Source organism: Vanessa tameamea, chromosome 22 (genome assembly GCF_037043105.1).
Source record: "Vanessa tameamea isolate UH-Manoa-2023 chromosome 22, ilVanTame1 primary haplotype, whole genome shotgun sequence".
Taxonomy (NCBI): domain Eukaryota; kingdom Metazoa; phylum Arthropoda; class Insecta; order Lepidoptera; family Nymphalidae; genus Vanessa; species Vanessa tameamea.
In genome coordinates, this window is record NC_087330.1 from 4,747,019 (window position 1) to 4,874,106 (window position 127,088).

The window sequence follows — 127,088 nt, forward strand, 5'->3', positions numbered from 1 at the left end:
GGATTTTATGGAGCTCCGTCACCGTAACCGAAACCATCGGATATCTGAAACAAAAATAAATCCGTAAGCGATTCTAAAACCAATAAAATATGTATATTATTTAGTTCTTTCAAAGGTTATGTAATACTTAAAGAGAGTAGTTAATTGTTCTTTAAAGTTATTCGTTTTTTTTTAGTGATTATACGTAAAACCTACTGATAGTCAAATGAATGTCTTGCAATTTTTCCTTTTACAATTTCTAAATAATTTAATATCCGTAACGGAAACAATCGGATATTCGGAAACAACTGTCCGTAAATGTCCAACTGGTGGACGAAGACCTCCTCTCATTTCTAGAAAAGACTTTTAGTACTTTTAAAAGATTTTGTGAATATTTTCATTTGATTTGACTAATAAAAGGTACGAACGGTCACCTAAGATAATTATAAAAACTTTTAGAAGATATTACTGAGTGTGGAATATCGAGGTACAGTGAAGGAAGTAAGTATTGATATTTCATGCCATATTTCCTTCCACTTAACAGTTCGTTGAGCAACGGTACACGGACTTTGTGACACTTTCAACACATGCCTCAGGTTACTTTGTAATCACAGCCTAGGTGCAGCTTCATCATATAGCACATGGGTATTTAAATAAAAAAATGTCATAAATGGAAATATAAGTTTTCTTACAATAAAATTAAATTTACATTACGTACTAGGTATATGAATAATTTACAAAGAGGAAATACATGTCGTGGAAAGCTAATAATTTTAAATAAAAGTCACTGACATGATTGTAGTAGTAACGGCCCACACCTCCAAGGCGAAACTGACGGTTTACCTATTTATAACTAATTTGTAATTCATAGTAATAAATCCTAGCTAATTCCTACGAGTTTATTTGATACATCGTGATGGACCCCGTACCATCGAATACAGAAAAACACAATTTTAACGCTCAGCCATCGCTGCCGACGTCATACATAAATTTCAAATGCAAATTAAAACACATCGTAGTGATTTACAAGAAATTAGCTTAAATGTACCTTTTCATTTAAAGGCGTAGAAACGTTTACAAACATTTCAAGATTTATAACATCTAATTCGATCACTACTCTTCTTTGCCAAAGACCTGAAAATAATATAATAGGCTTTATTAGCGGCACGCTGACTTAGAGAAATATAACTCAGAATTATCTAAATTAAAAAAAAATCTCACAAAGTTTTTCAATACGTAATGTTTATTTTTATCGAGTTTTATTATTATTTTTTATTTATAATATAAGTCATATATTTGTTTTTGTTAAATAATATTAATTTACCTGTTTATAGTCGCTATGTTCATTTATTAAGTATCACTACGTAACATTTATTTTTGCATAAATTCTGTATAGTCAATATTAGAATATAAATACATTTTACAATATTATTTTACGATGTAATGTACTCGTCGTTGTGTATCCTATATTATCCTTATTAAATAAATAACTACACAGTTCAGAACGGCTCACGGCTCTATGAAGATATTTTAAACAATAGTTATGAATCGATATACGTGGTTATGAGCATATTAAGAAAAAAAGTAACATTCTATCCGCACATTAAACAAATAATCCCGTAAAATGTAATGAAGATAAAAGGAGCCATCTCTGTATGGCTGTGTCACAGCATTAGGCTTTAATTCTTTTGACAAATCGACAATTTATAGCAATCAAGCAAAGTTTTTATATTCTACAAACGCAACGATCCAGTTGCGGTTCGATCAAAGTTGCATCGGAAAATAAACGTATGATTTAGATAAGTGGATTTGGTCCTCGTTTACGATTAAACCGATATTTATTTTTGTGAGGATTAGTCAAAGTTGGATCGAAATAGAATCGGGTTAATATCGTCACTGTTCTAAGTTATTAGTTTTGGTCCCCTGGTTCTTAGCTTATACCTTGGAAATTACACAAAATCCATTAGATTTCAAACAATTGATAAAATATAATCAAAACATGTAATTGAATGAAACAACATGGCTGGTCACTATATCTAAGCTACAAAACTTTTAACTTACCGAATATTGGCGATAGATGGAAACTTGAAGTGCATTAGAAAACTTTAACAATTTTAAGTGACATGACAACGATGTTTAGGTATCACATTTTATAAGATTTCAAAGTAAATGGTAATGGGAAACAACTTGGTTTAACAATTGGAAAATATTCTTCAAACGACGTCCGGATTTTGCAAATAAGTGAGTTATTTGATCGATGTCTGTAATCTGCATCTTACCGCTAATAAGCAAAAAATCAAATTGAAACAAAATAATTTCGTCACCGTTTCAAGAAAGCGTTAGAAACTCACGCTCACACACAATTATAATATATTAAATCTTAATATATATTTTCAAAACTCACTAACCTTTATCAATTATGGGGCTTCGACCCGTGACCTAGGGACTTAAGACCTTATATCTAGCCACAAGACTAACGAGACGATAAATAGCTACAGGTTCTTTTAGGAAAAGATTTTCTCGAATTCATTATTAATCCTTATTCAGATAAATGAGTCCTTTTTATTTAATGTAAATAAAAATTGTCTTTTAAAGAATTCGAACGAATACTTGAGAAGAGATCATCGATTTCAAATTATGCAACATGAAAAATTAACAAACAAATCAGACAAATTTCCGAAATAATAAAACTTTGACCATGGTAGTTATTGACTATATTTTTGATACGCGCACTTATCATTTTCACTTACTAATAAAGCAGAAGTATTTTCTTACTGAAGGTTAAACTGTCCGAAGTCTGTCTCATCGATTAATAAAACGGGAGAAAAGACGACGAAAACCTTAATTCAATTTGTCACAGATTATAAATATAGTAAATAAATGTCATCTTAATATAAAATATCATGATAAATATTGCCAGTAATTTTAGAAATATTTAGAAATATTTTTTTCACGCGTTTATTTGTGGTGCAAAAATACGCGGGACGCGTCGTTCGATGCATTAGCACAGTACGGACGAATCAATCGATTGGAAAAGGTTTATATGTGATTAATATAAGAAAGTTCAGGATAAATCGTTATTTTACCTGGCAGAACGGGAAGCCAGTTTATTCTATTTATAGATTAAGTAAGAATTTCGAAATAATTTACATAGCAAAGAGCCAAACCACGTTCAGTGCTAACTGCAATCAACGCCAAATCTCGCTAATTGGTCGCTGCGCTGCATATTACGCGAAATGCAATAATTAATAATCAAATCAAGAACCTCTGTGACTCAAAACACAATTTGTATTTCGCGAACTGCTAGAACTGAGTTACGTGACAAGTTGTTTTAATGCGTGTATTCTTCAAATGTTATCATTATAATAGTAAAATTTGTATCTATTTGGACTATTTTCTTAGTCCACATTCATACAAAGGTGTTTATAGGATTCACACTATAGTAACAGGGCCGTGTTCAATGCATCGGTTTGTGTCTTTACAAGATCCGGAATACTGTGTGAACTACTAGTGTGTGTACTAGTGTGTGTGAACTCCTACAACTACATATTCCAAACATTCAGTTTACGCGTGATTTGGTGGTAAAACAAAATCCATGAAAATCAAACACTGATAACGATGTATAATAACACACGTGGGTTTACCCGACTTTCTGAAAAAAGGTCTCCGGTTTAGAAAAAACTTACATAAAGTTTCATTCATAACATACAATTTGATATTGTATGTTATGAATGAAACTTTACAATTTGATATTGTTGTTACCTTTTACTTGATGGTAGGGCTTCGTGCAAGTCCACCTGGGTAGGTACCACATACTCATTCGTTACTCTACCGCTACACAGCAGTGCTCAGTATTGCTGTGTTCCGGTTTCAATGGTGAGCCAATGTAACTACAGGCTGAAGACACATAACACCTTAGTTTCCAGGGTTAATGGCGCATTAGCGACATAAGGACTGGTTGTGGTGGTGACAGTGAGAAATTACTGGCCCATTTGCCAGTCCGCTTAAAAATGTTTTAATAATAAAAACAAACTTATAATAATCCTATAAAATTAACTGTCTGGATATTACCGCCGAACAATTAGATTTACATAGATTTAAAAAATATCGTAACTTGCAAATAACAATATTACCGTGAGAAATCAAAGGCAGCAACTTCGATTTAATTTATTTGTATAGATGAATAATGAAACAAGGTAATAAAGCGCTACAGACACTTAGATTTTTAAAGCCTTTTATGCTTCATTTTATTGAACACTGTTAATGAAGTCCTGAAGGGTTGTCTGGTGCCAAATTGTATAAAAGCGATCGCCTTTTGAAATCAGATTAATATTATAAATACGAAAGCAACTCAGTCTGTTTCTTACCACTTCACGACTAAATCATAGAACTCATCGTGATGAGAATAGACAATTAGGGAAAGAAATCTTTGGATAACAAAATATTATGTATTAATTATATATCTAGTAACTTACGCTATTAATATATAAGATATATACATATGTATATGTATGTAAACATACATTGCAATAAAAATATATAATGAACTATTGAACACTAATATTTTAACATACCAAACATTGGTTAAATCATTTTAATTTGTTTTAAAATTACTTGTAATTTTTTTGTTTACGTTAATTTGGTTTATATTTTTTAAGGTCAAGGTTGTTATCGCCTTTGAAGACTTATCCCTGCGTATGATTAACCAAATTAGTCAAAAAAAAATATACCTATTTATTCAAGTAGGCAATTTTGAATCGTCATTTTACAAAACTATATTAAGTGAAGCTACCACCTGTTCGGAATGTAGATTCTACCGAGAAGAACCGGTAAGAAACTCTGTTGTTACTCTTTTCTAACATTTAAAATAAAAAGTTATATTAGTTAAATATGTACATTATAAAAAATTATAATGTATCCTGTTGAAAGTCAACAAGTTGTTAATTTTAAGTGCTAAGTAACAAATTGATGGATAAAAAACCATCTCAATACATAAATAAATGAGTCTTGTTTGCTAATTAATATTATAATGTGAGCAAAAATTATCCAGAATTTTTTACTTTTCTTAAACTAAATCAGGTCAAGAAGCTAATTTACAATAAAGGTTGTTACATAATTTAAAAATGCTGTCAACCCTATGCATTTTTTTAGGTCTCCCTCTTTTGAGCGAAGCACTTTGGCTTTCGAGTTTCACGTGCAATCTAAATTTGAATTTACAATTTCGTTACGAATTTTAAATTTTAGGGCGCCAAAAAAGTCCTTTGTCCAACTACAAAGACAAAGCCATGTATGTACACTAGTAGAACCGGTAAATTAAAAATAAGATTTTTTTTTACTTTACCTTCAATTTGTGTTATTTTCATCCATCGAAGCTGCTATAGACATTTTAATTGACACTTTATTGCACTAAAAAAAATATACTTTGTTAATAAAACACCACTCATCAGACTAAGTCAGTTTATTCCGTCTGATTTCACACAGGCCCGCATGGGGGCCCGGGTCTATGTCATAGGGGTCGGGTAAGTGGTCCCCTATAGTGGTGGCAACGCCGTTGCAAGACGCAGACGCACCACTGGGTGGATTATTGTCCGTGGTGTCTGATCCGGGTGATGTTCCCGCAGAGCGATGAAGCTTAGAACGGTAAGCGAGCTGCGACGGAGTAGTGGATCCGTGTGTTGGCTTCGCCCGTCGCAGTCAGGTCGAGCCCGGCGAGCGCATAGAGGTACTCAGGCGGCGAACGTGGTCGACGAGGCTCCCCATACACAGGTCTCTGGCTATCACTGCGTTTCTCACGTAGCGGGGGCCTCTGGTAATTGTGCGTAGCGCTAGCATCTGCTGCGCCCGCAACGACTTGCGGCTTGCTTCGCTGATCAGCGTGAACCATGCTGGGGCCGCGTAGGTAAGTCGCGTGCGGACGTACATATATCATATCGGTTTATTGAATTGTATTACGAGTCTAATATTATTTCCTTTGACTAAGGATAGCGTGATTCAGAAAAACGAATAATATTAACTACAACATCTATTGATACATTTAAAAACTAAATAAATCTTTAAAAACTATAAGCTATGTACAAAACGATATGACTTATGTAATCGTGGGAATAAAGCCACGTGACACGTTATCTAAAACATTTATAGGACCTATTTGTAATTCTTATTCTAAGACATGGCTTTAAAGGTATCCTTTTGTGTTACCGAAGACAATAAATAAACCAAAGGTTATTTGAGAATATAGCCTTAGGATTGGACTACTGGGTAAATTTATCTTCCCTCGTCTCTCGTCTTCTCTTAAGGAAAATTTTCTTCTTTCATCACACATAATTAATTATGTCAAGTCCTATGCGTCTCAATATAAACCCATATGCCAGAATTTTGTTAATCAACCCATGCAGGTTTCCTCTCAATATTTACCTAAAATGCTGAGTATGATAATTTTTTTGCGTTGCTTGGCCGGGTTTGAATATGAGACTTCTTATCTTCATTTAAGATTGACATATTATACAGCCCAGCAATTTCTCAAATCAATATAATTGACAAATTACAATATTATGAAATTGACACGCCATTAAACAGAGAGGATATTTGAGGAAAACAGACGTAAAAAAATGGAAAAATATATTTGAATATATCAATCAAATAACGATTGCTTGCTTCTGTCGCCATAGCATCGGTACTGCAAATGATTTGGATGTTTTGTTTTCATTCAGCAAAAATAGGAGAGAAGAATAGCATTGCATACACATAGCAGTTCCACAGCAGTTACACAGCAGTTGGACAGAGTTAATCTTAAATACATTACATCCATAACTATAGGTAACTAGTTTTCGTCCACATCTTCGCTCGCTTTTCAGGGGCAGATCATCAGATGTTAGGTAAGAAGTAGGCTGTCTCCTTCCTTGGTATTCAAGCTACTTTATACTCTTTGTACACTTGGCACTTGCTTGGTGGTAACGATCACTTCTTTCAATATTTTTATGGGAAATATTAAACTAAATTAAATACCCGTACTCAAGAGTAAATTAAAAATAAAACTACTATGAATCTAGTGGCTAGATACACGGCCACAGATCCTCAGGGGATCCAAACCGCAGGTTGGACCGATTATTCAGGTAAAAATCAGGTTATTCAGTCGAGAAATTCACAACAACTGTTAGAGTCTTTTAGTATAGAGTTAAGTTGGAAGTCCCATCAGATTATGAGAGTAAGGAACTAGAGATTACATCTGTGTTTGCGACTACACTTTCGTGGATGGCTAATCTCCCCTGACATCCGCCGTGACTGAAATCAGGACGATATCATCATCATCATCATTATCAATGGAAATGTATTGTAACACACGTTCGTTTTGTGGGTACTATCATTGTGTTATTAAGCATGAAATTGTATAATTTAGTAAAACAATTTCTGCTCTACATACTACGAGTAATATTAAATTTTTAAAACCTCTCTTCCTTTATATTATATATTTTGCACCACAAAATAAATACATTTACAAGAAAAAATACTCAAAGCTATTGAAGATGTGCACTAATGCGATCTTATCGCTAAGTAGCAATCTCTGCCAGATAAATTTACGGGCTCGAGATAAAGCCATATTAAAGGTACAATTTTATTATTATTATTATATTTGACGTGACTTAATTTAAATTATAACTGGACATCAATGAACGAATGTCAATTAATTTGGCTGTTTGAAAAATATCATTCTCATAAACAATTTTGTGAACATTTTCGAGGGAAAATTTTAAAATTAATTTGATTCTTATTAGTCGCCTCAGAACGGTGAGTCAGAACTGAGCGGAAAACAAAATAGCGTCTGTTTTGGGGGCCAATATTAATTTCGTATTTACAGTATCAGTTCAACACCATGGCAGTTAGACACGGAAATTATACTTTAAACGGGAATAAAAATTAGAATTAAAAACCAATTCATGTCGTGGCTTATTTGCTAAAATTAATTTATTCGTTGAAAATATCGTAATTGTTAGATACAGACTGTCTTTAAAGCTAATCATTACTTAAATAATAATAGTTTTATCTTTAGAATTGCAAGTGTTTAGGTTTTTAATATTGAATTGTTCTCCACACATCACAAATTGTACCTCAAAACAATATTACTGTTTTGAGGTAGAATATGTCTCAGTGGTTGGGGTAGCTTTACATTTAATTCAATATTTTAACAAGACGATTCAAAAGTGCTTTTATGAGCCTACTTGAAAAAAAAGACAATAAAATAAATTCTAATTACAAACTTGACTTTCAATATACATAATTTATATGATTATAACAATTCTTACAGTTTTCTTTAGATTTTTAATATAAGTATTGTAGCAAAGAAACATCTTATATCGAATAATTGAAATTATACTATTGAAAACTAAGGCACACCTGATCTAAGTGCTTAATTTGTGTTTATGTATCATAGAAATTCGTAAGGATCACTAATCAACATTGGAGCAGCGTGGTGGATTAAGATCTTTCTCAAAAGAAGAAGAATCCGCAGAAGAATTCACAAACTTGGACATTGTATATTTAATATTGTTCCTTTGAAGTACTGCCAATTATAACGCACGATAAAACAGGCGCTATATTTGTTTATTATTTATGTATTTTGACTTTTATCTTTGATTCGCCATTGTTATATGTACGCTTGATCATTTTCAGATAAAATCAATTAGCAAATTGGTGAGCACTTGTCACAAAAATAATACGCAAGTATTTACGATTTCGTTTGAAATATTAAATTGTTTAAAAATAATAGTTGGCGGTTGAGCACTGTTAAAATAAATTATATTCAGAATTATTTTTGGAAATTTTAAATCAATTGAATGTAATATCCTATCCAACGGTCATTTTTTTAACTAACCTCAATAAACTTCGAACTTGCTATTGGAAATAATAAAATACATAATATTGTTCATCATTTTAATGCGGGCTTATAATATTCGATATATGTGTATTATTATTGTATGTATAATAATAATAACTTTGACGTTGACATACGATCCAAATATTCGTCTCTTCGATTCCAAATTAAGTTTTTGTCCCATTTGCAGTTGAAGCCGGACCTTGGAGTAGTTGTTCAAAAGTGGGAAATGTTGCTAGCATTCTTACCACCATTCCATATACAATAATTATTTGTATGTCCTATTTGTAAATATATAAAGCAATAATGTTAAAAACTCTAATGTATATAAAATTCCAATACACATTCTAGTTGTGAATAAAAATCTTTTAGAATTATGTACACGCCTCAACGATCATATTCAATAGTAATCAACGCTATTCGTTTTATATTATTTTTTATATCACATAGGTATATGGCTGCTGGTAAGTGGTCACGACTGTCCACAGACATTGGTACTTTATTTGTATAGATTGTACCAGTGGTTAGACTGGCTCAATCTTCAAACTGGAACACAAAAATACTACGTATTGTTTTATCTGTGTTTGGCGGTAAAATATATGCTGAGGTGGTTGTCTCATATAACCTATTATTCCTCAAAATACTTTTAATTGATTACGAAACAACACTTACGTCTTAAATGCTAAAACAATTAAATTTAATTAATATCTCCAATTTCACGTGCTCATAATAATCGTAATAACATAATAATCCCTTATAATTTTCTACAAAATTATTTTACTCAATTACATTCGACTGAAAGGCAAGTTCACATATTTATATTTACCAATAAATAAATTTAAGATACATTTTGAAAAAGTATGAATAATAAAATAATATTAATATATTTTACAGATAAGTAAAAGAATATAGGTTTATTAAACAGGGCTAGTTCTCAGCCGCGGCTTCGCTCGCGTTTTAGGGGTAAGTCGTCAGGTACTAGGGCATAAAAAGTAACCGTAAATTACATCAAATTCGGTTCAGTGGTGTGACCGTGAAAGAGCTACAGAGAGACAGGAAGACGGGTAGACAAACTGATAGAGTTACTTTCGTATTATGTATTATGACTCGTCTAGATCCAAGAGGTTGGAGTTAGTCTTTGATTTCTTTAGGAGACTTCAATTTGGTTGTACTACGATTATTAAACCAAAATCAAAATATATTTTTGGTATGCTTTTATAACTTTTGAATTGTTTGTTTGTTGTTGTATGTACCACCGATTTGGAATTGTACCAAGGAGAATAACCGGCAAGAAACATTATAATCTTGAATAAAATATCTTTTGATTTTAAATAACAAACCATTGTGACAATTTTCTTTAAAATCTTCATTTGTGTTTGTGATAAATGGTTGAGATCGTGATGTGTTTAATTCCATGAATGATTTTTAAAGTATTGTCCATGAAGAATACGGAAATTTACATAATAAAGTGTATGGAAATTGACTTTAGTTTTTATCTGATGTTTTTACATAAAAGTCTATTTAAATACATAGTACAAACCAATGTCGCTCTCTGCCTCTGACTGTATCTCCACTTACTTCTGTTTAACCTCTCCTGATTTAAATAGGGTTCACTTAATTTTTTCTTTTTCTTCAATCTTTTTTTTTATGTTTTATGTAAGTGTTGACAACGAATACCGATGCACGGATAAATCCAATAGGGTTTTTGTTACATTGTTCTTAATACAGAGAGGAGGTTCTTAATCAAGAAGGAGTGATAACCGAGAAAAGTTTGTAAGAATAATTTGTATTTTGGACAAAATGGCTAAACTATGATAACGTTTTATCCAAAAACCCTTAACGTACACTTACATGGCTAACGCTTACTTAGCCTCAGGAGATACTCGTACCTCAGAACAATTTACTAGAAAATTTAAGATCTCAAAAGCCTTAGAGAAATGTCCGTGATAACATGGACCCTTTTTCTGTGGAGCACTAATAATAACTATTTTTATCTATAACAGGATTAAAAACTAGAGGTTAATTTGGAAGCCATTTTCTCCAATTTATTATTAAAACCTTATTCAAATACATAAATGTTAGTTACCTTAGGCATTTAATCTATATTAAAAATGTTTTTTACACATTCGAATTAATACTTTAGCGACCGTAGCACGTAGAAGACTCTGTAGTATTCATAACTTTCGTCACATAAACGATACACCATGTATCATTCGAAGATGGGTTGAGAAATTTAAAGAGGCCGGTTTAATCCTAGAAAAACCAAAATCTGTGTGGCTAAGATCATCAAGAACTGCAGAAAACGTGGACAGTGTAAACCACTCTGTTTGTGAGGATCCAAATAGTTCAATCAGTAATCATCATCAAAAGTGGCTATATGAGCTGTAAAGTAAGGGCAAGGAATTATTGGCCCTTACTTTTTCGAGGATTCAAGAGTACGTGCGTTAAATTCAGATCGTTACGAGATGTTAGACAAATTTGGTGCCAGAATTGAAAAAAAAATCGAGTTTCTTCCGGGCAAATTGATTTCGAGAAGACATAAATGGCAGTCCGGCTTTACCCCCATGGATTTTTTTAATTGGCTTTATCTTAACTCTAAGACTTACAACAATAAACCTTCTCTTCCTTCCTCCTTCCTTTTCTTTGGCGCAATTAAAATAATATATTCGCAATGAAATTGCAAACATCGCAGAATCGACGTGTCGAGCCGTCATTGGCAATTTTAAATGAGTACCGCGAATAAACATATTTTATATATTCGTACTATTTTTCATTTTATCGCCACATAAAATATAAATTTTCCTTTGAGACATTCTGTATTTCTTTTTGAAGTGATAACTTCTTATGGTAAGGTAAACCACTTCGTTACGTAACGCGTTATGGCGGCAGTCTGTCTGGCTTTCCCTATCTCTTACGCATACGTAGTGGTAGGCAGGCTCCTCCTAACCCAGAGCACAGCGCTAGCCGTATTTCAGACAGACGTTTTTTTTTTAAGTTATCACTTCTGTCGTTGTGTCGCTGTCGGGCGTCCTGAGACGCACACTTATTTTTTTTAGGTTTTTTGTAGGGTATTGTAATGTGGTACCCTAAGAGAGGAATGAAAGCCGAGACTGTTGAGTAGATACTGCCTTTATTTGCAATAGATCGTACATTAAATAGATACAAAAGTAGGTTACGTAATGTATAATGGTTAATAAGTATATTTAGTTAATATAATCTATTCACTACATCTCAGTATCTTTCAATGTCAATACAAAAATAACATAATGCAAAATTGTATGTACATGAAGGACATCGCCTAACCGTGTTCATAAATATTCGAGGGTCGCTATACTTCAACTAAATCCTGAGTGAGATTAGTGTGAGCCATTCCTCTCAGTTACATTTGATAGTGGTATTGTTTACTCGACTATAATGTATCAAGATTATTTAAGTACATTAACTAGCCGCTTAGTTATATCGCCTGTTTTAAGTAAATGCTGTTTTTATGGAAACGCGGTGATATTTTAGTTAGATGATATTCTGAAAAGTATCTAAATAAAACGGATGCTATACATTATGTACAATGTAAATAAGAAATAGCCTGTTTATGTCCAACTCTGTACACTTATAAACTAACATATTATGACACCCACTAAGAAGCGAATTTTGGAAATTCTACCGCTAAAGGGGTGAAATAAGGGGTGAAGATTTGTATGGAAGTCCGTAATTTTTTAAATTAGAAACGTGAATCTTTATGTTTGGGATACTGATTAAAAAGGAGTAGATATTTATTGAAGTGTTTCTGCATATACTACCCTACGGGGGTGAAATAAGGGTTAAAAGTTTGTATAGAAGTCTGTTATTTTTTAAATTAGAAACGTGAAACTTTATGTTTGGGATACTGATTAAAAATAAGTAAATACGTATTTAAGCATTTTTTTATATTCTACCTCTGAGGGGATGAAATAAGGGATGAAAGTTTTTATGGAAGTCGTCATTTTTTAAGCTAAAAATATGAAACTTTATTTTTGGGATACTGATTAAAAATGAGTACATAAATATTTAAGCGTTTCTGCATATTCTACTCCTAAGGGGGTGAAATAAGGGATAAAAGTATGTATGAAAATCCGTAATTTTTTAAAGTTAGAAACATGAAACTTTATTTTTGGGATACTAATTAAAAAGGAGTAGATATTTATTTAAGAGCCGAGATGGCCCAGTGGTTAGAACGCGTGCATCTTAACCGATGATTTCGGGTTCAAACCCAGGCAGGCACCACTGAATTTTCATGTGCTTAATTTGTGTTTATAATTCATCTCGTGCTCGGCGGTGAAGGAAAACATCGTGAGGAAACCTGCATGTGTCTAATACTATAATTACGAAGACATTTGAGTACATTTCAAAAAACCTTAAATTTGCCGGAGCATGCGCTTTTTCAAGATGTCGAAACTCGTTGGAAATAGTATCTACCTAATGATGGAACGACTGCTTGAGCAAAAAAATGCTTTGAACCTAAACCGTATTGAAAAAGGAGGCATACTGGAAATTAACAGTGCTGAATGGATTTTAATTAAAGATATAGTGAAGGTTTTGCAATGCTTTTACCAAGCCACGTTAGATATCTCTTCCGACTCGTCCAGTGTATCAGTGATAATACCTTTGGTGGAAATCTTAAATGGAAAATTGGCGCCAACACAAAACACTCAGGCCTTTAATAACCAGCATGAAGAGCAAGCTACTGGATGCACTTAATCAGCGGTTTTCATTTGTTAAAAGTTGTTTACCACTAGTTACTGCAACACTGATCGATCCGTGGTTTAAAACCAAATACCTGAAAGCGAAGTTAATTCAGCCAAGCTTCATATTATCGAGACCCTCATTCTCAATGAAAATGTAGGATCAGATTCTCGTGAGCCGACATGGGCATCTTCAACTAACACAACAAACATGGCTGCAACAAATCAAACCAACTTATGGGCAGCTCATGATTCCATAGAGTTGGAAGACGAGTCAATGACCAATGACGAATACAGTTCAAGCTCTGTGATCGAAATAGTACTAGAAAGCTTTCTTAGAGAGCCAAGACTGCAAAGAAATGCTAATATTTTTGAGTATTGGTTTTCGTCACCTTATAAGTTGCTTAGGCCTGGACAATTGTATGACGAGAGGCGACACTCTTTAAAGGGCGAAAATGCCGAAAAATTGCTTTTATATAATGTTATTTAACTTTGATTATTAAAACAGTTAATTTTGTTAAACAGTTAGTACTGTATTAAAAATATAAAAGCATTTAAAAGGTTTTTTTTTGCGCTTTATCGTTTCTCGGTTTCGGCTCTCGGTCTCGGCCGAGATATTATTTTATTCTCGGTCTCGGCCGAGAAAAAAAAACCCATTTCAGTCGAGCCTTAACAATAATACATACTAAGCTAAGCTTCCGCTGATAATATTACACAAATATCAAGAAATAAAGTTCTTATTAAAAAGTCGTGTGAATTATAACAATTATAAAAAACTAAATGTAGATATTTTTTAAAAAACAATTTTCAAAAAAATTTTTTTAGCCTCGGATAGAAAGCGAATGAAATGTCGCTTGGGGGGAGCACTACACTTTTTCGATACATGACGATTTCTGCCAGTTTAGTACTGTAAGCCGCGTTAAAGAAATCGGTCCCAAAAAATAGATATAAAACAAAACAAAAACAGTCACAAATAAAATCAACAAAAATATTTTCGAATCAAATAGTAATGTATATATTTGGAATAAGGAATATTTTCTCAAGCTTATATTATATTTTTTCATATTTCGAGCAGAAAAAAACGAAAAGCCTTAAAAACATTATATCGGATATCCGAAATACAAATCTAACCGAAAACGTAACTAAAAGAGAGTAGCTAAAATTGTTTTTTTTAAATTAAACAATAGGATACAAATAATACCAAACCTTGTTTTTTGTTCCTTTACAATTTCAAAATAAATTTATATTCGTAACTGAAACTACTTGAAACAATCGGATAATCGGAAATAATTTCGTATCCGAAACTGTATCTGAAACCGCTAAAATATCATTCACATATCCGTATCCATATCCTGATCCGAAATGACATATCATTAACCACCCTAATATATACAAAATACACAGAAGGAATGATACCTACTACGTACCGTCAAGAAACACACTGTCAGGTCGTTTACCGTCGCGGTATACAAGTCGGTCTTTTCCCAAGGCACGTCAGTAGAGTAAAGATTCATATAAATATTGGAAAATAATGTCTAGAATAGACAAATGTGACAGTTTAATGATATTATATTACATAATAGTAACTGTTGGACAGTATTATTCTGTGGACATCATTACTTTACAAGTAGCATTTTATTTCTATTTATAATATATAGATATGTTGTTACATTCCCACGCGTCGTGGAATCTGCTGATTAAGTTATGTGCAGTGGCGTGATTCAAGTGATGAAATGTATTCAGGGAAATCAATAAATGATGATGAGACTAAGTTTTGGTAATTCTGTGTGAATTTAAATTAAGTAAAAATTGTATTTTAAATTCTTCTAAGACCACACACCGAACAATTGTCACATACGTTTTAGAATTAATTAGTTTTAATAAATTAATTTAATTAAATTAGTTTTTTTGGAAACTACGCTGTCGTCATACTTAATTCATAGGCTTGAATGTAAACAAAAATACTGCAACATATGAAAAAAATATATTATTATTATATTTCTGTACATATGTTATATAAATTCGAAATAATAACAATGATTTCAGTGTTTTCTTGTCAATTAATTTGCGTTTGTTACAAATTAAATTTGCCGATACCTTTTGTTCGCTATATTCGGAGATATTAAACAGCGCATCAGATATAGGGGATATGAGGTAAAATTTATTAAGACCGTCCGGACGGATGGAGAGATGGCTTGGGTCGATCTTATCATAATATAATATTGTTTGTACATCGTTATATAGGAAATGTTATGGAGTAAAGCTCCCATTTTTTCCTTATAGCAACGGAACGAGTTGCTAGCAATATTATAAAAATAGGGGAGTTTGTTTACTTTAACAAATAACGAGGAGGTGAAATGATTGACGTGTTATTTTTATTCTATTCTACTTCAGATTATTAATTTCTTTATTCTATCCTTCAAATTCTCTTGTGGTTTTTCTTTGTTTATGTATTTTATTTTTATTATCAAACGATTTTATTTAACTCGTGCTGCTTGTCATATTTAGTAATCGAATTTTTATCGACAGATTTGTTTGAACCTTTAGTTCTGTTGATAATGCAATTGAGTATATTCAGTGTTACTGTAAATCCATAATGGCTGCCGCCACAAAATGACGGATTACATATTTTTTCATAACCTCCACAATATTGGCGAAATTAAATTCTCAAAATAAGAATTTAACAATACACAGCCTCGTTAAATAGGCCCACTGGTAGGCCCAGGGGCTCCTCTCCTTTCTATAAGAATTTTTGGAGGTTATTCCACCACACTGTTCCAATGCAGATTGGGTTGGTTGGTTGCAAGGTTGGTTATTGTCATGCGGCATATGTTTTCCTCGACCGCTGTTCACGAGATAAATTACAAACATAAATTTAGCACACGAAATTTCAGGGGTGCTTGCCCAAATAAACCCGAAATATTCGCTTAACATACACCAATCTCATCGTTCGCACCAAAAACGAAAACATTTTAAAATATATAAATAGAAATGTTTCTGTCGCCTTTTAATCGAACACTCGACGAGAAGAGCTCACCTCGACACTGAAAATGACATTTTCGAATCTATTTCAGTACACTTTCAGTTATATGAAAGGACAAGTCTATTTCCTCTGAAACGCGACGATACCTTAATGGCAGTTTGTTGTTTTATTTTCTATATTGTGATAAAAGCTGTCGAGTTCTTGCCAAACACTTTTTATTTATAAATCATACCAAAACTACAATTTTTTTATTATTTCCAAATTGGCCTGAGTTTGTCATGATCGTATTTAATTTTGTTTCGATTGTAATATTTTGATTTTGTATTCATGACTTGTTACACTCTTGCATGTAACAGGCATGTTTCGAAGCAAATTCCGTGCTGTGTTACTTGCAAATGTATCCTCAGAGTGCCATCTGCACTAGCTACTAGCTGTTGTAACAATTTGTGTATTCTTTCCATAACATATAAAATATTCGTGAATTATATATTGTGTAAATAATAAAATTGATAATAAAAAGACCCGCTGAGTTTCTTTCGCCGGTTCTTCTCAGGTCAGGGTATTTTCTTTTCCGAACCGGCGGTAGTGTTTCATTTGACTATCAATAAGTGACTGTAATGCTTCTATATTTAATAAAGGAATTTGAGTTTGAGTATATTTAAAAACTGAGAACTGATAACAATGAAAAAATACTGTAATACTATGTGGTATATATTACACCCATACAAAATAATATCCAATTTCCAACACAGTTTATATAATCGAGAGTCTGGACTCAAACGAAACAAACAGTAATATAATCTATATATATAAAAGAAATTGGTGTTAGTTACACTACTTATAACTCAAGAACGGATGAACCGATTTGTCCGAAAATTTGTGGAGAGGTGGCTTAGAACCAGGAGACGGACATTTTGATTCCGTTTCGGAACGGAAACGTGAATATGATCACCAAGAATTAGATTTAGTAGTTCAAACAAATATACCCCTGTTAAATCCCTGAAGAGATGGAAGTTAATGATACATTAATGAAGTTTATAATTATGAGTTTTATCAGCATCGAAAAACATCATCTGGAACGAATGCACAATGGCACATGAACGTGCATTAAGTGCTCCCACTTAACCGAACATTAAAATATCTACGCAATGACTTGAGGTGCAACGATTTTACCGTTTGGCTATTTCCGCCGAACACTGCCAATAATTCCAAGATCAACTGCTGCTGACGAATTAAATCCTTGCCTCCAATCATCGAATCTATCGCGCTATGTAAGGAAATGAAAGATGAACTCATTAAATAAAAAAATGAACTTAATAAAATCCAAAATCTGCTCATTTATTGCATCTAAGCGGAACAAAGTTCGCCGGGTCAGCTAGTATAAATATAATTAACAGTTAGCTCCCAACTATCAAAATCAACGTTTTGAAATGATACTGAAAAGTAATGATTGGTTAAACTTGCACAAATAATTCAAATGTAGTCATTCGTTTTATGATATATAATAAAATATTGACTTGCCGACAACGTCCACAAATTTTTCCTCCTCAATAAAAATATGATAAATTATCTACAAAAAAAAGACGACAGATATTGAATAACAGTTGAATTATTGTTGGAATATAAATGTACAGGATGAGTAAAATAGATTTTTCTAGGTCAGTGATGTTTTCTTTAAGTTTGTGTTATTTTTTTAGAAAATGTCTCGTCGGTCTACTGAATTCTGACATCCAGGGCTTATGAGGTTGTCAGTTAAAATATATTAAGTTTTCCTGTGAAATATTTTCCAATGACAACCTGGCATTAGGAAGTTATTTTTATACTTTAAGTAGACGAACTAGCAAATGGGCCACCTGATGATAAGTGGTCAGTGGTCACCCATAGACATTCGCGCTGTCAGAAATATTAACTATTCCTGCATTATACACATTCCTGCATTATCACATAGCTAATGCGACACCAACCTTGAGAGCTAAGATGTTATGTTCCTTGTGCCTGTCGGTATTCTGGAATCACCAAACAAACATCAATCACCCTTTAAACTGGAACACAACAATACTAAAATATTGCCGTTTGCCGGTAGAATATCTAACGAGTGGATGTTACCTATAAGTTTTTCTGTTAAGTAATTCTATAAGTATATTAATATCATAAGTACCACATATTCCACAAAGAAACCACACAATTCCTGCGGAAAATCGGCAAAGAATCTCAGCGAGTCTTTATTTTATCTTTTATTTCCTTTTATTATTTAATATGAATCTTTTGTTTATATTAATTAAAATTTATTTTTTTATTTTATATAACATACTGTTTATGTTATGGAAATAATACGATAATAATACTATAAAAATTAAAAAAAACTTTTCTCCATACCATATTTAAATAGTACACATAGCCTGTTAAAGGTTAGGAATTACCTTCGCAATAAGGATCTTTATCGATCCACCTATCGTACTAAAAACTTTTCGACCATTCTAATTTTAAATTCACTAATAGTCCGAGAACCTTATAATTAATTATTTGGTTATTCGTTGAAAAGAGAAAATAGTGCCTTCGAAAACCCATTACCTAAAGCACGAATGTTTTAAGCTTCTAATTCAGGAAATTGACTTTCGTTGAAAAACTTAAAACTCTTGTTTTGAATGTTGAATTAATTTAGACAAATTCGTTTTAAGCTACGCATTTGGAAGAGGTTCTAAATCAGACAAATTACACAAAACTAATTTATTTGTGTGTTTGTTTGATAAAAAACGATATGGAAATCTCCGAATTGCGATGCTTTCAGTGTCAAGTGTAATCTTGACGCTCGAGAAGTAATTAGTAATGTTTTTGCATTTATCAAATTAGCTAACTTATACCGTAAATATTAAATTAGAACTTTATTGGTTAAAATACGTAAAAATAAATCAAAAACAAATTCTTTACAATATAAATAACATATTTAAGGTTGGGACTATACTCATATCAGAGGGACTCACTCTTCAATAACATAGTATGTTATATAAAATCATCAAGAATAAAACAAAATTAAATTATCGATGAATTCAAATTGATGATGAAGAAAAAGTTCGAAAGTGCATGTGTGTTTGTGTGAAGTGAGTGTATAATGAGAGTGGTATAAGTGTGTGGGTATGATAGATGTGCGTGTAGTGTAACACACATACAAAATATTGTTTATCGTCTATGAGCAAGTAGTTCGATCACTTCTTAGTTTTTTTTAAACAATCAAACATTATTTTTAACCTTGTAATACTTTCTTTTCGCAAATAAACCTTCTTACTGTAAGTATTTTATTTGCAAAAGTTTTGGGAGCATACACTTCGGCAATTTTGCGTTTTAGACATCTATATAAAACATCTACATTGAATTTTATCAATTTCTCACCTTTAAGAATAACCCGTTGAACATACAATTGTCTTACACTTAGTACTTTACTGCGCGTAGGGAAATTATAGGGCATGGAGTAAATGACTTTTAACAACATTCTTTGTGTGATACGTATGACTTAATCGAAGGACGTGGGTTACAATCTGAGCATGCAACAATAAATTCTCATGTGTCTAATTTGTCTTCATATGTCATGTCGTGTACAGTAAATTAAAGTTTCGTGGGAAATACATGGCTGAATTAGATGAAAATCAGGCACATGTGTATATACCAACCCAGATTGGACGAGCGTGGTGGAATAAATTTCAAACCCTCTCTTTAAATGGAGCGAAGGTCTAAGTCAGGCAGTGAATAATACTCGCTGAAATTGTGCGGTGTACGCAAAGCCTATATCAAGGCCCATGGAAAGCCATAATCGGTCAAGAGGGTATCTTCCTCCTCCTCGGTATTGAGTCAAATAAGTGCTTAAAGAGCCTGTTCTTGAATTTAACCTTTTTATAGTTATTAGTGTTGACATACAGAGCAGAAAAAATATTGCATTGTTATTGAATTATTTACATACATGCAAGTTTCAATTGGTTACGAAACTTAAAATCAACTTCTTCCGATTTGCGGAGACTACTCGAAGCAATGCGATTCTCAATCGATCTTAGCGTAAAGTTCGATGGCGGGAATTCCACAATCGATCACAATGACGGAATGAAAAGGGAAAAAATGAGGCTTGGCAGTGTCGTGCACATGGCTGTCTATTTTACGTGTATGGAACGGGTAATATATTTCTTTAGCGTATGTACCGAAATTAAATTATTTATTATTATTTTTTAGTTAAATCCATAAATTCACTAAACGTTTTATCAATGCAATCGACTGATCTTGACGACAGCTTATGATTGAATCACAAACGAATGTAGTAGTGTCTCCGATTCAAAATGAATTCTAAATCCGATTCTAAACAAAAATTATGTGGTGCAGAAGACCTCAAAATGGCGGAGGTTTGCAGATTCAGCTAAAGTTCAGCTATCTGGTTATGTAACTAAATTTTGGATGTTGATAAAATACCTAATTATATGCCCGTTTTTTTATCATCAGTTTTCTTAATTGCTCTCCGCTATGAAATCAAATTTAAAAAATAATCAAGTCAAGATAATTCAACATTAAATATAGCCTCTGTACAAATCGGGACCGCCTACTGTGGAAATTTGGGCAAGAATACGAGTACAAGCAGGGGTTCGCAATTCCGATTCTCTGTGCGAAAAATATACCTTCAGTCACCACTGGAAGCATTAGGACGCTATATTTTATAGCTTTAAGAAATGTGTACACTATTTATCTAAGGTCAAGGAAAACATTTTGATAGTAACTGCGCCAGTCGTTGTATAAACATGGGAAGTAAATGAAAGCTTATAACACCAAGCTTCCGACATCGCAAAGTCAATACATCCATCTTTCATCTAGGATTTTGATTATATTTCTATCTTTATCTTATTTTGTCTTTCTAACTTTACCTCATAGTCTTGTTTATAAAAGATTCAAATAATCACTAATAAATACCGGTATATTAAACAATAAAATAATAGAGAAAGAATAACTACTCATTAATATTTCTTGCGGGTTCTTCTGGTGATATTTAACTTAATTCATTACTTCATGATTCAAAAGTGCTTGTAATAATGTTTATTAAATTCGATTTATTTATTGAGAAAGTTATATATTTATGTTGGTTGCCTGGAAGTGATCGTTACGTAGCGATAAGGTCGCCAAAATAGTAGGCGTCGTTTATTAAGGCTGGATCTATGTTGTATTTATTTATTTTCTCTGTGTGATGTACAGTACAGTATAAAGTAAGTATATTTATCTTTTGGTACCACCGACTCATCGCCTATTATACCACCAAATAATAATACTTAGTAGTTGTTATAACATAACATATTAGTTCCCAGAGTTGGTGGCGCATTGGCGATGTGAAGAATGGACACTATTTCTATCGGCGCCACTTACCATCAGGTGGCCCAATAGTCCATCTGCCTATCTGTATTATAAAAGAAATGACGAAATTAGATTTTAATAAATCGTTCTGTTACAGAAATGAAATAATACTATAAAGCGGATTCCATAAAGTAGATATTAAATTGGTCGACATTCCATCAGGGTGGAGGCTGCAGGCAATTACTGAGAGTACTACAGATCAACTCTTTCTGTTTGCATTTTTTTCATTTCGATTTCTGCATGAATTGTTTAATGTCTTTTGTTATTGAAGTATGATATATTGAATATTGATCATATTGAATATTGAATAATTATCAATACCAATTGACAAGGCGGTTTGAATTCAGTTAATTATGACGTTCTTTTTTCAAATCATAAAATTTGCATCCATTCGAATTGAACGCACTTTCAAGTGAGCTAAAACTCGACTAAACAAAATAATTTCTACATCATATTTATGAAGGTAACTTTCAGAATAGTAAGTTACAGAAGAAATTACTATTTAATTATATAACATTATCAATTTCTACTTTTAGTAACTTAACATCATAAATAAGTAACACATGTAGAGTTGGTAAATATTTCAACGTACATATTTTATAAGGAAAATACACAGAGATAATACATATTTTTGGTTAAAAGAAAATTCGGATTATTTGCCGTGTATATCATAATTTCCTTACATTATTTGATCAGTCAATCAATTGTGTATGTATATATTTGGTATCCAGATATATTGCTAATATTAATAACCGGTCAAGTGCGTTTCGGATTTGTATGGAGAGGATTTCGTAATATTCAAGAATAACTTGAATTTCATCGATTACGTGGCGAATAAAACTTTATTAGGTTATTAATTAAGATAAGAACGGATAGAAGCCTGAATTTTCGAATTGTACAAGCACGATGGACAACTGATTCATTCATTTTTGTTTGCTAAACAAAGATCTCTTCACTAAGTTTACCGGTATTAACTTATTCGATCACACTTTTCTAATGTTGATACGCATATGTTATACTATCGTTTATGATTGTAGATTTATAATTTCTGAATTTATATTTTGAATCCCTAAGACTTTTAAGAAATAAACCAGGTTCAATTTTCGTAGCTGTGTAATGTTGATGTCATCCTGACTGGTTTCGAATACGGCGACCAATCACCAGGAAGAGATCAGCCAACTAGGCAGGACATACTGAATTACATATATGTTTACGTAAACACAGGTGCTATCTCTATTTCATTTATCTCATAATCCGATGGGACGGCAAATCCGTCATGAACGGAAACAGACCATAAGGAGGACCAATGGTTTTAGACATGGAAATGTACACCCTTCCAACTTCCTGTCTTTGAGAATTTTTCGATAGAAGTCCAATAACTATTTCAGGCCCACCATGTGTTTGAACCCAGGATCTCGGGACGGCCTGATATCTAGCCACTAGACCAACGAGGTAGTCAAGCTGTATTATATTACACGTCCAAATTTTCTCCTGTCCCAAACATGTGTAACCTGAAAGGAATTGGAAATATAACCATTTACCACTACTCTAGCATTGCGATTGTTCAGATAAGAATCAAAACAACCAAGCAAAGGATTCGATATTCCGTAAGATTTTAATTTGTCTAATAGAATAACATTATTAACGGTATCGAAGGCCTTACTGAAGTCGGTGTACACCGCGTCTACCTGAATTCGTCTATCTACAGCTTCAATTAGGTCTTCATCGTATGAAGTCAAGTTAGTTGCAGTTGATTGCTCTTTAAAAAACCATGCTGGACCTCAATTATTAGCTGAGATACATGCCAAGTAAGAAATGGAAGTATGACCTTTTCAAAAACTTTTGCCAAAACTGACAGAATAGCAATTGGCCTGTAGTTAGTTATAAGACACTTGTCACCGTCCTTGTAAATCGGTACGATAATGGTTTCCTTCCATTCCTTTTCAATTTCATCATATTGATCATAAATTTCATAGACTCCTTGACGCAGCAAATTTTATTCTTAATTGATTTTAATTCATCTTTAATTAATTTTCGTATTGTTTCGTTAAAATGTTTTATAAGGTCTGTTGTTGTTGTGTTGTTTAGTAGATGTGTTGTTCTATAATACATTTTTTAAATTAACAGAAATAAAGAGCTCAAGAAATAGAAAATTGGTTTTCCTTTTTAACTTCCGAAACAACAGACGGTATTTATTATCCCGAATAAGAGCCATTCAATTTGTTTTCAATTAATGAATTATAGTTTACGGGTTCCGAGCACAAGTATAGCCGTTCGGTAAATTAAATTCTTACACAATTACCAGCAGTAATTGAAATAAATGTTTGGTCAACGTGATTAGATTTTCGATACCAATATTTCTTTCTTATCATTTAAATAGACATTTTCGTTATTATACTGAGTAACTATTAGTAATAGAGAACTTGGCGAAACTTCCTTGTTAATGTGGATCTTTACCGAAGTTTGCGCGTTCGAGTACGTTCAAGTAGCTCAGACAGTTATAGAAATTACATAATACATATTCGATTGATAATAATTATTAATAATTGCCTTATTGAACAATATTATATTGAATAATTTAAACAAATTGCGAAGTTAAACAAAGTTCGAAACGAATATTATTTAAAAATCCGAATATATACAGGTATATATATACAGGTGTACGTCACTACAAAAATAGTTTTCTCTTTAAAATCTTAATAACTTTTATTAATGTTTCTATAAGTTGCAACATTTGTCCACAATACAGTCCAAATGTAGAATCCACTCTGTCTATTGTATTTAACTAACATAATGTATTTAAATTTTGGAAAAGAGTAACCATTAAGTTTCTTGCCGGTTCTTTTCGGTAGAACCTACATTACGAACCTGTGGTAGCTTTACTTTTAATATAGTTCTGTAAATGACTATTAAAAAGTTCTTCTAAACACAATTGTATAGTAAATGTATATGTTCTATCAAAAATATGTTTTTTTTTAAGAGACATACTTATATTATAATGAAATTAATGTGGTCCTTAAATTTTTCGCCTCTCAAATCTGACGCCTAAATCTGTTGCAAAAAACGTTAGCAAATGTTCACATTGTAACACGTTCATGTTCTCACGACAAATCGTATAGTGTTAAGCGGATTACGTTAACATCATCAATATATAATTATAAAAGGCATTATTTGACAGGTAGATACCATATTGGATTTAATTGACATTACTCACAAGATGGCGGCCGTTACCGAGTTAAGGCTCTATGGTGCGTTGCTTGTTTTGAATTGCATTCTGTCATTCCATATAATTATGACACTCCCGTTTATTAGATATTCCTTTGAGTTTCAATGAGAAGGATAAAATGGCTAGTATAATTATTATCCTAACTAGAATTGTACAGTTAGCGTCGGATTGTAACGTAAAAAGCAATATATAAGGGTTACTATTTAATTAGTCAATCTAAGTGCTACTTTTGTATTTTATTAATTGAATTTGGAAAACAGTAACTACTGAGTTTCTTGCTGGCTATTCTCGGTAGAATCTACATTCCCAACCAGTGGTAGCATTATTCAGGTAGTCGAAGACTATATATAAAAACATATACGCTATCGCAATACATCTTGATAAATTCATAGTACGCATAATAAATCTAAAATAATAGTTTAAAAAATTAAAACACGCTTTTAACATGCACTAAAAATTACAAAAGCAAACCCTTTCATTTAATACCCATATCATGGTGGTGCATTTCAAATAGCCAATCCGCCATCTTAGATGTCCGCCATGTTGGATTTAAGTCACGTGACAATTTTTTTCGTATTCCTGACAGCAAACCCTTTAACAGCCATTCCGCCATTTTGGGGAAGCCGCCACATTAGATTTGTAACGACGTTTCTTAGCTAGTCATGTATTGTCATCAGAAGTCAGAGCGTGTGCAAAATTTCATCCTAATCGAAGACCGGGAAGTGGGTCAAATTAAGATTCCAAGATTTTCTTAGTTACAAGGGAAGCTAATATAAGCGTGTTAATAAAGAAACATATATTATATACCGGTAAATATCGTAAATATATATAGTTGTTGTTACTAGTTTCTCCCGCTAGCCCACGTATGAGGAAGGAAGGACCGGTATTAGGTACCAAATTCTCTTTTCTGACAACGTATATACTTTGTACGTATGCAATATTTCATGAAGCTGGATTAAATAATTAATAATTAAAACATGTAAGTATAACAAAACTGACTTTTACAGTTCTTTCTATTATACTAAACGCCTTAACAAAAAGTATCTTATAGCATTTTCAATATCCATTACGGAACCATTCCACGGTTCTTTACAAGCCGAGAATAAATAAACATGCCACATAGCAGTGTAATCGCCCATTCGAAGTTTATATCCTATAAAACAAGGAACTCATAACCTAACCAATTCTCTTGTTTTGATAAAAGTGGATCTTCCATATATATTGGCATTGTAAGAAACATTAACTTTCCCTGACATTACCAATGCAACATCAACCTTGGGAACTAAGATGCTGTGTGCCTTGCAGTGTCGAATTTAGGGGAGCCGTGAGGCCTCCACAAGAAAGGGGCCCAAAAAAGAGATTCACATAATTCCAAATTAACAATTTTACTGTAATATGTATAGATATAGTCAAAATATAATAATATTAATAATAACCGTTTTATTATTTAATTACTGATACGAAGAATAAATAAAATATTGACCAACCTCACTGACATGAATGACATTGTTCAAATTGTTTTGTAAAAAAAATGTTAGGCCCATTTCTCTATTGCTCTAGGGCCTCAAGACCTTTAAATACGGCCCCGGTACCTTGTACCTGTAATTATATTAGTATTGCTATTAGAATATGTAGAGCGCGTGTAACTTTCACCAAGTAACAAAGTGAAACGACTACATAATAACGTTAAACGTTAACATTAAACGTTTCATTCCGTGCATTTTTATTAGCTTTTATGTAACTTCGCCTGGTAGTTCGCCCTAATATAGTAAGCTTGATAGTGAAAATATAATGTTGGCATTTTTGATACTTTGTGTTTTATTGCAATTACCACGCACTTGTATTAAATTTCAACCAAAACTACGGAAGTGGTTTTATTGGATCATGAGTGTACATTAAGAATCATTTATTCTTTTAAATAATTCTGAATGTACACTTAATTTTGTTTGTGGTACCGTCGTTACTTCTGATTTTCCATAACACAAGTGCTTTAGCTACTTACATTGGGATCAGAGTAATGTATGTGATGTTGTCCTATATTTATTTATTTATTATTTTAAATGATGTCACTAAAATTTGTTTTTATTTAATACATGAATGTTGTTAGATTGTTTTGAGAAAATGCGTAACATATGTACAAAACCCTATAATTTCGATTTCCATAACATTTAATGAACGAAGAACCAAGTATTTGAATTTAAATTACAAGCTGTGGTTCCTTACACAATAGGAAATTAATTCCATTATCATTTTATGCAAATATACATCTGCTGCTAACATACTGACGTACATACTGACATACTCATATTACAAAAACAATTAAATCATTTCATTCACTTTTTGATTGATTAATTAATTATAATGTTCGGATAATTTAATTAGAAGACATACGGTATATATCGCCTAATCGGGTATTTATTATTCTTCCCTTGACGATCATTATTTAAATAAAAATAAGCTTTATTTAATAATCAGTAGTTACGGTTTGATTTATAGATTATATGAAGAAAAACGGAAAAAAACGCAATTGTAACCTTTTTGGTTTAATTTAATTACATGTATTAAGTATATACCACTAAATATTCTGTATCAAAATTAATAATTATATTTACTCCATGCTTCACAATACACACACTTCACAGTACAATCTTGTATAAAAATGAAAACATTATATATTCAAGTAGGCTCATAAAAGCACTTTTAAATCGCCAAGGTTTCAGTTTCGGAAGTGGATTCTACCGAACTGGCAACAAACTGAGTAGAATGAAAAAAAGAAAGAAGAAGTCCTATCTATTAATGTTTTACTAAATAAAGTTTAATTTTTGGTCAGCAGTAGACCATTCAAGGGCTTTGTATTTTTTATTTATCATTGCTTACACTAACATATAAAAATATGTTGGCGCGGTGAGGTTTATATGAGTTATATATATTGATAAACGAATACTTATAAAGAAAACGTTAAAACGCAAAGAAAGCAGAAATTGAATTAATAAATAATATTGAGCACGTGATCAAAGAATGACGGATTAAGAAATAAGTATAAGAAATTACTTCGACTACAATCAAATGTATGTATCAGTTATATTATACACGTAACTATAATGATAACAGCCTGTAATATTAAACGAAAATTTGAAATCAGATTATCAACGTTGAACTTAAGCGTTCATCATATACTTAAAAGAAATCTTGAACCAGTACGAACTGAGAACTCTTTGTAAGCTTATCTAGAAGTTTTCTTTTGCAAAGTTTAAAGTTAATTTTTTTGTCAAAGTACTTTTAGTTAATTCTGAAATACTTATTTGAACGAAAGCAATCCGTTTTCAATTTAATAATACTAGTGTTTGCTCATAGCAAAATTCTTCCATAATAAATCCACAACAGCGAGATTTTGAAGACATTTTCTGCCTCGCACAACCTCTCTGTGGAACCAGCTTTCACCGGCGGTGGAACCGATACGACTTGGGAACCTTCAAGAAAAGAGCGTACTTCTTCTTTAAAGGGCAGCAACGCATCTGCAAGGCCCCGAGTGTTGCAGATGTCTGTGGGTGGTGGTAGTCACTTTCCATCAGGTGAGCCTCCTGCTCGTTTGCTACCTATCACATAATTTTTTTTTATAAATAAATGAAAATTAAAAGAAAATACGTATGTATTTGCATGTTTTGATAACGCTCTAGCTCTATTTATAAACAAAAATATCTTGACAAAGAGAGTAGAAGAAGGTACTGATCGGTATTGCCTTCACCTATATATTAATATTTTATTATAACTTTAATAATTTATACATTATTATTGTAATTCTACAGTTGCCATCTTTTGTATACATCTTCGTGTATAAATTTAAAACTCTAACTGTCGAATGGGCCACCATGTTAAGTCACTGCTCATAGCCATTAGTTAGAAATATTAATAGTTTCTTATAATATCAATACCAAAATAAGATGTCATGTCCCTTGCGGTAACCTACCCAAGATATATAATATTATGAAATAAAATTATGACAATATTAAAATACAATTCTCATGTACATAGTTATATAAATAACAACGATATTAATTTAATAATTAAGATTATTAACAGAGAAAACGTTATTTTAGAAATATTTTATTAAGAACGCGCCCTTTTTAAGCTTGTAAATTAATTTAAAAAGTTCCTTTTAAGCTCAAAGATAATCCCTGTTCAGATATTAGCGCTTATAACAGAACCAAATTAAATTTATCTCGTCTTTTATGACGCAGATTTCTATTTACATAAATTAAAATAATTATTCGTATCTTCGGCGTCTTTGCATTCCAAAACTATTGATCAGATTGTTATGTAGATTTGGTTGTTCTGCATGAGGTCCTAGTCCAAAAAACAAAGGTTTTTTCTTTCCGTTAGTCCTTCAATATAAACATTGTATATAGACCCTTTACTCTACCGATATAAAGCCGGGAAAAGTAGCTCGTATAAATAAAAGTAACAGACTATAAATATATTACAGCTTGGTAAAGGCACCTCTCCGTGCAGGTTTCCTTACGATGTTTACTTACACCAAGCGCGCGATGCATAAACACAAATAAGGCACATAAAAATCAGTCGTGCTTTTTCAGTTCGGTTCTGCATTCCTCGATTAAGACTCACGTGTTCTAATCGGCTATCTCAACTCAATTCTCATTACACATTTAATCTATTTCATTATTTTCAAGGGCAATAAGCGGCTGTACTATAAATAATGGACTAAAAGTTTTCAACACAAAGGATTAATTAACCCCACGTGTAACCAATTATTTTTCAACAATACATGTTAATATACACCTTCTACGGATTGAATTCCTCGGAAAATCGTCGATATTTAATAAGACTAGTGATCGCCCATTAGTCGAAATTCGATCATAATTCGTGGCTAATAAATTATTAGATGCGTTGATTCGAAAGATACGTAGGAAAAACTATGAATGTTTCATATTAAATATTATGTAGATAAATGTGTATGTGTTAACGTATGTAATATTTTTTTATATTATTTAATGTATTTCTAAGGCATATTTTTTAAAAATATTAACGTTCTGTACTCCTTATCCACATAAACTATAGTAGTGCCAAATTTCATACATCTCCGTGCGCGTCTTTATTGTAAAAAAATGTACAAAGTTATTGCTTCACGTTTTAATATATAGATATAAGTAAGACCCAGTAATAAATAACGGAGCGGTACTTACTTCTATTTCAAATATATGATAGATTCAAGGCAATGTTTTTATATACTACTTCAACCAACTTTAAAGTTGCTTGACATTATAGGAACCTATTTTTTGGCCGCGTCTTCGATCACGTGTGGCATTAGCAAGTGTTAGCTACCCTATGACATTAACTATAAACTCACACCATGACTATCCAGTTGGTCTAATGGCTAGATATATTGCTGCAAATCCCGAGGTCAGACCTTGAATTGTTATTTGGTTTTTCTATCGTTTATTCTCATTAACAGTCCGAAGTCTGGAAGTTAAAAATGTGTAATGCGTGTGTGTGTGTGCGCCTCGGAAAGCACATAAGGCCGTTGATCCCATGTCAATCCTCTTTCTCTTACTCTCATAATGTATCGGATTTTAAAAGTAATAGAGTAGAGAGTGCACCTGTTTTTGCGCTTACATTTGTGAATATATCCTGCGAAGTTAGTTATTCTCCCTCGATATATATCCCTGACAACGTGTAAAATGTTGCCATTTTACAATAATCGATTCGGTAGTTAAGACATAAAAGCGTATCGAATCAATGAGCAAAATGACTTTCGTATTTATAATATTATTATAGAAAACAATACAAACTTCTAAAAACATCTGCCTTATTACGTTAAAAAAAATTACCCAGCTGGCCTTTTAGCGCACTCTTGCTCAAAAGGCTGTCACCGAAAACAAAAAACGAAAGAAAAACGAAACTGTTGTGCTAGCGACGTCAAAAACAAATTCTCTCGTCGCCTGTTTGCAAAAAACCCGTATTTATTTATGGGTTTTTATTAATGATGTTCCTACATAGAAGAAATTTTATTTTATATTAATTTAAAGTAAATAGTACTGGAAGAGTAACTTGTATATAGATACAGTTAAAACTTATGATATCATACCAAAATTAATTATAAAACCGCTTTACGCGTTTACTCGCTAAGTTCTTCAAAATCAAACATTATTTATATAATTTAAAAATATGGTTATGAATGTTTATATACTTATGTATATACATATATACATAAGTATATAAACATTCATAACCGTATTTTTAAATAATAGCAAGTAAAATTGATGATCCGTAATCATTTTGTTAAAAGGTGCTTTCGGGGTCCCTCCATCGTTTCATACTAGACAATAACAGATCAAATTACTGTACTACTAAATCCTAAGTCTTATTAATGTCTACAGAAAAGTCAGTTCTATTTTTCATACATAAGTCTAGTAACCATTTCAGGCTAAAAATAAATAATAATAATAATATACTTACATATTACATACATTCAAATCATATAATAGCGCATTGGTTTACGGGCCGCCTAGCGATGTAAAAAGTCGCAGGATCGATCCCGACCCTTTGGGCTATTGTCGTCTCCACTCCCAACACAAGTGATAAGCTTAAAAGGAGGGGTAAATACGTATATTAGTAATTCCTCAATTAATTGGGGCATAATATATTATTTATGAATAGTCGCAATTCATAAAAAATATATTATGAGACCTATTTTAATAAACACTTTAAAAATACGTTAGACGAATATAATATAATTCAGTCGCATCCTTTGGGGCTTCGTGTAAGCCTGTCAGATTAGATAGAACTCACTCCTCACATATTCTATCGCCAAACATCAATACTCAGTATAAGGTGTAACGACAGCCACAAGGGACATAGCGTCTTAGTTCCCAAGATTAGTGCGCACTGGTGTTGTATGGAATGGTATATATTTCTTACAGTACCAATGCCTATAGACGATATAGACCGGGTTCAGGTGGCCGATTTGCTCGTCTACCTTCTTATGTAATTTTTTTTTATATCATATATTTATTTAAATTTATAAAAGATAAAATATTTTAAATAATGTCACTGGAATTAACTCTTAATGTCCCTCTACGAAACCCAGGTCGATAATGAGTAGATTTAAATATCGAAAATATTTCTCGTTATTTTTGTATATATGTAAGTACATCATACTTTCATATGCAATTTAAATATAAACGTTTAGTTTGCTTTTACTCCCTGAAAATGTCGATAAAAGCTAAATAAGATTTAAAAGTCGAAATTACAGAAGATAACAAGCAGGACCATGTCAGTGTATAAATCTGTTCGCTTACGAAGGCGGTCCCTTCCAAGTTTATTAATTTATTCTGATCAAATAAACATTATATACATATCTCATTCGTATTTTTTTGCTGTTCTTACTTTAATAGTCTCACCCACACTAAGATATCTTGTAAGTACGCTATACGAGCGCCACTCACAGATATTTATGCACGCCGATTATAATAAAAAATATTTAACGTGGAGGGGCAAGCCAACGTGAGTGACTAGATCTGTATAGTATTTTTTTTAAATAATACCTTTCGTTTAACATTAACAACATACATATTCTTTGGAGATTATTTATCTTTAAAGTGACGAACGAGGCGTATACGCTTTGGCTTAAATATGTAGGGGTACTGGTCCCTAGCTTACTTGTTGTCACTATTCGTAGATATTTCTTGAGTAAAAGAACACTTTCTTGCTGGTCGGATCGGAATGATTTTATTTTAAAAATGTGTCGATATATATACAAAAACTAGGAATAATATTATCCAATGAAATAATTACAATGCATATTTATAAATTCTTTCGTCCAAAGAAAACGCTTACTTTTCTACCAATAGAAAGTTACACAATTTACAATGATAAAAATTATGATTCAGCCAATTAAAAGTTATACATTACAATTGAAAATATTTTGGAAATTAAACTGCGAATTAAATGTTCGATTTTTCGACCAATGACGACGCCGCAATTTCGTATGTTCATTTCGTGTGTTGACACGAAAATCCGATAGAGCGCGCTGGGTAAGCGCCGTGTGCGCTTGCCGATTTTCGCGTAGTATAAATAGCTCCCGAATTTGGTTTTTAATTTAGTCGGAGCGCGTCTCTGGACGTCGACGCATGTATGAACAATAATGTAGAATGCAATTCCTACAAATATAATAGTTTTGTTCTACTAATAAATACTTTTTAAGGCTTACTTTCATAAAAAAGCTTGCTTTGATTAACCAATACGAATATTGTCACATAAATTTAAATTCATTTTGTTCTTATTTAATAAAAAAAATCAGAGAAGCTAAAATAAATAAAAATTGCTTTGCAACATCTGTCAAGATATCTGTCATCTATCAACTAGACACTTTCCTAAATCGTATTTTCAGTGTTTTTGTAGACAAACACGAGAGTCACGCCGCGAAAACAATTAAAATATTCTTTAAAACAATTCCAACAGTAAATGCTTTTAATATAAATGTTATTGTAAATTGTATATATTTGTTTGTTCGTCTTACTTTTGTGTACGTCTCTTGGCTCATCAAGCGTTAAAAATAATTGATTAAAATACCTGTCGACGAACTCAATTAATCGTTAAGAATATAAATAAAAAAGTAATAAGAAAAATAGAAAACAAAAAACTTTCTGGTCCGAATTTACCACCACTGAGGTTTTGCCAAAAAAAATTTAAGCACAAAGATTTTATCATAAATATTTAAAACGTGTTAAGTCTTCCTTCATACCAAGACATTCTATCGTCCTGAGTGAAAAGATAGTTCTTCATTAAATACATTTTCATCATCATCGTCAGTCTATGTTCTTTCGCTAAGTGAAATAGACCTATTCCAAAGCACGACATTGAATCAAATTTTCTGCTTTTGTTTTTCAACCGCCACCATAAAGCATATTAAGTCACCTAGCCTAATGACGTCATCAACATCGTCATGACGCGGTCACTCAATAATACGTCTTTCCCATCAATTGTAAATTGAATGTAATTGGTCGGAAGCGACCCGAACATTTCCACTTCAACTTACTTCTCTGGAATACGATTAATTTAACTTTGACGGTTATTTTTAGATTAATTTACTAAATTGATTAAGAATAAAATTTCAAGTTCGCAACAAATTCATTCGAATTTCTAGTTGTTCATATAGTGGCGTTGTTTTGTTGTAATGCATTAGATGCAATTAACCAGAGCCGAGGATGTCATTGACATGCACTTACTTTTTCTTTACGGATTCTATAGTGCTTTTTATCCAGACTCCACAGATGTGTTGTCCGCTTTTTATTATTTTTTTTTTTTAATTGGATGAGCATATGATTTTCAAAGGTAAATACAAATTTTCATTAGGCCTTCAGCCAATGTTAACAACTTCGCGTGATACGCCAATTTTATACGAGTCCTATACTATTTAATTATTAATTTGCGTTAATATTGCAAACCACATTCTGACTGACTGACTGAGTTTCAAGTTTCTTCAAGTAGGTACAGGTGACATCTTCATTGACTCGATCGTTCGATCAATCTGGGTCCAGATATGCCAACATAAAAATTGGTAAAATAAAATCATACATTTATCAATTTGACTAGTAATTTTTGATGTACATAATTATTACATGCATTATCACATTATAATGCAAATATTACAATAGTATAGACGGATAGATATTTTGGCGTGTGAACGATAACTGACTGTACAATTTTTCGGGCTATGTCAGAAATAAATAATTACCAAATATGTTTTGAAAAAAGAACATCCAGAAGTAAATTTCTTTATGTCCTTATTTAACAATGACACAAAAGACATCACGGAAATTCCCGTAATGAATTGTTATAACAAAACAATAAGTACGCCTGCTTCTGAAATGGTTCTACTTTACATCAAGCGTAATATAGACGAACCTTTGAATGTTGTGTAAAATTAATTAGCGTTACAGACATCAAATTAATAATGTTTTACCGCAGTTTGTATTAGTTCTAAATTGAAAATTAATTTATAAATACAGTGGTATTATGACAACAATCATAGTGTTCATTTCTAAACTACAGCTAGCTTCATTTTGCATTAATACAAGTACTCTATTCCGATAGAGATTTGGGCAAAACAAAATCAAGTTTTTTTTATGGCAAAAATTTTAGTAGTTTCTTGGTGGCAGACCGACAGAGTAATAGTAAGTATATGCCCACTCTGACGTTCGACTACTTCCTGATTATAAATTTAGTTCAAATTATTGAAACACAATTTAAATTTAATAATAATAGAATAATTTTAAACGTTTTCTGCAGATAAAGATGTCAATTATGCGTGGTATGGTGAGGCAGCCTCACCATACCACGCGTAATTTGGTTGTGGACCGTCGTGCCATTTGGTAACCGGAAGGTGGAGTCCTGGTGGCCACTTCCAGGAGGGTTCGGAGGCCCTTATGTTCGGCGAATCAGTGTATTTCCCCTTTTGGCAGCTCTTGGAGCAACACATCTCTGCGCTTCAATCATTTCTGTCATAAAAAAACGTCGTTTACGTCACATCCCCTTTCTTCTATACGAATTATGGTAGCGCATCACGTAAGAAAGAACGTTCGTTCAGAGGTGCACACCCCCACCATAAATACGCTGTTTGAGGTCGAGTTCACTAACATCATCAGCACACCAGGGACCAGATCCAGACGGGCAATCGCGTTGTCTACTAATAAATTCGGCTGACTTCTCACCCGGTAGAGTCTGAACCTCAAACTGATGGTTGAGGTTCAGGCTCCTCTTGATTCTTCGTTTTACTGTGTGCGCTCTGAGAATTTATTCTCTCTGATTCTTGTTTCCCTTTTCCTTCACACGTCTAGACGTGAAGAACTTTTCTGTATCGCACCGCTATAAAAATGTATTCTCTACCAGTACATACCCAGGGTATGAGAGGACTCTCATACCCTGGGTTCCTTCAAACGAAACTTAAATTACTATTATAATAAACCAGCTTTCTCAGCCACACACTATACTCGCATTTATAATGGCGATAATTAACTTAGAAACATGCATTTTTATTCCTATAAGTAGTTAAAACTGAAAAATAACTCAAATGAGGTTGAACTATTATAATTCAGGTTGAAGAATAAAAATCCTTAAAAAAAATATACATCTTAAAATAATAATATTTATCTTGAATCTTCAATATAAATAATAAATTGTGTTAAAAAAAATTTAAAAAATTGGAGACGTCATTATTAATGCCTAGTAGAAAAAAACTACTAAACCAATATCCAAAAAATTTATACCAGAAGATGTAGTGCGTTTCGGAAATACTTTTAGTATACAGTATTTATATATAAGTAATCGTATTTCATAGTTTCATCCGCTTTAAATTTAGACTATTGACGTGACAATCGTGAATTTCACGTCTCGTGTATAGATAAAATGTTTACAACCGCAATATTTGCAATTTTTATTTGAAGACACCTGCCTCGTAATATTATTGCTTGAAATTACATCGTTAAGGTGCTCGTTCCACCGGTTTTGTTATACGATTGTGTCTATTAAATTTTCATTACTTCATTTTACCGAATTGGTCAACAGTAAAATAACATTGAAAGGGGAATGAGCCAGTGTAACTACAAGCACAAGGGACTTAACAACTTAGTTCTCAAGGTTTGTGGCGCCTTGGAAATGGTTAAAATTCCATACGGTGCCAATGCCTACGGGCGGCGGTAACCAGTTAACATTAGATGACATATTTGCGAGTCTTCCTACCTATTTAATTAATGCCTTCTTTTCTGATTAGTTCTAATCCAGACACAACTGAATCTCGAGCTCAGTGGCGAAGGAAAAATCATGAGCAAATCTACATTTGTCGGCAGAAAACTATCACATATGTAATTAGTAGAACAACATCTACCCTAGCAGAACAGCTACAACCTACTAAAAAATCAATAATAAATAATTAAAAGTTTCTTCTAAAATATATTATTGTAATAAACTTAAAAGATAATATTATCAGGATTCTAGCACGTAATGAACTTTAGTTCGTCCTTATCTTAATAAACGCTATTCTGGACACTTTGACGAATAAACAAAGAAAATAAACCGTATGCGCTTCACGATAGAGTACAAAGTTGAATACACTCTCACTGCCTAATTCTATATGAGAGGATAAATTAATTTAATGTCAGTCGTATAGATGGCTTAGTTCGCGAGTATAAGAAATGTTGTTACAGAGTTAGGTAGATATGACATACTGAAAATTAGATAGAGCTTGTTGTGAAATGAATTTAGGCACAATACACATACAACTATTTACTTCAATTATGATAAAGTTTCTTTGTTTAAAGGTACTGGGTTATAATTACTTAGACAAAACTTATTGCGAATAAAATAGCTCCTATATGTATATATATGTAAAATTAATGAATACACAATATATTAATAATAATGTACTATTTATTTTGTATCACAATATGAAATTGAAGCATGTCACGTCGATAGTCTAAATTTAAAGCAGGTGAAACTCAGTGATCTTCTGAGTTTATATAAATTATATACTAAAACCTCCTCCGAAAGGCACTGCGTTTTCTGCGACAATAATTCTATCTATATATAAAATTATACCATATACAGTCTGCCAGGTTTTACAAGTATACAAAATAATACCACACTACGACTTACAAAGTTGAATCCGCACGCAGGAGTTACATAGTTAAATCGAAATAATAATATTAAACTTTATTTTATAAACACACACACACAGTTTATAAACACACACACACACAGTTTATAAACACAAGTAATACATATACAGCTTGTAGACAGATCAGTATTAACAATATTCGATGAATTTGTCTTCTAATATTTGAATTCTTTAAAGCAGATGCAAATAAAATATATCCAATATCGTATTCTATAGCCTATTCAAATGGAAGGAGGAATAAAGATAAACAAACATTAGATTTACGTATTTCATGCGATTTGCTAATAACTCAGCTATATGTGCACTACTAAGATTTTATGGTTAATATATATTTATTAATAATACGCCATTATTACACTTAACTAGTTATTGCCAATTTAATTTTACTTCCAAAATTTCGATAACAGTTTTGACGACGTTCAAAACGCATTTTTTTCCAATAAAATCGCCTCAATTTGCTGTCAAATGTTTATTTGGCTTTTCTTCTCCTATAATTGGAATAGAATACACGTATGTTAGCTCGCTCACGCCATTGCGAGTATATACCGAGTAAGTAATTAACTCTGTTTTGATATGGAACATCTACTAGTTCGCTTCGAGGATAAGACAAACTCGTATGCGACCGGCAAACGCCAATGACCACAAACAACATGATTCTTGTGAAATCTTGTGAATATATGTATATATTTTAAGGTGAATGAACACCACCGCCCATATACCACCGCGCGATGAAAAATATTAATAATTTCTTATATCACCTTGTGAGCTAACATCTAATGTCCCTTGCGCCTGGCTCACTCACGCTTCAAACAATATTTAATATTATGGCAGAATATCTAATGAGTAGGTGGTACCCAGATGGAGGACCGGCATTAACCATCATGGCGCTCCGGGCTGGACATGCATTCGGCGCCTTTTATATGACCAGAGTCGGACTGGACACGTCGGCCCTTAAAAAACATGGGACGACCTTTTTTTGTACGTAGCGAGCGTATTTGCAGCGAATTGAGGACCGACTCTAAAGATATGCATAGAATATTGAGTGTATGTAGGACGAGAGGCAGGAGGCTCCGCATCTTGACGCCCCCTCCCCCAAATTTGGCGCCCTGGATCGTCGATTCATCGCACCCCTCCCTAACGCTTAAGCCCTACCACTAAGGGAATACAAATTAAGAAACACATATCTTATATTACATACCCCATATTTATGTATTAGTGTTTTTTAATTATAATTTCTTTCAGTAACCATCAATTTCGATAATTCATACCAGCCGATCTTCCTGCGCCGGCGATATTTTTCATGTAATGAAACTTTGTCATATTAAAGTTTGTTATCAAACGTGGGTGAAATAACGATTATATTGCTCTATTGCACTGTGGTCTCTGATTTACTATTCGATGTGGGAATTTTAGATTTACTCGTGTTATGCGTTTGGCACTCAGTAGCATAGAAAACATTGTAGGGTGTGGTCCAGCGCTGATACAGCAGTACGATGTACCTAAACGAAACCTAACCACGAAATAATCAGTAATGTAAAATTTTGGCAGTGCTATTATGTTAGAACTCCTTTCGTATTCTATTTGTAAAATGTCACGCAATATTAATTAAAATCTATATAGTATATTAATTTCTGACATTTCAAGAACGTCATTCTGTGATGAGTTTCGGAAAGTTCTTACAGAATAGCTCTATTGTTAACAAAATGAAAATTCCGATAATGTTTAATCGCGATAAAAAGACAAGTTAAAGCGAAATCAGAAGGGGACAAATAATAATAGAGTATATTATCAGTCGCATCACGTATCATAGAAATCCTACGGGATTATATTCTCATCACGCCTGATAGCTGCCATGATACGATCACTTGTTGGCACAATAGAACATTTTGGACGTTTCACGTATTTTACAATATCACGTAATATATCCCGGACAATATTGAGTTATGGATTTTTTTTTTTTAAAGAAAATACAAGACATTTGAAGCATTCAAATAAAAAACAAACTCGAATTATGTTTATTCTGTTATTACCTCCTTTATCATACAAAGTCCTTTTGGAAGAATATTTCAGATTCTCATCAAAAATTATCATTTTAATTAAATAATCTTACTTCTGAACTATTAGCATATTTTCATACTGAAATCGTGAAAGTGTTTATTATTGAATAAAATTGTCCAATACGTTGTCCAATAAGGAAAGACCATTTAATAATGCTAGTATTATTTTGTCGCTTTAGGCCCAAGCCTGGCGGTCTTAAAACTAATACCATTCTTGAATTGTTATTCGACGATAGTACTATTCAAATTAAAATTGTTATTTCATATAGTCTATTCTTTAGTAATTTCTTCTACATTTTATTAGAATATATATATATTGATTTAAAATATTATAAGTAGTTGTAAAAAGCTGGATGGAATAGAAAAAGAGCAAGGGACAATGATATAGCTAGAAATACCGTTGATGCACCTGAAATGTTTTATTAGGTCTATTCCACTGATTTTTCACTGTCTCGTTGGCTTAGTGACATGATATAAGGCTACAGATTCCGAGGTTCTTCTCAAAGTTCAAACGCCAGGTCGGGCGATGACATATTTCTGAATGAAAAGTTGAAAGTCTTGATGAAAAATTAATGAATACTTCTGTTTAAAATTCTCAGTTGGAAGCGTGTACACTCCCGTGCCTCGGAAAGCACGTAAAGCTGTTACTTTACTCCTCCCGGTCCTGTACTCTTTCCGGTCGTGTCGGATTAGCAGTTCCATCGGATTATGAGAGTGACGTAGAGAGTGCACCAATGTTTGCGCAAACACTTACGCACTATTAGGCACACTGGTATTATCACCCAGTGTTCCGACACAGAGATAAAAATGATTGCTGTAAAATTTATGCGTGGTAGGGGTAGACTGGGTACGGTTGAAACACATGACGGCTGAAATAGAGCGAATATCTCGTAAACGATTACGCGGGATGTGAGGGGTTCAAAGGGGAAACGAAGCGGACGGCAGGTCCAAACATGAAATCAGTGCCGCGCCGCTTCCCGGCGTTGTCGTTGTTTGCAGGACGTCACATTGTTTTTTTTCACTCCAAAGTAAGTATTTTTCTTGTGACATTAACGCCTATATTATTTGTTTATTGAAAGTGAATGTATTGAGCGTGCGCTAGCGATTATTATGACTATTGTAGAATAAGGGACAATTAAAACGGACCACAGCTAAGCAAGTTAAGAAAAGATTAAACGGAAGAAAAGGTAAAAGAAAAATTGCAGAGGGAAAAAAATACTCAGCACGAATTGTCATCGGCAGAGTCAGAACAGGAAGAATGCTATTGTATCGTTTGCTTAGCACCATTTTCAGCGAGCAGATCCAGAGAAAAGTGGATTCAATGTACTTCGTGTAAACTGTGGGCTCACATAGAATGCACAGAAGGTGGTCTTAGCTACGTTTGCCACAATTGCGACTCTGAATACTCTAATTAATCTCCAAACTTAATTTTTTTTAAGCTAATTCTCAATATTTATTAAGTGTTTTTTCAGTTCATTTTGATCGCCTAAGATAAGATAAGATATAGAACTTTTTTTTTCCATTTAATAAGTTTAATTTATCACAATGTTAATTTATATTAATGTTTATTTGATTTTAGATTCAATTAATTTATTTTCAAAGTAAGTTTATTTTTAGAATCGTTTTTGTTAAGTTTATACTGAAATTATTATCGTTTTTTATAATTTATAAAATGTTTACAATACGTTAAAGACTGATAAATGTTATAGGAGGATTAAAATCTTGAAGACTGATTAATGTAATTGTTTAATTAATACTTATCAATGATAGATAAAACAAGTTTCATTGGTATTCATTGTATACCAATGTATATATATTATTTGTACGTGTTTCAACTGACCCCAAGCACTGTTTAAATCGCCCCTGCCATAGGGACGGTTGAAACAAATATGTATATATTTTAAATATCATATATTTATAAAAATAGTAATCCTAAAAAACTATAACGATATTACGATAATACAACCATATTGTAGCTAAAAGTATACCTTTGAATTTAACGTGTCATAATTGTCACTTGGTTAATAAACAACAAAGTTATAAGCGATGAAAGCTAAATTTTTTCAACCGTACCCAGTCTACCATACTTACCTTGAAAGGCCTACACAAAACCCTGCACACTAAAAACAATTAAAGTACTCAGTAAAATTATACAATTTAGATTTAGAATTCTTTACAAAAATATACAAACATTTACTTTCCTAAATGTAAACGAACGCAGACTATTCTCTGCTAAAGTACATTATTTGATTTCTTCAGTGCAGCTTTAAGGCTTCTATTCAATTTTCATTTTTTTAATGGGAAATTTAATTTGCTTCGCGTAGTCGAAGTTACACCACCTAAATTTGAAATACTTTATCGTTTTAAATAATAAAAATTTTGTAAATTGTAATGTTTCTTTGGTTTCTTTATATATACGTGTAGGTACCATGTATTGACAAAAACGTGGTGAGTATCCATGCCTGTATACTATGAACATGATGAGAAGTTGACCCTGTATCGTCTGGCCATAGTTTCACCGTGTCCACCCAAGAAATAGTCACATCCGATAAAGCACTTAATCCTCTTGACTACGCTTAGGGTAACTAAAATAGACTCGTCTACAAAGGGTTTCCAAAAAAATGTTTGCGTCATACAGCTTACGAACTTCACCGATGCTGAATAAATTTAGTTGGATATAGACAAGAGGGGTCCGAAGAAATCTTATAAGACTTCTGAAGAATAAACTCCGTACTGTATTTGATGTCACGCAGAAGTTTAATATAAAATATTCCATTTTACTGCAAGTAAGAATTTAAACAAATCTCTAGACAGACATATAATATTTCAAACAGTATAATTCGAATCAAAAACTTTACGTACAGGAACGTGTCGTGAAAGGGAGTAGGAATTCCTATTACTCGCGAAATTTCCAATTTCCTCGTTCATGCCTGCCTTCATTGGTTTTCAATGGGAAACATAAGTGCGATCAACTGTCGTAATCGGTCCGAGCTAAATTAAAAGAATATTTTTACATTTAATCATTATATACATACACACATTTAAATAATTGTTATGTATGTTAATAAGTAAAACAACATATGTATAGCCATTCTACGAAAAGCGGAAAATGAAATCAAATTGATGTTTCCCGCACTCACAACTTTTAAATAATAAATTAGACATTGGATGTTCGACCTGATAGATCAGCATGTCACTATTTAACAGTTCACGATCGTCTTCTGACCGAATTTTGAGTTTGCTTTTACAGAATAGGTATACCGATAAACGTTTTTATTATTGTTAATTTGATACGTGTATCCTTTAAATATTAGGTCCTTACATATGAAATTGGCGTTTTGTCTTTTGGCGTTGTTAAGAAATTCCTTGGTTAAGAATTCCAAATTTAAATTTATAAATTCATTTAGCTGGTACATTTCATTTCATTCAACACTAGCTGGTACTTTTGAGTTTTGAAAACAGTCATTCATTTGTTTTTTCCTCATTATTTTTTTCTTTGGTGTCGCTTATTACCGCACAATTGAAAACATGAAATATCAGTATATTTACAAGCACGAGTTCTACCGTGGCACCAGTGCTGCAGAAACAGCTTGAAGGATTAATTATGTTTACGGCGCTGGTGTCGCAAAAGAAAGCCATTTTTCCGGAATTTGGACAACTTCTTACAAAGTCTAAAAAAAAAATCAACTCCGTTGCGTCAGTCCATTCCGCCTTCAAAGAGTTTATTGATTCTCGCCCTCATGGTTTTTTTAGTAAAGGGATCAATGGACTACCTGTGAGATGGCAAAAGTTCATAGATAACCACGATGCAAACTTTGATTAATTAAATATATTTTAGAAAAAAAAAATGTCTTTATATATCACCCATACAAAACACCAATTTCATATGTAAGGACCTAACATTATAATTATGAAAAAATCGCATGTAAAATATAAGTATTAATTTTTTTTATTTTATTTTAATGTAATTAAATTCGCGCAACTAATCAAAGTAAAATTGTAATTTTATTGCTTTTTTTTATTTTGTTGATTTAAAAATATCCAAGTTTTAATTTAATCTATGCATATAATAAAATTGGAGTGTCTGTTTGTAATATTAAAATAACCGCGTTTTACTAAATGCGTAGGTATGTATACACGGTACATATACCTAAATAACATTTTTTCAATTTTTGTCTGTCTGTCTCTGTCTGTTTGTTCCGGCTAATCTCTGGAACGGCTGGACCGATTTTGACGGGACTTTCACTGGCAGATAGCTGATGCAATAAGGAGTAACTTAGGCTTAACGTAGTACTTTTATTTTAGAATTATATGTAAAATAATAATAAAGTCGCGTTTTTTTAATAAATTCAAACGCGCACGAAGTAGCGGGCACAGCTAGCTTTAATCTAAAAGCCTACTGCTTAATTAAAGTTCAAACATTATCTAAAGATATTGAAATAAATTCGATTTGAACAGAATACAAACCGATGGTAGAGATAAAATAATATATTTTTATTATATTACAATATTATTTTAATTGAGAGATTTATATTAAATTTTTGTCGATTTACGATGGTAAACAATTAAAAATCTAATCTAAGAACACTTCATTTAAGATTGAAAATATTACTTCAAAGGATTCGAAAAATTCTGTTTACCTACGTATGTCTTTTGACTAATGTACCATTTTGACGACAACTGAAAACTCTTGTTCGTATTTAATATTATTATTTTTGAATGAGTTAAATATTTTGTAGCGAATAGTAAATTATTAATTCTCAATTAAAAAATATATAAACTTAAGATTTAAATTAAATATTAGGCTAAGTCATTAAAGTGTCATTCTGTGCCACACAAAACGTTCATTGAGATACAGACATAATTATACGTGTACTTACGAGTATGTATTTTAGTAATGTCACTGATTTATTATAATATTTATATACGTTACTATTTCTTCATAAATTGTTTGATTAATCTTGCCTACACATGTTTGTCTTATTTTTTAAATAAATGAGTTTTTCTTTGCCAGTAAAATCCATTTTATACATTTTACTGGTGAAATCAGTGTAATGGAAATAATCTACCTTATACATACATAGTATATATTTTCTATCTCAATAAATATGACAAGCGAAAGATTTTTAATATAAATTTTACAAATAGAACTATTTTTCAGTCGAAACTTATTTCGCGACACGGTTTAAAAGACTAAAGACAGGTTAGTTTTATTGACTCAGTTCAGATCTCCTGGCGTTCTTACCAGCCACACCTAAACTACAACATCTAACTAAGGTATAATAGGTAGAATAAAGCTCTTAAAAGCAGTAAATCGATGTAATTTAAAATGTTAATTATATTTAAAGCTGTTCATAAATGCAGATTGTATCACGATGAACTGCAAGTAATTCCAAGAATTCGAGAAGGCCATAACACCCTGCTGAATTTCAAGGCATACTTAGAAACAAAATAATAGCACATTCCGATTAACGATTAAAAAATAATTTCAAATTAAATATTGAATTCAATTGACTTTAATAGTTCAAAATAAATAAAATGTTAACTATATTTTTTGGAGAAATGCTACAAACCGTTAAATTAAAAACCGTCATAGTTTATTTTTAAAAATTCAAATTTCCAATCTTTTTCACTGCGAGTCACAAAATTACTTACCAACGCAAAATTTTTTGAAAATAATATCAATATTTTAAACCACACTCACAGAGTATTGCGTCCAATATCGAAATTAAATGTTATAATTTGCCTGAAAAGTGTTCTTTATTTATGTAATTTATTTCAACTTATATTGTAATAAATTGTTGAATGTTATAAATAAATAATTAGTGAGAACAGACACATATTTACAGATAAAAAATAAATTGACTTAAAAATAAAAATGTGCCAGCCATACAGTGTTCGCATGTGTGATGTGTAAAATCTATCTTACGAAATGCCTCCTACTGCTTGCAGAAAAGTATGACGAATCCGAAACCGAATATTACAAAGTAGACTCCGTGAGAAACTAAATTATAAGCGACCAAAGCCGCAGCACGTGCTAGTAAGTATTGAAGTTATGTAATGAATACAGTTTTCCTCTGTTAGCACATAATAAATAATATATGTGGACAAAGTTTCCACGTCCGCAAAGTTAAAGCATACGTGAAGGGTGTCATTGTATGTAGAAAATCGAGGACAAGAAAAATTATTCAAAGATTTTGGAAAATGTGATTTTTTACTCACAATATTTAGTGTTTTTTTTAACCTAATCAAAAATAATAAGATAATAATTTAGACATTCCTAACAAAATTAATCAAGATATAATAACAAAATTTTAATAAATTATAATGAAATATAATATCTATTTTTTCGAAAGTGTGTAGCTTAAGCTTAATTGTAGCGGTTTTTTGCCTCATAAAACAAAAAGGCAGATGGGGTACCCGAAGCAACAGCAGCGAATATAAAATCAAACACGAATACAAATTCCCAGTAGTATGTGTCGTAATTAACAATTTATTAATAAAGTATTTGTCAAGTATTGTCGTTTCTTTTGATTTTGTATTTGTTGCTGTTTTTGTTGCTGTACTATAACGTTTCCAGTGCTCCATCTGCCTTTTGTTCTATAATCTGATGCTATAAAAAGCTGCTTGGAATTTGTAAAAATAATATAGTATACATTAAAAAGTTTGACGAGTCCCAGGAAAACCAAAATTATTTTCAGCCCTATCAAACACAAATAGGAAAAGTTGCCAGGATATGACATCATACAACTACAATTTTTGTAATAATGTGAATTGTAATTGGAAAATTATTTGAACGATTGTGTAAAGCAAGATGAAACGCACAGAAATGACACCACACCACACCTATTTATGACAATTAGCTACATAATTAGAGGTATTCATTTTTGACTAGACATTCTTCACTCACTTATAAAAGTTTTAACATCATTAAAATGTTAATATATAGTAATAAATGAAGGTTTTTTGTAAAACATAACTGATAAAACTACTAAACCAATATACCTGGGGTTGAGTCATCGGTCCCTTGGCCTAGGTTTCGGTATCGCCGACAACGGTAAAACTACTGAAACAGAACTGTGGTAGATGTTTGATAATTTCAATACAGGCCTCTGGCACGCCTTTGAATCGCAACGCTCACGGATTGATGAGGAACTTAGTCAAAGGCCTTCTTCAGATCTAAGAATGCCAAATTCAAGAATAATAGCGTCCATGATGCCCAATCCCAGGTGAATCAACTAGGTGTCTTCGTGTGTCATATAAATACTCAAAGGCATTGTTTCAGCACAACCGGCGGGACCTGAGATCGATCACTAATACCAAGAGCTTTATGATGATATATGTATTATTTTGATCCCTCTATAACTATCAAAATCCTGAACACATGCCTTTCTATACAGGGGGGGAACATAAAATATTTATTCATAGATTTAATATCATTGGCAATCTAAAAGGCATTTTTGATTAAGATTTCATTATTGTTATATTTCTGTATCACAAAAAGGCAGCTACGAAATGCACGTTATTTAGTTGGAAACGAAAATAATTTTATTACAGAAACTTTCTGTTGACATCATATTGTTTGTTAAATGTAAATACTACTTTTAAAAATAGATTTCAAAAAATATCATGTAGAAGTAAGTTGGAATTGATTCTTATTAACATTCTGGTAGTTATATATTAAATTAAAAAAAAAAACGAAAATTGTTTGTAATTGTTTTCTTACTACTACCGTCCATATTGTACAGTTAACAAAGAAATTGATTGAATGATATTGACCATTGCAATTATTTTTATAAATCATGTATCAGCAAGCGAAATTATGTAAAATTAAAGTTAATACAAAACATTTCCTGTTTCAGCTGTTCTTCTTAAAATGTGAAATCAATGATGACAGAAAAAGAGAAACAGTATTTAACTAAACACCAGCTAAAACACAATGTTTATAAAACATATGCATATGATTATATTCCACTATTTAATTATTCCGGAATTTTATAATTTACATAAAAATAATAGCATTATTACGCCCTTCATTGAAGAAGGCCATCAAAGATCGGAGTAATAACCATAAGGGTAAAAAAAAAACAAATTTACTAGTACCAGTATTTAGTTTTTTTCAGTAAAGATAAAATATAGTTTATTTATTTTTGTTTCTTTAAAGCAACGCTATTATATTTAACTGTTTATATCCACTTTAATTTTAATTCCAATGATTCGGTAACATCTTCGCTGACATTCAACCATATAACCATAGATTATTTTAGATCTCGACCAATGATGTAATATCAATTCAAGGTCAATGTTGTTTATCTCTACTTCTACTATTTGCATAAACTATCTGCTAGTAGGTTGAGTATAATTTAAGTTTCATCCAATATTAAGGCATTTTACCTTATTTATATTGAATTAATAAACAACAATAAAATTTAATATCGGATCTTTGTGACGTCCATCGTTACGATGCCGTGACGTAATTTTTTTCAATGTGCATCCTTGATTTCCACGATACGACGACGCAACGTGCCACGTCATGACATCGTAACAAGATTTGCACTTGGATGCAATATATCTTTAATAAAAAAACTACGAATCAAATATATACCTACACCATTTGTGTTCATATATCATTTTTATTCAATATTAGGTTTACATTTTCAGAAGTTAAATAATGCGGTTTTTACTTTGTACAAATAAATATAAACTTAATGTACCTACTACACCTTTTGGTTCAATTTCTATCAATTAAGTGAAATAAATAATATAGATACAATAAAAGAATAATTTTAATTACACCATTATATACTACACTAAATATCCTTAATATTACTGATTATTATTCACTGATAATATCTAGTGCAAATATAAATCTTACTAATGTACACTATAATATGTAAAAATAAATAACTTATAAACAATTTATAAAACAATACCATATAAAAGGCATAGACAGTTGTCAAGTATAATACAGACAAAATGACTTTATGGCACAGATAAATAATAAAATATACATCTTTAATAGATATATACCACTATTAAATATGTACAATTATTACTAATAACATCACAATCATAATAAAATCAATAGAAAAAAAGCAACAATCTAACAATACAAGACATTAAAATTTTAGTCATGTAAAAAATTGTCGTTTATTATTGGAACACATTGAATTCATGCTTATATAAATATGCATTTTAGAATTTTCAATTAGCATCACATTATTTAGACTTATTTATATTTTCTCTCTTAGTTATATCAGTTACAAAAAGTCATAAGAAAAAGATAGCAGAAAGAGAAAATTGCATATTAAACCTTTTCACACAAAATTATTCGCATCCATTAATGTAGTGTTATCTCTTTCTTTCTTACACAATTTTTATCTTTTCGAATTTCAGGATCATACGATCATTCAAGCGAAAGCCTCGATTTTCAAACACCTTTATTATTCTTATTGAATTTGTGCGTATATTAGAGTACTATTTATTATAATAGAGTAATAATTTTGACGACTTATAATAATAATATGAAATATTAGGAACTTTTGAGAGTATTAGGAGCGTAGATAGAGGGTTATATAAATCATGGTATTACATCATTCTAATTCTCTTATTATAATCTTGTGCTAAATGTATAATTACCCCCAATACTATATGGGATAATTATATGTTACAAATTATAGTTTAATTTATAATTTGTTACTATATATTATTTACTTAGAAGTAAACTACACGATATAATGTAAGTCAATATTCTATTGACAATGTTCTCACTACAGACAATTCGTGCATATACCTACAAAAGGGAAAAGAATGGGATATAATATAGCAGTCAGAAATATATAACATTAGCAGTATAATAAGGTATGTTAAACTTCAGTATAAAATATTTAAAGAGATAAATCTCTGTATTTTTGCCTAATATTATTGAAAGTAATTTTAAGCTTGTGCTGACTTAGCACAAACACATAATTTTTTAAATAGTGTAGCAAAGGCCAAATAAATTTTACTCAGAAATGTACTTCTGGTCCTTTTAACACCAAGTGACAGAAACATTTCTAGTCTATTTTCTTAATATTCACATAAATCCAACTAATAAGACTGGGTTTCCAAGCCATAAAATATAAGTTGGACTAGAAATTAAATTAGATTGAAAATGCTAGAAATATTTTTAAAGCTGGGCACACTCAATATATTTCAGGACAAGACTAATAGTAGTATAGTATAACTGTAATACGAGTCGGCATACTCTTTCTATCTGCAAGTATGCTCAGATAAGATACTGACAACAAATCTAATAAAATGTGCACAGACTTAACATGTAAATATTTCACTGGTAAACTTGAAGAGCAAGGCCAGACATGTTATACATTCTGTAATATAATGGGTATAAGTAAAATATATAACCATATAATCAACACATCGTAGATTCAACCTGCCCATTAACATAAATCATAATGACAACAAGAGCATTACATAGAACAGATATGGTAATTTTCAATTGACAACATCAGAATTCTACCAATGTACAATTTCGAGCTCGATCACAAAGAACAATAGATAAATAAAAAACATAATTTAACAACAAATACCTTCTACCTCTTCAACATTTTAAACTTATTATAGACAATTCCAATGTCTTTTGTTCATTTGTGTTTAATATATTATGACTTTTAAACCACCTCACTATAACTTACAACTATTGTTTTGTGCTTTTAGACTTGCTTATATGTATTAAATATTCGATCATGAAAACTAAATAATGGATCGCTTACAAACAATTGATTGTACATAGAAAATGAAAACTATTCATGATTGAAATTTGAAATCCAAGTACACAATCAAAATTATTATTTATATGATAAAAACATGATAAAAAAAAGTCAATAATAATAAAGATTGTATTCAGGCTGATTCCTAATTGATTCAATGAGGAAATAAATCTTATACAAAAAAAACATTCACTATATTACTAGACCACCTACAGTTTATAAGAATCAGTTATCTGTTATAAAATATTGTATATGAATACATCAAAAATTGAGAAAATTGAGGCACAAGCTTAAATAACTGCAGTATTACTTGATTTATTTTTAAATACTGTGTTTTTAAGATAAACTGAAGCTTATTCTAATAAGAAGACACATTCTAAGGCAATACAGACTATAAATTTAAAATTCTATGCCATCTTAATAAATATCTTTGGTACATTTGAACTATTTACCTTAAGAAACAGGAGGTTTCTATAAAATATTAGTTTTAATAACATTTATAAAATAACATATTAGTTGTATTTTAATACATAACTTATACAGTAGGGCTGGTTCATTTTTGTCTAAGAAAGAATCGTAATTGCGATTCAAAGGAGGAAATGCTTACATTCTTGCCACCAATCCATGCGGTCCTTACTGTACACTACTTTTTACATCGCTTGGAAAATGTCAGTTCTGTCAAATGTGAGGCATTTTATTTGACTAAATAAAGGAATTGTAAGATTTGTTTCATAGTCAAGCAGATTGTAGGCTGAGTGAATATGAATCTGTTTTATTTCTAGATAGTTTGTTCTGCAAGTCAATATAAAAAAGTTACAATATTTCTGTGCATTTTTCAAGAATAACACAAATTAGATAATTGTTAGCACATATACATTGTGTACTAGTGATACTTATGTACTAGTATGTACTAGTATTAGTATTGTTAAATTTGAAAACCTGTCACAATGTTGCTATTTTACTATAGAATAATAGCAACATCAGGGATAATAATAGTACAATTCTCCTTCGCCAATGGTGATTGTGTACTGTATTTTGGACTTAATTTTTCAACATCAATATGTACTCCCTTCCGTTTTGCCAATTCTAATATGTAGCGTTGCATTTTTAGGTCACTGAAAATAATAATTTGCACAGTATTAAAATAAAAAAATCATATTAAATTTATTTATATATATAATTTACAGACGAGCAAATGGGCCACCTGATGGTAAGTGGTCATCACCGCCCATAGACAATGGCATTGTAAGAAATATTAATCATTCCTTACATAACTAATGCGCCACCAACCTTGGGATCTAAGATGTTACGTCCCTTGTGCCTGTAGTTACACTGGCTCGCTCACCCTTCAAACCGGAACACAACAATACTGAGTACTGCTGTTTGGCAGTAGAATATCTGATAAGTAGGTGGTACCTACCGAGACGGGCTTGCACAAAGCCCTACCACCAAGTAAATAATATTTGCATATTTTAAAGTAAAATTATTTCCACCAGGCAGAGTTCTACTCATCAGTTCATTGCTAAGGAAACAAAAAGGGCCCAGTGTTTATAACTTGTGAAACTTAGCTGTTAACTGCAGGTTGTAATTCCAGTAAACACCACTGAATTTTTATGTGCTTAATTTGTTTTCATAATTCATATCAGGATCAGGAGTGAAAGAAAACATTTTGTGGAAACATACTTGTGTCAGATTAATATTTGCCATTGTTATACTTCATATTATTGTGTTTATGGCTGTGGAGTGCAGCCACAGTAGCAATTATGAACTAACATGGCACATAGGGAATACCATTGATCCCATGGTTGCATGTTTATGCAATGCAATACTATAATGTGGCACATTTTATATAGTCTTCCGAAAATAAATAAAACAATACAATATATATATCATACATAATACAATATATTCAAAAATGCTTAGTTGTGAAGTTTACTTGAATAAAATTGATTTAATTTGATTTGATTTGATTATATATAATAATAATAATCATACATTGAATATAAAAGCAATACACATACTTATTGATTGTAAAATTAAACACTACCACCTAAATACATATATAAGTTATACTAGAATGAATTAAATGAAACAATTAAACAATGATGGGATTAAAATAAATAATAATGAAATTAAGCTTACCTGAATTTCATACACAAACAGCAAAGACAGCTTAATAAAGCCATGGTTAATAAAACACCAAATGTAGTCAAGACTGTGTCAAGTAAACTCATATCCATATTGAGATGGCATTTACACAGTAGGTAAAACTGTAATTTAATTAAAATAAACCTAAGTTACTGTGTTTAACATCAGATACATTTATTATAACTAACTCGACCGTACGTTTGTTTATATTTGAGAAAATACTTACTCGTAAAAACATGTAACACTAATTCATAAGCTTAAGGTTCTGAAATGAACATTATATTCCATAAAAATCGGAGTTATTAAGTATTTGTAATTTATTGTTTATCGATCTTTTTAAATCAAAACTCTAAAGACTACAGAGTACAGAGTAATAAGTAGTTTATTTTTTCGTCTGTCATAATAAACTTCAATTCTTACGTTTTATGTTGCTTATAGCAAAAGATGATGATTTAAACAGCCGAGGTAATTCTGGTACAATTTTAAATACTATAATTTCAAATATAATCCGTCAACATTAATAAAGTTTCTTATTTTATTTTTTGGTGTATACTTTATGTAAAATTCTAAGCTTTTTAGCTTACAATAAATTGCATGAATTGAAAGTTTTCGCTTCTTCATTGGAAAAAAAGGTATTGTGATGTGAAGTGATGAAGGCTAAGAAAACTATCTTACCCGTAATACAATCAAAATGTATTATTGAAGCTATTTTTAGTTAACTATTGTTCGTATTGGCAAATATATGATGGGCTTTGGAATGTTAGCATAAAATTATTGATTTTTTTGTTTTCAATAATTTAACCAAAAGTTATCAGAAATTACGTGTACATCAGTAGGTATGCGTTAATATACTTTGTTACTAAGAAACAAGATAGGCTAGGCTTTATAGTAAGCCGTTTCTTTTTAAAAAACCACCACCTTCCCCAGTCTCTAAGCATATAAAGCTTCCAAATGGAGAACCGTTCTGAATGACTTTTAATAAATTATAATAAGATAAAACTAAGGTTGAGGAAAGCATGCATTGATGACAGTCTAAGAAACATTTTTTTATGTTTAAATAGAACGTAAATAAACTTTAAATAAATAGATAGACGCGTACTTAAAGATATCTAGAAGTGTCCGGTTTTATCATTATTTTATATCCATAAAATAAGAAAATGTTATTTTTATTCTTGCAAACAATAAAACATATTCATGAATTCATAGAAATATATAATATAAAATAATAAATACAAAAAGATATGAGTTTTTCAATGACTGTTGTGATTTAAGCATATAAGTTATGCTTATGTTAAGACATATTGTGCTTCAAGAACCTCCTTGAAAGAATTAATATTCAGGTATTTCTAAATCATATTATACAACAAAAACTCCAGCTTCCTCTACAATAATATTACAACTCTCAGAGACTGGTTGCGTTGGCTGTTTGGTGGACATATTTTTAAATCGACATTCTCTTTTCAACTTGACAGCTAAAGCTTCGACATCGTTTTTAAGGCGTGTATCCCTAAAAAATAAAATAAGAAAATATAAATATATATACTGTATCAATGAAAACAGTGAGACCTTAATCATAAATCTTATTGTCCTTATTAAGCGATAACTACGTGCTATAAAATCTCTTAAATTTTAGTAAATGTCGACATTATTTTTTAAAAATATACCTACTTGTAAAAAAATTATTTAATTTTAATATTCAGAGAAAATAAAAATAAAAAAATTCTTCTAAATACAAAATTCCGACAATATATAGTATTTCTTTTTATTTATATACTTACTCGTAGTTAATTCGAATACAATAAATACAGGCTGTAATGACGCATAATGAAGCACATGATCCAAATAATATTCCTGAGAATATTACTCCTTGAAAAACTCTTTCAACATTCAGTCGAATCTTATCTGAAATAACAGCTAATTTAGATTGTAAATATTTATATAGGTTGAGGTGAACTTGTCAAATTACCTTGATTATTATATTTTTCCGTCAGCGTTTGTAAAAGTTTCTTTACATTGACAACACATTCATCCAATGTTTCGTTGTAGAATAATACCCTAAAAAATTATAAACAACCACTCCCGTCTTATTTTATTCATTTAAATACCAATAATAAATCAGTAAAAATGCATAGAGTAGGTACTTACTCTTGTATAAGAACTTTCAAGACATTAATTATTAATTATAATATAATATACTTACGCGGATGAACTATCACAGCCGCATTTATTATCACAGTTTATAGTAATACAATCACCAATTTCACCGCATCCAGAGGTCGTTGACTAATAATTAAAACCATGTGTTAATTTATAATACAATTTAGAAAAATAACTATGAGTATACCTCAAATTGAAGAACTTACATTTTCCAGGTTGCTAGATTCAGCAACTAAAAAAATAAGAATTTATAATATAAAAATGAATGTAATATATAACATTACCAACTAAATAGTTACAAGTGAACTTACAAGTGTGTGATAATAAACAAAACGAAAAAAATAATAGTATAAACATTTTCATATACTTAAAACAAAGTTAACTTTATTGATTAATGACACAATAAAACTTCACACCACTTCTAGTTATATAATAAATCATATAATAATTATGTTTTTCATAATTCGTATTTTTCTTATTACTCAGTATCCATTCAAAGGACTTTATTTAAAAACTTGTAGGTATTTAAGAAGACACAGATTTCGTCTGCTTGGGTGGTGACTAAAATAGACTGACCTCGAACGGAATAGTTCGGTTGACGCTACCCAGGTTATTTAGTTAGGATTGTAATAACTTTTATCTTTACACATGAATGAGAACTGTATTCAAGATGTATTCAAATACTTTAAATAAAATTTAATAACTTTTTAAAAAAACTCGAATAATCATTATATTTTAGGCTAGTCACGTCATAACAATAATAAAAAACAAACAGTTTTTGTTTACTAAAATTAAATATCAAACGTCATTTATAAATTCATTTTCATTCAAGGTTTTAAACGTACAATCAAATTTGGCGGGTCTGCTGCTATTTTCCCTCAAAGCTTAAAAATCTTAAAATTTAAAACAGTCAAAATTAAATATATCTCAAATGTTGACACAGCGTTGTCTATAGAGCTTATAGATTGTATAGTAAAATACACTGTCAGATGCTAGGTGGCGTGAGCCGACAAAATGCAAACGATTAATTTAAACTAAAAATGAATGTAAGCATCTTTTGATCTACAAAGTTAATGTACGGGTTAGATACGGGAATAAAAGATACATTATATAGATTTACATGATTGAAGAAATCAAAGGTACAATTTTATTGGCGCTAGCATATTGGAAAATAAAAAGAAAATCTCATTATCCCTTTTACCATAAATGTTTTAGAGCCGATGTTAAATCATCATCTAATGTTACATTATAACCAGTTCAATCGTTGTTTTTCTGTTATTTTCTTAAATTATTATCGTTCGAATGAACTAATATTTTAGTTTATGATATCTTCGTTATCTGTGGCTAAATATGTCAGTTTTTGATGGTAGTTTCAGGATGCTTGACGTTTGTTTGACGTGACAACACGAAGTTAACTTTTCTTTATCTATGGCATATTAAAGAGTCAAGTCAACTCAAAAAACCAGTTTATTTACTGATCACATTCAGTAAGAATTTACGTCGCGCGCGGCAAAAGTCTACAAGCGCGTTGTGGATCTCATAGGAATTCATTGTTAGCGTAGTAACATTTTATCCGTATTATTAATATGTTTTAAATTACAAATTTGTGTTAACCATTACTAGATACGTTTAATATATGAATAGTTTAGTAACAATTTATTTAAATTTAAAAGATAGTATTTCAAAACCGAAGGTGTGTCTGTCGTAGGTTCGAATTTCGAATTGCGAGTGAACATTGTTTGTGCATTCAGGTGAAAAGGAAAATTGTTCCGTGCATACAAAACCGCTAAAAAGAGATGTTAGTTCAGTGTCAAATAGTTCGAAATCAATTGTTGTTTACTTGAATGATTAGTTCGTACTGACATCGGTACGAGTTGTGAACTGAAAGTGAGTAAAAGTAACATTTGAATAACTGTAATCTAACTTAAGTTATTGTAAGTTGTATGGTTGAATAAACACTTTATAATTTCTTAACTAACGATCTTTTTTGGTTCTGGTTACCTAGAAAAATATTGTATTGGTGTTTCTAGTTGGATTCTTTTAAAAAAACATAGTACTTCATAATTCTTACTAGAATTATGAATTATGTTTATCACATAGATTTCCAAACATTTTCCAATACAAATATTTATCTTTCAAATAATATTTTAAATATATGAATGTACATGATAGGCTTCTTAAAAAACTTAATTTTTAAATAAATGTATTTTGTTGTAGATGTGCAGGTCACTGGCTTGGTTCAACCAAAAATCTTGATGTTATCTAGAAGGTTCTACGAGATTGGCTAACATGTAGTCATGGCCAGCGGCAAAGTACTATATTCTATAGCCGTTGTAGTACTCGGTTTTATCTGCTTTGTTGTTGGAGCTGTTGCAGTTGGTCTACCGACTTGGGGACATTTTTATAGCTGTAAGTAAACAACATACATTTATTTTCCTTACATATATGCCTAAAGTTTGTAAAGTGATTGATTAGTTGATACTTAATCCCAGTGAGAAACTTGGAAATATGAAATTTGATCTATCTACTAAAGTTCTAAACATATATTTATTCAAAGAGGCTGCAGTGGTCATTCAATTGTAAAATAAATTCATTGTTTTATAAAACAAATAGTTGAATGATATTATTTAAAAAAAAAAAAACTATACTTTGGTTAATTTATATTAGACACTGATATTACAACATTCTATTATTGGAAGTTTAGTCTTTTAATTGGTCTATTTCATGATCATATGAAATGAAGTATTATGAATCTCTGTTAAATAATCATAATAAAAAAATTGTGTTATTACTGCTTATTAGCTAATTGTTAACAACAATTTTGCACATCATGCTATATCTGTAATTGGTATGTCTATCAGATGGATGTTACTTAATTGCTTGGAATTAACAAGTGCTTAATATAAAATGTGCTATGCTCAAATAAATAAATAAATTTGCCACAAGAAAAAAATACTTATTATTAAATGTATATTTACCTATATAAACATAGACTTAAACTACTAGTTATAAAAGTAAGAGAAAATAAATGATATTAATAAAGATAGACAAATTCAAGACTATAATCATATTATTTTAATATTAAAATCATACTTTATACTACCTGTTAATCTGCTAAATTTCTTTAAATTAAGAAATACAAGTCCTGATAATAATGTATGTTTTATCACACAGTTTGTTTAATATCAAAATTAATGTGATATTTTTCATTTTTCATAGTCTATATAATTTGAAATTATTTTACTTGACACTTAATATTTATCTTCTGTTCTTCACTTTATAAAGTTAGAACTCATGCAAAGTCACTCCACCCTTTACAAAAATCTTATTAATGACTCCTTCATATGTACATTAAAAATGCAAAACGTAGGTGAATAGATGGATGTTACTCAATAGCACCAGAATGGCTGAGCAAATCTGAATTTAATTTGGCACAGAGATAGATTGAAGTCTGGAATAGCATATGTGCTACTTTTTGTCCTCCCATGCCTTCACATTCGGGCGAAGCCGTGTTTGTAAACAAGTATTCCACATGACATTACTTTGATGAAATTATAATTGATGAAGCATTTAATATAATTGCTTTGTAATGAGTCTATTAAACATTTTCGTAACTTTGCACATTTGAATCAATTACTAAATAGCTTCCATTATTAATTCTAATGGTGTTGTAATAGGAGAACAAAATATTAAATATCTTAAAAAATTCAAGTTTACATAATATTGATATATTTAAATAAAATCAAATATTTATATATTTATAAGTTTATTTATCATTATTAAACCAGCGAAATTTTTACCAATTACAAAATATATTGTCTATAGATTTAGCTCATATGCATCATAATTAATGCACATCTGAAAATAGGCATCTCTGGCGCGCTAATTCTCGCGGTTCTATGCTGTGCGCATCCATTGAGTACCTGTCATTTTAATAATATAACTATCGGTGCGTAGGTATGTTTTGCTATGTCTAGCATAAATATCCAGAAAACATGTGTGTATAATTTGATAATTATATTAAAATCTCAGTTGATCTGAAGGCAAGCTGGCTCGTTCGGCTGTTGGGTTAATTCGTATTAACAGCCAACAGTCTGAGAGTTAGCGGTGTTAAGCGTAAGGCACTATCCTTATCTCGGTTGTTTCGTAAAGCCATCGATCCTTCGCTTGATCTTCACCCATTGCAGCCGTCAACTTGTGCTGTAATGTGACTGTAATTTTGTAAAGTAGTATTTTTATAAGTTAAAATGGTCGTTGTGGTTGAAATAAGTCTTAATAGCTCTATTCTACTCTGCCAATACTGTACCACGACATAAATGATATATTATTTACTGTACATGTATAATATTCTTTATTCAAGTAGTCGTCCACATTATAGAAACGTCATTATACGTGACAAATTGTTTTAAAACAATCGATGAACGTACATATTTCTACCGTTTTCCTACCATACCATAGCATAATCAATTATATACAATAAAGTTTATACATCCCGTATAGAAACCAAGTAATACTAGTCTTTTCTATCGTCTATAAAATCCTGTAATAAGTAATGTATTATTTAATTAATGTTTAATTAAAAAACGATTTAAATTTATAATTAATTTCATATTTAGCAATTATAATACATTACGAGTAATAATGGTAATACAATAACACAACATTGAAATGTACTAACAGTTAATTTCAAATTGTAATGTATGTATGTAATACATGACGTCACTATTTATTTAAATTTTGATAAGGTAAGGTTAATTTGTATCACTTATACGTACTGCTTCTCATAGGTCTGATCTCTTAAGCTACTTCGGGTCGATTTAATCTCAGTGGTACGTTTCAAAATTGAACCCACGTTCTTTAATTAAGGCCCACGTCCTCCATTTGACCACCTCGGCTATCTAAATGGTTATTATAAAAAACACATTTATAAAGTTATGTTTTCATTATAAAAATAATTATAATTAAAACTAAGCTGTTACGAAGAACTTACAATTATAATTTTGTGTTGTGCTCATTTAGTTTATAATTGTTAAAAAAAAGGTAAGCGCACAATAACCGGACTAGAACGGAAGTTGTACTCAGTGATGTAGGTCAAAGAGGAGTACATACAAATCCAAGTACTGTTATTTTCACCTTTCTAAAGCCCTTCCGTCAGGTATGGGTAACTATTGGGTGTACTATAATGTTATAATCGTGCTAATAATATTTTGTATCGATATCGATTACAATACTATTTTCAACAAGGTACGATAGATGTTATTTACAAGTTATGGTTAAACAGATACATATTATAATACTAGTGTCAAGACAGGTTGTTTAGTCGTTTGTACTGTTTACTCGAATAGCTCGACTTTTTGATTAAACGTTTTGTAAAATTTTCGAAAATTTTCGTTTGTGTTTCGAAAAATACAATAACAAAATAATCATGTTACTTTGTCTTAAAAAATGTTTGTAAACTCTGATGTTACTATCAAAAGAGATTAATTGATGTTCTCTAATTATCTAAGCTTGAAAATTTTATACACCGAAATATTTACCAATACTCAAACCTATTTATTTAAAACTTACTATCATCTACCAGTAAAAATTATTTACTATACTGTTACGTACCAGCTACGCTAATTCTACGTGGGTAATAACAATGATTAAAACATACAGGAAATTAAAAAATATATATATTTGTTTTGTCATCAGTACCAAAAATGTGTGTCTATGTTAGGTCGTTAGTGGAAATGGTTCACAAATCAGTTGCAAAGTTTGTCACACATACGAACAGGTGAAATTACATAATAGTGTGACCTAAAATGTCCTATTCCTAGTATAATTAAAATTCGTGTCCGTTATACAAATAAAGCGTGATTGAGCGAGTGACATTCGCATTGAATATTGTTATGTATGTATTTACATAACTAAGCATTATATAACGTCAATGAGCATTTATTAAGCATTTTTATTTGTAACTGCAATTTCGTGTCGTTTATCCAAAATTGGTATGATAATCTTAGCGTTAATGTTAGTACTTACTAACCTTATTAGTCTTTTGTATGTTATGTTGGCTTGGCGGACCTGATGGTCAAAGGGAAAAATCATTATTCAATATAGAAACACTTCACACACTTATTGATTGTCATGAAAAATAATCTACAACCGGTTCGGAAAGAAATCTCAGGCCTGAGAAGAACCGGGAAAGAAACTCAGTGGTTAGTGATCTCTATCGTCTATAGACAGTTGTGACGTAAAAAATAATAACCATTCCTTACAATACCAATGCTACACCAACCTTGGGAACTAACCTTACCAAATCACTATACCTAGTATATTTTTATTAACTGTTGATCAATCATAGAAATAAAATAAAATATTAGGTCCCTTATGCCTGTAGTTACCACCACAAACAACAATAATACTGAGTATTGCTGTTTGGCGACAGAATACGTGATGAGTACCCAGGGTACCCAAACGAGTTTGCATAAAGCCGAACTTAGAACACGTGACGTTATAACATCAATAACAACTTATGTATTACTAGTCTCCCGCGGCTTCGCTTGTATTTTAGGTTGATGTTAGTCATACAAAGTAGCCTTTGTCCTTTGGGATTCAAGCTTAATTTATGCCAAATTTCATCATTCGGTTTAGGGCTTTGACCGTGAAAGAGTAACAGACAAACGAACAGAATTACTTTTAAATTTACAATGCTAGTATATTTTAGTACTATTTTTTATTTCATTAGGAAATCCTACAAAACGAATAAACTCCATGGAAAATAAATTTTAAATTATTAACATCTGTAACAATTACTAGCAGTTTGGAAATGTATACTCTAACGCAGTATACATATAATAATTATATTAAAATATCAATTTAATTAATAATAAAATGTAGTACAATAATAAATATCTGCTACTGGAATTAAAATTTGTGTGTTCGTTAGACATATTTGCATAGAACGAAGTACGAAGTATTGTCTTAACTGGTTTCACGGTCAATAATACAATCACAATAATGCTCGTACCATTGAAATGTATTGTAAGATGTATATAATTATAGAGCAGAACAATTCACTCGTTACCCTTAAAACAATGTGGTCCATTGCTATTTATTAAACGTTGTTTTCAATAAACATATATATAAATATATATAAATAAAAGTGATTATTTGTATGTGTGCTCTCTATCAAATCTCTGTTTTTCTTTTTTTATTGTATTGTTTTTTATTTGTTTTAAGCTTATTTATTTATTTTTGTCTGGTTTGTTCATACCTACATTTTTTCAATTGTGCCGTCTCGTAAATAAAGTTTTTATTTCTTTCGATGCGTTCCAAAACCATTGATCATAACTGGGAACGTTCACAGTCCCAAAAATCAAGATATATACGGTATGATCATCTGTCCTAAACATTGTATATAGACCCTTATTCTACCAGAGCAGAGCTTGCATGGGTAGGTTTAAAAATAAAAACGAGGACATAATTTAAACATTTAAAATGAGTTTGATTTTACCGATCCAAAATCACATTTTTGTAACGTTCTGCAATGTCTGTCTAAACACAGATGTAGTACTAAATTGTCTTTAATAAAAATATCATAGATACATAAACGTTATGATTACGTTCATTGTCAACTTATTAAACAATATTTAAACAAAAATGGTTTAAAATTTCACACGATGCTAATTTTGTTTATACAAATAACTTAGCTTTTAAATATATAATAATGTCTTTTAAGTTGCTTCAATCATCAAAAAGAAAATTTACAACAAAATCAAATTACACGCTGTTATTGTGCAACTTTGAACATGTTTGGCTCTATAACATATTCTTGTGCCTAAACTCGCGTTGCATTTTAAAATGTGGCCCGCCCGCCAAACGGGGCATTGACCCGCGAGACCTTTGTGACAAAACTCGTAGGTGATACAAGAATGCAAACTTATGGAGTCTTTTTGTTGAGATATATCGAACATTGAACTCGATATAGAATATTAATACATATGTTTGGATCTAATCGAACACATTTTAAAAGTTAAAATACTGCTAAATATTTGCATTTATAAGTGTTTTTAAATCGTATTCGTGCAAACTATATATTATTTAGTAACAATATGTAATATATTCTCTTCTCATTAGAAGGTTATGGAGTTGAATCCACTACGCTGCTCCAATATGGAGGTTAGGTATACATAGCGTGTAGTGATAGCATTTATTGATTTTCAGGTAGGCATTGTATTTGAATGACATATCTGTCTAATTTAAATGTTAGGAAAGTTCTGCTCGTCATCAGCGTCCTCATTAAGCTCTTCAAAATTTTAAACCGAAGAATCATATATTTGACATCATTTTTTCACGTAACGTTGACAGAATATTTTTATCTCAATTAGCTGATACACGCCAGAAAAAAAGCTACCGAGTTTCTTGACTGTTCTTTCCGGTAAAATCTACGAATCTTCGGTAGCTTTACATTCATTAGTAAAAAATGGCGATTCAAAAGGGCTTGTAATAGGTTACTGGAATAATGTAAATATATGTATTACATTTACATTTAGTAAATGGCAGATTTTTATCTGTGAAGCGCAAGTATCGTAACAGTTTTCCTTCACAACCGAGTATGAATGAATTATAAATACAATTTACGCTCATGAAAATTCAGTTAAAAATGTCCGACCTTGAACCCGCAATCTTCGTTAAAGATTCGCGTGTTCTAGCTACTTTGTTATCTCGGTTGCATGCTGTTATTTTTATATTATGTAGTTATATAATTCATTGTCGTTTTGTATGCTTATAAAGATGTGAATTCGTACGACGCTATCATATGTACAATATACTAAGCCAGTAATGCAGTTAATGGATCAAGTAAATATACCAGTCTTCGCAAGTACAACAGCTAAGTACATAATATGTAACTATGTGTAACGTTACACGAGGTAATATTTTAATTACAAAATATAGGAGGTTAGGGTAAAATAAAAGACAGACTCGGTTCTCAATTATTTATTTATTTAAGAGACCGTCACAGAAAAGACATTCGCAATCAACTAAAATGAGTTTTACTGGCCAGTAGTAGGCAACTTCTTTTGAGATTAAGTTTTTTCTAAAAAAATATTTGATAATTCAACACAAAACAACTTAATCCTTACTAGTATTATAAATGCGATGGTGAGTTTGTTTCGTTGTTTGTTACACTTTCACACATTAACTACTCAATCGAACATAATGAAATTATGCATACACGTTGTCACAGAAAAGGACCTAACAGGACCCCCACGCGGGCGTAGCCGCAAGCGGAAACTAATAATTGATAGAAGATCAAGGTTTACCTGTGTAGTATAAAGGGGTGTTGAGATAAACAATATTTTGTCGTTCACGTCAGAATGTTTATCAGCGATTACAGAAAGAGACAACCGTACTAAACACCTACTAAACAAAGGTCATAAGTATAGCCGTAATGTAAACATAACTTTACTTATAGGATTTGGAACGCTTGATCAGACTGATAAAATCTATACGAATGAATGAGGGGACGTTTTTATTTGTGACGTAATACCTATCTGAAGAAGCTTCTAAACCAACATACATACAATGTAAGTACACGAGAAAATGCATCGCGTTTCAGAGAAGCTTTTAGTACTTATATAATTTTATATGTAAGTAGCTGCGCTTCGCAGTTTTCTCCGCTTTAAATTAAGACTATCTATGTGACAATCATGAGTTTCCTTTTTTCTTATAATTACTAACTTATACGGAAATTAAGGGAAATGATCCACGGTACAGTACGGACGTCGTACAAGGCTTATATCATATCATCATCATCCTCCTGCCCTTATCCCAATTTTACTTGGGGTGGGCGCAGCATGTCTTCTTCTTCCATACTTCTCTGTCGGACGTCATCTCACTAGTAACATTCTTTCTAACCATATCGTCTTTCACACAATCCATCCATCGTTTCTTGGGTCTTTCCCTACCTCATATATCAAGGCTTATATCATATATCACCGTAAAATTGGAAATACCGTTAGATTATAATCTATCTCGCGAGAATGTGAACTGTCGAAAGATTGTGAACCGTAACATACTGCTTACAATATAACGCATTATTTTTCGGTAGATTATAATCCTTCGAAGTGCTTAATTTCAGTTAAATTATAAACGCTGACCGAACCTAACCGAAATATCATAAACTATCGAAATTTATGACATTTTATTTCGAGTTAAATCACCTTTCACAATATTTCGGCAGTTTATAATCTCGCGAGATAGATTACAATATAACGGTATTTACCATTCTACGATTATATGTACAGTTTGTATAAAACAGAAACTGCTTTAAACCGCTAACATAAAAAAAAAAAAAGTTATTACATTTTTTATGTTAGTTTTACATATATTATTGATGTTTATTCGTAATTGCAATTGTGGTTTGTGCGAATACGAATATTCTTCTAAAAAGGTAGACGAACGGGCAAATGGGAGATCTGATAGTAAGTTCGCACAGATATTGACACTGTTCACATTGCAAGAAATATTAAATTAAACCCATAAATTATAAATGCAATGCCTGCTCCACCACACACACACGCTCACCTCTGTAAATAAACGCTATGTTTTTTACGCCTCTAATTACACTGGCTAACTCACACCTCAAACCGAGAGGTATTATAAGTGTCGTTTAGATGGTACGTATCCAGTTTACGCGAAGTCCCAGTTATATTAAAAGAATCTAGAAAACTAATACACGAAACATGTCCTTAAAAAATAAAACATTTTGTTTACTAAAGTGACCTTTAGTTATCCGAATTGTTTTTCATCGAAGTTAATAAAAAACCAAACTTCCAACTACAATTACGTCATATCAAGCGCATGATCAATATAGGCGGAGTCATAGTAAACGGATTGTAGGTACAGTTTAATACAATTTTTATAGCTTTTACTCTACAGTGCCGTTCACATTAACATGCCTAAGTAAAATTACAGTTATGAAGTTTTTGAGTACTCTATTAGTAACTTATCTGTATGTTGCTCTTTCACAGTCAAACCACTGAACCGATTTTGATTAAATTTGATATGAAGCAAGGTTGAACTCCAAGGATATAGGATACTTTTTATACCTAATACCTGACTTACAAACCCTAAAACGTGAACGAAGCTGCGGGCGACAACTAGTTTCCCTATATTTATCTGAAAGTAGAATTATATGATAACCTAAAAAATCATTGCGATAATTCAAATATAAGTTTGCTAGTAAAAAAATCGTTAGATACCTAAGTAATATTAATTACGTTGGTTACATGCTAATTCGATTTAAGCGATAATTCATTCTAAACAACGAGGTTTCAACTATAGCAAACTATAATGTTAAATTTAATTTATTTAGCATATATAGTGTATAATATTGTACCTACTTGTTTGAATTAAGTCACCGGTGATTTAATTATAAAATTATTGTCATAATGTTCAACTTATTTTACTATACTAGGTACCTACCACTGCTTGGTACGGTAGAATAAGGGTCGATATAAAACCTTTATATTAAAGAACAAACACACACGCAAACAGCTGTATATTTTGGGCCAGGGTCTTCGTTAGCCTACGCATAACACGTTACAAAAGTTTCATCACAATCGAATTAATAGCTTAGATACGCGAAGAGGACTTATGATCATACAATTTATTTAATAATAATAAGAAGTGTGTTATGCATTGCATTTTAATCGAAGTATTTACGATGGATTTCTTAGCTATTATTAGTTCGCCAAGGTTAATTAAATCTCGATTAGTAAAGACATTTTACAGTAGGTGACACGCGAGTCGTTTCCACTTGAACGATACGTAGGCAATGCCTTAAACATTAAATAACTATCGAATTGATACGAAATCCACATAAACTTGCATATATAATGTCTTTGTTTCAATGTATTAGAAGATAACAATGTAATTAATTCGCACCCACGCTCCTAACGGAATGCGTACAAAACATTGTACAGAGAAAAAAAAACGGTTTAATTAAATAATGAATATCTTATTGAACGTCTGTTATATAACCATCGATGTAATCGAATCTTATTGAAGAACCTAGAATTCCTTTTTTGAAAAATTCGCATTCGTAATAAAAATAAAAACTTCCATTCATTAAAAGCCAGATCCACATTAATTACATTCGCATTTTTATACTGTATTGTTTCGTTGTTACCTATTTTGTACAAATTCCTACTAGTAAACAAAATTCCTCTTTTTAAATACATAACTGTAATGAGCGATGTTTCGAATTAAATATGAGTGTTACAATAGAATTACTGTTGTATTCGATTGCCTATCGTTTCATCACTGGTCAGCATGACTGCGTCGTTTTTTTTTTGCTGTCAGACAATGACCTCGCTTTAAGATGCCCAAGAAAAGAGCCTATGAAAGAGATGTTTTTTTATAGATGATTTTGGACTACGATTAGCCGTGGGCATTATTCGTCCGTGACATGTGCTAAACGTGCAATATTTTATTTTGAGAATAGAATCGATTCTTTTTTTGTGTTTTTTTTTTATTTGAGAAGCTCAAATAACTTTCTCTCGTACACATTCTACAGTAGAAACTATTTCTAGCTTTTAATTCGTCTGTTATGTAATATTTCTTATATATATGTTAATCTATTATATATTCTATACAATATAATTATTAATAGTTATTAAAAGAGTCTATAATTATTAAAGAGTAGAGTTATTTGAGAGTCTAATCGAATTTAATAAATAAATCTATTTAATAGGATTGGTAGTTCCTGAGATTATTGAAACAAACTTTTCTTTACTCAGTATAGGTTTAAAGGTGTATAAGATTATACATAAGTTAGTGTTAGCTTTTTAATCTAGGCCATCGGTAATGGGAACAACGCTGTATCGCAAAACTTATCGTATATTTAACGACTCATTGTACAGCGTTCGATAATAACCGATCGGTAACCGTGGATAGTAAATTGTAGTTAAGTCACGAATGTTTTTAAATATTTGTGTCGCTTCGTAACACAGTCACTGTCAGTGCGTTTGCGTAACCAGCTTTAGTTTGTTTAGTTTTGAAAGGTTGTTCACAGAGCTAAATAATATGCATTACTTTAAGAACAAAAAACAGGTTTGAATTTCGAATTATTGTGTCATGTTTTACTTACCTAATATTAGTAATCGTGACGTATTACAGGGAGATGAAGATATGTGTACATTGTTTGTTTGTGTGTGTTATAATCCACCTACTTACAGCTTTAATTGTCTAATCGCAATAATATAGGGGTGATTCGCATAACGATCCGAGTATCTTAGTGTTTAAGATCACCAGAATATGATATCACAAAAAGCAATTGTAGAGATATTGTAAAGAACAAACTCGAATTTCAGCGCAGAACACGATCGTAAAATGTTCGAATGTGATATGCAATATTGACAATAAAAATTATACAATGTAAAGGACACTCACATCATAACAGCGTAGGTATCACCGTAAATATGTCTTCATAATTTCACAAGTGAGATACGAAGTGAGTGAACAACAAATGAGAACTGCCTCTTTATTGTAAATGTTATTATAGTCTATTCCAATCGAAGAAGGAATATTGATAAACAAGCCTTAGATTTACGTATTCCATGAAATTTGCTAATAGCCAAGCTATGTTCACTATCTGTACTTGATTAATGTATATTTATTAATAATTCCATACTATTCCACTTAACTACTTTCATTTTAATTCTTAAGTTCCGATAACAGTTTCGTTGACGTTTAAAACGTCATTTTTTGGCAAATCCAATGATATCACTTAAATTCAATGTAAAATGTTTATTTTTGTTTTATTGTCTTGTGGTTGAAACATATTCTTGTGGTAACTTTTGTGATATATGAAATTTGGCACGGATAAAGTTTATATGAAGGAGTGCAGAGAGTAATAATATTTTTTATATTATATATATATATATAAAATTAAAAAAAAAACACTTCACGCATTGCCGTACTGTATATATAGGTACCTACTTCATGTTGTATATAAAACTGGAAACTGCTACTGATTTTTAATTTAACGTTTTTTATATCGACTATAAATGATATTTCTTAGAACTCCAATAATCTTATTTCCTTGATATCAATAAATCAAGACAATTTATAAATATGTATAAATATGACGCGAGTAAAGCAAATACTGTCTAGACCAGTAATTCCCAAAGTGGTCCAGGTGGACCTCCAGGGATCCACGGGAGACTTGGTGGGGGTTTACGTAGGCGTGAATAAATAATGGGGGTCCATAAGAAGTTAATGGCGGTCCACGAAAATTTATCTGCTTTTGATAGTAAAGAGCAAAAATGTAAGCATAGTTTTTATAAGGGCCTACCTACATTGTTTTAAGTATCTAACTAAGCAGATAATAATGTCCAAACTTGCGTTAGATTTGCGATAGAATTAAAAGCAACAATATTGCAAATTTAAATTTAGTTCATATTTTAGTGTTTCTCTCAAACTGTGGTTACAGAGACATGCCAATAGGTGGTCCACGAGAAAAATAAGTTTGGAAACTACTGGTCTAGACAAAATATAAGCATAGTTCAGTATCCGTTATTATTATACTTCTATAATAATTATCATCATTACATAGTATAAAACAAAGTCGTTTACCGCTGTCTGTCCGTATGTATGCTTAGATCTTAAAAATTACACAACGGATTTTGATGCGGTTTTTTTTTAAATATATAGATTGATTCAAGAGGAAAGTTTATATGTATAATAGATGCACAATATAGTAGAGAAACACTGGTAATTTTAGAGACATTCTGTAGTATATTTAATATCAGCATTGCACCCGTGCGAAGCCGGGACGGGTCGCTAGTAATATTTGACTATATATTCTTATTATAAATGCGAATGTAACTTTGTTATAAAACCTGGCGTCTAAAACGCGAGTGAAGGCGCGGTCGACAATTAGTCTTAACTTAGTAATGTATGTTCTTATAGACTGTTATATAAACGCTGGTAATTCGCGTTAAGTGATTCAATGTTGTTTTAACTTTTCTTATTAATAAATTAAAATCTTACGATAGTAATAACACTCATAAACACAATACACGACAATATACCGAGATGATAAAAGGATTTTGTCTTTTATGTCAATTTTACATGCAGGACATAGTTTAATTGGATACTATAGTTTACTATGTGTTACTTTTGTGAAATAGCATAACGAATGAGTAACTTGCCGGTTCTTCTCGGTATAATCTGCGTACCGAACCGGTATTGAGCTCAATTCACTTTAAAACTGCAACATAATAGATAAATTATTTTTTTTGAAAATTTTTAGTACGCCGATTTCCAAAAGATGGATTACTGTCCTGCGCTTCTTAAAAGCACGTGAAGTCGCTGGTTCTGAGTCTTAACACTTCCCAGCCGTGTTTTATTTGCCGTCTCATCGGATTTAATTTATTTATATTCTAGGACACAAACAGAATAATAACATAATAGACAAAATAAATACAACAAACAGATAAATCAACGAATTTCCAATAATAAGTAATACATTAACAAAAACCACACTTTAATAAAAAAAACATCAAATATATAGCAGCAAGAACAAAAATATGTCAAGTTATATAAAATTGCTTAAAATTAATCATGAAAACGACAGATTTAATAAAATTATAAATAATTATTAAATAATGAAATTATTTTGATTACGATTCACGATTACAATACAATTTATAAATTATTTGTACAGTTTGTCCTGTACGGATAGCGAAATCAATATTATTTTTTTATTGTACATTTTACAAGCTCTGAGAGGAAGTGTTGGAAATATTTGATTATAGTTTTTGGTATATAAAAAATTTAATAATTGTGTGTATTAACAGTAGGGTATTTCAATATAACGTTACTTAATAAATAAGAAGAAAAAAAATGACAAGATACAAGTTCCCTTTCATAATAAAACTATGAATGAAAAAAAAGAAGATGGATCTTGTGTTAGTGTGAACATACTTATACATAAAAATCTCTTGAGAACTTGGTCGTCGTAACCGAAATCGGTCAGCAGGACATAATTCATTCATACCGAACGATGACAAACGTTATTTCGAGGATGTGAGGTCTTTAGATGTAGGTCATTTTTGATCTAAGCAAGGTCGGTTAATTGACACGTGCCACGTGAGTCAACTTTAATGAGGTGCAAATGTGTCGCCTCTCAACGGAATCCTTCCTAGATACGTGCTAGTAATTAACTACATTGTAACTTCTTGATCAATTGTCAGCTTTATTACTCACATCTTAAAGATTATATTACAGTAACTGTAAAAGGTACCGTTCTTTGCAGCTAGTACCTTGCAATACGTAAAATATTGTTAGAATCATTTGAAGTAGTTCGTTCTATGTTGAAGATCAATCATTTACTTTGTTTTTGCTAATATTGGAACGTCAGTGCGTTTCTGTGTGAAGTCCCATCGTATCTCTCTTGTGAAATGTTGAAATCGTATTCAAATTATACGCTATTTTTACGCGTATTATATGTTTAAATATTATGATATTTTTATAGCCCATGTAATATATATGTATGTATAGGGCAGTTTCAATTTTACTTTTGCAGAATAGCTCTACAGAACATAATCACATAAAAATAATATCTGGATGGGTGCCTACTTCTGTTATACCGCTAAACAGTAATACTTTGTTTTACTGTGTTCCGGTTCGTGAGTTAGCCAATGTAAGTACGACACAAGACATTAAATAAGTTGATCCCATAGGTGACGTTTGAAATGGGAAGTCATAGGTGAAGATAAAATATATTCTACCATTGTCTGAATAAATAAATAAAAAACAAAAACTATGTTGTAGTGGTTTTCTTTAAAGTTTTCAAACAATGACTGTTAGTATGATTGCGCGTCACGTAGAAGGTAGGGTTGGTTTTATGAACGAACATATTGTTATGTTTAATGTATAGTCTTGCGTGTCCTGATGTTTGGGTATAGGAAGTATTTACGAGTCCAAATTTACCCAATTTATTAATACACTATAAAGTATTATGTGTGATTAAAATAGAGTTATTTTAATCTTGCTGAATTATGTTTAAAAAAAATATACGTAAAGATCTATTTTGTATCAATGCATTATGCGTATCGATTTCGTACGTACTTCATAATGTTCCGAGAATAATACAAGAATTCGATCGCAGCTCCACCAACCGTGTCTAAGCTGAACCATCCAAATTAGAAGTGAATTCCTATCGTTAAAAAATAAATCCTGGTACCCGATCGCAGCATAACCTTGCAGAAACCCAGTCAAACCAAATAAAATACAGCAAAATTTATCCAGCTCTTTAGGCGGAGTTCAATGACATACACACGTCCAGAAGATTTATATCTACACACTGACACACACGCAAAACCATTAAATAAGGAGCAAACGGATAAACGTACAATTTGTACGCAATATGAAAACAAATACTTAACAGTTTTCGAACGATGATACGAAGTCGTAACACTTGAGTCATCGAAACCGGTTTAATATAATCAAATAATAACAATTAATGAAAGTATATAATTTGTAAATTTAAATATTTGCTATAATCATGTAAGTATTTTTGCTTCCAATATCACTTACAAAGTTTTAAATAAAAATTACATTACAATATACTAGCTGTGCCCGCGATTTCGTGCGCGTTCGAATTTAGCATAAAGTCATTGTTGTAACTGCCAGTGAAAGTACCGTCAAAATCGTTCCAGCCGTTCCAGAGATTTGCTGGAACAAACAGACAGACAGAGAGACACACAAAAATAGAAAAAAAATATAATATTTTGGTATATGTACCATGTATACATACATATTATGCATTTAATAAAAAGCGGTTATTTTAATATTACAAACAGACACTCCAATTTTATTATATGTATATTATATGAATGAATGTATGAGGTAGTGACACATTATACATTTTATGGTTCTACTAATTCTGTTTTATAATTTGACCTACTTTAAGAATGTTAGCATAGTTTTCCGTTCCATTAACCTGCAAGCGATGGAAATATTAAAATGCTTTTATCAAATCAAATCCAAGTTATAATTTATTCGTGTATGCTCTTAAGTACATTTGAATTGACATTTTATAAATTTAATTGAATTGAATTTAAATTTACCGGTTCAGAATGTAGAGACATAAACTGACAAGAAACTCAGTACTCATCAACCTGTAATAATCATATATAAGAAATATATGTATTTATAATATGTAAATCAACGAAAACTAACGGTAAGCGTTTTAATGTATTGTACTTACTGAAATTTTTTAACAACCTTAAATTTATTCATTGATATTTTAAAATTGATCTGCTCTTTTTTTTTAAGTATAATATCCTGATCCAGGAAGGATGTAATAACTTTGCGATGTCAATAACTTGGGAGCTACAAGTTTATCTTAACTTTTCGTTTTTATTTTTTTTATCAACTTTCTAAATTTGCGCAGTGCAAAATCTATTGTATGTCTAAATTGTAAGACATTTATACTTTTTCGTGTAGCAATTATACAATTTGTTTGTTGAGATATAATAAAATTGTAATATAACTTCGCATAGCCTATTCCAATGGAAGTAGGAAAAAAGGTACACAAACCTTAGATACGATACGATTTCATGCGATTTACGCTAATAACTCAACTATGTTGCACACTACTAAGAGTTTATGATTAATATATTTTTATTTATAACACAACACTATTGCACTTTACCACTTATTTCCAGTTTCACTTCCAAAATTCCGATAACAGTTTGTCGACGTTCAAAACGCCAACTCCATAGTGAATATCATATATTAATCAACCTCTCGACCAATTATATCGCGTCAATTTGCTGTCAAGTGTTGTTTATTTGGCTTTTTGCCTGTTATGGTTGGAATAGAGTGTATACAAATGCTTCTTTAAATTGGCTTAAAATAAATATAATACTCCGTAGAATTGAATATTACTAGTATGATGATAATATAAATCTATACTTCTATACTAATATTATAAATGAGAAACCACTGTACCGAATTTGATGATATTTGTTATGAAGCTAGCTTGAACTTCAAGGAAGGCCTTAGGCTACTTTTTTATTCCCAACATCAGACAACCGAAACCTAAGACACGAGTGCAACCGCGGACGACACCTAGTATTCGAATATAATTGTATGAAAAACCCAAAGTGAAGTAAAAGGCTGTAAATGTACCTACGATCTATTACCTACTATCGAGAAAGCATCTGCAAGTACCCCGGTGTTGCAGATGTCCATGGGCGGTGGTAATTACTCTCCATCAGGTAAGCCTCCTGCCCGTTTGCCACCTACATATAACTACCACAAAAACAAAGAATTCGATTTATCGGTTTAAGCGTCAAGACAGACAGAGTTACTTTCCTATTTATAATATAATAATGATTAATGGAGTTAGTCACAGTATCACTGAGTTTTAATATATGTGCACTACAAATACATGATGTTCTGTCAATTAGCTTGTTCTCATAGTAAGGTTGACATTTAGAGTATTGTTTATCTCTGTATGACTTCATACTCCATTAAAAGGTGATCTATTCTAATGAGGCTTAGGACGTTTACACCTGTGTTTTTCCGTTTATTCGACTTCAATTTTATACAGGAATTAAGCTTCTGCCGGTTAGAAGATATACTCTTTGACAAATTATATCGTATAATGATACGATAAAACATTTTTTATATATATATTTTAATTATATATATTAAATGATTGCTTTTTGTAATGCCTTTTTTAGACGTTGGAAGTAGACGGGTTGGCATATGGACCACCTAATTGCAAGTGGTCACTACTTTATATAGACGTTGGTGCTTTAAGAAATATTAATCTATATAAACAATGTGCCACCAACTTTAGGAACCAAAATGTTTTGTTTCTTGTGCCTATGGTTATGCTGGCTCACTCACCCTTCAAACCGGAACTCAACAATACCAAGTATTGCTGTTTGGAGGTAGTTTATATTTGATGAGTGAGTGGTACTTACTCATGCTTGCACAGAGCTCTACCACCAAGTAACCTAAATGAATAAACTACTAAACCAATGTACATACAAAATATACCAGTACGTTTAGCAGAAGGTTTTAGTATATAATATTAAATGTAAGTATATTATATAAACTGCGAAACGCAGTTTCACACGCTTTTAAATATTATTGGTAAGGATGTTTCAAATTCATTAACGATCGGAAATATTTAAGTTACTATAATGTATTGTAAACGTTGGCTTAAATTTCTTAAAATTGGATTAACATTTTCTGAACAATAGACACTCTTAGACAATTCAATGTCGTTTAACCGACATACATTTGCACATTTTCCTTGAAAGGAAAAACAATTGGTAGTTCTTTTGCAAATATTCCAACGTGAAAATATTGATTTTCATGATCAATCGTAGACTCGTTACGAAATTAGCTAGTTTCCAATTCACGGTGGAGTATAAATCGAATTAGCATGGAGATGGTAGATCGTGATGGTCACTGTTGTTTCATTTAACCTTCTGTCTGTGAGAACGAGAAAACCTAATGTACCTCGTACTTGATAGACTGGTACTGAAGGATTCAAATAAATACTGGTATTTTTATTTTGATCAATGACGATAGTTTGGTCGACGTCCCTTTGATACTAGAGGTCGCGAGTGCATTTACCGCCTAAATAAATATTTACCTAATACAAATATATTGGAGATTTTGAACACAAAACACGTATCGATATTTTATTTACGATCGAATGATCTGGAATCACTTGAATATGTCAATTACATAAGAAAATAATTAGTAATTATTATAAATAAAACTATGTGATCACAATTGTTGTGCTTATAATAATACAAGCAAAATGAGGAATAGTAAAATTCAAAGTAATGTTCATGCAAAATTAATTATGACTGACGCCTCCGTGGTCGAGTAGTATGTACACCGGTTTTCATGGGTACGCCAGTCCGGTGTACTGGCTTCGATTCCCAGCCTGATCGATGTAGAAAAAGTTTATTAGTTTTCTATGTTGTCTCGGGTCTGGGTGTTTGTGGTAGCGTCGTTATTTCTGATTTCCATAACACAAGTGCTTTAGCTACTTACATTGGGATCAGAGTAATGTATGTGATGTTGTCTAATTTAAAAAAACAAAAAATTATCCTAGTAAAAACTTACTTCCCGTATAGGTTTCAATAGATCAAATTAAAGACGTGTAACGATTTCATGATCGAATTAGTTAATTCAAATATAATAATATCACGACCTATTTCTTATCTTTTTATAATAATTTGTATCGTGATTGTGAATTTTGGTTATAAGGGGTGTGGCCGAGATTTTGCTTTAATCATTTACAAAGCGTTCCAAAAAGTTTTATTAGTTCACTCCCCCTATTATTTCGTGACTGACTCGAATTTTGTTCCAAATAACAAAGTGTATTTCTTTATTTTATGGCTCGATAAAATTGTGCGTCTATCGTTTGTCTATTTTTTATTTTAACTGCAGTTTTAATATAACTTTATTCAAAGACAATAAATCATAGAAAGTACAATCTATTTATTTTATCTCCAACTCAAATTTCTTAACAATTTTAAATAACAAAAACGGTCGTCAATCGTACTATATTACATAAATTCATGTTTATTTTAATCCCTTAACTCATACACTGAAACATTTGTTTTGTGTAGGTTTTGTAGATCTAGCTGGTTCAGATCCGGTTCGAAGGACCCGATTGATGTTCTTACGCGCTGAGACTACCAGTTTTTGATATATAAAGATACTAGTCTGTCTCGACTACGTGTTTCTAAAATTCATTCAATTTTACAACCCTCTCTGAAGTTGAAATATGCTGTTGAAAATTCAAAATCAAAATACTCTTTATTGTACACCAATAAACACATACATAAGTCACGTTCGAAAAAGATGCACAAGAAGCGGCCTTATCACTAAAACAGCGATCTCTTCCAGGCAACCTTAAGGTAGAGGAAAGAAACAGAGATAAAATTCTTATGCTAAATTTTAAGTCAATAAATAATAGATTCGAAGATCTCGTGATGAATCAGTCGGTGATATTCCGCGTTATATATAAATATTCATGCATATAAACATTAAAACAAATTATAAAATTAATGATAGATATAAGAAATCGGTTATATTGATATATAAAATACTGTGTTATACTGTGTTATCTGTGACATAATACTTATTGAACATCTATAGATGTTCATCATGTCTGATTATTGGAGTTTATTTATAGTAATTTTCCATTTTATTCCACAGTAGAGAATCCGAACTTCGACCAAGGCTACTTCGGACCATGGCGGATTTGCAAGAGGCTGCTGTACTACAGAGAGAAATGTGGCACGGACGTCTCGAAGTTTCGACCGTCGAGTAAGTCGTGATCTGAGTTTTCTCTTTAACTTAATTTATTGTTATAAATTGCACGATTCAGACTGCAATTTAATCGAGTGTACTTGAGTCAAAAGGGTCTATTTAATAAATTTTCTCATATCAATTCTCATCTCTCCTTTCGATGGAACAAAACGGTATATTTTTTACTAAATATATAATATTTGTACTTAGACGGAGTTTGATATGGTACGGTATATTTAAAGCGAACAGTAACTTCTTTAGTTTCACTTAATTTAGTACAAAATACTGTGTTGGGATATATAAAATAACATTAGCTTTAGTATATAAAATAAATTAACTAACAATAAGTCTATGCTATGTTTAGATGTTCGTTATTGAGTATAAGATTCGGGGTCGTATCCAGTAATATAAAAATGATGCAATAAATATTTAAAATATATGTTTGTTTGAATCGCGCCGAGCAACCAGTATAGTTATAGAGTAGAAAATTTCCAATGGCCCTGTAGATATCTTCATAAATCTATTCGTAGCATCAATATTCTAAACTTATAGATCTGACGTGTTGCGCACATGACGTTCATGATCAATTTATTATGCGATCAAACATCACTCTGTCATAATTTACGGTTGAAAATGTTGAAATGGGTATATTCTTCAATGTAATATTTCACAAAGCGTGTCTGCTGTAATATTTGTAAGCACTGGCTTACTATCGTTCATAGACATTCTATAAATATTAACGATCGTAGTGTAATTTTTAAACTATTTAAAATTTACTAAGTAAAACCTTAAGAAACGTCATTATCACTTGGATCAAATCCATAAACATGAACGACTTTGCCTGTAAATATTATTTAGGGGATGATTACTTATACGACGTTTTGTCTTCTTCTTTCTAATGTAAAATCTATTATGACAGAAAGAGATACATTCGTGTTTAACTAAACATCCGATCGGGTGTTAGTTATCTGTCTTATAACCATAAGTGAGGCTGTTAGGATTGTTAAGAATTATAATTTTTAACGACTCGATGGTGCTCTTATTCGATTTGGGAGACAGATTAGCTCAAGCAGTTGAAATTTAATTTAATGGATTTTTAATAAAATTTAACATATGTAAAAAAAAAAAGTTAGATAAATTTTCACAAGCATCGATTAATTCTATTAAAAACATCGACTTTTTTTAAAGGAAATAACTAAAAAGCATTGAATCAATCGAACTGCGAAAAATCATGGTCATAAACAACAATGTAAAATGTAATGTCACATAATCCCTTGGATTAAATAGAGGAAGGAAACGTCTCACTGGCTGCATTATCAAGAATCCTTTGTTCTTTCATATTGATTATTTCCACAAAACATCCGGCATTGGAGCGCATCAAACGGCAAATTGAAATATCGTATTCATTTAGCTGCAGCAGGTGAACGGTGTTGTCTTTTCAATTTTGTCGTTTTATACATACAGTACTGTGGACTTGAAACGTCGATAAATCATTAAATAATAATTAGCTGTACGAAGATTCATGCATTGTTTACTTTTTAAATGAAAACTGCGGGAAGTTGTTTTCTATATACTAGAATTTATTGTTGACAACATTGAATACAATAAGTAGGAGCAGAAGTTAGTAACTAATAATGAATATGTAAAGATATCTTTGCTAATTTGTTTTCCTTTTGAGTACTGTTTTCGTAGCTTATTGATGCAGTAGAAGAAAAAACTTCGCCATTGTAATTTGCATATTTTATTTATGTAATATTTTCCTTGATTGACGTTTATTTGGTTTCAGAGGTTAATGTATGATTTCAATGTACATCCATTTTGAAAGATAATGAAATACACATATATCAGACGTGCTAGAAAGAAGCTAGTAATATGTATGATACTTAGGTCGATAATTTATCCAGCAAATGTACACAATCTTAGAGCACGTTGTAAACTATTTACTTACCTCGTAAAAACAAGCATGCTTATTAAGTAGCAACGAGATCAATTATATATTTCTTGTGCTATATCGACAATAATTATTTTGGAATATAGTCAAAAACTAAATTGTTGTATAAAAAATATAAGATCTCGTAAATATCTAATTAAATTTGATGGTATGCAAAAATATAATTGTTATCAGAATTACAAGCACTATTACAATATAATTTATGTTAAAAAAATTTACATATAGGTACAAACGTAAAAACTTACTAAAATTAACGAATGTGCTAGTTACATAATATTTGAATAGTAGTAAAATAGGTCGATGACATAATGTGTCATATTAACATATTATGTTTGTAAACGAGCTAGCCTTAAAAATATGACAAGCGTGACTCGGTCATTTTCATTAGCACTTTAACATAGTTGACACTTACGTGTTTCAAAATTTCGCACGTCACGGAACTGCCTTATTTTAAGTCATTTTTAGATTCTTAAGGGTAGGCTTTTATTTTTAATAGAATTAATAATGGCCTCCTCGAAAACACTATTAAAATTTTATATAGATTTGTTTTACATAGTGCTATTAAAAATAAATGAAACAAGAACTCATAGAATAACAAAAAAGTTTTTGTTATCTAACCAACAGTTAGATGTCACAAATAGTTATTTAATTCAGCTTAATGACAGCAAACGAAAACCCTATATCGAGTCTACAATACATAGCACATATAGACACGAAGTATATAATTATTTAAAAAGAAATTTATATAAAACAATTGCAATTGACAATTTTTAATTAATTAAAGCTACTAATAAATTTCGATCGACGGATTTCCTTTAAATATATCCGTCGTACTTTACGATCCAAAATAAAATATTTATTTTGAATTATCTTTATGGTTTCTTTATTAAGTGGAATAAGTGAAATGTTTGTGTTAAAAAAAAGTTGACAATTAAGATGATAATCTACGTGAGAATTATATTCAGGTACAGAATTTAGCCGAAAAGAACAAGAGAGTTCAAATCTCATGACCTCGAGACGAGATAATATTTTAGCAGTTTTAATTATAAATTTACAACATATTTTAAACAATTTAATCCCAACGAGAATGCTTCTACTTTCCGTCAGTCTTTCACACAGGAAATTGATATCTTTAAGCGCGTAAGATTAAATCTCGACCACTTATACTAGTTTAAAATTCAGTCCATTCGGAATTTCTCTTCCGATACTTGAGATGTACAGCAAAAAGTGGATATTGCAAAGTCTAGGCGCATCTTTTACTACATACAGGGGTCTATTCTGTTAACAAATTGTCGCTTTATCGCAATCGAATCGAAATGTTATCGTTGCCGTTTAGCCGTTTTCATATTCTACAAACATCAATATAGTTGCGGTTCGGTCGAAAATTTATAGGAATAGTATCGGGAGCAATATAAATTAGTAGATTTGTCTCCCAGTTACGATTCACATACGATAGAAGTTTTGGAATAGACTCGGGAACTGGGGACAATTCTACCGGTAAAAAACCGGTAGAATTGTCCCCCATGTTGTTTCAGCGAAAGTGATAGACTTTCCCTTAAGGAAAAGGCTAGGCCACATTAGGGTAAGTCGTACGTGATTCAGATTAGACGGCTTAACGTACGTTACTGATAAATTACTGCGTTAACTAATTACACTTGATTTTAAATTTGGAATGTGGTGAGTTGTTTCGTTTATTTTCTTTTTAAAGTTCAAGTTCACTAACCTACTGTGGCTTAAATTTTGTTGTTTAGAGAAACTGCATTGCAACTATTAAATTCCCAACTTTTGGCCAGTTTTATGTGTGATTATTTGAACTAAAACAAACGAGCATACTTTTTTTCATGGTGTGCGTGACAGCTACGTCTGACACTCGCCGAAGGTTATAGTACTTTACTAGTGTGCGTATGCTTAGTAGCTAACAGCTGGCCACTATTTTATTCGACGCGTTCTCACCTTTGACAGTCTATCTAGACATAATTAAAGTAATGATTATTTTTGACACAAGAATATAAATAAATATGGCCATAAAGCTAAGCCTTCTTCTTCATAGAGCAGGAGTTTATTCCACCACGCTGCTTCAATATTGGTTCAAAAGACAATAGCAAGTTTTCTCACGTCTTTCTTCACTGCTCAACACTGCACCAAGTATTAATTTATTCACTGGCTTAGGATTCACTTGGACCCCTGGAAATGTTTGGCTCAGGAACACGTGAATATTGTTATTTCACTGATAGTAGTTTCCGCTTAAGGCATGTTTTCCAGAGCTCAGTGCTGCCACAACCAATATAACTACTCCCTTAGCTAAACTTATTTAGCGCGATGATTAGCTTGCCATATCTAGTTACGATCTAACACGATATAATATGATAATGTCTCAGTATATTTTAAATCAATTCTAATTATCTTTTTAGACATGAGCTGTGTACAGTACACTTGTCTTAAAATTATTTTACACGTGCAGGTTTCCTCGTGATGTTTCTTTTATCGACTAACTTGAAATTAATTATTCAATAACAAACTCAGGACATGGAAAGTCGTGCTTTCCTAGATTGAATCTGTAAGCAAATCAATACTAATCAAATTTTTGTGCATTGAGTTTTAAGATCAGGTTTAATTGTAAGTGCATGGATAATCATCGGACGAACTGACGGCACACCCGTATGAGACTTTGTTTAATACTATTAAAATATTTGTGTGTCGTGATTTGACTGCCTCGTGTAACTAATATCATTACAAGTCCCGTGGTCCTGAGTTCAAAACTCAGGTCGGGGAACTATAATACAAGGCCATTGAGGTCTATGTCAAGAAATTCTCAGTAGCAGCGTACATTCTGGTGCCTCTAAAAGAATGTAAATCCGTTCGTCCTGAGTCTGAACTCTTTCCGGTGAGAGAGAGAGATATCATCGGCTTAGGAGAGTATGGAATTGAGATAGCGCACCTATAGTTTACTGTAGGCAACTGATTTGCATTTGTATGCAATAAATTAAAATCTGTTAATCTAAATGTACGAAGTTGTAAGTTAAGATACAATCTGTATTTTTAAATATGTACATAAAACCATTTCGTAAATTTTAACATCAAATATAGTAAGCTCTGTAGAAATGTGAATTGTTTTTTAAACTGGCTCTAAACTTCTAAAGACATAACTTTATTAACGGAACTAAAAAACCTACTTTCAATCTATCCAAACATGAATATAAGTATTAATCAAATAAAATAGAAACGATTGTGATCTCTAACAAATTATTTAAATTTACGATCGTGTCTATACTTTCCGTAAATAATAAATTAAATTTAGCGAAAAAAATGCAAAATCATAACGACATAGATCCGACGCTTTCTAATTGACATGGCTAAACTGCAAATAAAATGCGATACAAGCGTGCTGTCCACAGTTGTATTTAGTTTCTATGAGAAAATCTTTTAGGATAATACTATACAATTCCCACATTATATTTAAACTGTAAGATCAACTGTCACTATATTTAATGATTTGAATTGTAGATTGCTATACAACTGTTTATTATACACTACTGTATATTACATTACGCCATTGTATTGGGTTGATGGTACAGCATATTTTTTTGTACATCTGTGACACGTTACTTTTGACGTTTGTAAATTAGGATTTCACAGTTATTTTTAAATTGGTCTTTATTAAAAAAAATTAAGTCTCCCGTCAAAAACATAAGCGTGGATTTAGTATTTGTTGATTTCCAGACAGGATATGTATAATTTTTATTCTGACTTTATTGACATATTCTGTATATCAATGGTGGAAAAAAGTAACTACTGAGTTTCTTGCCGGGTCTTTCACGGTTGAACCTACTTTCCATAAAAAAAAATGTCAGGAATCCTAACTCCACATGCAAGAGACATCATTATAAATCCAAGGTTGTGTTATATTGATAGTGAAAGGAGTGGTTTATATTCACGCTTGAGATACGAAAAGTGTCTGGTTATCTTTGTGCTATTTTCGGGATTCTGACAAGAAGTGTCACTGTCCGAAACTTTCAATAAATAATTATTATTGTTAATTTTTTGTTAATTTTGAATAAAATAATAATATGCTAGTCGAGAAGTAATTAAAAAGAGAAAGAACTGCTGTTTGTCAGTGCTCTATCATTGAACAATACTCCGGTTACAACTCGAAACTGTCATAAACCCCTAACCGCATTAGGAGTTAGTGCTTTAAGCGAAGTGGGTGTAATACTTGAACAATGTCATTGTTTAAACTATCTAGTCTTGTAATGCATTCATTGTTTTCAAAGCATCCTCAGTTTATACATTCCCAAGCGTTCACACTGTTTGATGGTGACATGTTTTATTTTACCAGTAGCTGTGTCGATGACCTACTAACAGTACAAATATATAATAGTAAAATACGGTATTGTACGGCAATAAAATAACAGCAAGGAATACAGGAAACAATTTACAAAAGGCGGCCTTATTGCATGAACACCAATATTTTCGAAACAACGTTTAGTACAGGACATCATATTTGACATACCAGTTTTCTACCGCAGCTTCGTTCGCATTTTAGTGGTTGGTCGTCAGGTATTAGGCATAAAAAGAAGCCTATCTCTTTTCTTAGAGTTCAAGCTTCATACCGAATTTCGTCAAATTCGGTTTAGTGGTTTGGCTATGTAAGATCATCAAATAGACAGACAGAGTTACTTTCGCATTTATAATATAGGTATAGATATGCGGCTGGGTGTATGGATGCTGTTCAATTTAAACTATTTAATTACGATACGGATAAATAACCTAAAAATTAGAAAATTCATAGTTTAAAAACTAAATTTAGACGAATATTCAATTTTTCGAGCTTCACGCGCATAATATTACTGCTCCGCTCCCGTTGTAGCGTAACTTTTCACAATAAACGGACTGATGGAAGAGTGCTTTTATTTGTTGTTTTTATTAACTTCCTTAAAGGTAAGGATTTTATTTAAAAAAGTGTTTTGTTAGAAAATATTTTTTTTGAGTAAGGTTTTAAAGTATATTACGTTACGACCTATGCAGGAACGTTAACTGACTATTTTTATATACAAATATTATACATGTGAAAGTAACTATGTCTGTCTGTTGCTCTTTCACTGCCAAACCAATGTACCGAATTTGACGAAATTTGAAGGATACTTCAACTTTTTTTCCTAACACATGACAATCGACCCCTAAAACGCGAGCGAAGCCGCGGGCGACAACTAATATGTTTATACGAAAATATAAATCAGAGTCAATGATAAGTAGTTTGAATAAGTGAAATCTTGACAGTACAAAATCTCCGATAAACCATGAAATTAAACAACATATCGAAGTTGTAAAGCCATTAAAAGATGTTTTAAGCGTTGGGAACGGACTACTAGTTTTTTTTGTAAATTATTCACATCAAATCTAACCATGGAACGTTTCGAATCGATTTTTGCTTATACTGGAATTATTTTTAATGTATGGAATATTTTTCCAAAATCAGAGAACTCAGCCTAGGTGCGAAACATTAACAGACGATATCAGTAATACGAAAAAGAGTATTTACTGATTTGCTCGAGAAATTCAAAATTTCGTAACCTTTCGAGGCTTTATACTTTGTAAGATGACCATTCTTAACTGCATTTAAGAGCCTTCGTGAATGTAGAATATCAGTATCAAAATATAAGCGTAAGGTTATATTTCTAATATCCAATTACTTGATTTGAAGTACATTTTGATTTCGAAAGATGACTTAAAAATTTATTCAAACAATAATCGTTTATACCGTATCGTAAATAGTGAAGGAACAATTGAAATGATGATGATGTCCACCTGATTGATTTTGGCCACGACAGCCATTCTCAATGGAGACTCCATTAAGTAACAGCGCAGAACATATTATATTGCACAAGTGTGTGCGTAAACATAACTGCAATATCTGTTCCACAATTCTCTTGACATGATGGGACTTCAAATCCAACACTACGTGAAAATAGTACAGGTGCAAGACCAACGGCTTTATATTCTTTTCGAGACATGGGATTGTACTCACTTCCAACTTCAGACTCCGGACGGCTTCAAAGATTTTTTGGCACAAACTTTTACCTCTGGATCTGCGTCCATATACGCTATCTTCCAAACCAAGAGGCAGTGAAAATCAAGTTATGATAGCGCATTAAAATACAATTACCTGCCACGGTATTGTCTCGTGACATATATGTCGGGTGCGGAGGAACGCGCGAGGCATTGTAACACCTACTGAACTAACAACAGGTGTTCCGCAGATTAGGGATTCGGTGCGAATTGTTTGTCTTATAAGGAATGACATTGTCTTGTCGATTGGATTTTACTATCCTTTTGGATTTCTCGACGCTTTTCCTTCCGTTTATTGTGACGTGTATGTTTTAAATTAATTTCCTTTCTTAAAATTTGGAACGCAGGTTTTTTTTATATGGCGTTTTATTTTATTTAAAACAAAAACGAACATAACGTAGTTTGGAAAACAAGAATATTTCTCCTATCAGATTTATACATAAAAGGGTAGAAATATTATTGATACAGGCATCCTATAGGATAATTAATAGTTACTATCTAATTAAACCATGCTTAAGTGGGAAGAAAATTCAACTCAACTCTGGTTTGATAGCACATTTTAAAAACTATCATGCTATGATAAGACTAACTGAATCTTTATGGATAATTTGAGGAAAATAAAATAGAAATTGCATATTTCTTCTTATTTTATTTTCAAGTGTTTTATTGCTCTAAAACTAAATGCCGTGGCTACCAAACAAAATAAAGAATATCGGTTGACGAACAAAGGATAAAAAAATATTGAGGTTTTTGTCTTTGCTTATTTATTTATATAAAGATAACTGACTGTCTCGACTTCGTCGGACTGAAATGAATATTTTATTTGCTTTCCGATCGCAGTGCAATCGGGTATCGGGTCCAATTTAAAACATCCAATCCAATCGTTTTGGAGAAGTTCAGTTACAGAATATGTATATATATATATAACGAGGGGTTAGGTTTCAACTCGTTATCAGACATAATGATAATCTTGTTATCAGACATATTTAGGTACTTATATTGTTTTTAGACGGTCTAAACTTTTTAATTTTTCTACTTTTATATGTGAAAAAAAAAGACCCGCTGAGTTTCTTTCGCCTGTTCTTCTCAGGTCAGGGTGTTTCCTTTTCCGAACCGGTGGTAGTGTTCAATTTGACTAACAATAAGTAAGTATAATGCTTCTATGTTGAATAAAGGAATTTGAGTTTGAGTTGTATATAATACACATTGTTTTTCTTATAAGATTATAATTTTATCTGAATGTATAATTTAATGAATCATCGATGTTGAATTTCATTGTTTTCACCAAATAATTACTATGCTAATATAAATTATTATTTATAATTACTTAGGTAATAATTTTCATAATCACACTGATAGAATATTTAATTACTTGAAATAACTGCAAAACGTCATGGACAAGTATGAGTCATCCGCTTGAGAAACGTGCCGCAATTTCATCTTACTGTTTTATATCAAACTGTTGAATGCTGAACTTAGATATCTTGTAAAGATAAGTTTTTAATTACAAGGTCATTCTAGAAGTTGAATCGAATTACGCGAAAAATCATCTCTTATAATAAAAATGTAAGATATTTTGTGGGTTTTTTTTTTGTAATACTCTCCGTGACTTATCTTATCATAAAGTAAATATATTTTCCATATTTTAACTATAGGTATATAGCAACGAATTATATAATAAACTCGCCACGCACACACAAGGGGTCGGAAAGCGGTGTAGATGACGGCATGAGAGATCGTCATTTGTTTATGTATTTATTTATTTAAAAAGGTACACTAACAATACATACATATTTAACACTAAATAAGACAAAATAGACTTGGTTATATCCACTGATAATATGTATATATAACGAGGTTTAAGGCTGGTAATTTTGTTCTAAAAGCACAAATTTGGTTCATGTAATAGATTTCGATATTTCATTATATTTAGCATACATGCGGTTAATAAGAAACTGAATCCCGGGGCCAGTTTCCGCGAAAGAGATATCAAAAAAATGTGAAAGAGTGATGAGACGCGATTGTATTTTGTTTGAGAGAATTTTAGTTTAATTTTATATCTAATGAGACACATACATATATGTATGCATGTTAGCTACCAGGTACTGTACATTATTTTATTTTAAATATATTATTATTTCACTGTAATGTATTCATATATTATGTTTATATCTGCCTTGTACACCCCTATTTCTTTCTATATATTTTTCTTTCCTCTACCCTAAGGTTGCCTGGAAGAGATCGCTGTTTAGCGATAAGGCCGCCTCTTGTGCATCTTTCTTAAATGTGATTCAACTTTATGTTTACTGGTGTACAATAAAGAGTATTTTGATTTGATTTGAGATGTCATGCCGTTTTCCGTCATGGCGTACGAGTCGCTCCTACTCCCAAACGTTCCAATAGATGTCTGACATGAAAATAAAATCTCAGTTATACATTTAACATCTGAACATAAATATTGGTTCACGTGCAATGTGAAGACCTGAGACACAATTACTTTAATGCAATTTTTCAATGTCATACCATTGTTACGTGATGAGTTGTTTTTTCGTGATGCCATTATAAACAAGGTAAACTTACCACGCATAATTTAATATAAAAATTGCTAGTCAACCTACCTTGTCCTATATGATACATGTTACATTATATAGCGTATCATTTTGCTTTATTTCATTGGGTCAAGAAATTCTCAGTATATCTCAGCTTACTTCGAAATTCCGGACTAACCCATTCCTCAAAAATAGAGGAAGCCTCCCCGAGGAGCGAGGAGTTCAATCTCTGTGTTTACACCCCCTTGCTTTGGACTCTTAAATCAATTTACCATTAAAATTACGTATTGGAAATATGTAATATTTAGACGATTCTATATTTTCAAACCATGGTGAGATGCTAGTATAAGGTGATGAGATCTGTGATAATAAATCGAAATGATAAATAGCATCCCTCTGAAAGATCAGGGCGTCTAACTTTCTGGTATTTGTAAAATTAAATATTTTTTGTGAAAAATGTCGAAAACGAGATACTCTGTAGATATCTCAAGGAAAAAAGAGACGCTGTCCAAAATATTATCCTGTGGTTGTACCCAAGACGCTGCCATGATAAATGAACTCGTAAGCGCCAGCTCCTGGGCCATCAGTTAGTATTTGGAATACATTCCTAAAATAAATATTACGTAAAAGTATAAATTAACTAATTACATAGCATATTCCGTAATTGAAAAAATTAAAGGCACGGCTAATTACAGAACATAAGTTGACACGATAACCATATACAAATTAATCTAAACATTAGTAGATATCGTGAGCCTTGGGAAATGCAAAATTATATATATTCACGGAAAATTTACATGTTGCAAATTACAAATAAATTAACGTAAAGATAGCCTATCCCACTCTTTTCTATGTTTCAATTATAGGACTAGATAAGGACAGAGCTACAATCGTTTAAAGGATATTGCAAAGAGTTTTGTCACAAGATATAGGTACATTTATAATGTTACTACTTGGATTGATGTCAAATAGTAAAAAACTCTTAGCCTTTATAGAAGTTGGCGAGATTGTACGACTAATCGCGCGAATCTCACAATCTTTTGGTGCAAATTGTTATTAGCGTTTATTGACTAAAGTTATAATTATAAGATTAAGCTGCTCCGAGCCGTTATCGCGTGAAACGTTCCTTCATCCTCCCTCGTGTGTCGTAGTGTGATGTTGGTCTAACATGTAAAATGGTACTCAGCGTTTGAAACAATTTGGATACTATATTATGTACTTAGTATCTGTAATAAATCAAATAAATTGTATGTCAATATTTCATAATAAGACTGAAACTAACGATTTATATTTAGCTTATAATGAAACCCGATATGACAAGATACACAGTTTAAACAATTAAATGTCAATAATGAAACCAAACAACTTTTTAAAAGAAGAACGTACGAAAGATAATTTTTATATTTTTTTAAATATTAATAATTTTTAAATGCTCATTATTTAAACTCATTTAGAAGTGCTACAGACTGCGATACAAAAAATATACTGATAAGATCATGTCTTTCTAACATAGCTCAGGGCATATTTTAGTGCACATGTTTATGTGCAGGCGACAAAGGTGCACATGTACATGCTCTTAATTCGATGAAACGGCGATCGACTGGAAAACGGCCAGACGTAGGTCCAAAAGCTTTTCGTGTTTGGCGTGGCACGGGATTGCAAACTATCTCAACTTCTAAATTCCACTGATACGGATATTTTTTTGGCATATATAAAAATAGCCTTTTGTTCTATTACGGTTATTATATAGCAACTGTTGCTATCAAATATTTGTTACGGATTGATAAATGTTGCAGTCGATAAATCAGTATTATGGAGTATTATGATATTGCATAGGTCCATAATACTGATTTATATTTATTTGATTTGATTTGATTTCATTTGGTATCATCAACAGTTGCTATGCTATAACCGTAATGGCACCACTGGTCAATCCAGTATCTACTACTGAGGACATCGGGATGTACAGCTTTACTTTACAAGTATCATTTACAAGTCATTATATATTTCATACTACGGATCGGCTCAATTATTTTCTAAAACTAATCTAGCGATAGAATTTATTTTCCAAAAAATCTAAATACATATCTCAATACAATGCAAACACATTTCGTATGCGTGAACGTAACTCCTCAGGATACGCGGTCGCATAACTTGAAAAGTTGTGAGTAAGAGGAAAGTTCTGTTCGAATGAGTCAGTCTATTCAGAATCTATCAGTCACTAGTTCTATCTGTTCAGAGAAACATCCGGTTTTTAATTTTTTATAATAAACAATAATAATACTTAGTCAGCTTATATTAAATAATTAAAGTCGAAATATTTATTCAATATCGAACTATATAAAGCGTTAGACTTGCTTGTTGCTTGTCAAAAATTTTACCGGCTTGGTAAGGATCACTTTAGACCTGGGAAAAGGTGGTTTTTAATCTAATTAAATTACACACTTTTATGATACGGTTAATAACATAATATTTTTCAAGTCGTTCGTTTCGTACACAAGTATCATTTAGTATATAAACTTTTCCTAATATATCCTAATGTACATATATGTATATTCTAACGCTTAACACCAATGTTATAATACAGCCGGTGTAACTATTAGGCACAAGGGACATAACATCTTAATTTCCAAAGGATGTACATTGGTTTTGTAAATGGTACATAGGTATTTCTTACCGTGTCAAAGTCATTGGAGGTTCTGGCCGCCTATCATCTACCAACCTATTTTTAATAAAATAGTTCTATATTATCAGTCGTAAAATTTATATTTTCTAATTATTATTGAACGTCGTTATTAATTTTTTACAAGTAAATCTAAATGCATTAAAAAATAATACAATCTTTAAAGGTTATCTTTGAAGCATGAAGAGATTTTGCCATTGATGCATAACAAATGAAGTATCCGTTTAAGCTATTGGTACTTATTGATGTGTTAAATATAAATATTACCAATCGAAAACGGTATTTAATGACTGACTCTAAAAAAACTGTTTTTGTTCTCAGCGGCGGTGTATATATCAGGAGTTGTGGCGTCGGTCGGTGTTTCCGTCTTGGGAGTATTTTGCATACTGTCGGTACTGCAACTGGCCATGATATCTTCGAAGGAGAAAGTCGGTTTCAAGTACACGCATCTCGTTCTGACGAAGCTGGCTTTGGCACTTCTAGCAAGTAAGTGTATTTTAAACAAAATCATTGTAAAAATAATAGTTATCATTTAAGCTATACATTTGACTGCTCCGATGTCCTCTAGATATTGCGTCAGGACCAGAAAAATGTAATTTATTTATCATCGATATATTCGCATGAGTCCTGGAGTCTGGATGTGCAGTTTTATTACGGGTCGCAAGTAAAACCGTTCGTCCTGCGCCTGAAATCTTTCCGGTCTTGTATTTCTGTCTCCATTGGATTATAAAAGTGGGGAAACGTAGTGCACTTGTATATATATACACACAGGGTTATTGGTAATTCGACGTATTCCCGTCAGGAGGTGATAGGGGTGATTAGTGATAGCATGAATTTACAGAAAGCAACACTTCTTTCAGCATCCTCTTCGTAAATAACGTGCACAGGATTAAAATGATAATACAAAATATCTTAATTGTAACTTAGCTACTGAACTGTTTATTTATCTAAATTTTATTATAAATTTGTATTAAGTAAGTTAAGTAAATAAGTAAGTTTTTTTACATTGGTTATTATTTTAAATCAATTTTGTGGGAATTTTAAAGAGCGACCTTTAGTACGAATTCGGTCATGTTCGAATACGAATTTCCACCAGCGTCCTTTCTGATCATTTTATTTCGGTTGCTTTGAAATAAATTCCTAGTTTTTATACATCGGAAAGCTAAGTAAACGATTATGTTTTTAAAATAATCTGCAGAACAAGTTTCATAATGATTTTTTTGTTTTTCAGACATATTTGAGGGAAAATAATAAAAAATATATTGAAATAATATCGTTTTCTGTCTCGCATTTTTAAATTTGGACCGATAATTATTGTTTAAATATTGAAAAATATCCAGTGTTTAATGGTTTTTATAAATCAGAAGAAAAAAATAAATTTTAATTGATACCTTTTTTTTAATAAATTTGTGAAGTTGCAATTTTGACTTATTTTGAAAAAATCTAAAAAACGTGATAACTCAAAAACGGTTCACTTTTGCATTATGCATATGGGGGTTAAAATTATCGCAAATAATCACCCCTATCACCTCCTAACGGGAATACGTCGAATTACCAATAACCCTGTATACTATTATATGGCCTGACCAGATGGCTAGTATCTCTTGTATGGTCTCCGTGGATATCATCGATACATTAACTATCGATCGATTCATTATCATCACTTAAGTATGTGCCGATTTATCGAGGAGTTTAATATAATTTTACAAACAAATCTTTAAATTTTGAAGTGAAATTGGAAATTGTCTCGAAACTTTTCGGAGAACTAATACTCACTATTAATGCTTACGTAATTACGTTTTCATAAGTATAACTAATTTTTTTGATAAATTGTGTATTTTATATATTGGAATTTAATTAAAAAAAACTACTAATAGACCATAATCGAGGCAATTATAAATTGACAATTGATATCAAATTGTCTTTTTTATTTTCTAGCGTTACTGTCCATAGCAGCAGCTGGGCTGTTCGCTGTGCAGGGCGATGACAGGGGATTTTATCTCGTTAGAGGCGAAGCTTTCTATGTACAGGTATAATTATCTTGTAATATTGTAAATTACTAAGAGTATATTGTTACAAGGTCATCATTCGCTAGATGAACGTTTTTTGGAGCGATAATTACTGGATTTTTTCACAAATATTTATATTTCTTTTTCCTTTTTTTAATGCGATAGAGGGTTTCCAAGTAATTACTATCAGTAATAATTCTTGGTACAGTTTTATTTCTTATTCAGAAAGTTATTCGGCTGAGCTGGTCCACTGGAGTCAAACACGTGAATCTTAAACAAAGTTTGCGCTTTCAAACCCGCGCAAGCACCACAGAATATACATGTGCTAAATGTGTGTTTATCATCTTTCGCTCGGCGGTGAAGGAAAACGTCGTGTTAAAATATTTGCCACATGGGTGACTGAGCCAGTGTAACAGGTACAAAGGACATAAGATCTACCAACTCGCATTGGAGAAAGTCCTCAAAAGAGGAGAGGAGGTCATAGACTGGCAGTCTGACAATAACAGGCTGATGCTTTAATACTGTAAAAAGAAAGATGAAATTTCATTCATCTCAAATAAGTATCACTGTAACAGTATCGCACTTACTCTATAAGTAAATAAACATTTTTGTATTAAAATACTTATAAGAAAATTATCTCATAAGAAGTCTAATCAGCACGATAATTTATTATATTTCATAAAATTAAATGACAATTTTTTTCCTATAAATTTTCAGATAGTTAGCATAGTAATAAACTCAGCGTTATTTATTATGTCGTTGTACGACACACTGTTTTCTCGTCGAGTTGGGGGTGACCCAACGAATCCACTGGGTGAGGTAGAAGACAGCACTACGATTAATAATCCAGGGTTTAAAGAAGGAAGAGGTAAATATATTATAAATCTTTAAATATTTTATTACCACACAAGCTATATCAAGCGAAATGAGTGGTGACCACTTACCATCAGGTGGCCCATTTGCTCGTCCGCCTACAGATATCATAAACAAAAAAACACTAAAACTGTTTTTGAACAATCTCGTGACATAACTATATTACAATAATTTAAATATATATTATAATACAATGTCTCCTCGCTTCGTCTGTCTTTCTATATATAAATAATTTAACACTTTATTAAAAATATTTTCAGGTATATCAATGACAGATGCCTCTGGGAAGCCGTACAGCACAAATGGTCATGGCAGTGTAGCGTCTATGAATACAACAGCGACAACGTTAACTGGTCTATCTGACGCCAGTACAATAACGAGGTCGCCTCTTCGATCATCATTGAAGAAACCGAGGCCACGAGAAGGTGAACCAGGGGGTATGGGCAAATGGAACCATGGTTACTCAAATAATTCACCCCCACTTAACAGAAATGGGAGTCAGAAAAAGGTACGCATACAAACGCATAGCACTGAAGTGTAATGGACTATCGCTGTATATTTCTATACAAATATTTTAAGACTAAAAGCACCGTCCTATATAAACACCGTTTTTTACTGCTTGAGTAATATGTAATGTGCGAAAGAGATAGGTGTATACAATGTCATTGTGCGTGAAAGAGACGCACTGATTTTTGTTAATATTTATCTGCTGTGCAAGAAGATGACTATATAACCTGCTTAAAGGGACTCGTTGATATTAATCGAGCTGTATAAAGATATTTATTATACAGCGTGTTTTCATCTAATAGAATCTAAGTTATATTAGCACAATTCATTGATGATATTGGATGCAATTAAATAAATAATTACATTTTTTTGATTCAAAATATATAAGGAAAATAATTTATCTCTTGAGGATATTAAAATTTTATTCATAAGGAAAAATAACTAACCTAAAATAATTATTATAAGAATTTTTTTATACAATTTATTCTATTTAATGAAATCACATTTACACACACAGACATATATTGAACTAAGACAATTTTATAACAACAATAAAGTAAAAAAAGTTAATTCATTAAGAAGATTTATTAATATACAAAAAAGATCTGAAAATAGCTACAAATTAATCTACCACTTAAATTATATGGATTTCAATTGCCAAACCAATTCGCACACGATCTGAACGGGATACGACCTTTTGCTAGTGAAACAGTGAGACACGAGGTACGCCGCTATTGGTAACGTCGGCAAACTCTACTTCGACGCTCGTGAGACTTTTATATGTTGCCGATTAAATTGACATAATGACTGTAACTTTTTTAAAGCCTCTCATACACTCATACATATACACCTTTGATTATTTATATGCCTGGATAGACTACCCAAGCTGTGTTATATATTTGGATAGACTGTCGAGGTGAGAACGCGTCGAATAAAATAGTATCCAACAGTTGGTCGATAAGTACACTAGTAAAGTAGTATCACTTTTGGTGAGTTTCAAGCGTAGATGTCACACAAAAATAATAAAGTTGGGTCGTTTGTTTTAGTAATTTTTAGTTGTCTTGATATATAAATAATCTATGATACATAGATTATTACACAGACATCTGCAAGAACCACGTCCTACTTTGGTGTTGCCAGAGTCGCATAGTATTTGTTTAGAAATTCTTTGCTAACCCTCCTTCACTCCATAGATGTAATTTTCGATATACTTTGACAAAGTTTCATCTCATTCTAATAGCTCGTGGACCATATTTGTATGTATCATATGTTACAAGCTTAAATGTTAGATAAGGCCTACTATTTTAAATTAAATTGAGTCCTCTGTTCTGCAATAAAGTCATTAAAGATAAAATCTCATTCAATTATATTTGACAGAAGGCGTTTCTTCTGCGATAAGAACATAATTATTTTTTATAATTACTTTAAAAGTAAGTGAGTTGCATTACGTACAATTCGTATTATTTATATTTTGATTAAGTTTTAAATTAATGTTAGAATGAAAATATACATAAGGATATTACACTGAATTTGCAAAAAAATGCACAATATACAATTGAATCTCAGCTCATGTTAAATGTGTAGACAAATGTTGAAAATACCACACTTTTACCAACCACTTGACGGTTAGTGGTCACCACTGCCCATTGACATTGGCGCTGCAAGAAATATTAATACATTCCTTGTATTGCCAATGCGCCACCTTGGGAACTAAGATGTTATTACCCTTGTGCCTGTACTTACACTGGCAGACTCAAAATTAACACAAAACCCTCCTACCAAGTAAGAAGTAAGACATAATTTAGATATATTTTTTGTTTTACTACAAAATGTTCATTGGCTTAGATTTTACAGCCATTTATATTCGAGCCAAGTCATTACATTAGTTAGTAAACTAATCTGAGGAGGTGAATCTTGACTGAATCTGCAATTCAAATGAGAATCGCTAAATATTAATTTGCTTAAATTGATTATAATTTATCTCATGCTCAACACTTTATCTACACATTTAAAAATAATTTATAATATTTTTTTATACAAATTATATACACCTTCGTTTACAAGTTTAAACCACGTTAATAAAACTAGAATAATTATAGAACAATAAAAAAAAATCTGAAATAAATTTCTAAATCATTCCATTATCAATCTTACCGGTATAATCTAGTTCTGTTTTACAATTACAAATACAATTGTTTGAAGTGATTAGTAGGGATGCACGATATTATGATTTAAATCGATTTTTTTTTTATTAAAATGGATCATATACTTTCGTATCGCTGTCCTCGGATCGGATTGTGTGCTCCTGAATCGATAAAATTCGAATCAAAATATTTTTTTTGTAGTTTTTGTAAAAATATACCATAAGATAGATTTCGGATAATTAATTTCTACGATATCACACGACGAACGATAAATAACATAAAGGTATGATTAATATAATTTTGGACTTATTGTTACACTATCTAAAAAAACATTTATATTCAACGTCGGTAATATTTTGTTAAATAGTGGTCGATGTTTTTGTGTAACCGATGTTGCTTCATTGAGAATCTGTATCTGATTTAAATAAATTTATAAGACGACATTTCGTTTATAACATAAATTACGATCTAGACGATTCGATCTGGCGTACTTTAGAATCGATTCAATTGAAAATCGCAATAAAATTAATCGATTAAAAAAATCGTATCGTAATATGCATCCGTAGTGATTAGTTGAACAATACTGTCTTATTTTATCGTATGATAACTATCAATGATTATCTACAGAATATAATCAACACTTAATAATTAAACGACATACTCGTATTTAAGAAAGGCGGTGAACAATTTAGCCTAATCCAATCAGAGAAAATGCAGAGATAGACATACCTTAAGATTTACATATTCCATATGATTTGCTACTGCTTATAGTTTACTACATACAGTTCAATAATACAACACTATTCAACACTGTTCCACTAACGTATATGTATGTTGTTTAATTTTCCTTCAAATGTTCCCCTAACAACTTATGGTGATATTCAAAACGCAATTTTTGTATGAATACAATCGTCCAATGATATCTTCTAACTAAATGTCAAAGTTGTTTATTTTTATCTTTACTCCTTCTGTGATTGGTATACGCTAAACATATTATATTATACCTCGGTTGTGGTAAGTGTGGTATTTGCAATATATTCTTTACGGTTCCGTATATTTCTGACATTCACACCCTTAAAATATAAATCATGACTTTTATATGTATTACTTTATTACAAAATTGTGCAGTCACTAGTTATTCTATTTAAGTTTACAGATGGAGGATTTTTTCAAATTATATTTGCAATAAACATATTGTATGAATAGTTGATTTCAATCAATTATTAAGTAGTGGTTTTTTTTAGGTTATGTCAACACACGTAGCTTTTGTATGTAATATTATTATATCACCTGACTTTCTACTTAAATCAGTTATGACATTTTTTATTTAAATAATATTAGAATTGTTATAGTTATACATTTTATTTGACTTAAATATTCTGTCTATAGATATTATAGGAAAACTAAATTAATTGAAATGTACAGAATACTATATCCTTAAAAGCGTGTCATAAAGGTTTGTGACGTCATAAATCGTGAACTCTCGAGTTAACAGTGGTACTGTCGGACTGGGAAGTTTAAGAAAAATATTTTATATTTCGTATTACAAAATGTGGAAAGCCTGTTTGTTTAAGACGTTTAGATTAAATAAAGCACACATTTATTGTATATGTTGTTTGAACATAGTTCTAAATGTATTCGTAGTACACGTGTATAATACATTATTATGAGCACAAAGTGTTTATTGTAAGAAAAAAAAAATATTTCTACATGTTTTCTCATTGACTGTTTATTTTTATGCAAAATGGAATTTCTTTTAAATTAAATATTAATTATTTTAACATATTAATAATAAAAGAGCATTGTAAATATTAATGTGCCTATCTGTATGTGTATTCGAATTAATTTTCATTGCTTTGCAAAATATGTTATAATTTTTTGGCATGGGAACCATTTAAATCAGGTTATTTTTTTATATGCAATTGTTTTCGAGTAAAATATTGTTATTTACTATTATTATGCTTAATGTATTTTTTTAATGTCGCATTAGAATTTAAATTGAATGCAATAGATAAGGAATAAAGCTTAGTTATTAGATTATTGTAAATACACGTTCATATTATAAGAGAAACCCACCAGGCTCTTTCCAAGACCATCACATTAATTTAGTTTATAATTATTTTAGAGGGAACAATATTGTTTTTGTAAAATATTTATTTTTTAATTAAAATTTGTGCCTTGGCCCTTAATGTGTGCCTTGTCCATTGCCGTCTCACGTCATTGTATTGTTTTGGGAAAGTTTTAATGATAATTTATTTATTTTCTCTAAAATTTTCATGTACTAGTGTACTAACAAAATTTGTGTCTATGAGGCATAGACAAACCTTGGAATTTAATTTAGTATGAAATACTTTTACATCTTAAGTTATTTATCCGTCCAAATTCTGGTCCTTGTTTAGTTTGAGACCTTATTGTAATGCTGTAGAGGTGTAAGTAAAAATTGTGTAACACAAGAATTTTATAATTGTTATTATATATTGTTGGAACTTTTTACTTGTTTGCAAAGCAAATGTTTTTTCGCTAAGTCTTAGATGTTTTGAAGTATGAAAACAAATGAAATCTAAAATGTAATATTATTTTATCTGATATATTTTTTTTTATCTCAAAACCAATATTTTAATTTAGTTTATGTTTAATTGTATGATACTAATCTCCGTCCGATGTTTGACTACTTAAATATTTGTTTTATTGACATTTTTAATTAGAATATTATGAATAAAAAATCCAAATACAAACTGTTTTTTATTTCTCAAAACTTTAGTTTATGTGACTTACTTAAGTAAGTCACATCATTATTAAATCAAATCAAACCAAAATCCTTTATTTAATATAGAAGCATAACACTGAGAAGAACCAGTGAAAGAAACAGTGAGTTTGGTGTTTATAGGGTTCCGTAGCCAAATGGCAAAAAAGTCTATCTGTCTGTCTGTCCGCCCGTCCATATGTCAGAGCCACTTTTTCCGAAACTATAAGAACTATACCGTTGAAACTTGGTAAGTAGATGTATTCTGTGAACCGCATTAAGATTTTTATACAAAAATAGAAAAAAAAACAAAATTTGGGGATTCCCCATACTTAGAACTGAAACTGTTTTTTTTTCATTTAACCCTATGTTGGGTTCTATGGATAGGTCTTCAAAAATGATATTGAGGGTTCGAATATATTTTTTTCTAAACTGAATAGTTTGCGAGAGAGACACTTCCAAAGTGGTAAAATGAGTGTCCCCCCCCCCGTAACTTCTAAAATAAGAGAATAATAAAACTAAAAACAACCACTCTGTGGAACCAGCTTTCGCCGGCGGTTTGTTCCGAACCGATACGACTTGGGAACCTTCTCTCTCCATCGAAAATAGGTTTGAACGAGATCTAATAAGTATGTTTTTTTAATACGTCATAAATCATAAACCGTAATTTACCTTTCATTCAATCAACTCAAATATAATAATAAAAAAAAAATCATAAAGATAAACCTTGTTACTTACTGTTACGGAATCCTTATGGGCGAGTCCGACTCGCACTTGGCCACTTTTTTTTATTTACATTATACATATGTATATTCATTGCAAACAAACAGTGAGGTGATCGTCACAATATTTTTTTAAATTCCGTTACAATCTCCTACAACTAATATGGTAACAGAACTATTGTTACTGGGACCCTGTTGTAAAATCGTATACATTGCGTACTTATTGCATTGCATTGCAATCGAGTATCAGAAGTAACTTGTCCCAATATAACGAGTACATATCAAAGAATAGGAAAAATAATTTATAATTTTTTTATAGTAATCAGAATACAGATTATAATTTCACGAAAATGTTTTACCGCATCGATAACACATTATTGTTACTCACTAGCTATCGCGATTTTGACGATAGATTGTTTGTCTCAAATTAAAAAACATATTTTAAAAAATTATTAAATATTTAATTATTGTAGATCAAAATTAATATTCACCAATTATCACTTTTTAAATCATCAAGAAGAACTAGGTTTTTGAAAAATAAAATGATGAAAAATATTAAGTTGGTGCTAACATAAGGGTAAAATATTTTTTATTATTTATAAAAAAAAACTAAAAATAATAAAAAATATTCCTCGCACAATGAAGAACAGTTAAAATAGCAAACAAAATATAAAAATGTATCTTCCCCGTCAATTTATGAGATCTATAGTACTCAGTGCAGTGGTATTAAATATGTTTGATGTTGGTCCTACTGCTACTGGCCAGCCTGCAACTTTACGCTGAATGCTGATTGCTGATACGCACCCGTTCAATTCAATGTCATTCGAGTGCCGGATCGGATCCTTTTGTTTGTTACTGTCACAACAAAAAATATAGAAATACATTATATTTATGAGACCAACATAACAATTCTGAAAACATCGATCATGATTGTTACTGTTAGTAAGTGCTTACTTGCCAAGTTCTTAGGCATGAACTTTTTGTCTACGTCAAGTCGCGTTGTCCCTAACCTATAAGTTTTACAATACGAGTCCGCAACAAGAAAATTAATTAAGAAACGAAGAGTTATGATTAATTAAAAGAGAAAAGCTCAAGCTCAATATTTGAAATATTGAAGATGATATCTGAGGCTACCGTTAATATGTTAATAATCGCTACCCAGAAACATCAAGGTAACATTGAATAGTTTTAAGTAAGTGAATTCAAGAACATATTTGTTCAAGTTATCAACAACCTATTTTAGTTAAGGTCAGTTCAGCGATGACTGACATATTTTATTAAAATTTCAACTTATTGGTCATATTTAGCAATCTTTGCAATATTTAATAATAACAATAATCTCTATTTGAAAATATATAAGCATGTACAGTATTTACACCAAGTCGCTTATATCTACAGTAATGACTAAAGATTTTTTTAAAATAATCTTACCTATTGAAAAAAAACACTACCTACTATGGACAAATGAAATAAAATTAAGCAAAAATAAAATTTATAAAAAAATTAGTAAACAAAACAAGTTTATTAGGAACTACAAAACTAATACAAGCTATATAGGAACTACAAAACTAATCTTTAAAATTCTGAAATATATGGGCCTTTCTCTACTATCTGGAAACTTGTCTATTGACAGTTGTCCGAACCCTATTTTTCTATAAAATTTAAATATAATATGTTAGGTCGATAGACAGTTAAAATATAAATGCATATTAACAAGAAACCATTGTAATTTTTTCTTATTTTTCGAATTATAGACAATTTTGTAAAAAAATTGTGGCAGAGGACTGTTTTGCCATCCAGAGGACTGTTTTTTCCACCCAGAGAACAATTTATGTCAATGTTTATATGAAGAAAAACACAATATTAATTAGGTATTAAATGTAATCAAATAAATTTACTTCTTTATTGAATACTATATTACATACAGAATTTAAATACTTATATTTATCAGGAACAAATTGCAACCTTAACTTTCTAAGTAGCAAATTAAAATAATTATAATCAAAATTAAGCTTAATTACTAAGAATCAGCCTTGTTTACTTATCAATGCAGGCTTATTTCTTAAAAACAAGTACAGGTATATTAAAATAATAAAATATATTATATATTCGTTTCCCTTTTAGGGCAATATCTGGGTTTGGCAACTTCTTTAATACTTGGTCAAAGGACAAATCTGAAACATATTTTTTATTGACTCTGAATGTCTGTCCTTTGTCATCACAAATTTTTAAGAAGGTAACTGTTAGTTCGTCTTCTTCCGTGTCTATCTTATTGATTACTGCAGCATAACAATATTCGGTGTTTCTTACTAGAAATTTAACCAAGACGTAATCATGGATGGTGTAATTCTGTTGGTTGATTGAACTAGGTCCAACCAGTGCAGCGTTGTTGTCGGGCTTCATTGTGGAATCCTGTGAGTTGTCTATGTTTTCACTTCCAGAGTCTGTGTAAATATCAGCTATGTTAAGTTTTATCTTGTTCTTGCCAACACCCCTAAATTGAAATACCGGCACTCTTTTTCACAAGTGCAACATATATATTATTTTTTTTCTCCTCTTTTCATAGTTGGTAAACGAGCAAGAGGCTCACCTGATGGAAAGTGACTACCACCGCCCATGGACATCTGCAACACCGGGGGGCTTGCAGGTGCGTTGCCGGCCTTCAGGAAAGAGTACACTCTTTTCTTGAAGGTTCCCAAGTCGTATCGGTTCGGAAAAACCGTCGGCGAAAGCTGGTTGTTGTGCGAGGCAGAAAATGTCTTAAAAATCGCGCTGTTGTGGATTTTCGGACATTCGGTGGTGCGGGTGATATTTGGAATTTGGACGAGATGTGCGAAGGTGAAATTCAGCAGCCGGGATTAATCCGAACAATTCCTCGGAACATTCCCCGTGATAAATTCTGTAGAAGATGCAGAGCGATCCAACATCTCTACGCAAAGCCAAAGGATCAAGCAGATCGGAAAGGGCTTGATCGTCGATAATTCGAGCCGCTCTACGTTGGATACGGTCAAATGGAAGGAGCTGGTACTGGGGAGCACCCGTCCAGAGGTGACAGCAGTATTCCATGTGAGGCCGAATTTGCGCCTTGTATAGTCTTAGACGATGGGCCGACGTCTAATCAACAAGTGTATTTTTAGAGTGCCATTAAAGCCTTTTAAATTAACTGTTTCATTTTGATGTCATGTCGATTGTGAGCAAGGTAATTGCGGAACATCTTCGTTGAATAGCCCCTACAAATGATTCCAAAATGGAATGCTTGTATTTCTTGACCGTATTTGGAACAATAATTTTCTGAAAAATCCATATGTATGATAGCATCTTTGTCGGTAAGGTTTTGTTTGTGTTTCTTGATAGCATTGTATTAATGGATAATGTTTCTCTCGTGTTGATAATAGGCTTTTAAATCCTCGTGCAGCTCTTCTATTAGTTCTCGAGGGCGAACCGTGAACGTTTTCATTAGGTATTTGGTTACTGTTCGAGGATTCTTAGTCTTGGGGTCGTTGTAAGTTTGTTTCTCAGATATAGGTTTTTTAAATTCAATAAGCGTGCTGTTATCAAACTCCCTGTAGTGAGGATTCTTGTGAATACAGCGTTGGAAGGTTCGTGACAAACATAGCTCGTCATAGCGATTACAACAAGTCTTTCCAAGCAGTGCAGAGTGACTGTTGTAAGTCAAAATTTTTCGCCTGTGCAATGCTGACAGTTTCAGATTAATATTCGCGTGCTTTATGCACAGGCACGTGTCACGTTCGTTCACATTTGGTATTATGGCCCAGAAAGGACGTAGACGACAAAACGTTGTGTAGCTTATTTTAAAATGTTCAGCTTGAAACTTCTTGTATAAATTTGCGATGCTATCCGATAGATATCTTTTCTGTTTTTTAACCCCTTTTCTGGTCAGACATTCTCGTTTTTCTGCACCAAGTTTACCATTTGTCTTCGTGCTTTTACCTAGGTAAGGAATAACATCTAGCATGTTTTTTGTGGATGAATCACATATCATTGGGAATTTTATTCCGTGTTTATCTGGTTTATTTGGTATATACATACGGAAAGGACAACGACCGCGAAAACCCAACAACTGTTCATCCACACAGGTCAAGTTAGTCCCAGGTACGTAAGCCAGTCTACATTGATTGATAAAATTCTCCCATATTTTTCTCGCAGGTGTGAAAGCATCTTCTTTACGTAAAGTTTCTCCCAGTGATTTGTCATCCATTCTCAAACCTCTCAACAAAAATTCGAATCTTCCTCGACTCTTCACAGAAACATATCGAGTACCGGATAATGAAGCGTTGAATAATTATTTAATTGAATAATTATTTTATTGAATAATAATTAAATAAATAATTTGTCAGCGGAAAGATGATTGTCTTTCATAACAGCCGTCAGTGTCAGTATTCCTATTAGAGCCCAGATCTCCATTTCATTCGTATCCCTGTAACTTGTTGAGATTTCCTTTAAATTTACACGGTTACGTTCCATTTCGACGTTTGTCCACTTAATTATTTCCTGAATTATTTCTTCTGTGATAAAAAGTTGAAAGCAGAGCAAAGGGTCATCAATATTTCTACACATGCGAGTTGGTCCTCTATTTATACGTACAATATTTATAGATTCTACCCGTGGAACGTCCTTTTGTCATTGACCATATATGGTTATTTTTTCCACGAATTGAACGCTGCGGTAATGTAACGATTCTTTGTGAAGTTGAAGCTGTTACCTCAAGAGTAGTTGCTACGGAAGAAATTGCAGGGTTAGCGAGAATCTCCTCTTGCTTGTTAGCTGGACCTTCACTAGATATGTTGTCCACCATCTCGTCTTCAACATCACACCTAACATCGTCTTGAAAAACAGTAGCATCCTCTTCAGAGTCTATATCACGTGCAGAATAATCGTCCTCATTTTCCAATAAAGCTGATATTTCATCTGAATTCAAGTGTTGACGAGACGCCATTGTGTTTTTATACCTAAAATAGAAGTATCGATAAAAAAAATGAAAACAAAACAATAAACCAACATAAAACACAATTTATAAAAATTACGAAAATTGGCCAAAGTTACATAAAGCCCAAACATACGTCAAATATACGTGCAACATTTTTGTAACGACAAAATGGTGGCACTTACCGAATCGACACACACGTCACATGGAAGGTTTTGGCGGCTACCGAGTTGGTTCGGACGATTGCGGCAATCCGATCACGCGTGGGAAAGAGAAAGACAAATTTGATGGTGTGTACGTCTTTACGACATAGATTGGGCTTCTAGGGTTAAATAATTCCAACGATGACCGTAGCTCTGGATTCGCTCATGGACTTCTCGAGAGTGTTAATGAACGTCGACTTTCCGATGTTATACAAAGATGATGTCGTGTCGCAACCGCAAAAAGCGTGAATGAAAAGAATGTTCTCCACAACTGACTTGTCGTGTTTGAAACTGTGCGGCGAGTACAACTTTGCCGGCTTTTCCTTTTGCGAAGCTCGCATATTCTGTTGGTATAAGTGAGCAGACTTTGCATACAGGAAGTGACCGCTTGCGTGAAAAAATGGAAGCATTTTTTTGTATGGTATCGAGATGAAGTTCCCAATTACCCGATCCATCCGATACCCGATCCGAAACCATTCGGTGGTACTGTACCCATAGTTTTGCCGTCGGACCTCGGTTTTCGATAGCATTCAATGCTTTCGCAAATTTCTTGTATGCGTTTTTCACTACGTTGTTTTCTGCGGCTGTCAGGATGGTTGGTCGATTACCAGGTTAATTGCCGGAATTTAGCTTCATACAAAAAAAAAATCTCCTATGCCAATTATTGTTTTTTTAAAAAATATGTACTAATACAATAAAAAAAAAGTAAAAATATTGTTACAGAGCTTATAGTACATATATAAGCACTATATATATAAAGGGTTTTCCATTAAGGGCGCTTGATCTTTAAAATGCAAAAAAAAATACATGTAGGAGAGATATTTGCGAATTTTTTTTTTTATTTGGAAGGTCTATCGACCCCATTATGTATGGAATATGACATCATTCAAATGACCGCCACGGCTTCGGTTGGTGGCGCGCACACGAAAGGTCCAATTTTCGATGACTTTGGCGCACAAATCGGGCTGTATTTGATCGACGGCGTGGCGTATGTTGACTTTGAGGGCATCGGTGGTTCGCGGCTTGTTGGCATAGACCTACGACTTAAGAAAACCCCACAAGAAAAAGTCCAGCGGGGTCAAATCGCACGATCTCGGTGGCCAGTTCACGTCGCCTCCGCGCGAGATGACCATGTCCAGAAATTGCTCGTGCAGAACTTCCATCGTAGCGTGTGCTGTGTGGCACGTAGCGCCGTCCTGTTGAAACCACATGTTGTCCAGATCCATATTCTCGATTTCAGGCCAAAAGAAGTTGGTTATCATCGACCGGTATCGCTCACCATTGACGGTGACGGCCACACCATTATCGTTTTCGAAAAAATACGGACCAATCACGCCTCCGGCCCAAAATCCGCACCAAACAGTCACTTACAAGTACCCGCGCGGAGTCGTCGGCAGAGCGCAAAGATTTACCAAGGCGTGGCGCCATGAAACTCCGCGCGGAGTCGACTCCCCGCGGAGTCGCTCGGCACAGAACAATACATTAAAAAAAATTAAAGAAAACACAAGACGTTCTTATAGAATGTTTTTTATTTTTTATTTTCATGAACATGACAATTGTATTTCTTATGTATTCATGATTATTTCACTAATGTACGAGTAGGGGCAAGCTAGAAGTAGGTGCAGGTTCTTCGTTTTCTGATGTTTCGGGTGAAGAAACAAACACAAGACGGCGTTTACGTCGCTGTTTGCCAAATGATGAACGCGGAGTTTCGGCGTCCATGGTTCTCTCAAAAAATAGTAAACTTAAAAACCAAAATGATTTTACGATCTACGCTAGATCATAGGCTCACGCCGACCGCAAAACAACCGCCCACTTACAATGCCGGCGGCATACTGAGGCATAGAAATGTAACAGCTAGTCACCCCCGCGCGGAGTCGCCGACACTGTTACAAAATTCCCGTTAACTCCGCGCGGGGATAACGGCATTCAACCAGTTAAAAACATCTTCCGCGTACTAGTCGAGTTTGTCCCGTTCCTCTTCGTCGAATTCGAGCGAGTCCAACACAATTTTTGTCAATGATGTGTGAGCCAAAATGTGAGCACGGATAGTTCGTGCATATGCATGATCGGAGAGTATTTTTTCGAAACAATTTTCGGCGTAGTCCCAAAAATAGCATTCTGTTGAGGCATGCTTGAGTCCTGTGATCGTGAAATTTACCCAACCGTTTCGCAGGGCGTTTTATTTTTTTTTTAATTATTCTTTATATTATTTGCTTCATTCGTTGATCATCAGATTCAACAGAACGCACAAAGGTATGTTGTTCTAGATCACAGTTCACTTTTATCATACGCTGTTCAATAGTTTCATTCATTCGTAATTTGGAATGACGCTCACGATCATTACTTAATCGTTCAAGATGTTCTTCGAGTGATTTTATCATTACTCCTAAGAACGGCTTGCATAAAATGATCATAGTATTGGCGACATTCTCTATGCTCATCAGTTTCATTTTTTCGTAAAGTTTTAACACGTTTTCTATTATTTTCTAATCTCTTTCGATTCGCTTCGAGATTCGAGAATACTCTAACAACCGTTTCACTTTTTTTTTGTTTAGAAGTTCTTGTGACTGCATTAAGGTTACTTTTCTTCTTTCTGGGCATCTTAATACATCTAAATATAAATAAAAAAAATAAAAAAACAACATGTAATTGTGAAAACCATCAATTGTAATTTAATGTGTTACTTCTGTTTTTGGATTTACTAATCACTATGGCCCAGGAGAAACATACAGCACTTCAAACAACATTTATTGATTAAGAAATTTTCATTAGCCTAAAACAGAATAATGCTTCTTAATTTATTTAAGAAAAAATGCAAAATTAATGATTAAATTTTTGTTATAGCTGCCATGAGGTTTACCAGCACTATATATAGTCTATCATTTGCGCAATCACACGTTCTTATTATATACCAATTTTTATAACGATCGGTTCAACCGTTCTTGACTTATAGCGGGACATACAGACAGACAGACAGACAAAAATTTCAAAAATGGTAAAACTGATGTCAGTGAGTCATAAAACGAATATTTATGACGAAATTCGACAAAAATTGTGAGTGTACATTCACACACACACATTGACCTTTTTTGGGATGAAAAAACGATTGTTACATTTTCATTAAATATTTTTCTATAAATATGAACCATAATGTAGGGTAACCCTATTTTACATTAATACAATCATTTTTGTAGTCAGAATAAATATCTGTTAAAGTTTTTCCACCATCTATATATCGATGGGTCGTATGTATAACGGCCAATATGAAAATTGACAACTTTTCAGTAGACGCTCTCAAAGTTTTATTCGGATATAATTTTTACATGCTTCAACTTCTGTTATTGAAATTATGCACAGTTATTATGACACCTAATGTTCATATTTTTAGCTAGTTTGATTTATTTATATATTATTAGTTTTTTAGTTAATATAGATATGACTATATACGTGACTTTTTTGTTTAGTAATATACTGAAAAAATAATAATAAAAAGGCCAATGAGTCATTTTTGGTTGATTTACTCGCCAAAAACTAATTTTAAAAGAACGCGTATTTTCTTCAGATATATCCAGTTTGTAAAACAGAATGTTAGCTTCATATTTACTGACACGAATTGTTTGATTTTAGACCAAGGTATTTTTTGTCCTTCTGAATTTTTAGTCCAATTAAAACAAACACTAGCTTGCATCTTTTTGAAGTCAAAAATCATGTTTTGAGATACATCTACAATATTATAAGGAGCAAGGAGGACAATTATACAAAGCCCTTTTGACAGATATTTCGACATTAGTCCATTTCACAATTTCTTCAAAAATTTAGGCGGTTAAAAAATCTTCAAACAAGATACTTCATCCGTTATTCCCCTATAAGAACGGGTAGGTCCTCTCGAAGTGCGCACAATGTTCCTCACCAAAGTTCTTGTGGAAGTGTTTCTTTTGGTTGTAGCCCAAACATATCGATTTTTACCTCGTACGTTTCTTTGAGGAAATTGTATGATGCTACTTTGCGTGGTCTCTGAACGTGCTGTATTTGAGATGACTGGTGAACCACGCTCCACGTATGTAGGTAAGTCTGGTGGTGGGCTTACATACCTTTGTTCGGAAGCTGATGGTTCATAATTTTCATCACCTTGCGAATCATCTTACACCATAAAGTCTTCAGTTTCGCTGGCAGAACTACTATCATGGGCACCGCCAGTAATTTCTTGTTGTAGTAGATTTATTATTTCATCTTCTTGTAACGAAGACATGATATAAATCTAAAAAAACACAAATTTAATTGGAAATTAACCCGAGCACTCGATTAAAATACTGACGTTAAAGCTAATCACTCGTCGAAACGACGGGCAAAGTTTAGGTACTTCAAAAACTATGACACTTACCGGTTCGCTGCGTGCACCACTGCAACAGGCTCCCCGGCAACTGAGTTGGCTAGCCAAGACAGCACGTTACGGTACGGCGTTAAAAAGAGACAGTGATATTTCTTCGCACTGCCCGTCGAATCGACGGAGGTTAGCTATCTAGGGTTAAATCTTCAAAATATCCCACGAAATGAAGTTTTTTTTTTTTTTATTATAGGTGTATATGTATATGTGTTTTTTTTTAATTATAAACGAGTAGCAGGATCACCTGATGGAAAGTGGCTACAACTGCCTATGGACATCTGCAACACCGGTGGCTTGCAGGTGCGTTGCCGGCCTTTCAGGAAGAAGTATGCTCTTTTCTTGAAGGTTCCCAAGTCGTATCGGTTCGGAAAAACCGCCGGCGAAAGCTGGTTCCACAGAGTGGTTGTGCAAGGCAGAAAGGTTGTTGAAATGTTCATCGAAAAGTGTTGAAAATAATCTATTCGAAGATAATGATTCTGAATGATGATGAATGAAGAAAATAATTGAAGAAAATAAACGTATATAATAAGTGAAGAAAAATATCGTTTCGTTATTTTTCACAAATAACGAAATGCATCGTCGGAAATATTCTAAAAATTCCCACGAGGCGACAAATATCCGAATTAATTTTAATAATCCGACATGGATTTACTTCCAATTCTTCATAATATAACTCATTGTTCATTTAAACAACTATTTTGAACAATATTCATAGTTTAAAACAAAATAAATGTTATAAAAACTTCGAAAATAAATTAGCGTCACATTTTGACTCAAAAAAGCGGAAGGAAAGTGAAGTTTTAGGCAAATTTTACAGATCAACTCAAAGATAATATAAAGATAATAAATCACAATTAGTTCAGGAATGCACAATGCATAAAAAGTGCATTTTTATTTCAAATGTTAAAATTAGCGGTAATTTTAAATTATGATACGCATAATTTATAAAAACATAACCTTAGAAATAGTTGTCAAAGTCAATTGACAGGTGACATTCAATAATTTATGTTAGAGTGCGTTGAGAATAGTTCCTTTGGCTTCATGTTGGCAATAATGTTTGCTAGTGTTGCCAAATTAATTACAATAATTTACCTCAAAGTAAGGGCAAGAACAAGTATCCTTTATTCAGTATTTTATTATCAATGTTTAAAAACAATCAAAATTCAAGAAAAACATGCTTATTTCGTTACCGATTCGGCTTAGGTTAGTCCCGCCAAAACCTATTTCTTGTTGGCTATTCACTATACTTTTGTGTGGAAGATTGTGAAAAACGAATTATTGTATAATTATTCTACTTTTGTTTCATCCAAATTAATCAATGTTTAGCGAAATTTGTGATAAAATTACTGCCGGCATTGTGATGATGACAGCGTTTCACACTTAAATAAGGCACAACAAGAACAACAAAAGACGAAAACAATAAGAACAACATATTTTATTTAAATGTTTTTGTAGTAATTATGGTCAGACAAAAGTCGTACATTCAATATGTGGTAATTGTGTTCATACAACGGACTAATATCCGGAAGATCGTCATCTTCATCGTCTATATCATCGTCCTCATCGTCAGAAGTTTCGCTTTCGCCTCCCACTTCAATTTTAAATTTGTCTGTCTCATTATCGATTACAGGACCATCGGTGTAATATTTTTCTTCAATTTTTTTCACATTATTTTCTACATTCTGCTTCAATGATCGTTGCAAAGGCTTCTTCGATGATTTGGACAATCTTATTAGCCTCTTGTCCCACGTCTTGCAGCTATTCGACTCCATATGAGTTCTATGGGATTTAAATCGCAATGGTAATGTGGAAGCCTTACCACTGTATGCCCATGCTCTTCCAACATCCTATCAGCCTCATAAACAGGTGGCTGCCTGTGTTGGAGCTTTATTGACCTGTACTGTATGATAAGACGCATTATCCATCACCACAATTGATTGTGGAGGCAGATTTAGTATCAGTTTTTCACTAAGCCACTTATTAAAGTTTGTTTGGTTCATGTCATCATGATAGTCGGCCGCTATCGTCGAAAATGAGTTGAGGTATGAAACCCATAGCACCACCCCCGTGGACGATAATCCATCGTGGCCCTTTGGCGTCTGACGACAAAACACAATTCAACACAAACAAACAAACAATTTCCAGCGCAGTATGTTGCGTGTATATATGTTTCGTCCAAATAAACTACTGGGCGCTGGTTTCCGAGACGATTCTGGTGCATTTCTTCCAAGAATCGATAATGCCAGGCGACAATATCGTGTCTCTGCATTAAGACACTTTATTTCGATCTACATTTTTGGAAATAAAACCCCATCTCTCATAATTCTCCACAAAGTGGTACGACTTCCTTTAAAGTCTATCTCACTTTTCATTTCATGTAATAATTTTGTTAAAGTAGGCAATTCCTTTTTTTACAGAATAAAATTCATGAATTTTGTGTCTTATAGCGCACCGTTGAAGTCGTCCAGTTCGGTTCTTTTAGGCCGGGGACCACTTTTACGTGGTGTTGAAACCTTAGTCGACGTGCTGGTTGCGACCTTTCCTTCTTTGGTGATTTTGGTCACAGTTTTACATCTTAAAGGAATTAATGGGGCTTCATTCACCTTACTACTTTACTTCACCTTCAACACGATTCTTCTTTCACCACTCTACAAAGTTTTGGGCATGATTTTAGTCGAAAATCAAATAAAATTAAACAAAATCTGCGAAAGTGCGGAAGGCGCTTTATAATTAACACGAGAAGCGTGTCAGTGATGTTGACAGACAGGGGTGTCAACATAACGCCATAGGAACTATTCGTTGAAACGCACTCTAGTAATTCAATAATTTTGACCGTTCAATCTCTTTCGTGTCTTCTCCATCCTACATGACATTGGCGAAATAAGATTATTTCGCCAATATGTGTATCTGTGCCCTGTCGGCACACTAAAAGCCATTAAACTAAGAATTGAATTGAATTGAATTCAATAATTTTGTCGAATTTATTTTAAAAGAATGTAAACATGTAACGTGCGCCAAAATTACGTTACTAACCTCTACATAAATCATCAAAACACCCAGAGAAATTATTGAACCAGAAACATTAGTAGTTGTAGAAGTAGATCGTTGTTTACATATTCCTTTACACAGTCCCGATGGAGTCAGTCAGTCCAGGTTTGGGGTTGGAAAAATGTTTTATGCCTTTAATATTTTTTTGTCTATTTATTGACTTTTTATTTTCTGGCAGTTGAATATCATTATTTAATTACCTTTCTCTGCTATTATGGCATTCTTATGTTTTTGTTTTCTTATATCAACAACTTTGTATTAGGATTTTTGATTTGTACATTAGAAATAATATTTATTTTTGGAGCAATTGGTTTCCGTAAACAAAGAGGAAGGCCACTTATATCTTTTGCCATAAATGGTTGCATTGATAATTACTTTTAAAAATATTTGATATGTAAGTAACATCCTTTGTAAATTGGGTTTTTGAGCTTGCATCTTTTGATAAGTTCTTATCAATGATTATTTTCTCGGGAAAAGGGAAGAACAAAGAATATTTTCTTTGTTCTTCCCTTTTCTTCTGCAGAACGTCATTGTGAGATATCACCTCGGCACCTGGCGCTACCTTTCGGTGTTATGGTTTTAGTGAGCTGTCACCACGTTTTAAATTTTGTAGTAGTAGTTCTTCGAATATTATATTAAGGTCCATTGAAAGATTCGTTTTCTCTAAAACTGTCGGTTTTTGGTTGTTGTTGAATGGGCATTGTTGTTGAAAAAAAATTAAGTGTAAATGTCAAAAAGCTTTTTGGGTTTTCTCTTTATAGCTTTGTCGAGTCTGCACTCTTCGGTTAGTGTTAGAAGTCAGACTCACATATCGCCAAGCGTGAAATATTGTTGTCTTTTTTTTTGCTTGCGTTAGAGTTGGTTACCACACGTGTTAAGAAATTCTATGTGTCGTCGTTCATTGCCGGGTCAGTCGCCAGTATGTTCCGTGTGTGCATGTGTCGTGTGCATGCTGCAGGCCGACGAGCCCGACTCGAAAGAGAGTCGTTCCAGCCGGACAACCGGTACCTTGGGTGCGCCTGGGTCTTTGGTTTTAGTGCGCGCCATCGGGGCGCCCACTTCCACTACTATATCAACTTGTCATTATGCTCGCGGTATGGTCTTCGTGAAAAATCGATAATGCGTCTTTGTCCCCCCCAGAATTCGATAAGGGACAGCTAGATCCGTGAAGCGGATCGGAGAGGAATTGGCACCCTCCTGGGGTAATAAGTCATTGAGAAGCATCCATTTTAAACATTTTTTGCCGGGGCTGCCGGCAGGAAGAAGGAAGGATAGGAGGAAGAAGGAATAAGGATGTGGAAGGGTGGGAAAGGAAACACAGTCGGGACCGAAATACCCTTCGGCCATGCATCCCATCGCGCTGCGAGGCCACTTGGGATTCCGGGTGATTTTTAAAGAGGTTTTCTTCCTCAAAACAATAAAGAAATTTACAAATTTATTTACACCTAATTAACAAATAACAAAATAAAAAACATGAAAATTGTATAACAACTACTAGATATTTATAAAATATACAACTCCCTCATTTGCCACGAGGCCGCTCCACAGTCCACTCTGTTAATAGAGATGTACCGGGACCGACCCCTGACCCGCCGCGTCAGTCTAAGGCGCTGACTCCACAAGCGAGAGAATCGCAACGAGTCCGCGCTTCTATCGTCGGACAATCTCCACGAACGAGCGATAATTCCGCCGCGTATCGTCGCGAGTCGTAACGGAATCGCAGAGTTTCCGCGGCGACTCGTAACGGTATCCCCGCGTTTCGTTGACGACGCGTTCCGAAAGAAAGAATTCAGTTACGTGCCAGACGAGAGCGAAATAGTGTCTCAGTCGATAAAATAACTCTTTATTATGGATATAGTGTTATGGGGTGCTTCTGCAAGTACGCTAGTGAATATGCAGTTATTGTTATTGTTAAAAAGGGAAAAGAAGCGCCGTTGGTGGACACATCCCATGTTGCTACGTCGTGAAAGTCATGGACATTTCCATGTGAATTATGAAGAATATCGAAATCATCCAGAATGGTTTGAAGATGAATATTTAATGCCAATTCCTATTTTCGATGAACTGTTAAGTTTACTATCAAGACACTTATCAAAACAAGATACTAATATGAGGAAAAGTATCGGGGCATGTGAAAGATTAGCAGTAACACTACAGTAAGTTTAAAGCAGATTTATTTTACTTACACGCTTACATCAAATTAAATAACAATGGGCATTATTGTATGGGTTGCGTCCCAACCCTTGTAACATGTTGCGACTAGTTTAAACATGTTCACTTAAGTTTTATTTTTATAAATAATTCAAGTTTTTATTATAATTGCGTGCAGGTCAAAGGTTCTGGGGTGCAAATGAAAAAAGAATTTTTGTATTGAATAATGCTTTAATCATATTTTTTTACATTTTGTGCTACTTACTCATATACTTTTTACGTTCATAATAATTGTAGAGTCAGTAATCGTAATTTTAGACAGTTATTAATAAACACACAGTTGAAAATAGTACAATTATAGCTGAATAATTCTCTTATATAACTTAAAGAATCCACTTTATACACTGGTACTTGTGCTACAACAATCAGATTCTCTATCGTATCACAGTATTTATATTTATTTATGTTAATATACAGTACCTATCTTTTAATAATGGACATTATCTACAACAATGTCGTCCAAATAGGTCGCCGGTAACAATATGCTTGGCTGGTGTCTTGCCCAGCCAAGGTACCAAATGATACTCATTATGTGAGCGCAAGTACCTACTGTTCTCTTCCCAGTCAAACAAGAGCAATAATAATGGGAAATTGACTCTCTCGCTGTTTCTGCTCTATTGTTGATCAAAATGTACGAATAATAAATTCTACCAGATACGTGTCGCGATTTTATCCGCCCCCTTAAAAGAATACCATCTACAATGTTTATATTGTATCGCACAAGGTTTGGAATAGCTCCTATGCATATTTCTATTGTGTATATGCCGTTTCTAATGTGTTCGCTCAAATAAGACCGTGCAAGTTTTATTTGATAAGTTCCTAATGAAATCAATAAAAGTTCTTCTTCTGTTAGTATTGGAAATTGCAGTAATTGATTGTCATCTGCGGTGATAGCACAAAAAGATACTCGCTGTCGATTTATATTCTCTTCGATAACATAGTCACTTAGACTGTTGGCCATATGAATTCTCCTATTTAGCACTTCTATTATTTCATGAGCTCGAGGATGGTCTTTTACAGGCTCTCTAAAAGTATTTAAAAGAGCAGCAGCAATGCGTATATCAACGAATAAATGCGTCATTGCCCGATTAAAATATTCTTGTCTGAATATTTTAAAATCGCGTTTAATCCACCCATTCACTACCTCTACAACCCATCTCACGATTGTAACTAATCTTGATTTATTACCTTCTACTGTACTCAGTTGGCTTTCACTTCTAAGTTTTGTTGGAGGCATGTGGGCTTGATAGCCCCAAGTCTGTAAGGTTGAAATTGCGTCTCTGAAACCTCTGTCTAATACAAATACATCATTATTATGAAGGACATAATGAATTGGATTCATTTCATTTTCAATATAGGCATTCATTATCGTCGCATCTGAAGTCGTAGCAGCATGAGGGCCAGTCACATCTACTATGTAGCCATCTGTGCATATTAATAGAAAAGGTTTTAGCAGGTTTCTGAATTTGTGCAGACTATATGATTGCTTCTGAAACAAAAAATTACTACTTTTCTGGATGTAAATGTAGGTTCCGTCGCATATCAAAATGGCTGGTGGCACTTCATTATCAACACCAAATATAGCATTTGGAATTGTTGAGTTTCTTGCTACAATTTCTTCACGGCTAATGTGGTCCTATCCGAGATGACGAGGAACAAACTCATTTGTTAAACATTCACGTGCTAACTCCAATTTTCGCTCCAAACTACGCCGGCTCATGTCTAAACGGCTTGATAATCGTTCATTTGGTTCTCCCGTTCTTATTTTCATTAAATAAGCTCCGAGAACAGTTTTAGGACGTTGCGAGCGTTGGGATATAGAAGGCGTCTGCTCCAGAAGTCTGTTGAATTCTTCATGATTTAGACCCGTACAAAAATGAAGCTCAGATGTTGGTATAGATTCAATATTGTCGAAATTAAATCGAGATTGTTGGCAGGCATCTCTTAACATATCTAGCATGTCCTTTAAATGTTCAGCCGTAAAAGACGAATTATTCAGCTCCTCTAACTCATTCCATTCGTTTAAAGTCAAATGAACGTGACAGATGCGGGCACTTGGTGGAATATATAACTTATATTCCACTAACATCCGAGATTTTATAAAACGTGGTACTCTTACTGGATTATCTGCCCTGCAATTCGGGAAAAGACAGCTGTTGGATGTATTTGCAGATCTTTTGTAACCAGTTATAGACATAACATCAACTGACGGTTGTTCCGGATTGTGGGGTAAATCTTGAGGTTCCATGTCAAGTTCGTTCAATCTCGCCTCATGTCGAGTAGCAGCCACCCAGCAACGATGGCAAATGTGTTGCCGATCATTCAATAGGGCCTGCAAAAAAATAAAAATGCTGATAATGATAGATGATAATCCTTCGATTCGCTTTATAGAGATTAAATAATATCCTAGTGATAACACTCGTTGCTATCACATAAAATCAGAAGATAATAGTGCATAAATAAATGTTGCTATTACGATATTTCATGAGACAGCGCTACGCTGTCTCATGAAATATCGTTCGTTGCCGCTGCTCCTGTGCTTACAATGAAAAACAATGGCAGCGCGTGGCGCGCGGGGTGGTAGAGGGGCTGTTGGGTCGAAATAGGCACTACCTGGTCGATCGTGTGTTTTTTTCCACTTTTTTTTAAATCGCTTTAGTCCTATAGTTATTAAAAAACTAATTAATTAAGTTATATTTAACATTTTTGTGAAATTAATAATACCACTATAACAGTTTCCCTGCACGAGATACAGAGTTATGCCGATACAAAAAAACATAACACTCGTTAAGATCTTTCAAATGATATAGGTAGAAAAATGTTACAACACTTGGGACGAAACCGCCCATTGTCCTTTAAAGTTTACATTCCATCAAAGTGTTCTAACATTTGAGCAATATCGTCCTCGCTTGTTGGTGTAGATGTACGAGAATAAGAGTCTAGAAATGTATGTGATGATGGTGTGTATTTCTTAATTACGGCCATAATCTCAGTTCGGGCATCAATTAAACAGTCTTCTTTTATTTTGTCCATAAGTGGTAGCAACGAACGGAAAAATGCCTCATTTCCACGCTCGTCGCGATACTGTGGTTGAACATTATTTCTTTGTATATCTATACTCTCGCGCATAACATTCGATATCTCTTTATTCGATTCCAGAAACATTTGGACTAATGTTTTCTTTTTATTAGACGTGGATGGTTCCGTAACACTAGGGTTGGTATTAACCGAACTGTCGTCATCATCAAAAACATCTTGACTGTCCTCATTGATCATGTTTGACGATGTTGAAGCGTGTTCTGTGTGTTTCTTTAAAAAAGTAATGCATCATAATGAACATACTTTTGTCGTTTTGAGGCAGCTTGACCGGATTTTGGACATTGCTGCAACTTTAACTCCTTACGAAATTAAAATACATAATTAATTATTATGTATTTTAATAAAAATAGCAACACTCGAGCTTATTTTATATTAAAAAAATATATGATAAAGTATATTTTTTTAATAATAATGTTATTTTCCAGATATCTCGCTTCTGGAACAAGTTATAAACGCCTTCAGAATAAGTACAGAATTTCGAAAAAAACTTTGGTTAAATTAATAAAAGAAACATGTGGAATTGTATGGAAAGTGCTAGCACCTAAAGAAATGGCAGCCCCGAACAAAGAATCGTGGAAAAGAATCTCAGAAGGATTTAAAGACAACGCGAATTTCCTACATTGCTTGGGAGCACTAGACGGCAAACACATTCGAATTCAGTGCCCTCGGAATTCCGGTTCTCTATACTTTAATTATAATAAGTACAACTCAATCGTTTTATTGGCTTTGGTGGATTCGAATTGTTTATTTACTGTGATTGACGTAGGTTCTTATGGCCGTGAAAATGATTCTACCATTTTTCAATCTTCAATTCTACGCCAGAAGCTAAATAAAGAAGCCCTTGATTTGCCGGAAGAAGAAGAACTGGTATTTGGCGGACCCAAAATGCCATATGTGATTGTAGCTGATGAGGCCTTTGGTATTCATCGAAATTTAATGCGACCGTATCCAGGTCGATGTCTTCCTACGGATAAAAAGATTTTCAACTACCGACTCTCGTGCGAGACGTTACGTAGAATGTGTCTTTGGGCAAATCACCTCAAAATTTCGATTATTTCATAATACAATAAATCTTCAACCGGACAGTTCAATCCTTGTAGTAAAAGCAGCTTGCGTTTTGCACAACTTCATAAAGCATCGAGCATTAAATGCCACTGACGGGGAAAAGGAAGACATATCCAATCAACAAAATATGACACCTGTACTTCAAAGGACAAGGAATTCGGGGTTGCAAATTCGAAACTTATTTAAAGATTATTTTAACAAATTGGGCGCGGTTCCTTGGCAAAATGACCAGATCGTTTAATGAAAATTATGTTATAATTATTGTTGAAACAACGATTTTGTACCGACGAATGTATATTATTTTGTTATATCATAGAAAATTACTTAAAAATTAAAAATATTAACCTTGTAATAATAATATTGTACGCCTATCTTTTTCTTTTTTTTCTTTAGAAGTTAGGTCATCCCACTCTGTGAACATAGCACTTCCCACATCGTACCAATACTTGACCTTAATTTCTCTGTTTCGATACTCGGCCAACTGAACATCGTAAAGAGCAGGTCTCTCTTTCACTTCAAGTATAAACTTTTCAATGTCAAACATTGTACTTTTGTTCAAAAAGCTTCTCGAAACGTCCTTGTATAACGAGAGGCAACGCTGAAATGACGCTGCGTTTGACAGCGCGCCCGCTGCGCGCTCGTCGCGAGAGCGCGGCGGGCCCGCTGCTAGTCGCGACCGGCTAGCAACGATGTAATGACGTTTCGCGCGCTCGTTGCCACTCGTCGCATCGCGGCGATAATATCGCCGTGTGGAGACGGTTCCATAGAGAATGTATAGAAATACGTGGCACGACGATAATATCGCCGCGATTCTCTCGCTCGTGGAGTCAGCGCCTAAGGATGACTTAATATCGCAGGAATGTGCGATGCAAAGCAGATCGGAAATTCTTGCGGTGCGTTCGTGCGAATTCGCAGATATTTGCGATGCGATGTGAATTCGCAGTTTTGTGTGGGAGCCCTTTCTGTACAGAGTGTAATTTAGTCTGGTCTCTTTTAAAGTTAGTATATTCATTGAGAGGACAGTAATATTTTTTTTAGGGTACAACCATTAGGATAAGTAGAAGGACATCTATTTGAAGGCCATTATAATTATGGATTGATGAGCTTGTTAATCGTACCCTTTCCCAAGAGGTGATCTTGGGCGAGGTGCACTGATGACAGTCTGGCGATAGATCCTAGTAGGAGTTAGGCTGGGTTTATTTGGTCCAATAGAAGGATATTATGTTGGAGGAGTAAACATTTTTTTTTTGCAATATCCACATAGAATCTGCATATAAGAAGGAAACGAAAGAATGCTTCTATATATGATTTATTATCCTGAGACATTACAACTTTATAAAGTTGTATTGTATCTTAAAATAATAAAATAATCTTCGCCCTTTGAGAGCAAGATCTGGCTGTGTTAACTTCTCCAGTATTTGGTCAAAACTAACATCAGAAATATCATCTTCATCCATTCTGAACGTGTGGCCTTTATCATCACAAATTTTCATAAAACATACTGTTAGTTCGCCATCCTCATCATCTACTTTATTATTAACAGCAGCATAACGATATTCCGTGTTTCTGACGTTATCACGTTATCACCATTGTTGTATTGCTGTTGGCTGCTTGTACTAGGCCCTTCAGTATTCTTCAAATTAGTATTAAAATTGTCACACGGCCGTGAAATCTCGGTTTCTGTAATATTGTTAGTATCGGGGGATATGGGCTAGCCTGGTTTCGTCTTCGGAGTCTGTGTAAACGTGTTCGACGCGCCAGTTTTGTCACTTAGTAGTTCATAACCCCTAGGTTAAAATGTTGGCATCCTTACCCTTAATCTGATGTATTTTAAGAGTACCATTGAAACCTTTCAAATTCTTGGCGTCTTTCTGAATATCGTTAGTCATATATTTTATTGCATCATCATCAATTGACAAGATTGTAATAGCAAGACATATTTTTTGCACAGAATCTATAAACGAATCCAAACTATCAATGTCACCTCCTGTAGCAATTATGTCATCTGCAGTTCTTTTGTACGTAGCGCCAACACCATCTGCGGCACTCTTGCCATGGCCACTCTGAAAAATTCCAGGAAAACGTCTTTATACACACATCTAGAGATATTTCGAATTTACTCAATTATTTCAAAATTTATTAAAGATAACATGTAACATGTTTATATTTTTATAAAGCCCATTAATCTGACTATACTCTAAAATAAAAAAAACCTTATTATTTTGCGTAAACAATTTTATACCCAATGAATAAACATTCCCATGTTGCGTCGCCGGGCTTCACAGCTGATTTATTGCGATATGACGAGCTAGGACGAGATCGTGATTGTGAGCGGTAATGTTGTCTTGATTGACGTCTATATTTTGATCGACCGCGTATCTCGTTTATTTCAAGTGATAGTTTTTCTAATTGTTTTGTTAATATTGCAAATTGAGTAGACACGGCATCGTTTGTCGGTGTTGATGTTGAGATTGCAGCTATTGTCGTAGGCTCGGAGTATTCGACCATCTTGTCAGCCATGGCCGCGAGTGTGTCTAGTGACGATTCCGTGTTGACGGACAGTACGACGCGTACCTGAGTGGGTAAATGATTGAGCCACTCGATCCGGAGGCCGTCGTTGGTGATCATTCCGGAGCTGAGCTCTCTCATTTTGCGCAGTAGCTGCGAAGGTTTTTGATCACCTAACTGTAGACCGCTGATGAGCTTCTGGAAGTTTTTAACATCAGATTTTTCATATACCGCGAGTAGGCGGTTCTTTAATGTATTATATTTTTCTGTAGCGGGCGTTTCATACAGTATGTCAGTGACGTGCTGTAGGTCTGTTGTTTGCAGCTGTTGCAGGACGTATCTGAACCTCTGGTCATCAGATGTCTTCAAGGGGTCGACGACTGCTTCAAATTGTATAAACCAAGCTCGTGGTAGGTCTCGCCAGAAGGGTAGGATCCTTGACTGGACTGAGATTGCAGCGAGGTCCACTTCAGCAGGGATTCTGCAGTCTTGAGCAGTGTTTTCTTCCATTATGAGTCGGCAGATCACCACTGTACGGGTACTGGTCCCTAGCTTACTTGTTGTTACTATTCGTAGATATTTCTTGAGTAAAAGAACACTTTCTTGCTGGTCGGATCGGAATGGTTTTATTTCGAAAATGTGTCGATATATATACAAAAACTAGGAATAATATTATCCAAAGAAATAATTACAGTGCATATTCACAAATTCTTTCGTCCAAAGAAAACGCTTACTTTTCTACCAATAGAAAGTTACACAATTTACAATGATAAAAATTATGATTCAGCCAATTAAAAGTTATACATTACAATTGAAAATATTTTGGAAATTAAACTACGAATTAAATGTTCGATTTTTCGACCAATGACGACGCCGCAATTTCGTATGTTCATTTCGTGTGTTGACACGAAAATCCGATAGAGCGCGCTGGGTAAGCGCCGTATGCGCTTGCCGATTTTCGCGTAGTATAAATAGCTCCCGAATTTGGTTTTTAATTTAGTCGGAGCGCGTCTCTGGATGTCGACGCATGTATGAACAATAATGTAGAATGCAATTCCTACACGTTCAATAAGAACTTTTCTGTTCGATTGCGTTTTCTTGTATCGAAAACCAATTTTACGTAACACCTTTGTTAGGGTTTCACGACTCGCGATAAAATTGATTTCCTGTCGCAAGACATTCAACAATTTTGGGATCGTAGGTATTTCTTGCTTCATTGTGTAAAATTCATGAAATTTTCTTCTTATGACAGGTCAAAATCATCTATTTCGATCTTTCCTGTTATTCTTTTCGTTTTTTTTCCTGGAGTACGAATTTTTGAGCCAGTTGCATCCGCCTGTTCCTTTTCTTTAACTAATTGACGTATAAATCGCTCACCAACACCTGAAAAATAGAATATAAATCATATTTTGTACCATGAAAGTGGCAAAACGAGCCAACAACCCATAATGGATGTACTTTATTGAAGCTAACGTAAATATTGACCGCTTCACTTAGATTCATCATAATTACATTACCAAAAATAGTCCAAAAAAACTATTCTTCAAAAATATAGTTATTTTAATGGATATTTCGGTTTAAATATAACTACTTTTTAATTATTATTGTACATGCAAAATGGAAAAAAATATATATCCCGTTGAGTTTCTTTCGCTGGTTCTTCTCAGGTCCGAGGTGTTAAATTCCGAACCGGTGGTAGATTTGTGACTATCAATAAGCAAGTGTAAATACTTCTATATTGAATAAAGATCTTTGACTTTGACTACTACAAAAAAACAACGAAAATATACCAAGCGTCGTGCACAACAATAAACTTGACAGCAATGTGACATTTCAAAATGGCGGCACATAGTTCCAGTTTTTACCACCGGGTCAGTTAAGTTTGTGGCACTGTTTTTTTTTATGTTATAGGTGGCATACGAGCAGGAGGCTCACCTGATGAAAAGTGATTACCACCGCCCATGGACATCTGCAACACCAGGGGGTAGCAGACAGAATGGGTGATAGAAGCCAGCATTGACGAATTTTTGGTCGGAGCATGCACCGTCGACAACGACCTTGATGCTTCGATCTGCCAAAAAGCTGGTAATCGAATTGCATAATTTCCCGGGAAGCCCATAGGAAAGAAGCTTCGAAAGAAGAGCTTTGTGCCACACGCGATCGAAGGCCTTCGCTATGTCCAGGCTGGTTTCTAATGCCTCCCCCTTGCTCTCAACTGCTTTCGCCCATTTATGAGTAATGTAAACTAGAAGATCACCGGCTGAGCGACCCCGACGGAAACCGTACTGGCGGTCACTAATCAGCTGGTACTCCTCTAGATACCGCAGGAGCTGGCAGTTTACAATGAACTCCATTAACTTGGAGAACAAGGGGGTGATGGCTATAGGCCTATAATTGGACGGGTCTGAGCGGTTACCCTTTTTAGGAATCGGATGCACCAAAGCAGTCTTCCAGAAGATCGGGACGATGCCTAATGCGTAGGATTGCCGGAAAAGACGCGTTAAGACCGGTACCAACTCGGGAGCACATGTCCGTAGCACGATTGGAGGGATGCCATCGGGTCCACGCGACTTATGAATGTCCAAGGAAAGAAGTGATTTACGAACTGCACTTATTTTATGCGATCTTGCAGTTTATTGGCAGGTGTACACTGTACGTTATATATTTCTGCAGAGATTGCTCGGTCCATAGAGAATATGACGTCGTTTCGACTTGGATTGGTTACTTCAACTATTCCTCTATTATTTGAAACGGTAGTTAAGCATTCGCCAAAAATACAATTTGAAACGGTTTGTTCTTCTATAAATGCATGCCCGTCATGAAAATTTATCGGAATCCTAAGTAATTTGGTTTTTTTAAATAAATAATAAAAAATAAATTAATAAAGTATTTGCCGCTATAATGTTCTCATACAAATTCGCGTTGCAGGAATCATACACTTGGAGCGGTTTTAGTTTTTAGCAAATTGTTCTTATGATCTATGACAGCCTCCCACTTATCTAATAAATAATCAACTTATAAATGTAAAATGTAGTATTATCCGGAGCATTAAATTCTTTAAACCTAGGTAACGTAATAGAACAGTAATTTCGAGAGGTGGCGTGAATATTCATAACTTCAAAAGGATCAAAAGGAGGAGATAAATTACTGTTAAGTTACTATAGTATTTTTCCACTACCTCGGGACACAGAAATGATTGATTTTCTCCTGTATCTACTAAGAGTTTCATAGGTGGTGGTGCGATTTGAATGTACGGAAGCTGACTTTGTGGCTGAAGATTAATTTCTATTTTAAGATGTAGGACTTCCGTTCCTTCGAAAAATCCTGCTCGTTTGTTTTAACGCTGTCGGCTTCCACTTGGGGTGTTTTGGTAGAATTTTCTAAAGGTTCCTGTACGGAATATTCATACGGTTGCTGGTATTCTACGTACTCGCTAATATCGTTATGAGGATCATAATAATCGGCATATTCATAATATATGGAATTGTAACTATTGTAATTTACTTCTTTAGATTTAAAGTAGTTCGTAGGGACCCCTATTTTATTCCCGGATTTTGCCCAGTTAAGTCCTGTAATTGCTGGTTGTTTAGGCGGCAATGGTCTTGTAACATAATGGCTTACACCACTCATAGAATGTTAACTTCGTGGTTAGGACGTGAATCTATTTGAAAGTTATTTTGTTGAGGGTTATAATTTGGCGATGACGTCCTGCGCGGTGCTAGAACCTTGCGATAAAATTGCTAAATCGTTATATAGAGCGGTCTCATCTAATTGATCCGTGAAGTTGTTCACTAAAGCAGTTTGCCTTGCCTTGTCAGTCGGATGGAATCCCATTAGAATTAATTAAGCGAGCAGCAGAGCCTGTTACTTTGTTAAGAATTCCGTTGAGAAGGGCACACCTACTTAATTCACTACTGCTAGCATGACAAAACTGTCCTACCAATTGGTCACAATTTAAAAAATCTAGTTAGCACATTTGGGTTCCCGTCGAACTCGGGTACCAGCCTTAAAATAAATAAAATATAAGGCTTTATAAATGGTGTCTAACTAATTTCCGTTTCTTCTTCTATACTACTAAAACTAATATCTCTTCTACTATCTGTGAAAGTTTGCCTACTACTAATAACTATACTAGGTTCCTTCGATTTTTTTAAATGAAAAATCTTGGCAAATTTTATTAACACAGGTTAGTTAGGCTAGGATTGAGCAACCACTAAAAATAATCTAGTGTACTCACATGAACATGTTTCGGTCCCTCTACGTTATCGATGTCTGGATACCTCTGGTGCAGCACTACTCGTAGATTCGGATGCTCTGGGTGCAGCAGCTAGACAAGATACGGCGGGGCTTCACGCGATTACGGAAATCTTTTACACGAAACGTTCCGCGAGCAATTTAGATATAAGGATAATTATTACATATATTTGGTATTCGTATTAATTAGTAACGACACGGGAGAGAATTAAATATTACACGCACCTATCGGGTGACTAGGTCTGACTAACTAACCTTGTAATTACGCAGGAGCGGGGTTTGGGGAGAACCGAACACCGACTCTTGCGCGGAGTCGCTCGGACCGACGCGGGGAAGCGCTAGTCGCTGGTTCAATAATATTACACGTATAGTAAATTTTTTTTTTTTCAAAGATGCGTTTTTCCTCTTGTCCCGATATCCAAGTATACCGAGTTATATATCTATGGATTGGTTTCGTCATCACATTTATTACTAGACCACTATTTGCGCCGCATAAAACCACAACTTTTGATACCAAATTTGTCAAAATCGGACAAATTTTGACCACTTTTTTGATTTTTCTCGAGATTTTGATCTTTGGATTTATAGTTAATTTAAGTCGGGTCGTTAGTTTTTTTGCCTTTAATTTTCTGCATTTTGACTACAGGAGGCTTAGCCTTTGTCGCCTTATTTTCAATAAGCGCATGTTTGTAGAGACAACTCAGTGGGGAAAAGTGGGGACTTTAACGGGAAAGTAAAAAAAAATATGCATCATTTCTTACCACCAATTGTATTACATCGAATACACGCGACAAGTTAACTGTAGTCCAACTGGAGATGGTTCCGTGCAAAATTTAGTGAGTTCTGAGCAACGTAATATTAATCAGGAAAGAAAGTGCATTTAGTGGTTCTATAACAGTTTAATAATTTGTGTGGTAGTGATAGTACTTCGTGATAATCTAAAAAAATGGGCAATTAATTACAACATTTCACAAACTGTTTTGAGGGATCTAAGCAAAATTTTGAAAGGATACCTGGTTCAATTCCAACAGAGGCCAACAGGTCCCTTGAGTTCTGGATTTTATAAGCAATCGAAACACAAAGAGGTTGTTTATAAAATCCAGCAATCATTGACCACTGCGCCCTCGCTCCCACAACCATGGTCGTCAGTGCATAGGCGCCCTTTTACATAATTAGACAGGTATTTCAAAGTTGGCTGTTTGTATTTTTATACTTATATAAAATTGTCAAATATATACTTTAAGTATATATTTGACAAAACAAAACATAATTGCAAGTGTATCACGCATTATCATCTTCACTACGTAAGATTGTCTTTGGGACGTGGCTTAAAACTAATTTTAATAACACATAACGCAACTGATAAAAGGTATAAGAAGTAAATGAATTCCTTTAACTGAATTTACTACTTTTAATTCATCTACTACTTTTTCACTAAAATATCCGTTAAATGGTCCTGACTGCTGATGGTTTTCTAGGTTAGAGACTTTTTATTAGTTGGGTATTTTGTTTGTTCAATCATACTTACTGCCTAGGTAGGTTCTTTGATTTTGGTGATAACAATATAGCTACCTACATACTGAAAAAGATTAAAAGTTACGGAGTTGGATTACTAGCACTAGACGGTCCTGGAATCTCTTCCTGCAATTTGTTGATAGCCTCCGTTTTCTTAGTTTTCTTTTTTGTGGTAGAATTTCTTTCAAGTGTAGCAGTATTTCTTTTAGTGGAATGACGTATGAAATTTTTGAAAAAATCCTTACAAATTGTTTTACTAAAACTTTTATCATATTTGTGAACA

General features: G+C 32.6%; 3 protein-coding genes and 1 long non-coding RNA gene across 6 annotated transcripts; 2 read left to right on the forward strand and 2 right to left on the reverse strand.

The window, feature by feature from the left end:
- Positions 1-50,855: 50,855 nt before the first annotated feature.
- LOC135193929 (uncharacterized) lies at positions 50,856-53,165 on the reverse strand. The gene is made up of 3 exons (XR_010309515.1): positions 53,043-53,165; positions 52,811-52,938; positions 50,856-51,783 (listed from the first exon to the last, which is right to left on the reverse strand). It is a non-coding gene; the product is annotated as an uncharacterized LOC135193929 (long non-coding RNA).
- Positions 53,166-54,157: 992 nt separating this feature from the next.
- LOC113398144 (uncharacterized) lies at positions 54,158-56,524 on the reverse strand. The gene is made up of 7 exons (XM_064218399.1): positions 56,473-56,524; positions 55,819-55,857; positions 55,180-55,205; positions 55,017-55,099; positions 54,783-54,871; positions 54,595-54,718; positions 54,158-54,323 (listed from the first exon to the last, which is right to left on the reverse strand). Exons 1-7 carry the CDS (start codon positions 56,522-56,524, stop codon positions 54,173-54,175), a joined length of 564 nt encoding a protein of 187 aa, XP_064074469.1. The 3' UTR covers positions 54,158-54,172.
- Positions 56,401-94,533, forward strand: LOC113398142 (uncharacterized). 3 transcript variants are annotated; one of them, XM_026636751.2, is made up of 8 exons: positions 56,401-56,525; positions 56,682-56,860; positions 57,191-57,382; positions 77,231-77,341; positions 90,894-91,058; positions 92,511-92,602; positions 93,299-93,449; positions 93,715-94,532. In XM_026636751.2, the coding sequence occupies exons 3-8, from the start codon at positions 57,271-57,273 to the stop codon at positions 93,993-93,995; spliced, it is 912 nt and encodes a 303-aa protein (XP_026492536.1). In that variant the 5' UTR covers positions 56,401-56,525; positions 56,682-56,860; positions 57,191-57,270; the 3' UTR covers positions 93,996-94,532. The 3 variants fall into 3 exon arrangements, with proteins under 3 accessions (XP_026492536.1, XP_026492537.1, XP_026492535.1); XM_026636752.2 differs by having other exon boundaries at positions 56,402-56,860; positions 57,199-57,382; positions 93,715-94,533; XM_026636750.2 differs by having other exon boundaries at positions 56,403-56,860.
- Positions 94,534-113,739: 19,206 nt separating this feature from the next.
- Positions 113,740-119,015, forward strand: LOC135193928 (uncharacterized). The gene is made up of 2 exons (XM_064218475.1): positions 113,740-114,309; positions 117,889-119,015. The coding sequence occupies exons 1-2, from the start codon at positions 114,002-114,004 to the stop codon at positions 118,523-118,525; spliced, it is 945 nt and encodes a 314-aa protein (XP_064074545.1). The 5' UTR covers positions 113,740-114,001; the 3' UTR covers positions 118,526-119,015.
- The last annotated feature ends 8,073 nt before the right edge of the window (positions 119,016-127,088 follow it).

What these genes read in the sequence shown, in the direction of transcription:
- LOC113398142 (XM_026636751.2), top strand. Translation starts at nt 57,271, where the DNA reads ATGGCCAGCGGCAAAGTACTATATTCTATAGCCGTTGTAGTACTCGGT. An exon ending in GGCTTTGGCACTTCTAGCAA is followed by an intron (nt 91,059 to 92,510) that starts GTAAGTGTATTT and finishes TTTATTTTCTAG; the next exon opens with CGTTACTGTCCATAGCAGCA. An exon ending in GCGAAGCTTTCTATGTACAG is followed by an intron (nt 92,603 to 93,298) that starts GTATAATTATCT and finishes ATAAATTTTCAG; the next exon opens with ATAGTTAGCATAGTAATAAA.
- LOC135193928 (XM_064218475.1), top strand. Translation starts at nt 114,002, where the DNA reads ATGGATATAGTGTTATGGGGTGCTTCTGCAAGTACGCTAGTGAATATG. An exon ending in AGATTAGCAGTAACACTACA is followed by an intron (nt 114,310 to 117,888) that starts GTAAGTTTAAAG and finishes GTTATTTTCCAG; the next exon opens with ATATCTCGCTTCTGGAACAA.
- LOC113398144 (XM_064218399.1), bottom strand. Translation starts at nt 56,524, where the DNA reads ATGAATTCCTATGAGATCCACAACGCGCTTGTAGACTTTTGCCGCGCG. An exon ending in AGACTTTTGCCGCGCGCGAC is followed by an intron (nt 55,858 to 56,472) that starts GTAAATTCTTAC and finishes AAGATTTTTAAG; the next exon opens with CTTTGAGGGAAAATAGCAGC. An exon ending in GGCTGTGATAGTTCATCCGC is followed by an intron (nt 54,872 to 55,016) that starts GTAAGTATATTA and finishes ATAATTTTTTAG; the next exon opens with GGTATTATTCTACAACGAAA.